The sequence below is a fragment of the Haliotis rubra genome, unplaced genomic scaffold (assembly GCF_003918875.1).
Source record: "Haliotis rubra isolate DU_JTF1 unplaced genomic scaffold, ASM391887v1 Scf115, whole genome shotgun sequence".
Lineage (NCBI taxonomy): Eukaryota > Metazoa > Mollusca > Gastropoda > Lepetellida > Haliotidae > Haliotis > Haliotis rubra.
In genome coordinates this window covers 1,950,714-2,094,892 of record NW_025765059.1, presented here as the reverse complement: position 1 = coordinate 2,094,892, position 144,179 = coordinate 1,950,714, and the positions used below count along the sequence as shown (strand labels likewise).

The following is a 144,179-nucleotide window of genomic DNA, read 5'->3' as shown; positions in this document are numbered from 1 at the left end:
AACGCTCATATTCTGAAGTGAGAAGCTGATGAATGTTGGAAGCTCAGATTCCCGTTTAGTCCTTCCGTATTCTAACAATGAAACTTGTCGTGCCTTTCATGCTGTTGATGCTGGAGTGTTTTTGTTGGAGCGGCTTTCCTGGGGTGGAAGTATTTATGATGCAGCTGGTAGGATGTAACTTATATCTGAGGCAGTGTTTGCTGTTAGGGTTGAAGTCAGTGGAAATGAAGTTTGCTGACCAGGTAGTTCAGTGTTATTACAAGTTTCAGTTGGGGGTCGTCTAGTTTATACATAGTTTGTCATGCCTCAATGCTCCAAACTGATTGTCTTCTCTTGTCAGTGACTGGTTATCCCCCGCAACGCGTTTTGTGTGGGGGTGGGGGTTGGGGGTGGGGATTATTAAAATGCGCTCCGTCCGTGCACTTTCGTCTTTTATGGAGCAGAACTTCAAAACCGTTCACTATTTCTTCACCAAACTTGACACATAGATAGATCTGGTGGTGTACTGGTGCCTTTTGGTAGTTTTGAATTTCTTTATAAAACATTTTTTGCGTTTCCATGGCAACGAGTTTGACTTTGACTGAAATTGGTGGTAGTGTTCTTTTCTGGAGCTGAACTCTAAAACCGTTCACTATTTCTTCACCAAACTTGGCACATACATTGGTCTGGTGGTGTACTGGTGCTAGTTTTGGATTTTTGAATAAAATATTTTTTTGTGTTTCCATGGCAACAAGTTGGCTTCGATTGAATTTGGTGGTTGTGCTCCTTTCTGGAGTAGAACTTAAAAACCTTTCAATACTCTCCTTCCACTTTGCCATATACACACCAAAATATTTGACATAATCATAACTAATTGACATATTCATAAGAGTATTTTGCACCGCGGGGGATATTGATGACTTTGTCTTCTTGTTTTAACTTGTGGGGTGTTTGTCTCTTCCCGTCAGTGAAGTCACGACGTATTCTGTTTTTTCCCTTTCAAATTCTTTGCTGCACTCAAGCCTGATGCCCTACGTTTTGGATTATCTAATGCTACAAGAAAGGATGTAACACAACATGTTTTCGCTATTCAGGAATGATGGTGTATTCAACGAAGTACAATTGACTTGTCTCTATGCTCTGTCACTGACTCTGAACACTTTTATTGTGTGTGGCTGGTGATGTTGCTTGCTCCTCTTCGTCAGCCGTCCGCCTGCCTCTGTCGTGTGTTCCTGCGATGTGTATGACTTCTTCGTATGTTGTAGGTATTGGGGCCTTTTCCTAAAGACATCACGACCAAGAGTCTATTTTTCCTGGAAGACGGAAAAAGCTGATTGCTTCCTTCTGCATAGTGGGCGATGACCAGTGCCTCCGGTCACGTATAAACCTCTGGCCATTGCATCCGGGCTCGACTCGACTTCATTTTTATTAAAAGGATGGTCAGATATGAATAAACAATGTCATTTAGAAACTGGTTAAAAGTAACACACAGTCAGCTGTCTAACCCACTCACCCACCACAACTACCAGAATCTGTACTTTACTGAGAAAGTGTAATCCCAAATATAGCATGAGTGGTCAGATATCATCTCTGTATACTCGCGTGGATAAACCAAGTAATTTCCCTATCTTTCTACTCCGCCAACCGCTCCTAGGTATGCATCACTAGAGTCACCGTAGGCGAACCCCTTGGTCCTAATCATTTAGGAGGCAATCTACTTGCACCATAAAGTGAAACATTGTATTTAATATTCATTTTGTCACCTACAGCTGTGATGTTCTTCTTGATTGTCCTGTTCAGCATCAAGCATCTTCGAGATTTGTTATCCGTCATTTCTTTTCACGTGCATCATACCGTACAAAAGAATGTACCACATTTTGGTTCACAAGACAATCCAAAGTATGCTGAAGCGTGTGTTGGACGGTGGTCTACATCCAGGTCCTGGAATACGTGCAGCATAATTACATAATGTCAGCAGGAAGGAGACACAGACGACTAACTACGGCTAACAAGCGTTTGTCTCTACCACACATAACTTTCACAAAAGTGGCTACAAAACGTCTGTAAACTGTTAAATCGCATTCCATGTTCTTTCAAAGCTATCTTTAGTGTAGAGCTGAATGATTTTCAATTTTCTTCAAACTGACTGGAGTTCTCTGTACTTGCGTACTGTCACCACACCGCCATGTGGCGCTCACAACCGACATCTGTCGCATGTAGATCAGTCCATGTATTTCTAATTGGCGCTGGTTTCATCTCTTGATCACGGGGGAAGAAACACGCCCATGACAGATGCCATGACCTGTTAAACTGTTCACCACGTTGATCATCAATTGATAACATTAACCCGTAAGCAAATCATGCCTGGGATTGTGTTGGTAGAAAAACACGGCACTGGCTGAATAAGATGGTATGCAAGCGTAACTAAAATAAGACATATGGACCCAGGGCAAATCGTTTCTCCCCGAACTGCTTTTATGTTCACTTTAGAAGATCAGTCCGATGCCCACAGGAGTCCTGATAGCTCTCAGCCAAGGTAAAAAGCTTAATGATCACAAATAATCCTGAATTTAACCACTGTGCACATGTGTGAGCTGGTGTCTCGAGCGTCTGGGCAAATGGGAATTATCTGGAATGGAATTAATGAGGCCAGGAATCTCTCACTTAGCGCACTCGATGACCAGAGGCGTAACGCCTTCTCACGGTTACGGAGCCGGGATTCTGTCTGGACACAAGGGTCACTCTGAATCGGCATTTATAGCACCATGTCGGTACAAAGACAGATCCATGATCTCTAGTGGATGATGGTGTGTTGATGTGAACAATGAATTTACAGTATGTTTGTCATTGTGTTCAATGGTGATTTCCCTCCTATTGACATGATGCAGACATTGCTTGAACGCCAACTGATTCCGAATTACTGCAATATGGGATACATCCAGGATGAACGGAACCGGCGTGTTGCGTGGGTGTCGATACCATCCCTTTTGTCATTACATTCTCTGTAGAATACTATCAGAGGAATAAAATCTAACGTTAAAAATAGATTTTTTTTATATTCAGGTAAAAATGCATGGATGGGTTATATGTGTTTAAGAAATACAGTTAAAATAAAGTACACTTTTGCCCTGAACCATTATATTTTAAGTTCGAGGACGATTTTCTGCCCAGATTAATTCCTATGTGTATAACTATTAAGCGTCCTCATACTCTAGGTGAGGAAAAAGGTACTTTATTACACTATACATGGAATAGAGCGAACTGTATTTCAAGGCTAACTGACGGCTCTTCCAGTGTCTGCCCCACACACACACACACACACACGTTAATACGCACGAAACCTTGAAACCGAATGATAAACAGTTTGAAGACGGTTTACGTTTGGATAAAATATATTCCGTGAACATAGGCTTAGTCAGCGAACATTGCCGTGTCGCTGTTTAATTCGAGATGAAGAAAGTTAAACGTAATGGTCCCACCAGTAATGGAACGGGGAGCTGCAGAGTAGTTTACTGTAGGAGACTGTACGAGGCGATGACAACTGATATACATCGTGATGTCGGTTACCAAGAGTACGTTTCATTACGAGGGGGCAGACAAGAATGGTGTAGTGACGTCAGTACAGTGTGAAGTAATGCAAAAAAAGTGTACTTTGTCGCCTGATAATCCATGATGGTGTCTGAGTGAGCGATACACAGACATCTGGTGTTGTCTGATAGGAACTTTAACATTAGTAAGCTAGAACTGAATCAAGACGGGGATCACACATTTAAATGAGATCCATGTGCGTACATATACAGTGAGATGGCATATGCATTATTATTAACTTGAAGACTAAAGCATACCAATAGCTTTCCATTTCTCATTTTCCCTCAGGCGTTGCTTGTCGTCCTTGTTCCAGAACAATGAATAGACCTGTTTTTCTTGACTTGTGTACTTCTTAATGAATGAGTGGAAATGATAAGCTGACATTTTTCTCTAATAAGTCACGATTCTTTCCATATCTGTTTTCTTCATTTAAAATATTATACGTGCATTTTGTTTGAGTACAATATGAGCATAATATGGTAAGCATAACACATTTAAATGTGAATATATATAAACCATATTTCTAACAACAGTTTTACAATGTTTCCGAACTCATAACAGAAAACAACAACTGTCGGGCTCTACGGTATATATATACTAGCCACATAAAGAAATTGTGCACACAGAAAATTCCTTCAGAATTGGAATACAACACAGAAAAGACGAAATGTTGTAGACACTTTATAAGCTGAAGTATGGGGCCTCAACAACATGTCAAAAGAACATGAACAATATCCGTAACGATGACGTCAGAAGTTAAAAAATGAGTAGGGGGTCTCACGTCGAAGTCAGTCAATAACGGGTATGACCATCATGCGCGTGAAGCACAGCAGTGCATCGACGACGCATAGATAAATGAACATTGAAGGCCTGGGGAATGGTTTGGGACGTAGTCACTGCCGTCTGGAACCTGTGTCTGAGATGAGTCACCCGAATCCATCTGTCCTTTCTTGGCGTCGTTACTCGGGAACGCCCAGAACGTGGGTGGTCGGCGACGTCATTACGGTTTCCCTAACGCCTGACAAATGCAGATGTCGTGTTACGATGGCATTGGAAATGTGCTGCCACCTGTTGTTGGCTCATGCCTGCTCGAACCATTCCAATGGCTTCGTGACGTTGAGCAGATGTTAATCTTGGCATGATGTGCATGTGACTTTTCATGTGAATTTGTGAACGTTTGAATGAGCAAAGATCAAGCTTTTGACAGTGACATCAATTTCTGAGTTTCACATGTTGTGTGCAGCTGCACAGGCTGCACGTGCAGTAACACATTACAAGTCCATAGGCCACCATCAATGACGTCACGTCGCCTGGCACCTGCATGAGCGTTTGATTGTCTCCAATAGTTGCTATGTTCACACCTTTATTTATGTATGAAGACACTGTCTGAATATCTTTATATTTTCTGTGTGCACAGTTTCTTTATGTGGCCAGTATATATGCATACACATATTTGCCTTAGCAGCAGTCATTGTCTTATTCTGAACAAAAATATAGCAGTTTCCCATCTAATCCTACACTGAAAGATGTGTATTGAGCAACGCGTTTTTCTCTTGCATAATACTTTAATAGTTCTATACAGGCGCCCCCGTCCATTCCTTTTACAGAGTGTAAATGTCATATTCAATGTGAATGGTTATATCGATCGTTGTCTTTTTAATTCCCATTTTGCTAAAACATAGAATTGTGCCTTGATGATTTACATTTGTCGTGCCCCTTTTGGTATTTTAATGGCAGGTCACATTAACTGTTAGTACTTGAGAGCTTTGGTTTAATATCACATTTCCATCAAGAGCTGTTATTGACGTTCTTATTTTCCGAAACGTGTAACTTTAACCATTCCCGTCGAAACAGAAGACATTGCAATATTGATTTTTTTTTTTCAAACATTGTAAACAGAACATGTTGAGAGTGGTGTTACAAACGAAAACGTGCACCTGATGACCCTCTGTGTGGAAAGTTCTCCCGGTTTGTTAACTAAATAGTTGACAAAATCTATTTGTGTGTTAATATCATACACACCCCGTCATCGAGACACTGCATGCCAATATCAGCAATGAACGACAATATCATACACACTCCCCACTATGAATACCACTGAAGCCAATATCATTCACTGTCCATGTCTTCCAGACCAACATATTTAATGAAACCATCTGTTTCTACATGTATAAACACAGATATATAGCTTCAGTCACGTCACAGGGGAAATCTATAAATTACCTGTTGTGAAGGGAAGGCACGGACACTCTCCTTAATGATTTACGCTAACCATTTGATCACCTACGTGTATGGCCTGACGTTTCAACTACTTCATTTCCACTCCATCAGTCGAATTTCCTCATCCGCGTTAACGTGACAAATTCCCTAGCTATAATACATATAGATGAAATCATGAGCACATTTCATGTAAAGCAAGCTAATCAATTTCAATTTGCTTCTGGGAAAACTATTTCCAAACCGGTTGACGTTTACTCAACAAACCGGGACTGACAGATACTCAGATCGGAACAGCTATCAGTACTGGTAACTTGCTAACATATCAGGGCGATATCCTTACAAGCCTCTGTGGCGAACTGTTGGCTGCATCCTCCACTATAGGTATGCCTGATGATTTGTGTTTAGATATCAAACCAAGTCTACCTGGTGTTGTCTGTGAAATATGTTATAACATTAAGTCTGTCTGATGTAGCCTGTGTTGTATATCTCACTATGTCTGTCTGATGTAACCTGCGTTGTATATCGCACTAAGTCTGTCTGATGTAGCCTGTGTTGTATATCGCACTAAGTCTGTCTGATGTAGCCTGTGTTGTATATCGCACTAAGTCTGTCTGATGTAGCCTGTGTTGTATATCGCACTATGTCTGTCTGATGTAGCCTGCGTTGTATATCGCACTAAGTGTCTGTCTGATGTAACCTGTCTGTTGTATATCGCACTAAGTCTGTCTGATGTAGCCTGTGTTGTATATCGCACTAAGTCTGTCTGATGTAGCCTGTGTTGTGTAGCCTCTCACTAAGTCTGTCTGATGTAGCCTGTGTTGTATATCGCACTAAGTCTGTCTGATGTAGCCTGTGTTGTATATCGCACTAAGTCTGTCTGATGTAGCCTGTGTTGTATATCGCACTAAGTCTGTCTGATGTAGCCTGTGTTGTATATCGCACTAAGTCTGTCTGATGTAGCCTGTGTTGTATATCGCACTAAGTCTGTCTGATGTAGCCTGTGTTGTATATCGCACTAAGTCTGTCTGATGTAGCCTGTGTTGTATATCGCACTAAGTATGTCCGTACCATGAAGACCATGATCGCCAAGCAACAAATTGCCAAGCTGTATAAATATAAATGAAATCATGAGTACTCGCCTGCAGAAATGAAAACAAATATATTATTTCAACTGCATTCCAAATTCAAACTGCTTCTTGGAAAACTATTTCCAAATTTGTTACACGTTTAGATAACAAACTGTGATAACTATAAGCAATTGTAACTGGCCAAGATATCAGGCCGATGTCGTGATCTGAGATGAATTGCAGTTGTGCTCGCAGGTGACTGGTGTTTGGGCAAGGTGGTTTAATACGTAATCGAAGCACTGCGGATTCTATCTCTCTCCCATGGTTGTGGATCTCCTTCCGTGAACTTGGTGGCTGGAAGGTGAATACATGTGAAATGGTGTGAATGTCGACTGTTTTATGAGTGTATATAATCTGGTTGATCATTTAGCTAAAGCGCCCTTTCCCTGCTAACATATCTATGCAAATTAGATAACCGAACCAGTGAAGAGACATGCTTGTCGTAAGAGGCGACTTATGGGATACTGTGGTCAGGCTCTCTGCCTTGGTTGTACATATCATCGTATCCCAATCGCATAGATCTATGATCATACTATTGATCACTGGATTGTCTGGTCCAGACTCATTTGAGTACTGACCGCTTCTATATAGCTGAGGTATTGCTGAGTGCGGCATTAAACAACAAACAAACAAAACAAAACAAAACCGAAAACGGACGTTTTTGTCACTGGTGCAAGTAAACTGGTGTCTATTCAATCACTGAACATTAAGGGTTCTCTTCATAAGGTCAGCTGTTGGAAGCAATGTCTTAATAGATTACACGGGTGTGATAAAGTGATTTGAGGTTACCAGGGAGATACAGATTGGCTGTATACAAGTATAAGCTGGCTGTCACAGACGATACAGGAAATACGATCCAAATCATCAAATTCAAATTCAAATTCTTTTATTCCGTATAAAGGCCATAGGCCCAAGTACAAAAACTCACAAAATAATAATGCAAGTGACAAAATGGTTAGATACACATTTTAAGCACTTCTTAACCTTAAAGCTTCTTTTACAAATTTTGCTAAGTTAATTAGGATATTCACTTTGTCACAACTTAATAACATGTTAAATTTATAAATAGAGGGATGTTTCCAGACATTTTCAGGAATATACTTTTGTCTTAAAATGGAATAAACTTTACATATTAATAGAAAATGGTATTCATCTTCTATACATCCATTCATACATAAATTACAAAATCGTTCATCGCGAACAATACCACAACGTCTACCAACATTTATCATTAAAGGCAATTCCCCAGATCTTAGCAAAAATAAAAGCCTTCTATATTCGCGATCCTTTAGAGTGGATAAATAATATTCAACTGTCAATAGAGATTTATATTCTTGATATCCAAGTCATCAGTCCCTTTACAACCATATTCATCTCATTGACAAGAGTTACAAGTCACTTTGAAAGCTTAATGTTCCGAACAGGAGGCAGCAAACAGCAGTCTCAAAGTAACCATTTTTTCTGATGGCTACAACATTAAGTTACTCTGTAACGAACGATAAATGTTGCTATAACTCTGTTTACAGATCGAGTCAAGGAATACCTGAATTTCATCGAACAACCAGAATGTGCTGTGACCAACTCGCCCACCTAATGTTCCACAAGTGTCAGATCTAGTGACTAAAGTAGTAACATTATTCCACAGAGATAATTCAAGTCAAATACAACACGGAATGAACTGTTATTGCTGTAATTAGAGTCATATACTTTCAATAATACTGCAACACACCCTTTAATCAGTTTCTTTTCAAACAGTTCCAGCAGCTTATTTTTCTGACGAATGACTTTTTGCAAAGCATTATTTGTTTCAGTTCATGTTGCCAAGGAAAATTAATTGCCTGCAAGGTAAACAATAGCTATGAAATGAGTCGAACAAATGTTTTAGGTCACAAGAATTTGTAACCAATAACACTGCATCATCGCCATACTAAAGAACAGATAATTACTATGCAGAATTTACCTTGAGATTTTATCAATTTTGGGTGTATTAAATTCTTAACTGAGTAAAACCCAAAAGTTAAAATGATAAAAATATATATTTTTTGTTTACCATATGGGAAATGTGAACATCATCGAGTTAATCGTAAATGGTCGCGACAAAGGCACGGGAATTACCGATTAACTTTCCAATATTACACCACACTGGCGGTGAATCATCTGCTTGTTGCTCATTATTACACATGATGGGGCACAACTTGGATGTTATTAAACGTTTTTAGCGTTGATCTGCAAGAACTAAGCAGTTTTGTACGGTTATTTGAGAGGAAGCTGCACCTGTCCGTATGACGTCAACCAAAACCAACTATCAAGATTTCAAAACGTATTACACTTGTCCTGCACAATGTTAGTGCATATGTCTGCATTTAGTTTACTCCAAACTAGAAACTAGCACTTGAAAAGGATGTTGTGAAACTGCATTTATACAAGTCTTTGAATGGCATACAGAAGTCGCCAGAAACATTATGGATGTCAACTTCCTTTCATGAAGAACATAACCGTTCGCGGTACATGCTAACTCCAAAGCAAAAGAACTGACATTCACCTGATGAAGGAGTACGCATATACCCAGAAACGTTGTGCTCATCAGAAAGAAGGTAACATCCATACAGTTTACAGTAATAGACCCGTGAAGGTCCGGGTTAGAATATTGATCTTCAGCAACCCATGCTTGTCGTAAGAGGCGACTGACGGGATCGGGTGGTCAGGCTCGCTGACTTGGTTGACACATGTCATCGGTTCCCAATTGCGCAGATCGATGCTCATGTTGTTGATCACTGGATTGTCTGGTCTAGATTGATTATTGACAGACCGCCGCCATATAGCTGGAATATTGTTGAGTGCGGCGTAAAACTAAACTCACTCACTCACTCTTACAGTAATATACATGTATTCCGATACAAGTATATCGATTGGTATTGCTAGTGGTATCTGAACTTATTTGTGTAACTTCTCTTATGATCCACATGTCGTTGATATTTTTACGCCATATGTTTTTTTCACATGGGCATCCTATCATTACATATGGCAACCACAAGCAGTTTAATTGCGTGACGAGCTGGAACTGTGAATGTATCCAATGGGTCCGTAAAAGACTTCAGCGCGGACTTCTGTAGTTCAAGCAGACACTGGAAACTAGGAAATGTTTCACATGAATCCCACTGGTACTAGATAAATGATTACACCAACGCCCATGTGCCAGATAGGGTAGTTAGGCAAGATATAGAGAGACTCCATGTGACAGGCAATTCCAGGTGAGGTAATAGGGCGACGTGGAAAGTGAAAAATCAGGGAAAGATGAGGATGTAGAAGTTGTTTTATCTTATACTCAATCAATCTATGGTTGATTACTGATCTAGATGTAGTACTCAACTGTCCATGTTTCATTCACCCTCAAAATATCCGACCATCGGTCTCTCAGGTACTTCAGACACTTTAACCTCACCAATTCGACAAGGTGACCGTGACATCATCGGCCCTGATCTCATCGCCTTTGGCCGTTCTATATACGTGTCTCATCCAGCACGGGGCCAACATCGGTCCCCACCCTGTCTCCTTCAACACAGAATCATTTTATCGTTTGTGTCATATTCAAACTTTTAGGTATGGTATATAAACCGTTCACCCTACAATTGTTGTTCTTGGTTTGTTGTTTATCGCCGCACCCTGCAATATTCCAGCTATATGGCCGCGGTCTGTAAATAATCGGTCTGTAAATAATCCAGTGATCAACACCATGAGCTTCGACCTACGCAATTGGGATACAATGACATTGTGTCAAACAAGGCAGCGAGCTTGAACACAGATCCCGTAAGTCGCCTCTTACAAGTATGGATTATTGAAGACCAATTCCAACCCGGATCTTTACGGGTCTTCACCCTGCTGAAAATTAACGATTGCTGTGATATATGGTTACATAACATGCACCACATCTTTTACAAGTCTGCCTGGAGATTCATTGGCTGTATCATACCCTATACGTCTGTCTGATGATGTCTGTCTAAATATCAAACCAAGTCTTTCTGATGCTGTCTGTCCAATATGATGTTACAATAAGTCTGTCTGACAAAAGCCTGTCTTGTATTATTGCACTAAGTCTGCCTGATAATCTGGTTATTAATACATCATGAAGTTTGGGCTACAAAGTCTTGTGATGTCTGGGTTAGATATTGCACTAAGTCTGCCTGATTATCTGGTTATTTATATATCATGACGTTTGGGCTACAAAGTCTTGTGATGTCTGGATTAGATATTGCACTATGTCTGTATTCTGATGTCTGAGGTTGACATCACACAAAGTCTGCCTTCTGACGTCTGGGACAGATATTACACAAAGTCCCTCTGATAACTTGAAATGTCTATGCCATCCGAGGTCCTTCTTCCAAGTTTTATTTGCCAACTGCACTGACGCAAGTGACATGTTCAACAATTGTACGGATGGCTGTGTATATGTGCCACCACGCAGGTCAGCAAGGTTAGGAAGGGGTTTGAAGCTGAAGAAGGAGACGGACACACAATACACGCTTCATATTGATGTTCTTGCCTATTCTGAAGTAAAACTATTTCTTTTTCAAGTAGATAGTCTTTTATTCTACTCTGTGTTATGGATTAAAAACGACTCATGTGCGTGCAGTGTATTATGGAAAAAATCCAGGAAATTCGTAAATATACCAACAATACTTCTTGAGACTGTTACTGTTGATACAACGTATTGACCTACGGTGTTGTCTTGAAATTGCCATGAAATTTGAGCTTTTTAATAAATGTTGTCCTTTAATCCTTTGTCTTGCTGCAATGTAATTAGCTTTGGGAGGGAGGGGGGGGGGGCAAGGAAAAGAACACGTTTTGTTCTCTTTGCATTTTGAAAAGGTGGCAACAACATTCCCAGGTAGATTACGTACGGCTGGTCCAGTTAAAACGGGATTCATGTTTGCCATTATTTGATGTACATTTTGTCCAAAGCAAGGGCATTTCATTTCTAATTGACGCATGCTCAAAACATAATGTTAAGACACTGTTGCACAATATTCACGTTTTCGTAAATGTCACTTTCTAGGCTGTTTCTGGTCTCTTGAAAACACAGGATTGTACTGTTCATATACCAAAATATGCTTATACTGAAACGTTTCCCTTCGCATACAGATGATGAATACACATTACAACCAATTACAGTTCTATAGATCACATGGGCATTGTTTTGGTGCCATTTAGGGAAGTGTTTTCTCCTCACACAAATTTTAGGCGGACTTACTGGTGGACCTCTCCATTATGATGATTTGCAATGTGTTTTAGTGAAGGTTGGTGGGGAAACACACTCACAGCACCAGCAATTGACTTGTATTTTGTACAAGACTACCTGGCTAATCTTGTTGCAGTAACGTACATTATTTAAAAAGGTTCCAGGTATAACATATCCATGCGATCAGTAATGTTCTATAGATCTGCCGTTACAGGATACTTGTTCTTCCGTTAAGGGTACTTATGTTTCGAGCAGTATATTGTGTTGTTCATTTGCTGACCCTGAGTGGTGTCATCACTAATTTTACTTTTAAGGTCAATGGAATCGGTTTCGACAGACAAACCTTGACATTAAGATGTTACATTTATTTGAACTGGAATAGTATTTCTGCTGGTGGAATAATATCCCGAGGTATTTCAATAGGTTGTTCATTGGGCATTGGTATCTAGTGCTGATTACTCTGACTCACAAGGCGCTATCTGGGAGATTTCATCTTCTTCCTGAAAACGTTTCAGGAAGGATTTGAATGAAAGCATCAATTTGTTGTTTGAGGCCAGGTAGAGTCAAATTTAATCGAGTATTTAACTTTATGCTGAAGTAGACTTAGGCTATTGACGTTGACGTGAGACTTTTGAAAACAAACAAAAATACCTAAATCGAAAATGTCCGAGGGGGCAAGCTAGTTCACCTACTAAAGAACAACGAACACTCTTGTCAGACTTAATTCACAGGAGGAACCCCGTTAGATGACCATGGAATGCAAGTTTGTGATGAATAGGCCAATAAACAAAACTGCAAGCTTCAGCATCTCCGAAAAGAAAAGCTTGGACATCATCACAGAATCAAGTGACACTGGCCATGTATCTTGAGACCCAAGTCTGGGAACACGTACCAAAACACTTTTAAATTTTAACCAATTACTCTTATTACTAAAATTTGATCAGATGCAGATGGAATTTGTCTTTGCAAGAGTTCAGTATTCAGTTGAAGTATATTTAGCAAAATATTATCCATCGATTAGTGACTGGTCAAATATAACATTACTTGACGATATACAAACACTATGAATCAGGAAGTGATTAGTAATATACAACACAACTGCAGCTGGGCGATAGGCAGCACTGTATCCACCATGTCCTGACGATATACAGTACTATATTCATCAGGGCAACACAAATGGACGACACACAACGCAATATTCCACAGATAGTTATGGGTACATAAAACACATCTGTACGACATATAGCACTACATCCTTTAGGTAGTGTCTAGTCGTATGCAAGATATAAACGAATACAACACAATATCCACCTGGTAGACTGGCTATATACAACAAATACATACGATGTACAACATTATATCAATCACGAAGTAACTGGTTACAGAGAACACTCCTTGACAATAAACAACACGGCAGCCATAAGAAATAACTGGTTACATACAGCACAACTGATCATATTATAACTTGGCTTCAATCAAGCCGATAATTTCAAATGTTTTAACAGACCACAGCTAATATGGTAATATTGGGACAAGTATTTTTGGAAGCGTTAGACAGTTTTAGACCCCTCTAAAAAGCCAATTCCGTCTTACAACAAGTAACTGTGACTTCATTTGAAAAAATAATCTAATAGCAGTTATCTTGCAGTCGTGATGGCGACGTGGTAATAATTTGAGAAAATACCTAGTGACACTGTGAATATAAATGAACGTCTGGAATCCCCGATCGATGCAGATAGCGCCATGAACCCCATGCATGCATATGGGTGGATGTAGTCAATATCTTGAAGAATACGCCAACCTCATGCCCAAACCAAGCCGTGGGTCTACGGCACAGACAAAAACATTGTAGACATGTAGATGTGGCCATATTCATGAGCAACAGTTATATAAAGGAGATACATTATGAAGTACTGCGTGGGACATTGTCACGATCTCGACCTTCAGAAGCAAGTTAAAAAAAGACTACGCCAGACCACAAGGACACGACAGTTTCCCCTACATTACTCCACAGAGCTGGCTATCTGCTTATTGTTATGATTCCCGTTAGAATATGTATACTTTTCGAGTATATACGGAAATTAAAGCTGCTATTTTGCCATACAAAAAACTTACGATTTTTTTACCTATTAATGAGATTTCATGTCAACAAAGAAACAATATCTGAAGGCACTGTAACGATCAACAGTCCATCATTTTTATAAAGAAGTTTCTGCCTTGCACAAATGAGTTAAATCGTTCGAAAGCGTTCGGAGGGAGGTTCAGTCAGCAACAAGTCTGTCGACCTTGTGCATTGATGCAGGCCTGACTCCGTAACCTTACTGAGGAACTGGCATTGGTTATCAGTCTTTGAGATTTATCTGAAGGAATGAGCATGAGTTTCAAAACGTAGTATGGGTTTCAGAACACGTGGCAAATGATATTCCATTTCATCCCTGACAGCTGACAGGATCTCGCAGGGCACTATAACGTGTAGCTGATATACTGAGAGACTCCAGGAAAAGGTGGTGTGGGGTTATAATGCAAGAGTTACACCCCAGTGTTCTTGCAAAAGATGTAAAACGTTTGTACAGCACCTTTCAGGTACATTCCAGCATTAACAATCACAATTACCTGAGTTCTTCATGTGATATTATTCTAATTAGCTCACGTCGCCATCATCTCCAAGGTGATCGCCTTCAATGTCAAATATGTGATCTAACGTTCACTTCGAAGTGCCTTGCAGCAGGGAGACTATATAACGTTGTAGATTATCCCTGCTTGCAGATAGTTAGTCGTGAAAGGAAACATCATTGAAGAGGAATTGTCCCCCCTGACGTACCGTCCACAGGACGTATCCTCCTCGACACTCGACGTCGACGTTGATGTTCCACCGTCAATCTTAGCCGTCTGGCTGCGCTCCTCGCACTGGGACCGTGGATGCGTGACGTCATCGGACTAACTTCAGAGATACGAGTCTATTTGTCAGGGACATCGATGGCATGGGGTTAGCAGTCTGTTAAGTTACTGTATTGAACGATCTCATGGCTGACATTGGGAGAGTACCAGGATTTGCTGACTGGAATGCAGCTCTTTTAACACTGCGGGTTTCCCAGAAAACTGCCGAGTTGGGGAGTCGTCGCATTCTCAAAGCGTTATTGATGTGTTCGACCTGCCAACGCTTTTCGGCTTCTCGGAGAAGTCACATTCACGGATTGAACTGCGTGTAAAGTGGGCAAGAGCCCCAAACGGAAGATGAGCCTGAGTTTGCAAGGATCAATCGAACCCTCTTTGCTGCGTTTAGTGATGTTAAAGCTATTAACATGGTGCTAAATGCACACACCACAGATGCAAAACTGTATAAGCTGACACCAGGTAGCGTTGCTGCAACCTCTCCGATCAGTATGTAATCGTTGATCACACTGACACGTTGCTGGCGTCTCTCAAACCACTATGTTATCAATAACCCTATCCGAAACGTTAATATTTGCAATCAAGATACTTTAAGTGCCAGTTGCGTTGTATTATAGACATACACCATCTATATGATTCCTCGATACGGCATGAGGGAGATAGATTTATTGATCCTGACAGAACCCTTTGTCACTGTGACATCGCAGTGATCCGAAGTCCCATTTAAACATTCGAATATTAAATCGCAATAGATATTGCAAATAGTATCGTTAATCTATTTTCCCGTTGTCTAGCTTTCCATGTATGCATGGAACCTGTAACAATTTCTGGCATTTTGCGTGTATAGTATGACCAGAAATTATTGAGAATTTGAGGAATATGTTTAACTGGATTTCTAGTATAAACAACCTTGACCAGCTATCAAGTGCTTGGTTTCATTCAAGAGAGACAACTCCGTTAATCCTTTTTCATTAGTTTGTGAAGAGTTATCCCCCTTTGTTTACTTGCGAGCAGACGACATTTTAAGTGATCCTCAGTATGGATGATTTAGAGAAGAGGAAGTTGATTTTAGAGTATTATAACAAGGACATCAGATCAGCTAAAGTGATTTTAAGTAGAACAGGCATCCCTTTGTCCACTGTTTATCGTGTTTTGAAAAATATTGCAAATGGATATAGCATTGAGCACCAGGGAGGCAAGAAAATTGACTGTCGGTGACAAGGGCGGCTTGTTTCTAAAACAAACGAAGGAGTTTAGAAAACTTAAGGCTGGATATGATTGATAGAGGAACTGTGGCTGTCTGTGTAAGGAGACAATAAGAACTGAGCTGCAGGCAATGGGTTGGCAGAAAAGTCGAAGAATTCCATCACCGATCATGAAACCTGAACAAAAAGAGCGAAGGTTGAACTGGTGCTTACAGCATAGAAATTTGAACTGGGACAATGTGATTTTCTCAGATGAAAGTTCTGTGTGGCTGTTTCCTAATACACTGAAATTCTGGACCAAACAAACTAAAAAACCTTTGTATCAGCGCCTAAAGTAAAGTCCGAAATTTAACGTGTGGGGTGGCATATCTGTGTTAGGGGCAACGCCCGTCTGTGTATTTGAAGGGAATATGAACAGTGAGCGGTACACAGATATTCTCAAGGGACATTTACTTCCATCTGCTCACGTGTTCTATGGAAATGTTTGGATTTTCCAGCAGGACAACGACTCAAAACATCGTTCAAAGCATTCACAGGCCTGGTTTCGGACCCAAAATATGACATTATTAGATTGGCCAAGCTAATCCCTGACCTAAATACAATAGAAAATGTTTGGGGACCTATGAAGGAAAGTGTCAATAAGAAAAATCTGACAAATATTGCTGAAATATACGAAGAGGTGGTCCGATATTGGGACAGCATGGACCACGACTTTCTAACTTCTTTGATCAGCAGTATGCCCCGCCGCATTGAAGCCTGCATTGCTGCCCATGGTGACTTGACAAAATACTAACTGTTCACCTGTCTTTGAATCTTGAGTTATGTTCTGCTAGTATTCATATTTAATACGTGAGTAATGAGTGAAAAAAATATATAAAATTAGAATCTTAAATTCTCAATAATTTCTGGTAGTACTGTACATGAATCCTGTGACAAAACCATATCTAGCATTTAACGTGTGTATGAAACAATGGAGTGCCAGTACAAAGGTTTCATAAATCACCAGGATTTGCATTGTGTTAATTAATCCAAACTTCTCACAGAGTTTAGCATTTTTGTAAGTGTATGTGAGCCTTATTCCATGGAGGTATTAGGCTTTCGTAGGAGAATTTCTTAAAGATTGATCAGTTGATTAGAGGACCTATGTTACTCTCAAAATAACTCCAGAAGCATTAACGCTAGGTCAGTGAAACGTCTTGACGTATTAATTTAATTCTTCAAGTCCTGCAGAGACCGTAGGATTAGATGACATCTTTATAAATATAGTGGTCGGTAACTGTCATGTCTGTTGAATGAATGAGAGGCATACTATTTCGACAGCTCCTGGAGACAACATACGTGGTTTGTGTGCCTCATCTCTCCTGGGGATGTCCTTGAATGACTGATGACCACGTTCACTGTCAAGGCCATAGTGTCATAACACTTCCATGATGAATTAAGACGTGTTCATTGTAGTCAAAGGAAATGTAAACTGCTAGACAACAGAAAGTATACACTTGACAATCAGATTGGGTGAAATAGATTTACAAGTGTATGAACATTTTACAAAGTTTAAATCAGTTGCCCATACACTGAGAGTTAAGGTACATAACACAACTATGATAACTATGTCGGACTGCCATCGAAGAACCATCTGTTGTCTGTTGTATTTTAGCCACAGAAATGTTTCTGAAGGTGTTTGTACTTCTCTTAATGTACTGAACCGTTGTTGACATATGTCTGGAAATTTGCTTAGGTTTGTAGCCTGAGATATCAAGCTTGGGATTTACTGTAATTGAGGATCTATGCCATTACCTTCTTCATGGAGATTAGCTAGAAACGTGGTACTTGTTTTCAAGTCGTACAAACGGGTGGGTGACTGTTTCGTCTACGGTTCCTCAATTTCAGGTTGCCTTTGTTATTGATGTGCGTATCACGATCCTGTTGTCATGAGGTATCTCACACCCAGATAATGATGATATCGTGCGTGTAAACATAGCAGTCGACGCCTCGACTCGATTAAGATGATATCAACGCCCGTGCGAACAACCATAGCAGTCAACATGTCGGATCTTGATTAAGATGATACCAACGATCGAGCATGTAGCAATGGCAGTCAGCGTATCAGACCTGCATCACTTCCAGCGTTCACACCATTATAAAAGAAAGAAATGCCAATGCCATGTGACTAACTCACTGTTTGACCAGATGTCATCTCATGAGACTGGAAGGCATTGCACTTTGTGTCTGGAAACTAGGTTCTTTTATCTGCTTTCTTGTTGAAGTTTCCAATCAAATGTAATCATTATGGCATCAGACTGTTTCTTTGTTTCCAATCAAATGTAATGGCATCAGACTAAAACTGCATGTTATGTTTAATGGCTGTTAAGGTTTAGATTCTCAAGCACTTGCAAATGTTTTATATTTGATTGATTGTACGCTAATGTCAAGGTTGCGTTTTAATTGTGACTTGAAAGATTCTAGTGTTAGAGTCAACGAAGTGCCTCATACATTGTTAGGGACTTCACGTTGATTGAAACAGTGCGACAGAGATCTTCAGCAGTTGAGATCTCCAGTAAACAGAGCCGCAGAGATCTCCAGTAGTGTCAGAGATCTCCCAGTAGGATGCCAGAGCCAGTAGGATTTAGCAGAGTTGTAGAGATCTCCAGTAGGATTTAGCAGAGCTGTGGAGATCTCCAATGGGATGCAGCAGAGCCGCAGAGATCTCCAGTAGTGTCCAGCAGATCTGTAGAGATATCCAGTAGGATGTAGCGGAGCCACAGAGCCAGTAGGATTTAGCAGAGTTGTAGAGATCTCCAGTAGGATTTAGCAGAGCTGTGGAGATCTCCAGGAGGATGCAGCAGGTCCGCAGAGATCTCCAGTAACATGCAGCAGATCTATAGAGATCGCCAGTATGATGCAACAGAGCCGGAGAGATCTCCAGTAGGATGCAGCAGAGCAACAGAGATCTCCAGTAGGAGGCTACTGAACGGTAGAGAGCTCCAGTAGGGCGCAACCGAGCAGAAGAGCTAAAAGAGTGCCAGCTGGTTGCAGCAGAGCGACAATCAGTTGCAATTGCGGATAAAGAAGAGTGGCTGAGGCCTCCGATTTGTTACAGAAGAGCAGCGTTTACCAGTTAGTTGTCTGATTCATGTTGGTGGAAAACATGACTATCAAAATTCATATCAAATATTTCTTCGAATAGCATTAATAGATTTGTGTGTGGAACAGTGTCATGTTTTTCATGAGGTGCTAAAATCGATACCAAAACGTCGCTTCAGTTGTTGTAAAGAATTGTCACCAATACACCTTGCTCTTGGTCAGTGTTACGACCATAAATGATAAAAACAGTTGTTCGCAAGAAGAGGGGCTTATCCAGCCATTCGGTGACATCATGAAAAGGTGTTAAGTTCCTTTTAACGACGTACTAATATATACTACAAACAAAAATTATGGGAACACCCTAAAATGTAATAGTCATATGTAAACTGAAACGTGGTGAGGTCATTTATACTCTAAGGTAAATGCAACTTTTTGTGTGCTTAATAGGCACTTTAAACGACATGTTGGAACATGCAGTGAAGCAACTGATTCAATATTCGTTGAGTTTGAGTGAAATGAAACATTGTTAAAAACAGCGAAAAACAAGGATGCTGAAACACACCAGCACCATGTTTGATTCAAACGCCCAAACACAACAGCCTAGTGCATGTGGAAGACAGACTTCCCATGCAGCTTGTGGCAACTGGGCACAGGCAGTTGTGAATCGGTTCCGAAGGGCTTGGACCATAACATATCGGTCATCTGCCCTTGATGCTTTTCTGGGTATTCCAGGGCGAGGTATGTCCTTTACTCTACCAGTGGCCTGGAACCTGTCCCTCAGTCTATGAATGACAGAGGGAGACACCTGAAGACCGAGAGCAACACTTCACCATCCTGTAACCATGCAATGGTCCTGCTTCTGTTGCGGCGCTTAACGGTTTGTGCTGTGCCATGGTGAAGAAGATGTGACTGACTGACTGACTGAGTTTGGTTTTAGGTTGCATGGTGACTGAGAATTCCAGCAACATCACGATCTTCGGCGTGACGAGCCAACGCTTTAACCATTAGGCTACCCCACCACCCTGAAGAAGATGTGAGGCTTCAATACTGTCTGTAGCTTCTTTTAAAGGAAACGTTGCCACAAGCTGCATGGGAAGTCTGTCTTCCACACTAGGCTGCTGTGTTTGGGCGTTTGAATATTATATATTTATTAATTTTAGTTATCTTTCGTCAGTAAAGGACAACAGTACACTACCATCGAACGTATCTTCGGAAAAGTTTTATCGTATTATCACCGACGTTGTAGCAGGCTTCCGGGTCTACAGCAGAGCTACCCTTAGTATACGAGCACTTATTTTTGTATCCACTCATTTTTTGGTTAAAAATGTTGCGTTTCAACATGAAGTAGAATGTCAAGATTTACCTAGGTGTTCAATCAATCAAGCAAGCAATCTGTATTTCAGTACTTGAAAAGGCCACAGGCCTGTATACATTTAGAGATTACATGAGTAGATAGAAGTCATTTATAAATTCCTTATTGTAAATAATTTTTCTTAAACTCATAGCGAAATAGATGTACATGCTTATAATAGTATGGCTTTAGGTATTTCGTTCGTAGAGTCGTATAAACAGGACAGATTAGAAGGAAATGTAGTTCATCCTCAACAGTATTCATATTACATAGTTGACATATTCTGTTTTCTCCTTGTATACCTGCATACCTGCCAGTTTCAATAACCTAGCTTTTAAAACTTCAATGAAATAAATGAAATGAAAAAGATGAAATTCAACTAACTGCAACTGCGAGTATTGATTTCGAGCTGCATGAAACCGGGAAACAACCTCTCCATCATTTGAAAATACAAACAAACATTAGAAATGTCAGCTTAGTACTTTCGTGCCACGAGAAACATGATACATTGCAATATGAAAAGTTGGCAATATATTTCACATAACCCAAGGGGCCAAGTCAGAAAGGCTCAGCTGCTTCTTCACGGTGTTCTTTTCGATTATCCTGTTCAGTATCAAGCATCTTTGAGTTGTGTTTTCCGTCATTTCTTTTCACGTGCATCATACCGTACAAAAGAATGTACCACATATTTGGTTCACAAGACAATCCAAAGTATGCTGAAGCGTGTGTTGGACGGTGGTCTACATCCAGGTCCTGGAATACGTGCAGCATTACATAATGTCAGCAGGAAGGAGACACAGACGACTAACTACGGCTAACAAGCGTTTGTCTCTATCACACATAACTTTCACAAAAGGGGCAATAGAAAGTCCAATTGTGGCTTCTGTAAGCTGTTAAACCGCAGCCCATGTTGTTTCCAATCTATCTTTTTGTGTAGAGCTGAATCATTTTCAAGACTAAATTTTCAAATTAAACCGGAGTTCGTTTGACGTGCGTAATAGTGACACTCACAACCCACATCTGTCTTATGTACATCAGTCCATGTATTTCTAATTGGCCCTGATTCCATCTCAGGATCACGGGGGAAGAAACACGCCCTTGACAGATACCATGACTTGTTGAACTGTTCACCACGTACACACCATGATCAAGTGATAATATTAATCCGCATGAAAAATAGCAATCAAACAGTCACTGATTTCTGTCGAAAATCATTCCTGGGTTTGTGTTTGTAGGAAAACACGGCACTGGCTGAATAATATGGTATGCAAGCGTAACTTAAATAAGACAAATGGACCCAGGGCAAATCCTTTCTCCCCGAACTGCTTTTATGTTCACTTTAGAAGATCAGTCCGATGCCCACAGGAGTTCTGATAGCTCTCAGCTAAGGCAAAAAGCTTAATGATCACAAATAATCCTGAATTTAACCACTGTGCACATGTGTGAGCTGGTGTCTCGGGCGTCTGGGCAAGTGGGAATTATCGTGTAATGGAATTAATGAGGCCAGGAATCTCTCACTTAGCGCACTCGATGACCAGAGGCGTAACGCCTTCCCACAAATACGGAGCCGGTGCTCTCTCTGGACACAAGGGTCACTCTGGATAGGCATTATAACATCATGTTGGTACAAAGCATAGGCTTCGCAAAACCCAAAATTCAAGACAGATCTATGCTCTCTTCTAGATGATGGTGTGTTGATGTTTTGGTGAACAATGTGTTTACAGTATGTTTATCATTGTGTTCAATGGGGATTTCCCTCCAATTGACATGATACAGACATTGATTGAACGCCAACTGATTTGGAATTACTGCAATATGGGATACATCCAGGATGAACAGAACCGGCGTGATGCGTGGGTGTCGATACCATCCCTTGTGTGATTACATTCTCTGTAGATTGGTTTCTCTGTAGATACTATCAGAGGAATACAATTTAATATTTACGTAAACATGTATCAGTGGATTACATGTATTTAGAGGTAACGTCAACAGTAACGTTGTTCACGGTATATCGCTAATACGAACTGAAACCATTATGCCATCAAATTATGCTACGATTGTACAGAGCATAAGGTTTTGAAATGTAGCATGTGGATTGAAAGCATGAAACATTCAAACGCAAATTTCATAATTTAATATGCACAGTACCAGTGCGGTTGCCGTTAGGTACAAATGATGATCAAATATACGCAGGTATGGATGAGGGCGTTTATATTATGCATAGGCTTATGCATGACCGTCCCTGCACCAGATATATACGGGTATGCATGATGGCGTCTGTAAAAGAGGTAAACAATCCTCCGTGGTGTTGTCGGTATAAGAGGTACACAGGTACCGATGATGGCGACTGTGTGAACGATACATGGGCATCTGGTTTTGTCTGAACTTTAATATTAGTAAGCTAGAAATGAATCAAGCCGTGGATCACACATTTATTAAATGAGATGCATGTGCGTGCACCTACAATGGGGTGGCATATGCTTTATTATAACTTTGACGTTATTATTCTGTCGTCAGAACTGACCGTCGGGCTGGGCGTCTTGCGCGGAAACTGTAGATGTATAGACGTCGTTGAACTGGGCTCGAAGATACACCTTTGTTGCCAGGTATGGTGTGAGCTGTGAGGGTTGCTTCCTGTTTGGAGGTTCGAAACCATTGGTATTGACATAGGATTGTTACTAGTGAATGACCAGTCCGGGACGGTCTATATTGTGATTTTATTTGCTGAAGTTCCAAATGGTGTTTCTGTGAACCTACAATGAACGCCACGCTGAGAGGAACCAGACTGAAGCATACTTATAGCTCTCCATTTGTCATTTTCCCACAGGTGTTGCTTGTCGTACTTGTTCCAGAACGATGAATAGAGCTGTTTTTCTGACTTGCAGACTTCTTAAGATAGCACTGAGTGGAAGTGATAAGCTGGCACTTTTTCGAATAAGTCACGATTCTTGCAAATTGCTATTTCCACGTCTGGTTTTTTTTCATTTAAACGTTTATGTTTACAACATACATGGTAGGCACACCACATTTAGATGTGAATATATAAAACATATTTCTAATAACAGTTTTACAAAGATTCACAACTCATACGACCCGTGAAGATCCGGGGTAGAATAGGTATTTGGCAACCCATGCTTGCCACAAAAGGCGACTATGCTTGTCGTAAGAGGCGACTAACGGGATCGGATGGTCAGGCTCTCTGACTTGGTTGACACATGTCATCGGTTCCCAATTGCGCAGATCGATGCTCATGATGTTGATCACTGGATTGTCTGGTCCAGACTCGATTATTTACAGACCGCCGCCATATAGCTGTAATATTGTTGAATGCGGCGTAAAACTAAACTCACTCCCTCACTCCCTCGCAACTCATACAAGAAAAATAACAACTGTCGAGCTCTACATTGTGAATATGCATACACATATTTGCCATAACAGCAGTCATTGTATTATTCTAAAACAGAAATATAGCAGTTTCCCATCTATTCCCATACTGAAATTTGTATACTGAGCATTCTTTTGAATGATTCTTAAATCATTCTGTACAGGTGCTCGCGTTTGGATGGCGTCCATTGCTTTTTGTACATTCAGAGTGAATGGCTATTTTGATCGTGTGTTTTTCAGTTCCCGTTTTGCTAAAAAGAGTATTTATGCCGTGATAATTTACATTTATCTTGTCCGTGTTTGGAATTTTAATGGCAGATCACTTTAACTGCTAGCAATTGAGGGCTTTGGTTGAAAATCACATTTCTGTCAAGAGCTGTAATTGACTTTCAAGTTTTTGAACTCGCAAATAATTGCTACGTTTTAACTTTAACCATTCACGTGGAAACAGAAGACATTGTGATATTGATTTTTGTCCAACATGGTTAACATATCATTTACGGAGTGGTTTTGGAAACCTGCACCTGATGACCCGCTGTATGAAGAGTTACCCGGTTTGTTATTATACTAAACAGCAGGTAACAAAATCTATTTGTACAACAATATTATACACGTTCCTTACCACAAATACCATAGAGACCAACATCATCCACCGCCATGTCCTCCCGACCAACAACACTAATGGACGTCAATATCATCTGACCTCCGTGTTATGACGTGTACTCCATTCACTCTCCGTATCATGAAGACTATGAACGCCAATTTGACCAATTCACACTCCAGCAGTTGACTTTCTTCATCCACGTCAAAGTGACAAATCGCCCAACTGTAATGAATATAAATGAAACTATGAGTACTCGCCAGCAGAAATGAAGACAAATATATTATTTGAACTACATTTCATGTTAGGGAAACTAATCAAACTACTTCTGCTTTTCTGTTGACGTTAAAAAACTTACTTGTATTTCCAGATCTTTGTTGACGTTAAAGATTTTACCAAACCGCGACAATTACTGGTAACTGGCTAAAATATCAGGCCGATGCCGTGATCTGAGATGAGGTGCAGTTGTGGTCGCTGGTGACTGGTGTCTGGGCAAGATGGTTTAACACGTAATCGAAGCACTGCGGATTCTATCTCTCCCCCATTGTTGTGGATCTCCCTCCGTGAACCCGGTTGAATTCTCAGTGAACACAGGTACAATGGTGTGACAGCTTTTAATCTGATAGCTTCTAATCTGGTTTATCATTTAGCTAAAGCTTCCATTCCCTAGTGGCATACCTAATAGTATACAAATTCGATAACCGAAAACAACCGTTGTTGTCAATGGTGTAAGTGAACTGATGTTTATACAATCACAGAACATTAAGGGTTCCTTTCATTATATCGAGTGTTGGAAACTATGTGTCAATAGATTAAAATGATGTGATAAAGTGTTTTCATATTTTCAGATTGGAGGTTGCCAGGTAGATTGGCTGTATACAAGTTTAAGCTAACTGTCTCAGAAGATACTGGAAATGCGATCCAAATCAAAAGGTCCTTTGCAACCACATTCATCTCATCGACACGACCTACAAGTCACTTTGAAAGCTTAATGTTCCAACCACCAGGAGGCAACAAACAGCAGTCTCAAAGTAACCATATTTCTGATGGCGACAGCATTAAGTTAGTCTCTAACACTACCATAAATACTCCTATAACTCGGTTTACAGGTCGAGTCAAGGGCTCCCTGAATTTCATCGAACAACTAAAATCTGTTGTGACCAAATCGCCCACCTCATGTTCCACAAGTGTCAGATCTAGAGCGACGTACTGACTAAAATATTAACATTACACCACATAGTTTATCAAAATTGATTACAACAGGGAATTATTGTTGTAATTAGAGTCATATAGCTTCAAGAATACTGCAACACATCTTTCAATCAGGATATCTTCTCATATAATTCCTGAAGCTTATTTTCATGGCGAATGGATTTTCCCAAAAGAAGCATTATTTGCCTGCAATGTATAGAACGATGCTAGGGAATCAGTCCAACAAATGTTTTAGGTCCCATACAATAGACGAATTAATTACTATGCTGAATTTACCATAATATTTGATCAATTTGGTGTGTATTAAATTCTTAAAGGTGGAAAAGATAAACATAAATAATTATTATTCCATATGGGAAATGTCAACATCATCCCGTTAATCATTAATGGTTGCACTAAAGACGCGAGTATTGTCGATTAACTTTCCAATATCACACCAAACTGGAGATGAATCCACTATTTGTTAGTCATCATTACACATAATGGGGCGCAAAATGGATGTTATTAAACGTTTTTAGCATTTCGCAATAATGATCCGCAAGAACTAAACAATCTGCCATACCGTACAGTGTTAGGAAACTGCTCCTCTCTATATGTCGTCAACGAAATCCAACCAACCAGATGTCAAAACTTACATCGTTTGTCTTGCGCAATGATAGTGAAAATGGCTGTATTTAGTTTACTCAAAACTTGATAGTTAACTAATTAACAGTCTGTTTGAATTCATTATAATTACATTTCTTTGAAAGAAACTTCAGTCTTGTAATGGTTGAGTCCAACTGTGACGTCACTAATAATAAAACTGCAGTAATACAAGTCTTTGAGTGATATTCAGAAGTGATACACATAAGACAGACAATTTTTAGATGTCGACCTTTTCTTCAAAAAGAACATATCATGATTACTCTCTTAGGTAAAGGAACTGACGTTTACCTGATGGAGGAGTAACCATATATACAGAAACGTTGAGGTCTTTAGAAAAAGAAGCTGGATAAATGTTTCTCTTTAATAGTAATATACGTCGACGTTGATTCCTATTGCCAGTGTTATCTGAACGTATTTGTGAAGATTTGCCCATGTCAGGAAGATGAGCATGGCATTGATACTTTTACGTTATCAGATGGTAAGCTTTTCACAACGAGAAATCGATCTCAGCCCTATCATTCCCGTCGGAAGCCATTAACGGTTAATTACGTGACAAACTGGAACTGTGAATGTATCCGATAGGACCGTAAAGACTTCAGCTCACACGTCTTTAGTTCAAGCAGACACTAGAGACTAGGAAATGTATCAACTGAATCCTACTGGTGCTCACTAAATGGTTACGCCAACGCTCATGCTCCATATAGAGTAATTAAGCAAAGATGTCGAGAGACTCCACGTGACATTCTAATTCCAGGTGAAGGTAATATGGTTGCGTGGAAAGTGAAACATCAGGGAAAGATGAGGATGTAGAAGTTGTTTTATCTTCTACTCAATCAATCTATGGTTGATCACTACGTACTTTAAACCGTTACCGGCAAAGATGTAGATGCACTCCATGTGTCAGGCAATTTTAGACAGGGCAATAGGGCGATGTGGGAGGTGAAAAATCAAGGAAAGATGTTACAGTTGGTTTATCATCTACTCAGTCAATCTATGGTTGATTACCGCTCTTGACGCGGTACTCAACTGTCCCTGTTTCATTCACACTCAGCAAATCAGACCATTGTCTTAACACTGCCTCCGTTACCCCAAAACATTGCAACTTCACCGATTCCTAAAAGAGACCATGACGTCATCGACCGTAGCCGTGTCTTATTTAGAAACCATGACCGTTCTGTATCTTTGTCTCGTCCAGCACGGAGGCAACTCCAGCATCGGTTCTGACCCTGTTCCTTTCAGCGCAGCGACACAGACATCATCATCATAATGAGAATGTTTATAACGCACCTTTTCCAGGCTAGATATCCTGCTCAAAGTGCACAATCTGATCATTATTATCCCGGATAACCCAAGCTGCCTGTTAGGCGCGGGAAGGTTAATAGTCTCACTACTTATTTCACCCGGTACCCATTTTCTGCTGGGTGAACAGAGGCAAGTTTGAACAAACTCACTTGAGGTGAGACCACATTTATCACATGTGCTTTGTTGTGGGACAGGACTGAAGTCCTAGAAACACTCAGGAGTCAAGCTGTCACACACGATCACCCATCCAAAGACTCTTCGCGCCAAACGTTGCTTAACTTCAATTGATTGTGACCTGAGCTCTATGCACATGGCCACACGCCACCACCGTTTGTGTCATATTCAACAACAACAACACAAACAAAATATTCATCCCACATCCGTCTCATTCTAAGCAGATACATAGACACCAAGACTGTACTTTAATGCACGTACTAATGCTAGGTCATATTCACAGCTGATTCGTCATATAAATGATTAGGGTATATTTCACACTTTTCCAATCATACACTGAATATGAAATGGTATTAATATTACACAAATAATGAGCATGACATATAAATAGGTTGTACATTATATTAGATCAATGAAATATAAGGTATGGTATATAAACCGTTCACCCTACGGACAATTTATGATTTGCTATGATGTATGGGTTATATATCATGCACCACAACTCTTACAAGCCTCCGTGGCGAAATATTAGCTGTAATGTGCACTGCATAAAACCCCGTATACCCTCACAATGCTATAACTTATATTACCGAGTATCCTCTAGCTTTATGTGATGAGTATTTAACAGATTATACTAGTCTACTAAGTATATAACAGATTATACTACAATTATCCATCGGATAGTGACTGGTCATATATAACATTACCTACCAGGTAGTGACTAGTCATGTACACACCTGGACGATAAAGAACACGATATCCATCAGGTATCCACTGGCCATATACAACACAACTGCACCATATACAATACTATATTCTTCAGGTGGTGATAACTCGTATACAACATATAGACGAATACAACACAATATCCACCAGGTAGTGACTGGCTATAAACAACAAAAATGTACAACATTATATCAATGAGGAAGTGAATGGTTGTACAGAACACTCCTTGACAATATACAACACGGCAGCCATAAGAAATAACAGCACAACTGATCATATTATAACTTGGCTTCAATCAAGCCGATAATTTCAAATGTTTCAACAGACCACAGCTAATATGGCAATATTGGGACAAGTATTTTTGGAAGCGTTAGACAGTTTTAGACCCCTCTAAAAAGCCAATTCCGCCTTACGGCAAGTAACTGTGACTTCATTTGAGAACATAATCTAATAGCAGTTATCTTGTAGTCGTGATGGCGACGTGGTAATGATGTGAGAAAATACCTAGTGACACTGTGAATATAAATGAACGTCTGGGAACCCGCTTCCATGCCGATGGCGCCATGAACCCCATGCCTGCATGTGTGTGGATGTAGTTAATATCTTGAAGAATACGCCGACCTCATGCCCAAACCAAGCCGTGGGTCTACGGTACAGACAAAACACATTGTAGACATGTAGATGCGGCCAGATTGATGTGCAACAGTTATATAAAGGAGATATATTATGAAGTACTGCGTGGGACATTGTCACGATCTCAACCTTTGGAAACAAGATAACATATGAAAACGCGAGACCACAAGTACACGACAGTTTCCTACAGAGTTGGCTATCTGCTTTCTGACTTATTGCTATCGTTATTGCTATCCGTAAAGGAAGATACTATTTTGACATACAGAAAAATAGGCTAACTACTGTTGAACAATTAATGAGATTTTATCTCAACGACGGGACAATACTGTAACGATCAACAGCCCATATGAAGAAGTTTCTGCCATGCATAAATGAGTTAAATCGTTCGGGAGCGTGCAGAGGGAGTTCAGTCAGTAGCAGGTCTGTCGACCTTCTTCATCGATGCATAGAACCTTTCTGAACAATGTTCATTGGTTGTTAATATTTGAAAGGGAAAATGCTTGAGTTTCACAAGTTCAGAGGGAAGTTCTGCCAGTAACAAGTTTGTCGACCTTGTGCATCGATGCAGGTCAGACAATCTGAGGACAAGTCATTGGTTGTCAACATTTGAGAAGGAATACGTTTCACAACGTTGTATGTGTTTCAGAACACGTGCAGACTGCAACTTCATCACTGGCATGTGCCACAGATCATTGGGTATCTAGCTGAGACACTGCATCACGACTCCAGGAATAGGTTGTGTGGCGTTATCCTGTAGCAGTAACACCCAAAGACAGCTTTCTTGCAAACAGAGGTAAGGCATCTTCCAGGTACATTCTAACATCAGTCAAAGCACAACAAACACACGAGTTGCTCAAATGGCGTTATTCTACACTAGATCATAACCTCCAAAATTGCAGGTGAAAGGATACATGACTCATCACTGAAGAGGACTTTTCTAACTTTTTCTGTCGTGCCGTGCCGTCCACTGAAAGTATCGTCATTCCCACTTTTGACGTGGACGTCAATATTAGCTGGCCGACTGCACTGCTCGCACTGTTACCGTGGATACGTGACGTCGTAGGACTAACTTTCAAGATAAGAGTCTATTTGTCAGGGATGGTACGAGTTCGCAGTCTGTAGGGTTGCTGTCCTGAACAATCTCATGGCTGATATTGGTAGAGTACCCGAATTTGCTGCCAAGAATGCAGCTCTTTTGTTACTGCGGGTTATACAGAAGACTGCAGCGTTAGGGAGTCGTCACATTCTCCGGTTCGCTTCCCTGAGGAGCCGCTGTCACTGAGTGGACTCCTTGTGAAGTGGACAAGAGCCTTAAACGGAGTGTGAACCTGACATTGTAAGGATCAACCGAACCCTCTTTCCTGCATTTAGTGATTTTAAAGCTATCTATGTGATGCTAAATGCACACATCGTATAGGAAATACACATATAAACGTACCCATGAAGACTGGTACCATTGGAAGAGGTATCAAAGACAGATTTAAAAGAGAAAGAAGAACCCGCATAACTGCAACCCACTGACACCAGGTAGCGTTGCTGCAACCTCTCTGACCAGTATGTAATCGTTAATCCCGCTGACACCTTGTTGAGATGCTGGCGTCTCTCAATCCATGATGTTGTCAATAATTCTATCCCAAACGAGTTAAAGCTTGCAATCAAGACACCTTAAGTGCCGGTTTTTGTGGTATTATGGTTATGCATTATCTATACGTTTCCTCCTCGATTCGGCAGAACCTTTTGTCACTTTGTCAATGACCTGAAGTCCTATCTTAACAGTCGAACATCAATGCAATAAATATGGGAAATAGTCACGTTAATCTATTTTCTGTTGTCTGCAATAAACTCGCTTTTATTGCGCTTCCCTGCTTAAATTACCTCCTTAAGCTCTCAACGCCTCTCTGCTAAATCTGAAAATAGAAGTTTTTATTCAACTTGGCGACTTCAAACCGGAAAGGGTTTAATCGGCTGTCAGTTCGTTTAAAACTTCAACAGATCTCGCCGGTGTTGACAAAGTTAATAGTCGGAATTATGGTGTTCGCAGTTGTTAAAAATAATCATTGCTTCCGTATCAACCTGGGTATACAAGGTTAAATCCCACATCAATAGTGTTGTCGACAATAACTTTGTGATATGAAGTATGCTTTGTAGGGTTTCTCTATCAGATGGTTTTGAGATGAATGTCTGTTTTCGCCAACAAAGTAAGTACTCTTTTAGCGGAAAGCGTGCTACACTAGACCGGTCCTCCAGATCCCCCCTCGGGATATCTGATTGAATCGACTCTCAGACATCAATAACGTTTCTCCGAGAATACAGATCATCTTGTCACCTGTTTGACAGCATTCCTTTGGGCAAAGCGTAGTGTATCGACATATGGTGCCGTCCTTCCTCCAGTACGGTCAAATAGTCACATCTGTAACTCAGCATTTGTACCATGGATGTATTGCCTGGTGCCCATGTCAAGGGAAACTACCTGGTTATCTGGAAAATTCAGAGGATTTGCATTGTGTTAATTAATCCAAACGTCTCACAGAGTTCTGCATTTTTGTAAGTGTATGTGAATTCCATGGAGGAATTAGGCTTTCGTAGGGAATTCCTTAGACATTGATCAATTGATTAGAGGACCTATGTTACTCTCAAAAGGGAAACTACTTGGTTTCGAGGGGAAATCACAGGATTTGCATAGTGTTAATAAATCCAAACTTCTCACAGAGTTCTGCATTTACGTAAGTGTAATGAGGCGTTTTCCATGGAGGCATCAGCCTTTCCTACTTTATGTCTGACAGAAATGCTGAACATGAACTCAACTTGTACAAATATAATGTTGTTTAAGTATGCTAAAATGTTTATGTGTACGGTAAATATTCCCCTTTTAACAAATTACGTTCACTCCATAAGCTCTTGGCTCTCATGATACGTGTACACCACTGGTCTTATTGACATGGTGGAAGGTTTTATCCACATGACATTTCCGCCGCCACACTTTGCCCTTTTAGGACAATCCTAGGGAATTCCTCAGCGACATTGATTAGTCGTTTCAAGGACAAAGATTATGCTCACAATAACTCCAGCAGCATTAACTCCAGGTCAGTGAAACGTCATCGCGTATTCACTTAATTATTCAAGTCCTGCAGAGACCGTAGGATTACATGACATCTTTATAAATATAGTGGTCGGTAACTGCCATGTCTGTTGAATGAATGAGAGGCATACTATTTCGGGACAACATACTTGGTTTGTGTGCCGCAGCATCTCTCCTGGGGATGTCCTTGAATGACTATGACTGATGGACACATTCACTGTCAAGGTCATAGTGTCAAAACACTTCCGTGATGAATGAAGACGTGCTCATTGCAGTTAAATGAAATGTAAAATGCCAGACAACAGACAGTATACACTTGACAATCAGATTGGGTAAAATAGATTTACAGGCGTTATGACACTTTACGAAGTCTTAAACAGTCGCCAAACATTGCAAAGTTAAGCTACATAACACAACTATGATACCTATATCGTACTACATCGAAGAACCATCGAGAGCTGCAAAGATCTCCGGTAGGATGCAGCAGAGCTGTAGAGATCTCTAGTACGATGCAGCAGAGCCGCAGACATCTCCATTAGGATGCAGCAGAGCTGTTACATCTCCAGTAGACAAAAAGGAGTGTCGGAAAGCTCCGATTTGTTGCAGAGGAGCGATGGAGCTCTCCATCTAGTTGACTGATTTGGGTTGGTGGATAACATGACTGCAAATATTCACATCAAAGACTTCTTTGAATAGAATAGGTTTGTGTTGGGAACAGCGTCAAGTTTTTCCTTGAGATGCTGAAATAGATATCAAAGCGTCGCTTCAGTTGAATTGGGCACCAATACACCTTGCTCTTGTTCAATGTTACGACTATAAACGAAAGCGACCAAAACATTACATTAATCATTATTATCATTGATTTCGACTTTGATAAAAACAGTTGTTCGCAAAAGAGGGCTTATCCAGCCATTCGGTGACATCATGAAAAGGCGTTAAGTTCTTTTTAACGACGTATTAATATACATGTATATAAGATGAGCAGAAATCACTGTCAAGTGACAAGCACCACAGTGATCTCAGATGCGGCGAGTATATCCTCCAATCTCCTTATCTCGTCCGAATGCCCTTTCAGACACTTAGATGAACGTAAAAAGTTTACCTTGTTGTCTAGCGAGATAACAGTAACTGATCACTCGCTTGACATTCAACAGATGGAAGGGCAATTTCTAACATATGTGGTGCATTGGTCATTTCCGTGACATCTGAGGATAAACCAATGGGTGGCCTTGAAGTTAAAGGTGCTCAGAATTGAGTCCCTGAGACAATCTCGTTTCCGCTGGTCGGGATCGAGTCTCTCCGAAGATCATCCTTTAGTCTATGATTTGATTGAACAGATTAAACAAGAGCTGCGACACGACTGAAACACTCCACAGCGGCGTTAGACCAATTTCCTTCCCACTCCATCTTCCAGAAAAGACTACTATTACTGCATGTCATCCTGACCCGTGAAATTGATCACACGATACCTTGACCGCATCCTTCACTGAGACAAACACCGTTATTTTCACTGATTGGTATCTTCCTTTTCTCGATATGGCTGAAATATTGCCGATGTGACGTTAAATCTTAACCCACTCACTCACTCTGAAAAAGGCCACGGTCTACTGCTGAGTATCCATAGTATAGGAGTGTCCACACAATACCTATATGATCACGGTCAACAGCAGAGTATCCATAGTATAGGGGTGTCCACACAATACCTATATGGTCACGTTCTACTGCAGAGTATCCATAGTACACGAGTGTCCACACAATTCCTATATTGTCACGGTCTACAGCAGAGTATCTATAGTATAAAAACGTTCAGTGCATTATCTGCATAATCGCAGTTCTAGGATAGAGCTACCAATAGTATAAGACCGTTTCATACAACATCTTTATCATCACGTTCTACTGTATAGCTACCCATTTTATAAGCACGGACAATACAACATCTGTATAATCACGGCCTACAGTAGAACTACCCATCGTATGCGAGTGTCCCGTACAATGTCTTTGTCGTGGTTCTTGAGGAGAACTACATGTGAAATTTGATCTGTATAATCACAGAAGAGCTACCGGTAGTATCAGACTGTTGAACAGATCGTCATTCAAGTTCTACGATAGGGCAACTATAGGCCTGTGGCCTTCTCAGTGCAAATAAAGATTATAAAGATAAAGATAGGGCAACTTGTATTATCAAATAGAGCACGTTGTGTAATACCATAGTTCTAGAGTATACTCAGATAGCGGTGTACAAGGTCTGTACAATCAGATTTGTAGAGAAGACGTACCCGTATCATCGGATAGGTGAATAAAAGATTTGTACAATGTCAGTTCTCAGATAGAGCGACTCCTATTGTCAGTCAGTAGAGTACACGGACTTCACAAACGCTGTCCTGGAGTTAGCCTCATTCTCAGATCGTAGAACACAAGGTCAGTTTCTGACACAACTTGTCTGGACTAGACAGGTCAACAGAACAAGCAGTAGAAGGGCCTGTATACACATGTATTCACAGTATCTTGGAGGAGAGGTGTTCGTGCTGCCGCCAAGGAATGCTTTTGTACATCATCTGACAGGGGAGGTAAACTATCAGAGAGTTGCTGTACCTGCAACTTGGTGTTTGCACGTTTTCATGTGGCCACCATCTGGTCATCTACCAACGGATTCGTAGGTTATTTTAAGTGCACAGGGTTGTGTACTAAACACTAGGGGTTGTGACAACACTGAAAGAGTCTGCACAGAAAGTTGACTCCAAGGTCTTTTACACCCGGTCACAGGTGGGCTCGATCCCGACAACAAAGGCTCGCTGGATCACTAGCCTGGCACTTCAGCCAGCTAGCCAGTCAGCTAGCCCACCATGCCCCAGATCTCATGCCACAAGACACAGTGTGAGATGAATGCTACACAACACAGTGCCAGATCTCATGCTACACAACACAGTGTGAAATCTCATGCCACACAACACTGTGTGAGATCTCATGCTACACAACACAGTGTGAGATCTCACGCTACACAACACAGTGTGAGATCTCATGCCACACAACACACATTGTGATATCTCATGCTACACAACACAGTGTGAGATCACATGCCAGACATCACAGTGTGAGATCTCATGCTTCACAACACAGTGTGATATTCATGCCACACAACTCAGTGTGAGATGTCATGCCACACAACACAGTGTGAGATTCATGCCACACAACTCAGTGTGAGATGTCATGCCACACAACACAGTGTGAGATTCATGCTACACAGCAGGCGTTGCTTCTCTTCCCAACATCTCATCCGTTAGGGTTAAGTAGCACCTTTACGATTACAACGAATATTTATGAGGAACATAAACCGAAGTCTCCGAGGGTATTGATATAAAAAGTTCAGAGCAATGTATAATGGCTGTAATGCCGTTCTCTACGGAACGATAAAAAATTCTAGGACTGTACGTCACTCATATATGCTGACAGTGGTGGGTTTTCGTGGAGGTTTTACACGTTTTTAGGTGACCATGTATGCTTGTCAAATGAACATTTAAAGATCATACGGCGATGAGATTTGCCAGCAGCACCCTTCTAGATCGAGTACAGTTATGCGAGTTATAACACAACGTCTCGCTATAAAAGAAAAGCCTTGGGTCAGGGCGATTAGGGAATAGCACTGTTACACACTGTGTCAATCTGGATGTTCTGCATATTAGATCAGCAGCAATCCTAGACCTCCTGGCCATTTTCACGGCTGCGTCTTAAACTAGTGATGATGGTTAAACTCAGAACAGTATCTATGTATCGTTAATTAAGTCCATCATCAGCTACAAGGTGGGTTTAAATCGTGATATTAGAATTTGCTGGCAACACTTTTGGATTGTTAAAAAAACTTGGGCAATATTTGATTGAGTTGCCAGATAGCCAGAGTTCCCTCAGGTTCGGGCCCTTTTCTGTTTGTTTTTCAAATGGTCACCTTATGAACAAGTTATGAACATGGTCACCTTATGAACAGTCAATATGCAATACATATATCAGACCGCAATCAGAATCTGCAATCCACAATATCAGTCCGCAATCTGAATTTGCAATCCACATATCAGACCGCAATCTGAATTTGCAATCCACATATCAGACCGCAATCAGTCTTTGCATTCTATATATCAATCAACAATCTGCATGCACAATCTATATATCAGTCCTCAATATGTATATGCAATCCATATATCAGACTGCAATGGATTTTCAATCAACCAATTGTCCAATTCATCCTGTTCTTGGGTGTCAGGCGTAAAGGAGATATATTGCGGAGTCAGATCACCGACGTCACACTGAATGTTCATCTGGTGACTGCAAGTGAACACCAACCCATGTGTAGACATAGGTTATATAGAACTTTCATGTCCAGACTTATCGGTGTGCTTAAATATTGGTGTCAATCCGTGTTATGAATTTATCAAAGTGCTATGTGAGAAACCAAATATGACGGATAATTCGGTGAATGTAAAGCTTGATAAATGAAGAGGTGGTATAAACACAAGTAGAACTAAAATATATGACGTTTCTAACATGATGAGTGGTACACGTCTCCCATAATGCCCTGCATCAAACCAAATCATTGAAACTTATAATTGCGCAAAAACTCGTTTTCCAGAAACCCCAGTTCATACTGATTCCAATTACATGTATAAACGCGTCATGACATGCAGCCCCGAGCCACCAGATGATAGTAGACATTGCTTCACACCAGATGAAGTACAGACACATTGTGCCAGATGAGGGAAGGTTGAACCGGGATCCATACATTTGTCTGGTATCGACGGAAAACGGTAATGAGTGATGGTATAGACCTGTCACAACCATGGGCTATATGCATCAAATCTGCATCTACAAGAAAATTGCTCTTAAACGAACCTGTCGGCATAAGATCTCCAGAAAAGGTCACCGGCTTGTCTCCCGTAGTGGGGGGAACAGAATATTCCCAAAGAATCCATTCTCTAGATAGGACCTCTTACTATTATGTGACTTTGTGTGTATTTATCTGGAAGATGTTAGACTCCTTTGGGAACATCGTGTTACCGATTATGCTCAGTTTTGTTGGAAATTAGGTCCTTAGCGTTTGCGCGTTTGGGAACTAAATGACTTTTAATCCGATAGTTTTGGCATATTAATCTATTGTTTTTCTTTATAGAGTGTCACATTGCAATTTCATGTCAAACAGAAACGTGTGGATTTTTCAGTTGGCCTGTGTTGTGTATCTATGTGGATAACGTTAAAGCTGTATTGCCGATACACCATGGAGTGGTTGTGGATAAGTGAGGTTTCAAACAAGAGTGCTGAAAACTAATATAAAAACCATGTCAGGTTAGATCAATAGAGAATGTGTAGATATTTAACCCCTGGTGTCATCGCTGCTGAATAGGTTTACTTATAACAAATAGTCGATTCTAGTTACTCTCTGATGTATCTTCGTATCTACGAGTGTAGGCTTCATTTATGTCGCTAAAGAATATTTATTGTACTGGGCCCTTATTCTCGAAACGTTCGTAGCCCTAAGAATTCTTAACTTTGATTGTAGCCAATGTGTTAAGAATGGGCTTAAGAAGTTCGTAAGGCTACGAACGTTTCGAGAATTGCTAGCCTGGACTACTGGTGTATTGTAGTAGTTCACGGAAGCCATTTTCTAGTTCATGTCGATACATTTTCAAGCAGTGTAATTTAGTAGTGCATGAAAGCCACTTTGTACATGTAGTTCCTTTCGATACATTTTGAAGCTATGTAGTTTAGTAGTGCATGAAAGCCATTTTCTAGTTCATTTCGATACATTTTCAAGTAATGTAGTTTAGCGGTACATGAAAGCCATTTTCTAGTTCATTTCGATACATCTTCAAGTAATGTAGTTTAGCCGTACATGAAAGCCACTTTCTAGTTCATTACGATACACTTTCAAGCAATGTAGTTTAGTAGTGCATGAAAGCCATCTTTGTAGTTCATTACGATACACTTTAAAGCAATGTAGTTTAGTAGTGCATGAAAGCCATCTTGTAGTTCATTACGATACACTTTCAAACAATGTAGTTTAGTAGTGCATGAAAGCCATCTTGTAGTTCATTACGATACACTTTCAAGCAATGTAGTTTAGCTGTACATGAAAGCCACTCTGTAGTTCATTACGATACACTTTCAAGCAATGTAGTTTAGTAGTGCATGAAAGCCATCTTGTAGTTCATTACGATACACTTTCAAGCAATGTAGTTTAGTAGTGCATGAAAGCCATCTTGTAGTTCATTACGATACACTTTCAAGCAATGTAGTTTAGCTGTACATGAAAGCCACTTTCTGCAGTTCATTACGATACACTTTCAAGCAAATGTAGTTTAGTAGTGCATGAAAGCCACTGTGTAGTTCATTACGATACAGTTTCAAGCAATGTAGTTTAGCTGTACACGAAGGCCACTTTGTAGTTCATTACGATACAGTTTCAAGCAATGTAGTTTAGCTGTACACGAAGGCCACTTTGTAATTCATTTCGATTCACTTTCAAGCAATGTAGTTTAGCTGTACATAAAAGCCACTTTGTAATTCATTTCGATTCACTTTCAAGCAATGTAGTTTAGCTGTACATAAAAGCCACTTTGTAGTTCATTACGATACACTTTCAAGCAATGTAGTTTAGCTGTACATGAAAGCCACTTTGTAATTCATTTCGATTCACTTTCAAGCAATGTAGTTTAGCTGTACATAAAAGCCACTGTGTAGTTCATTTCGATTCACTTTCAAGCAGTGTAGTTTAGCTGTACATAAAAGCCATTCTGTCCGTGCAAAAGTGTCATGTACTCAATGAACTGATGTAACTCTCTAGGTAAAGAGCAGGGATATAAATTACAATGACAGAGGTATGAAATACGAACAGTGTCCGTGTAGTAGGTGTTACATCAAACACTTTTCATTGAGACAGAGAGAGAGTTGGTGTGTCCTTTGCCCTGATAAGTCATGCGGAAGTTAAGGTTTCTCATATAAAACACGGTTAATTTTCAGACACTCTGCTTCGATAATTTCATTGAACGAAATTACGTGCTTCAAGGATTGTGCAATTACATCACCCATTGTTGATCGCGAAGAGCGTCACTAGGAGGTCTTTGGGAAATATGTGTGAGGAATGTAACAGTGTTAAAGAACATTATATTTCTCAGCCGGTTGCATTCATTAATCAGGCATTTACTGAGCCTGGATGGGAATTTCTAAAACTGATGAAGAGAGGTCGTTGGCGCTAATGAACTCTCCCTCTTACTCTTTTTAAATAGAAGATCTAGATAGTGTGCACGTCATAGCTTTGCGGGGCACCTTATAAATCTTAACATCTTTTCTATATGCTGAGCAGTCGTGTCGCTCTCAGGTCTACGTTCACCATGCTGAACAAACAATCTGTTGTACGCCAGTGACCCTAAGTCATTGTTTCTTCACAGATCTCCCCCTTTTGTCTGTAAACAGTATCGGTGAAACACGCCCCTAGAGAAACATATTTGCCCTACTGTGAGTCCATCAGTCGAAGAGCATGTCTAACCTTTCAGTGTGACTTTTATCTACAGGAAAACCGTATCTACAAGAACTGTCTTTCACTGTCTTACACTGTTTCTACAAGAACGGATATCTCTTCACTGTCGAACAATTTATAAACAAGAACGGACACCTATCCAGTGTTATTTGCAATATCAATGCGCCTCTTATTTCCATGCGAGGTGTTCACATTTCGTTGTCAGGCCATACAAGTCTTCAAGTGTGTGACCCTAGCTGAAACTGTACTTATGTGTGTACATTGTCTATACGGTGGAGTACAGGTCGTTGTATGGCAACCTATATAGTAGTGAGTGAGTGAGTTTAGTTTTACGCCGCACTAAGCAATATTCCAGCTATATGGCGGCGGTTTGTACATAATCGAGTCTGGACCAGACAATCCAGTGATCAACAGCATGAGCATCGATCTGCGCAATTGGGAACCGATGACATGTCTCAACCATGTCAGCGAGCCTGACCACCCGATCCCGTTAGTCGCCTCTTACGACAAGCATGGGTTACTGAAGGTTCATTCTAACCCGGACCTTCACGGGTATGTATTGTAGTGAAAACAGATGGTTGTGCAGATACTGTTGAATGGCAAAACCTTGTACTGCGGTTGTTGTAGGACACCAAGGAGGGATGTACAAACTGTTGTATGAAAACGCATGAAGGAGTATCTGTGACACGTTGTGGTGTAGGTAGGGGTGTGTTGCAGTACATTTGGGTAGATGTCGCTGTATGACAACTCCTTATGTATAGCCTGCTGTCTATATATAGTTAGTGTTTACATGTTGAAGACTTTGCCTCTGGGACAATGCGCCTGTGTGAACCTTGTTAATCACTGACTGGCAGTTAATGTCCGAGGCCTTGCTATGTGATAATGTTTATACTGTCTAGCAGATGACATCGATCGGGACATAAATCAGTGATCGATCAGTATATCTCTCCAGGACAGGCTATACGGCTGATATCTCTGTAGAACGTTTAGACACTGACAGTTGCCTGTAGCTGGGAGACGGGTGACGAGATAGTCTGACGAAACCCTCTCCCTTACACTCCCAGACATGTCGTGGCTCACTGCCAGGTGGGGTTCGGGGTGATCCTGCCGCGTCCAACATTTAGCACAGTAGAGAGTGCTCATGACGTTGGCGTTGCTCATGTTCTGATTTTGTAGTTGGCTCTTTGTTTGGGTTTTTTTCCTTTTGTGAAAATATATTCCAGCTATATGTCGGCAGCCTGTAAATATTCGAGTTTTGACCAGGCAAGCCAGTGCTCAAGGCATGAACATCGATCTACGCATTTCGGATACTATGACTGACAACCCAATCCCGTTATCGCCTCCTACGACAAACATGGGTTGTTGAAGACCAATTCTAACCCGGGTGTCGATTTGTTAGTAGTTCAAGACGATGTAACAGCGGAAATACGGAAAGTTCTACCCCTCCCCTTCACACTTTCCTGAAGAGGCTTTACATTTCCTCGTCCACATCTACCTTCGACAGTTCTACCCTACCTTCACACTACCTTGAACAGGCTTTACATTTCCTCGTCCACATCTACCCTCGACAATTCTACCCCACCTTCACACTACCTTGAACAGGCTTTACCCTTCCTCGTCCACATCTACCTTCGACAGTTCTACCCCACCTTCACACTACCTTGAACAGGCTTTACCCTTTCTCGTCCACATCTACCCTCGACAGTTCTACCCCACCTTCACACTACCTTGAACAGGCTTTACCCTTCCTCGTCCACATGTACCCTCGACAGTTCTACCCAACCTTTACACTACGTTGAACAGGCTTTACATTTCCTCGTCCACATCTACCCTCGACAGTTCTACCCCACCTTTACACTACCTTGAACAGGCTTTACCCTTCCTCGTCCACATCTACCCTCGACAGTTCTACCCCACCTTCACACTACCTTGAACAGGCTTTACCCTTCCTCGTCCACATCTACCCTCGACAGTTCTACCCCACCTTCACACTACCTTGACAGGCTTTACCCTTCCTCGTCCACATCTACCTTCGACAGTTCTACCCAACCTTTACACTACCTTGAACAGGCTTTACATTTCCTCGTCCACATCTACCCTCGACAGTTCTACCCCACCTTTACACTACCTTGAACAGGCTTTACCCTTCCTCGTCCACATCTACCCTCGACAGTTCTACCCCACCTTCACACTACCTTGAACAGGCTTTACCCTTCCTCGTCCACATCTACCCTCGACAGTTCTACCCCACCTTCACACTACCTTGAACAGGCTTTACCCTTTCTCGTCCACATCTACCTCGACAGTTCTCCCCCTTGCCGTCCTCGGCTTCTCCTCACACGATACACGACCTCAGAGTGCAGAGTACCTCCAGTGCTGGCAAACCGGTGTCAATGAGGTGGGCTTTTTAAGGGTTTACGTGCAGTCTTATCGACAACTTAATGCTTCATGTCAATAGCAACATGCATATGACTTAGCGTGTCTGGGAGTATCTATAACTCGTTGGGCTCGGGGGACACATGCGTGCTGTCGTACCCTGATCAAGGCGCCCCAGTCTAGGCCGAGTCCGTTGTTGAGTCAGTGTTTCACTGCCTACGCACGCAGACCTTTGTGTGTCTTTGTGTTCAATTCAGCCTTTTCACTTGGTACAATTATCCAAATATTTTCAGTAATATTTCTGCTCCTATTAACATACCAGCAGAGTTGAAGTCCTGGTAGGGGACACATACATAGCATGGCGTGAGGTAAGTGGACCTGCTGTTACGATGGCAGTTTTCTTTTCGTTGTAAACCCTATCATCAATCACGGGCAGAATAATGTTGCCGTTTACATTATTTGTGTTAAGGAATGTCAATGTGCGAACAGCCAAAACATTAGCACTCCGAGATGTCAGCACGATTGCTCAATCCATTTTCATTAAGTGGCAAAAAATATCAAACATATGTTGTTTTTCGTGAAGGTTAGCAACAAAAATAACTGGTGTCGTTGCTAGGCAACTAATAGATTTCCACGTTGTTGATCATATCATATTTCATTTCCCCGACAATTGAAAAAAAGTGTTCAGGGAGATTTAACAAAAGAGCTCTTAAAGTCTTCTTTACACGTCATCTGCCGATTTGTAGTGAACAGAAGTCAGCACCAGGTGATGTGGTGTATCCAGTCTGGTGTGGAATACGTGTGTCCCTATCCATCCTTAAATATTATTCCTGTTAAACACATTGTACTTATCTTCGCGATAACAAATCTCATCATAAATATTGTACGTTCTACATCAATGCGTCGCGCCTCGTAGTGACCGTGTTCACCATGTCTGTCTCTTACCCCACACTGTACACCCTGTTTGTCTCTTACCCCTGTCTGTACATAATGTCTGTCTCATAGCCCTAGCTGTCTGTACACCCCGTATGTCCTTTACCCTTGTCTCTACACCCTGTATGTCTCCTACCACTGTCTGTACACCATGTATGTCTCCTACCCCTGTCTGTACACCATGTATGTTTCCTACCCCTCTCTGTACACCATGTATTTCTCCTACCCCTGTCTGTACACCCTGTATGTCTCCTACCCCTGTCTGTACACCATGTATGTCTCCTACCCCTGTCTGTACACCATGTATGTCTCCTATCCCTCTCTGTACACCCTGTGTGTCTCCTACCCCTGTCTATTCACCCTGTAGGTCTCCTACCCCTCTCTGTACACCCTGTATGTCTCCTACCCCTCTCTCTGTACACCCTGTATGTCTCCTAGCCCCTCTCTTTACACCACATGTATGTCTCCTCTACCCCTGTCTCTACACCCTGTATGTCTCCCTACCCCTGTCTGTACACACTGTATGTCTCCTACCCCTGCCTGTACATCATGTATGTCTCCTACCCCCTGTCTGTACACCATGTATGTTTCCCTACCCCCTCTCTGTACACCATGTATTTCTCCTCCCCCTGTCTGTACACCCTGTATGTCTCCCTACTCCCTCTCTGTACACCATGTATGTCTCCTACCCCTGTCTGTACACCATGTATGTCTCCCCTATCCCTCTCTGTACACCCTGTGTGTCTCCTACCCTCTCTCTGTACACCATGTATGTCTCCTACCCTCTCTGTACACCATGTATATCTCTCTTCCCCTGTCTGTACACCATGTATGTCTCCAACCCTGTCTGTACACCATGTATGTCTCCCTACCCCTCCCTCTGTACACCATGTATGTCTCCTAGCCCTGTCTGTACACCATGTATGTCTCCTAACCCTGTCTGTACACCATGTATGTCTCCTAGCCCTGTCTGTACACCATGTATGTCTCCTACCCCTCTCTGTACACCATGTATGTCTCCTACCCCTACCTGTACACCATGGATGTCTCCTACCCCTCTCTGTACACCATGTATGTCTCCTACCCCTCTCTGTACACCATGTATGTCTCCTACCCCTCTCTGTACACCATGTATGTCTCCTACCCCTCTCTGTACACCATGTATGTCTCCTACCCCTCTCTCTACACCCTGTATGTCTCCTACCCCTCTCTGTACATCATGTATGTCTCCTACCCCTCTCTCTACACCCTGTATGTCTCCTACCTCTGCCTGTACACCATGTATGTCTCCTACCTCTGTATGTACACCATGTTTGTCTCCTACCTCTGCATGTACACCATGTATGTCTCCTACCCTCTCTGTACACCCTGTATGTCTCCTACCGCTATCTGTTCACTCATGTATGTCTCCTACCTCTGTCTGTACACCCTGTATGTCTCCTACTCCTGTCTGTACACCCTGTATGTCTCCTACCTCTGCCTGTACACCATGTATATCTCCTACCCCCTCTGTCTGTACACCATGTATGTCTCCTACCTCTGTATGTACACCATGTTTGTCTCCCCACCTCTGCATGTGTACACCCATGTATGTCTCCCTACCCCTCTCTGTACACCCTGTATGTCTCCTACTGCTATCTGTTCACCATGTATGTCTCCCTACCCCTGTCTGTACACCATGTATGTCTCCTACTCCTGTCTGTACACCCTGTATGTCTCCCCACCTCTGCCTGTACACCATGTATATCTCCCACACCCCTGTCTGTACACCATGTATGTCTCCCTACCCTGTCTGTACACCCTGTATGTTTCCTACCTCTGTCTGTACACCATGTATATCTCCTACCCCTGTCTGTACACCATGTATGTGACTCCACCCTGTCTGTACCACCCTGTATGTCTCCCCATCCCTCTCTGTACACTCATGCATGTCTCCTCCTACCCCTGTCTCTACACCCTGTATGTCTCCTATCCCTCTCTACACTCTGTATGTCTCCCTATCCCTCTCTCTACACCCTGTATGTCTCCTACCACTGTCTGTGGCACCATGTATGTCTCCTACACCTGTCTGTACACCATGTATGTCTCCCTAGCCCTGTCTGTACACCATGTATGTCTCCCAACCTGTCTGTACACCCATGTATGTCTCCTACCCCCTGTCTGTACACCATGTATGTCTCCTACCCCTGTCTCACACCATGTATGTCTCCTCTGTCTGTACACCCTGTATGTCTCCTATCCCTCTCTGTACACCATGCATGTCTCCCTACTCTGTCTCTACACCCTGTATGTCTCCAACCCCTGTCTGTACACCATGTATGTCTCCCTACCCTCTCTCTGTACACCATGTATGTCTCCCTAGCCCTGTCTGTACACCCATGTATGTCTCTCCAACCCGTGTCTGTTCACCATGTATGTCTCCTACCTCTCTGTCTGTACACCCTGTATGTCTCCCCTACTCCTGTCTGTACACCCTTGTATGTCTCCCTACCTCTGCCTGTACACCATGTATATCTCCTACCCCTGTCTGTACACCATGTATGTCTCCCTACCCCTGTCTGTACACCCTGTATGTTTCCTACCTCTGTCTGTACACCATGTATATCTCTCCTACCCCTGTCTGTACACCATGTATGTGACTCCACTACCCCTGTCTGTACACCCTGTATGTCTCCTACCCTCTCTGTACACCATGTATATCTCCCCTTCCCCTGTCTGTACACACCATGTATGTCTCCAACCCCTGTCTGTGGCACCATGTATGTCTCCTACCCTCTCTCTGTACACCATGTATGTCTCCTAGTGTCCCTGTCTGTACACCATGTATGTCTCCAACCTGTGTCTGTGTACACCATGTATGTCTCCTAGCCCTGTCTGTACACCATGTATGTCTCCTACTACCCCTCTCTGTACACCATGTATGTCTCCCTACCCCTACCTGTACACCATGTATGTCTCCTACCCCTCTCTGTACACCATGTATGTCTCCTACCCCTCTCTGTACACCATGTATGTCTCCTACCCCTCTCTCTACACCCTGTATGTCTCCTACCCCTCTCTGTACATCATGTATGTCTCCTACCCCTCTCTCTACACCCTGTATGTCTCCTACCTCTGCCTGTACACCATGTATGTCTCCTACCTCTGTATGTACACCATGTTTGTCTCCTACCTCTGCATGTACACCATGTATGTCTCCTACCCCTCTCTGTACACCCTGTATGTCTCCTACCGCTATCTGTTCACCATGTATGTCTCCTACCTCTGTCTGTACACCCTGTATGTCTCCTACTCCTGTCTGTACACCCTGTATGTCTCCTACCTCTGCCTGTACACCATGTATATCTCCTACCCCTGTCTGTACACCATGTATGTCTCCTACCCCTGTCTGTACACCCTGTATGTTTCCTACCTCTGTCTGTACACCATGTATATCTCCTACCCCTGTCTGTACACCATGTATGTGTCCTACCCCTGTCTGTACACCCTGTATGTCTCCTATCCCTCTCTGTACACCATGCATGTCTCCTACCCCTGTCTCTACACCCTGTATGTCTCCTACCCCTCTCTCTACACCCTGTATGTCTCCTACCTCTGTCTGTATACCATGTATGTCTCCTACCCCTGTATGTACACCATGCATGTCTCCTACCCCTCTCTGTACACCATGTATGTCTCCTACCCCTCTCTGTACACCCTGTATGTCTCCTACCCCTGTCTGTACACCCTGTATGTCTCCTACCCCTGTCTGTACACCCTGTATTTCTCCTACCTCTGTCTGTACACCCTGTATGTCTCCTACCCCTCTCTGTACACCCTGTATGTCCCCTACCCCTGTCTTTACACCCTGTATGTCTCCTACCTCTGCATGTACACCATGTATGTCTCCTATCCCTCTCTGTACACCCTGTATGTCTCCTACACCTATCTGTTTACCATGTATGTCTCCTACCCCTCTCTGTACACCCTGTATATCTCCAACCCCTGTCTGTACACCATGTATGTCTCCTAGCCCTCTCTGTACACCATGTATGTCTCCGACCCCTGTCTGTACACCATGTATGTCTCCTAGCCCTGTCTGTACACCATGTATGTCTCCAACCCGTGTCTGTACACCATGTATGTCTCCTAGTCCTGTCTGTACACCATGTATGTCTCCTACCCCTCTCTGTACACCATGTATGTCTCCTACCCCTGTCTGTACACCATGTATGTCTCCTACCCCTCTCTGTACACCATGTATGTATCCGTTCTATTGATTTGTATTTATTTGTGAAATTACTTTATTTAGAATACAATAGTTAGTTGCAGCAGCATTTATTTGTTGTATGTTGGTTTTACGACTAGTTCTTTCACAGACTGATTCCTGGTTAACGTTTTCTTTCCACCACGGAACAATCTTTAATGGAATACATATGTTTAAAGATGTTAAGAGGAACATCTGACTAAGATTTTCACCACACTCCGTAGTGTAAACCTTGGTTCATCCGAAAACTTAACGTTTGCCCAACAACAAACATTGCTCCAGAGCTGCCGGGGACGGTGGGGTAGCCGAGTGGTTAAAGCGTTCGCTCGTCACGCTGAAGACCCGGGTTCGATTCCCCACATGGATAGAGTGTGTGAAGCCCATTTCTGGTGTCCTCCACCGTGCCGTGATATTGCTGGAATACTGCTAAAAGTGGCATAAAACCATACTCACTCACTCCAGAGCTGCCGCTCTTGACATCAACGATGTCTTCCAGTAATGTGTAACTGTGGGATAACACTTGGCCTTGGACATGCATGTTCCATCTGTTTAGCCTGTTACGAATCATCTGTCCTCTCACTGTGACACATGTAGTTCCGTGAAGCTTATCTCTGATTCGAGAGGCACTTTGAATTGTATATTTCTAAATACGGTTTAAGAATTGCAAATGGAATTTCTTTTCATAAAAATATTTTATTTCACCCCTATAATTCCCAGAATAGATCCAGAAAAATGCCTTCAAAATAGATCTCAAACTGCAGAATTCATTGCGAGTCATATCGGGATTTAATGTGTCTAACAGTTGTCTGAACTCGCATATAACACTTTGCTGTCATACCCCTGTATAATTCAAAATGAATACGGTTAAAAAATATAAATGCCCCAAGAAACGCCAGTGTGATGTGTTTAAAATCAAAGTTATATATGTAAATATATTCATTTGAAACTCATAGCTATTTAAAACTACATTATCTAAAAGTGCCGGAAAACCTACGTACAGAGCAACCTTCAAGCTGCACAAAGAAAACACTCAATTGAAGAGAGCCGTAATGTAAACAAACGCAAACGAATCTCTTTGAATCTCTAACTGTTCATGGACCTATCCTTATTAATAACTACAAATTAGTCAACACAGGTCTGTTAGCTATGTTCTTTGTAAAGTCAATATGACGATATATGTTTTTCACGATTTTTTAAACACAATAATGCCATAACCGCTTTAAGTACCCAGGAATAGTTTTATCAAAGTATCTCAATCCTTACGCGCATTCTGATTGGTGTTTAGTATATACCCACTTCACATACATTGATAAGGGGACGGGTCTTCTTAGAGATTAGGGAAAGGGGTAGGTGGTTACGAATGGCTATTGTACGCCAGTTCTCACACTTGGTCGACCAGATCAATAGAATTTTCCTATTGATAACATTATTGTAATCTTCTACATATATGTATGAATCACCAAAAAATATCACCACTTTTTTGTAATAGTATAAATGTACATATGTACGTGCATACATGCATATATCTATGTGTACTGAAACAATTTGTTTATGTGTTCTTGGTTTTCTTTCAGACTTTGAAAAACTACAGATCCACGAGAAGATTCAACGAAGCAGTCGTCATGCCAACAGCAGTGCCCCGTCCCTGGTCCACCCAGTACAAGGACACCTATAAGAGGAAGAATAATAAACGGGTGACTATCAAGGCCACGCCCATTACATACCCAACCCCTCCTCCCAGCAAGGTACGTCATGAGTTAAATATAGACGCCGGTCTTCGTTGTGCAAGACAATAACTCGGCCAAGTGCGACCTTATAGGTTCACATAGACCAGTACGTCAAGTGTAGGACATACTGGCCATATGCTCACCTCGACAAAATACGTCATGCATACAAATGTACTCATAATGTCTGTGCAGGTGTACAGATGCGTTCGTTATCTCTGAATGACGTAATGACGTGCCTCTGAATGTTCACTTTCGAACATTTGTATCATTTTACTGCGCTTCATTCAGTCTTGTTGTAACGGTTACCTCCCATGGATTGTGGTACAGATACCCAACTCTCTCGTGCAGATTTTCTGCATACTCTTGTATGAGGATATAGTTTGGGTTGTTTTGGTTTTGGTTGGGAGGGAGAAGTGCAGAGAAAGGGACAGCCAGGTGTGCGAGAAAGGATGGAGACGGCACAGCACAGGTTAATGAATCAATAACTTTGTGGGCACTTGTGCACGTGCTTCTCGAACACCTGGCTGTCCCTTTCACTGCACTCCTCCCTCGTAACAAATAGTGAACTGTGTCAAAATTTTAATGATAGTTTGTTAAACAACTTTTTTAATTTTAGGACATAAATTCTGTAAACAAATCACAGAGTTGGTCTGATGTTTTGATTATGATCAACTTTTCATTGAGTATTATATGTTTATTAGTTTTCGAGTTAGATTGCAATTCATCGGTCCGCTTTTGAGCCAAACGGACTATACGGTGTTAGTACAGGCTCATTATGTGTAATTGTTGTAGGGTCCATCGGGTGGTCATGTATCCCTCCTTCAAGCCAGGAGGTCTGCTGAACATCATTTCAAGGCGGATGGTGTACCCAGGGTGGTATACCCTGAGCAAGGTGAGATGGCATGGCACCACATCGGGCATGGTGGTGAGTTCGGCCTTGTTGCATAACAACACAACGTAATATAATCTTACATAGCATGACATAATCTGGTATTGTATACATAGCGTGATATAAACTGGTATCATAACGTAATATAATCTGGTATTGTATACATAGCGTGATATAACCTGGTATTATAACGTAATATAATCTGGTATTGTATACATAACGTGATATATAGAGAATACTACACTCGGTCTCATTACATACGAATTATACGAAACGAGTGTCCTTCCTATGGTATCTGACCGAGCGAAAGCGAGGTCAGATAACATAGGAAGGTCACGAGTTTCGTATAATTCGTATGTAATGAGACCGAGTGTGGTATTTTATTTATTACCCACGTCTTACATGCATTAAATTGACAAAATAGCGTATTTTTGTTAATGTTTTGGTTTCAAACCGAAACCGGTTTCATAAAGAGGTTGCGGAAGAGTTTTGTACTGTAGTACAATATTTGCATGACGTCACAATGTAATAACGTCACTGCCTTGGTAACCGACGTCACGATGCATGTCAGTTGTCATCGCCTCGTACAGCCTCCTACAGTAAACTACTCCGTAGCACCTCGTTTCTTGGTTTGCAGTTGCTTCATTCGGCTAACATCAATGGTGGAAACATTGCGTTTACGTTTTTCGACGGATATAATGTCTCAGTTCGACTCACAATTAAACAGCGACACGGCAACGTTCGCGATGTTTACATTCCCACAATGCATTTAAGTTGTAGAATGAATGAATTCACGTGTTTGTTATGAATGAAAAAATAGTTACGTCAGAATGTGACCTAATTGAGAGGTCATCGGTTATCCAATCAAATCGTTAGAATCTAAGGTCATAGAGAATACTACGCTCGGTCTCATTACATACGAATTATACGAAACGAGTGTCCTTCCATAGGAAGGTCACGAGTTTCGTATAATTCGTATGCTGATGCTGAACAGTATTTTATTTATTACCCACGTCTTACATGCATTCAATTGACAAAACAGCGTATTTTTGTTGTTTTTGGTTTCAAGCCAAAACCGGTTTCATAACGAGGTTGCGGAAGAGTTTTGTACTGTAGTACGATATTTGCATGACGTCACAATGTAATGACGTCACTGTCTTGGTAACCGACGTCACGATGCATGTCAGTTGTCATCGCCTCGTACAGCCTCCTACAGTAAACTACTCCGTAGCACCTCGTTTCTTGGTTTGCAGTTGCTTCATTCGGCTAACATCACTGGTGGAAACATTGCGTTTACGTTTTTCGACGGATATAATGTCTCAGTTCGACTCACAATTAAACAGCGACACGGCAACGTTCGCGATGTTTACATTCCCACAATGCATTTAAGTTGTAGAATGAATGAATTCACGTGTTTGTTATGAATGAAAAAATAGTTACGTCAGAATGTGACCTAATTGAGAGGTCATCGGTTATCCAATCAAATCGTTAGAATCTAAGGTCATAGAGAATGTACGCTCGGTCTCATTACATACGAATTATACAGAAACGAGTGTCCTTCCATAGGAAGGTCACGAGTTTCGTATAATTCGTATGCTGATGCTGAACAGTATTTTATTTATTACCCACGTCTTACATGCATTCAATTGACAAAACAGCGTATTTTTGTTGTTTTTGGTTTCAAGCCAAAACCGGTTTCATAACGAGGTTGCGGAAGAGTTTTGTACTGTAGTACGATATTTGCATGACGTCACAATGTAATGACGTCACTGTCTTGGTAACCGACGTCACGATGCATGTCAGTTGTCATCGCCTCGTACAGCCTCCTACAGTAAATTACTCCGTAGCACCTCGTTTCTTGGTTTGCAGTTGCTTCATTCGGCTAACATCACTGGTGGAAACATTGCGTTTATGTTTTTCGACGGATATAATGTCTCAGTTCGACTCACAATTAAACAGCGACACGGCAACGTTCGCAATGTTTACATTCCCACAATACATTTAAGTTGTAGAATGAATGAATTCACGTGTTTGTTATGAATGAAAAAATAGTTACGTCAGAATGTGACCTAATTGAGAGGTCATCGGTTATCCAATCAAATCGTTAGAATCTCAGGTCAAGTCGTTACGACACAGGTCAACGCGATACGACACTCGTGTGACGTACGAGATTAGTATGCAACTACCCATACGTTGACCTCGTGGGTAATAAAAGTCGTTACGACACAGGTCAACGCGATACGACACTCGTGTGACGTACGAGATTAGTATGCAACTACCCATACGTTGACCACGGCGGTAATAAAACCTGGTATTATAAAGTAATATAATCCGGTAGTGTATACATAACGTTATATAACCTGGTATTATAACGTAATATAATCTGGTATTGTATACATAACGTGATATAACCTGGTATTATAACGTAATATAATCTGGTAGTGTATACATAACGTGATACAACCTGGTATTATAACGTAATATAATCTGGTATTGTATACATAACGTGATATAACCTGGTATTATAACGTAATATAATCTGGTATTGTATACATCACGTGATGTGATCTGGTATTGTATACATAGCGTGACATAACATGGTATTATATACACAACGTGATATGATCTGGTATTGTATACACAACATGATATGATATGGTATTGCATAAACAGCGTGATATAATCTGGTATTGTATACACAACGTGGCATAATCTTGTATTGTATACATAACGTGATATAATCTGTATTGTACACTAACTTGCGTAATATAATCTGGCATTATATACATAGCGCGAAATACATCTGGTTTTGTATACTAACTGGCGTGATATAATCTACTGTGTGAATAGTGTGCTATAATCTGGTATTTGGCACTAATATAACGTTGTAATGTATTATAATTGGCGTGGAATAACGTAGCGTAGTTTCAATATTTAGGTTCTTTAGGCAAACTATGTGAATGGCGGGTGCTACTGATCTTGTACGACACCCTTTTCGCGAACACCTGGTGTTATCATTGATGTTTAGTGATTTATCCATATGCCCACTGGATGATAAATTATCACTGTAGTATTTTCACATGCGCAAACCCATTTGTAACTTCAGATGATTACTTCTTCCACAAACAGAACCTTTCCGGTAACGTTGACAACAAATATAACTGTGGTACCGTTGCATAGTGTGACTGTAAGTGCTCTCGCCTTAGACGAATTTCGCTCTTCAGGATGGCACTAAGATAGCATGTGAGTCATATCCTACAACATTATTGTCAGTTGATAAGAATCATACCAAATATAAGGTAATCAAAATAGGTAAAACTTACCGAATTGAATATATGCAGGCAGTGTATTGATTAAGTAATAATCATTTAGTGCAAGTAACGAGGAGCTATACCGAAACGGATTGTAGATTCTGTCGCAAGTGCAACATGCATGATCAGTAGATGTCACGCTGGGATTGTGTGACAATTGCCTGTGACATATTATGACGCATTTTCTGACTGCGTCTGTGCAGTACCAGCATGTAAAATGATCAGGTGTTTCCCATTTCCTTTGGGGCATCAAACTGATCGTTTGGAAGCTACTGTAGTCAGTAGCATGGTTCATGTTTTACCCATCACCTGTGTACGATATTCGTCAATTTCCCTAACGTTGTTTAACGATGGAAGTGGGTTCACGACACAAGCGACGGTTATCTCCCCTCTTGCTCTTACAGGCTTCAGATTGCACGTCCTGCCCTTTGTACTGATGATATGGTCTCTGAATCTGAATCTCTGAATCTGAATCCCTGGTTTGTTTGTTGGCAATATTTTGGACATTAGATTACCATACTCCTTAAGACGTTGCTGTTGTACACGAACAAAGATAATAACGGGGTGTGTTGCGCCTCTTCTCCAAATCAAATTGATTGAAACGTTTCACATGTGTTTCAGTCATTAGTGAAAGATTAATTCGGTAAGCTACTAATAAGAAACACATAAAGCATTGTACTGTTGAATGGTCTAATCTTACATTTAGATATTCTGAACGTTTTTTGACCTATAAATACGCTTATATTATAATTATGCCATGTATATGTTTCCAACACAGTCCTGACATATTCACTTAGGGGAGGTTTCGGTGTTCAAAGGCGTTCAAATCATTGACAAGAAATATGTTTAGGATCTTGTACTTGTATCTCTGAGAGAGCCAGTCTGGTCAGTGTGATTGGTTTCAATCATTAGCTAGACATTCTGTTTGTTTGTTTGCTTGCTTGCTTGTGGCAGCACGCAGCACTATTCCTGCTATCCACATACGCACAGGGACAGCTTAGATTCTTTGCATGTACATACATGAGCATTAATCAAGCGCCATACACGTTTTCTGCGATAACTGCGAAACACTACACGTTGTAATATCTGCTTTGAAAACCAAATTCGAAATTAAAATGGTAACTGTAACATATTTTAATCTGATTAAAAGAATATAAAATTGAAATTGAAATATGGTAATAATTTACTTGCAATCTGACAGGAACACACAAACCGTGAATATTAACAATGAAGGAAAGTAGGATGGCCACGACTACGCCAACAATCTGATTGTCGCACCACTGGCGACCTCGTTAGTACCTTTTGTTGCCACCCCTCGCACAGATAACATCTGCCAGTCTCCTCCTCACACTGGCAATCGGGCATCATCTTCTCAGCATCGTGATCCTCTGCCATTCCTCATTTAGTGCTTATGTCAGTTGTGCAGACTTTGAACAAGAGGATCTCCAGCTCCAAGACGGTCCCAAAGATGTTCGATGGGGTTTATATCGAGGATCTTTGTGGGATATGGTAATGTTTCGATGGCGTTGTTCTGCAAATGGCGATGACGGCTCGAGAACGGTGAGGTCTAGCCTTGTCGTCCGTGAATATTGGTTATCAAAATGTTGCACGACGACGGTATCCCTTACTTACTGTTGATGATGTTGCCCATTGAGATCCAATTCCCGAAATGCATCCGAACATAATCATCGGGCCATAACCAAAGGATCATCTTGTGGCGATATGCGTCGTTACGCAGTCTCCATTCGGGACAAGGTAAGGTGTAGAAGATAGCGACTTTCATCAGACCAGTGAACTCTACGCCATGTCCTCAAAATTCTGCTTTCTCTGAGTGCGCACCGCATCAGACGTTCTTGCTTGTCCCAATCTGTGAGGAAGGGATATCTGATCGGACGACTTCCCCACAGACCAGCAGCCTCCTCCTCCATCCTCCATCCTCCTTCTGATGGTACTGGTGGAGAGTCGGCTACCCTCTCTCCATTGCCAACAAGGGTCAAGGGATTGCGTCTTGCAAGACGGTCGTTACGGCCAATGGTCCTCATCTTTCAGATCTTGGACGATGCTATGCTTCACGCGGCCACGTGCTTCGTCACAAGTTGTTAATGTTCAAGTTTGCACTGACATGGCGACGTGACATACAAGCGTTTTGTTTGCCAATAACTTGCCATCGAATTTTTTTAGGAAAGACGTTGTCTTGTCATGTCAAGAAAAGTTCATTTTTATTGCTCTCGTCTTTCAAATCAGATGTCTCGATGTCCTTGGCGCCCTCGCAGCACAGGAACAGGCGAATTTGAGCTTTTGAGATTTTGTGTTAGGTACATGTTTTACATGTGCATTCAGGTATGCTAGGGTATGTTCGCCCGTTTAGACCATTTTGGGGGAAACATTCCTTGCATTCAGGTGGTGTTTAAATAATAATCATGTGTATTTTTCTTTGGGACACATCTTACTTTTCTCGTTAGGTCTCAAACGGTTTAATCACGGCTGCTTACCCAATTACAAACATACCACGGTAGTAGGAGATAAGCTATTGGGTTAAGAGGATTCATGTAGGATTTGTCTACACCTTAATCAAACTGTTATGCACGCTTCATCTTTCACATGACTACACTGCTGGGTGTTATCAACGGTTGTCTCCCCTTGGGTATTACCCAAATTAAGCCCAGCCCTTACACACTTCAAACCATGTAGCCAATAGTGACGAAAGACACTGGGCGATTAATGATCTGATCACGTGACCTCCCCTGCCCAAGTCAGTGAGGCGTGGGAGGCAGTGGGTGGAAATAACGCTCCCCATCAGACACAGGCACGAAAATCCACAAAGCTGTATATCAGATTCAGTGAAGCATATATATGTCTTTATCTGGCCGTCATCACAGAGCAGTGGTTTCGGCAACAGGTGACCTAGGCTGAACCAGGCACGACTAGAAATTAAAATAACGGTTCACAGCTGGAATGATTGAATGAAAACAAATCGGTCTATCTGTATTTGGGGCTGAAAGGCATTCAGCGGCGGGGATATTTAATTGCATGGGGTGCGGGGTTCTAGGATAGATAAGCAGTCGAGGTAGACTTATTAGTGTATAAATCCGGGCCTCCGACCTGTCGTGCACCCGTCAGATCTACCAACGTCCACGTCGCTGTGTTGTTCATGCCGTAGTAACAGCGAGTGACAACAGGTGACATTATGCGCGTGTGGCCGGTTTCTACCCCTCAGCGTCCCAACAGAAGGCCCATACTTAAGCCGAAGTACCCTGACACCTACTACCCTACTGACAACGACCCAGGTGAGTTGCGTTGTAGTAGCACTTGGTCAAGTGTCTGTTTGGCCAAGTAGTAGAAATCTTCACTCGATAAACCGAAGATACGGTTTCGACACCCACGTGAGTGAAATATGTTGTCTTCGTCCTGATATTGTTTCATTTTGCTCAAGTGGCCCAAAATCATTCTTAAAGCCTTCCCACTCATGTCTATTGTCCTCACTCGATTACCTCGGTGGTCGTAGAAGGCGAGGAAGTGGTTGATGTCCTGCAGAAGTTGTAGTTGGTTGGTTGGTTGGTTGGTTGGTTGTTTAACGCCGCGGTCTGGACCAGAAACTCCAGTGATCAACATTATGAGCTTCGATCTACGCAAATGGGATACGATGACGTGTGTCAACCAAGTCAGAGAACCTGACCGCCCGAACCCGTTAGTCGCCTCTTACGACAAGCATGGGTTGCTGAAGACTAATTGTAACCCGGATCTTCACAGGTGGATGATAAAGTGACTAGAGATTGATTATATCCCATTTCTCTGTTTTATAGCTTCATATTTGAGTTACCTAGATAGATGTGTCTTGAAGAAGTGGTCGAGATAGATGTGTCTTGGTGAAATGGTCGAGATAGATGTGTCTTGGTGAAGTGGTCGAGATAGATGTGTGTTGGTGAAATGGTCGAGATAGATGTGTCTTGGTGAAGTGGTCGAGATAGATGTGTGTTGGTGAAATGGTCGAGATAGATGTGTCTTGGTGAAGTGGTCGAGATAGATGTGTCTTAGTGAGCTGCTTAGTTAAATAAAGTTGCCGTGGTAGATTAGCGCACTCGTGGTAACACTGAATACAGCTATTGTCATCACCACACATCAAGATTAGAGCACTGAGAGCTTGTCGTCACGAGTGGCTGACTGCGAGACCACCAGATATAAGGTTTACTGTGAACGCAGTCGGCCTATATACAAAGCTCACTGACCCTTTCTGTCCTTGTAGATGTGTGTTTTTGAACTCTGAAGACCTATTTAATTATATACCGAACATAATGGCATGAACATTTTAAAAGACGAAATCTGTAGCACTGAAATGAGTGTAAACTGTGATGTTAATAGATGTGAAAACAAAACAATACAAAAAGATCTTTAAGGTCCAGCCGTTCAAAACATGCATTGACATGCGACTATAGCGTGTCGACGTATTCAGCCAGTCAACACGATAATATGCAGTGATAAAACATCTGGTTGGCAAGCCAATCGACAACATGATGATATGCAAAGACTGAGCATCTTATTGTCTTGCCATCAACAACACCATGGCCTGCTACGACGGATCATCCAGCTGTCAAGCTGGACAGTGTGTGTTCTCTATCGAAGCGATCCAAAATACGATGGAATACAACAGTTGAGAGTCTAGCAATCAAGGCGATTTGGAGTCTTTTATTCCACTGACAACTGCTTGATTCTAGTCAATGTTTGGTTTTGTTGTTGTTTAACGCCGCACTCAGCAGTAGTCCAGCTATAGGGCGGCGGCCACTTAATAAACAAGTCTGGACCAGACAATCTAGTGATCAACATCTTAGGCATCGATCTGCTCTAGGCGATGTAATAGCAGTCTGTTGACCGTCGAGTGTGTGTTATTGCACCATTTTGGGATTGAGTTATCCAGTTTCTTAATTAGTCATCTATCTAATATCTCGAAACAAGTGGTTATGTTGTATATTACATGCATGAATATTGCTAGTTACGATCTACATATGTTCTTGCCATTCCTCATAACCTGATGCATAACATGCACGTGCATTATTGATTCTTCACAATAAATTCTTGGTATATGGCAGCATATTTATGATGTAACAATCTCAACGCTGACAAATACAACATACATACATCAGAGAGAGCAGATTGTTTGTGTGACCACCCTACTGAAGATGCAGGTCATTACTTCTTAGTATGATCCAGATTTGATGCTATAAGAGTAAATAAATTGTATTATACCAATGGTTTTTCATTAGAAACAATCTTATATGGAAGTTCTTCCATGAACCCACAAACTCAAACCGATATTTTAAAATCAGTCCATCAATTTATAACTGAGACTAGACGCTTTAACTGAGCAAATCATATGCTACAACCTATGATTCTCATAACTATACTACTTGTGATCCCGACTGTAAATGCCATAAATGTATACAACCATCATGGTCTTAATCTTCTGACTACATGTCATAACATCTATTTACATTAGATATCATTTTTTCTTATCATGATACTTTTTCACTTATCTATGTATATTGGAGCGGTCTTCATATAACTTCTTTGAGCTTGTTGACCAATCCATTTCATAAAAAATTGTGGTGTTGCTTTTTCATGAAATAATGTTTAAACCAAATATTTATGTCTAACAGACGCTCGTCATGTCGGGCTCTTAACGCCAGGCTAAACGGTAAGCAGTGTACCCGGAATGTTATTGATTGGCCCATTGTGATTTCAATTACCTGGGAAGTGTACATATCCCTGTATCGCTGTCCACAAAACGCGGAGGCACGTGTCAGACGACGTCAAAAGACGCCTCCAGTTCATTTGTTCGACACCCTGATTTTCTGATATGGTACACTGAATACAGCGAGGGTCTCTCATATGTGCCAAACACACTGCTTGCTTTCATGTCAACATGTGTCTTAAGTACATATACTACTGTATTGACAATACGACAGAGAGATCTATCCCGCGTCATTGAGTCCTATGCAATATTACACAGAGGCAGGGAGACAGGTCGTAGGCAAGTGCGTTTCTAAGCGGGGGTTATGTCACGGCCAGCTATTTAACTCGTTCCTTCAGTGTTGGCCTCACAGTGGACTGGCTTGCCTGACTGGAAGGTGAGATACACATCGATACTGTAGATATAGCTGATAGCTACTGGCGCACTTCATATTGATAGCATGTAACTTACCTGTATACCTACCTGTTTTAATGCAGATATACAGTGGTTGAACTTTATCAAAACCCAGTTTATTGATTGTTGTATATGACAGGTTATAGAAGGCTGGTGTGTACAAACTTTCTTATCATATCTCTCGATTATGAAAATTAATGTTGACATACATCTTTATACAAGTTGTATTTATGTAAGTGTGCAGTACGTTAAATGTATCCGTGTTTATTTGACTTGCACATGGGTTTATTAAGAGGTGGTAAGCATAATGTATGCACATAAGGGTAATTGGTTGCTAATACGATAGTTGAGCGTTAACACCCATTGCACGCGAATGCATGTAATTGCTAATGTGTTTGTTAAAAACTAATGCCACCAATATGTACACGGAGCTAACCGACATGATAATGAGTCTGTTAATAGGTAGAATCACGAATATATGCATATGGGTGTCCGTAGCTAATGTGTTTATTATGGAGCAGTACCTTTAATGTTTGCACGTAGCAAGTCTGACATCATATTAATGTGTATATTATTGGGGTAGCGCCTTCACTGTTTACTCGTATCTGTCTGACATCATATCAATGTTTATATTAATGTGGCAGCACCCTCGCCATATGTACGTAGCTGTCTGACACGTTTAATGAGTTGTATGGGGTATAGAGTACACACGACATTGTGTGTAGGTATCAGATCGCTGTCTGTGTAAGCAAATATAGCAGTATTGTTGATAGTATCACATACCTTTGTGTTCTTACAAATAACCGTTCAACGGCCTCAGTAAATAATGTCAGTGTCTTAGAAATACACCAAGTGCTTGATCCCTCTACATGAACGGCAACAACAATTATTCTTCGCCTTTCTGAAAGTATATGTGAACGACCTGTCCTACTGTACAGACACTGACATAAAGTCTTAGTAAAGAATATCAGTTTTAGTGTGCACACGCCATATATCAGTTATTTTTACACTTAACCGAGACGTAGAGCCTATGTGTAAAATGTATCTTGCCCCCAGCCTGTGAATGAGGATGTGTCTTTTCTTTGTAATAGTTAGATTTAGGTCCCTTATATTCGAAGACAGGATCTTCTAAATCCTCTAAGTAATCGTCGATGAATAGTTGGCCATTTTGTACGTGCTCTGTTGCAGTCTTCGCCAAGTTCCGTTCAATCTGTGTGCCCCAGAATTTAAGTCGGTCTCTCGATAATCTATTAATCTGTTTAGTCGTTAATCCGTGGTTACTAAGCCAGGTCACAGGAGATCGATGAGGGCTGGTGGTCAGTGTACCGGCTCTTAGTTGGAAATCTGTGTGTTGTGGGTCTACTACAATATTTCCCTACAATATTTACCTGTCCGTATCGAGTTCCCTGTAATATTTACCTGTCCGTATCGAGTTCCCTGCAATATTTACCTGTCCGTACCAATATTTACCTGTCTGTATCCAGTTCCCTGCAATATTTACCTGTCTGTATCCAGTTCCCTGCACCTGTCCGTATATTCCTGCAATATTTACCTGTCTGTATCCAGTATTTACCTGTCTGTATCCAGTTCCTTTACGCAGTGCAATATTTACCTGTCTCAGTTCCCTGTCAATATATTTACCTGTCTGTATCCAGTTCCCGGCAATGCAATATTTACCTCTATTTACCTCTGTATCCAGTACAATATGTACCTGTCTTTATCCAGTTCCTGCAATATTTACCTGTCTCTATCAGTTCCCATAATATTACCTGTCTTTATCCAAGTTCCCTTTACGCAATATTTACTTGTCTGTATCCAATTCCTGCAATATTTACCTGTCTGTATCCAGTTTCCTACAATATTTACCTGTCTGTATCCAGTTCCCTGTGAATATTTACCTGATCTATCAGTTCCCAGTAATATTTACGTCTGTATCCAGTTTCCTACGATATTTACCTGTCTTTATCCAGTTCCCTGTGATGTTTACCTGATCTACAGGTCACCAGTTCCCTCCTATATTTAGCACTGTGTTGGCCGTATCTGATAATGTGATGCGGCACCACCGTGTCAAGAATTGTTCCTTGTGATAAGAACCATCGGTATTGATGACTCACTCACTCAAAAACGCTGGAATATTTGCTATGGCGTAAAACAACATTGTATTCTCGTTTAATTAATTCCTGCTAAGTCTCCTCCTAAACTAATCTCTCTTACAGTCCTCAAATCCGCACCACTCTGTGTACAGTCCTGGGTATTCTCCCAACCCACTGGAGCCCCTTTTCAATTTAAATGGGGTTGGTTGGTTCTATAAAAAGTACATGTATATACATTCGAGACTGAGCGTTAGTCTGGTCAAGTCATTTCTGCAGGGCTAAAGTCTTAAACGAAGCAAGTCTATATTTAGGTTTCTGGTTTAGGAAATCTCAGCTTCTTAATTTCCAAGCTCGCTCCTTTACAAAGCACGGTAGTCAACTTCTTAGGAGAGATGATGATGTACAGAATGTAACTGACAATTAACGAGGGTATGCCAGTCCGGCGAGGCCCAGGTTGCTATAGGGATTATCTCAAGGCAACCTTTTTTCACACGCTTATCGCAGAAGGTGTTGTTTGAAAGAGAATGTTTTTTTAATGTAATTAGACACATAGATTACATGACAAGCAACATTGCCCGTTTGTGTCGCGGTACACGGGGGTCACGCTGTACATGCACGTACACAGTTGTATGCAGACCGTTCCTGGAGACAACGTTGTGTTTTGAATATTGGTAACAGCTTTGACTAAAGTCCCTCACTGAGGCTCCTCAGTAGTTACGGAGAACATTCCCCGTATTTGTTCGGAAACCTGGTCAGATAGCCATCTCTAATAGAATATGTTTTTCTGAGGCAAAAGCAAAGTCAAGGTATTGAAAGAGAGTCGTGTTACTTGGTAAAGACCCGCGACTGTCATGGAGGCTAGCTTGGGCAAACACTGCAACTACTGTGATCAATGACTATAGGTACCGCTCCACAGAGTGGTCTTAATCTTCGTTAAAGTACGAGAGTTACGACCACTTTAGCTCTACGATCGCTTTGTTGAACGTACCTTGTGCCATTGATGGCGGTACTTGCAGTGCAGGTGGCGAGGAGGAGCTAGATTAACTACTGTGGCGTTACTGTTTCAACGTATATCCTGTGTTTCTCAGATTCACCTGTTGCTCATCACTGGAGTGAATGGCCCGAGCGTAGACCAGTTGACGTAAGCTGTCACCCACCTCCCCGCCCCCACACAAACATCGGCATCCACCGCGTCCCAACCCCGTACTTATCAGTACCCGGCGACATCGAAGACAGGCCCCACACCGTTCACCCTGGGTATGCGTTTGGAGATTCTGAGGTGAGCTATACATTCAAGTGTGTTTGTTCGTTTGTTTGGATGACAATATTTCAATGTTCAAAATCAGTCTTCAATTGTTTAATGCGCAAAGAGTGATATGCCGGATGCCTAGAGAGGTGGGGGTTGACATCCCGTCAGTTAGTGCCATGTAGATGCCGGGCTGCGCTGACTGTACACTCTATGTCATGCAGGCTCTAGAGAAAGGATCCCCGCTGACTTACGTGCCTGAGCTGAACTCCTGGGTCACCAACGCTTCCACAGACTACGGTGAGTCATCCAAGCAGGGGAAGGGGTAGAGTCAGCTCCTATATTAGGTGCGGATACATCAGTAGACACAAAAACTGTACTGTTTTTTCCTTCTCCATAATCTCCATAATAATCATGGCTCTATTACAAAAAGCCAGGTTAGTCGTAGGCCTTCGGAGGGAGCGAGTGAGTGAGTGAGTTTAGTTTTACGCCGCTTTCAGCAGTATTCGGCAAGGGACACCAGAAATGGGCTTCACACATTGTGCCCAAGTGGGCAATCGAACCCGGGACTTCAGCGTCACGAGCGAACGCCTTAACCACTATTGTACCCCACCGCCCCCGTCGGAGGGACAACACTGAGAATCACTGGCACTGTGTTTGGTCTTGTCTTGGATTTTGTCTTGGCCTGGACCTTGGAAATGTATCTGTGTAATGTTGGGCCTTTTGTATGAGTAGCTTACATATCCCATCATTTCTTGACGTGAAAGCAGTGCTCGGGATTGGTGCACATATGTATCCTCCAAAACTGGTTTCCACGGAAAACTTCCATAAAGCTTTTAGTTACCTTGCATCAACTGACAGTCGAGTGAGATTCACTATACATCACTTCCAATTTAGTTCAGCAGTATCTCGCCTGCCTTCAGCGTTCTGGACAAAGACCAATAAAACTGTCAGGCGCCAAATGTAGGCCATGATTATTTTGTAACTGTTAATCATTAAGTGGGGTGTTATCAATTAACAGGATCTATGTGGGTCACCTGGCCTGGTGGGAAGTGTGGGGGTATCGATCCTGTCCCAGAAGTTCCCCCTGGCAACGGTCTGGGTCAGATACATCTATAATACCTGGCACTGGAAGGAACACCCACACAATACAGCTGGGGTATATGTTACATGTTGTTATATTCTTGACATTAAGACTGTGTGTTTGTATATAAGCCATATCACTTTCACTGGAACTTGGTGAAGTTGTCACACTCTTCCTCTGTATTCCAGAGAAGAACGCTGCCTGTAAAGTGAGCAACACGATGAACCGTGGAATGTCCTCCTACCAGCGGTCCCGCAGTATGTCCCCTATGAGGACCCGACCCTACTTCGGCCGCTCCCTGACCCAGGGGGAGGGTCTTTACTTTCCCCAGCCAGACAACCAATACGCCCCGACGTGGAACCCCTACAGTAACGGCTTCAACCAGATGGACAACTCCGGCATGGCCAGACACTTAGAGAGGTAAGGCACCTGGGGCATGCACTGGTTGTGATGTTAAGGCCTACATTGTTGCCTGTATTAACAGACGTTTAGGGAGCTAAGGCATCTGGTTGGATGCGGGTTCACGAATGGTGATGGTGCTGGTGGTTGATAGGGCATACATTGTTACAGTATGCACATACACCTGAGAGATAGCATAATGTCTATCCGATCCTGTACCTGCTCGTTCGGGTCATCTGATACAGGCGATACACAGACTTCCGGTCCCTTACATCATGCATATCATGCCTTTCAAGCGATACATGACACACACGTACCTCCTCCATACCTACCATGTGTTACAAAGATTTCAAGACCTGTATTTATGTTCTCCGGGTGCCATGTTTCAGCGCCACCCCCATGGCTAACTACACTATGTACCCCCAGTCTGCCCGGGAGTCAAGGCCCATGGGCCGCTACAGACGCAGAGCATCCTTCAGCAAGGACTACGTCCATGATCTCAGCTGCTTCCAGGTACGGCCACCCTGAGCAATCAGTATAGCTTTCAATCGATACGATATTATCTTATTCCTACCAATCAATATGTCATGCCTTTTTATCAATACACTTCGTCCTTATCAATTAATCAGTGCTGTACCTTAAAATCAATATATCCTGTAATCAATATATATGGCTACTTTCGGGATCACGGGTGTCGCAGTTGTTTGCTTTACAAAGTTATGTCCCTTGGACACAGGGAAACATATGGGTTCGAATCTTGGTCTAATGGTTTGTCAGCATCATTCCCGATCTCGAGGGTTTCGCCAGTGACAAAGGTCTAAGACCTGCGTCAGTTCGGGCTTTCCTCCCGCAACGAGCCGACACGTCGTGATATAACTGGAATACTGCTTGATGTTCGTGCTTGGTCAGAGAGAGTACAATGTAAATTTACGAATATAAACGTACACATACATGGGAGTGATCTATATGAAGTGGGGAATAATGTTGTTTTAAGTCTGTCTTGAAGAAGTATATCCTGGTATCGACAAGGGGAACTCACGACAGATGTGGTTTCCTGATTGTCAATCTGTTCTCGAGATTAATGGGGTAGACTACACAAGCAGTGAGGTCGTCGCAAAGGCCCGTGGTTGATTTCCCACATAGACACAATGTTTTAATCACGTTTCTAGAGACCCCGACGTGAGTGAGTGAGTTGCAACATCGCCTCATATTCAGCCATGAGAGAAAGTTTTACGCCAATGATATTTTAGAGGGTGTAACCTGACATGTCACCGAAGGACAGTTCAACCTCTAGATTATCACAGATTATACATAAAACTAGTTTGGGAATATTAAAAAATAAAATATTATTATTCAGCATCATGTAAACAGTCTATGGAAGGCAGCCACACTAGCAACGTGGTGAGAATACTTCTGCTTCCTGTCCGTTCCCCTAGCAGAATTTACACCATTAATTCCTTCAGTTGCAAGCAAGGTTATACGATTCAGTCGACAATTACAATTCTCAAAAATGCTACGCTTAAAACGCTGAAACCTGTCTCTCACAAATCTTATCATATGTGTTGCAGTCGACACAGCCAATGGTGACCGGTCACTTCATCATCCACCCTGACTGGGTGTCCGAGCGAATGACCCCCCGGAGAAAGCAGACCAAGAAGAACCAGTTACAGTACTAGCCCCGTGGCTCCCCACGCTCAGGGGTGGGCCAACCTTGAGGTCAGGAAGAACTGTGATACAACGCCTAGTCTACAATCTAATTTTAAACTGCGGAAGTAAATAATTGCTTCTGACCAAAAAAAAATGTGTATTGAAACGAGTTTCGTAATTCATCCCGTGTTTCCATGTCTGCGCTAGTATTACCAGGCCTATTATTGTATCGATCTACACTGTTATATACTGTGTTTGCTCAAACATTTCAGCTGTGATGACTAGCTACTGTGTAGCCACACTACTGTTATATCACGGCTTTAGCTCCAAAACACTGCTGCCAGCTCAATCTGCCTACACTGACTCTGAATACAATAGGAGTAAATCTGTTATGATGATTTCACTTGTATTATCCATTAACAAGAGCAATCTAAGTTTAAATTTGCGATGTGGCTTAAATAGTAGAGAGGATTTTGTATCCCATCTGCTTTTCTATAAGGATAAATCGAAACATAAATATCCCGACAATTGAAGCACCGTAACATATACTGAGAGAAACAAATACGGGAACACGTGAAAGTAGAGATGTTTCTTTATTCGTCTCTTCTCTTTCTTCGCAGGCTTTGTATTGCACTGTAGGTGAAAATCTGAGAACAAATAAAGAAACACTGCGGTGAAGTGGTGTTTCGTTACTTGTTCAATATATAATCCTGTGATGTTCAGGAGTAGATGGTCCCCACATAAAGGAGATCAGGAACATGGCGTCCTTTGGACGCCGACGTTCGGGAAGAAATTGTCCATTGCACAAAGAAGGATGATGTTAATCCAAACATATTACACGTTAACTGCGTCTCTGTTGTGGCCCGTTGGATGTTCAGGAATTGCCATGACATTACATCTGCTACATGTAGATCCTGCTACGAGTTGGCCACTTCCTATGTTGTCCCAGTTCAATTTGTTGTTTCCCATGTCTGAGATTGTCAGACTTACTGTCAGTATTACGGCATTTGCCTCTACAGTATTGCATAAGTATTCGTTTGCGTTTCTTGTACAGATTACCAAATTATGATAAATTAACTTTCTTGCATGAAAATAACTTGTTACAATTGTTTATTCATTCTTTTTTCAAATTTCAATAAAATTTTATTAACAAAACAGAGGTATTGTTTTGTATACGTCGACATCTAAATCTTTGTCTTGCCTTGATGGAACACGGTGTAACCAGTATGGCTCTCCTGGTTGGAGAAGTTGCCTGGGGGATATGGAAGAATCGTGGTTTAGTCGTCGGCCTGTCACTAACCAGGTTGGTGGGCCGGAACCAGTCGCTGCAAAGCCATCTAGGGTGCATCAAGGTGTCATGTTTGAAGGGGTAGCACCTTTTGCCACGAACATCAAGGGGACGCCTCCGTGGTGTAGTGGTTAGAGCGTCCGCCCGGAGAGCGGAAAGTCGCGGGTTCGATCCCCGACCGCGACATACCAAAAGACGTTAAAATATGGTACTTGTTGGTTCCTGCCTGGCGCTCGGCATTAATGGGTACAACAAGGAAAGGTCGGCTCGGAGTCAGTATACTGTGTCTGAGTGGGGTATTCATGCTTCACTGCGGCATGGTATCTCAGTGAGCTAGCACTATAAAACCAGCTCAAGTCTGGGCTAGTACAAGCAGCCGCACATACACATACACACGCATGCACGTCGTTGTATGAGCGAAATATTCTCAAGCACGACGTTAAACCCAATTTCACGTCACCTCACGAACATCAAGGTGTCATGTTTTGAGGTGCAAGAACATTTTGCCACGAACATCAGCTGTCATGTTTGAAGTGCCAGATCTCTCTGATTTTTGAAGGTGCTGTATTTGCAGAGCACTTTCTGACTGGAATGTGTTCGGGGTGCCAGTAAAGCCTGATGTCAAAGTGATATTTTCTGAGTGCAGTCTGTAAGCTCCACGTAGTGTGTTTTTCGTAGCGACTTCTTATTGGAATGGCATTGAACGTGGAGATCACCTAAGGAGATAATCAGCAATGCCATTTATCATTACTTGAAACAACAAGAAGCACCAGGCCATATTTGTAGGGAAACATGTAACAGACGTAAATAGCATGACAATGGTAGATAGCATGATACTGAGTTTATGGCACATAAAATGTATCAGTTTCGGCAAATTCCGAACAGGCGGCTCACTGAAGACACCAAATGTTATGATAGAACCAAAGAATTAGAAAGCAAAGACATTGCCAAAGCTCAGACTTCTATCACATTTCAAGTCGATACGTTCAAAAGAAGGGACATAAAACTAATGTTGCCGTTTTTTCAAAACGTATATGTACAATTCCTCACAAAACTGTATTTACCGGTCAAATGCAGCCATCACACGAAGCCGCTTACTGGTGACTGGGTGTGTATATCGCTGTGGTTAAGAGACACCGTACACACTTAGAGCAAAACCTTTTCTAAACATCATTGTAGAATTATTTGTTTAAATGCCATATGAGAGAAGAGGATTTGTTTCTTTGTAGTGATTTACAGTGACTGCAAATGACTGAAGTTCCATTAAAATATCAAGGGTTGTCCGGGTCCAAGTGATTGCAGTAAGTTAGAGTGAGTGAGTGAGTTTGGTTTTACGCCGCTTTAAGCAATATTCCAGCAATATCACGGCGGGGGACACCAGAAATGAGCTTCACACATTGTACCCATGTGGGGAATCGAACCCGGGTCTTCGGCGTGACGAGCGAACGCTTTAACCATCAGGCTACCCCACCGCCCCGCAGTAAGTTAGAGCTACAGTTGAAACACATAGGGCTTCATCGTTTGACACGTTTTGGGACCGAACAGTTTCTGAATAATGGCTTTAGCTATATAAGAGTGACCAGGAGGCGACCGTTTTGTGACCTGACTACATCTTATCCACACCCTGATGGGATACCTTTCTGAAAAGCATACTCCAACCGCTTCTAAAGGGTACTATTCCGGGTTAAAAAAAACAGACAGCCCTCTTTTAATACAACCAATAGCTAATCGGAACAGTATTAGAAACATTCGTGAATACATTTCCATTAACTATAGGTCATGTTACTTGATCTGGCTTAGGTCATGTTACTAATCTGGCTTATTGAAATGCCTTTTATTTATCATAAAACAGTTTATGGTTAATATTTGTAGGTTTGAAGTCCCCTCGTATTAGATACTGGGAGCTGGCGTTACGTCTGAGTTAACGTTACATTTGTAATATCGTTATATTTCACATTTGTAAAGAAAATGTTCATTTCTAAATTTCCCAGAACCAATTTATCTTTATTGGTCAAGTATTCAAATGGTCAAGTGGTTTCAAAGATGCTGAACATGTTCAAGGTAACAACCAAAATACTGCAAAAACTCACAGACCAGTACATTCCAGAATACAATAACTCCAGTTCCAGTTATCACGGCTGGCCCCTTTTATTTTCAGGCTCTTCCCTTAGCTACATATATCAGTGCTGCTGCATTGATAACAGCGTACAAATGACAAGCACTGTTCCATCTATAGAATGACGGTCTGAACATAATCAAGTATGGAAAAAAACCCACGAATTTGGGACGTGAGTTAAATGCATTAACCAATAGAAAGGTGGCTGACCATCCAACCCACTGGTCCCTTCTAAAGATATGCGTGGCTTGCATACGACCAGGTAAACCAACAAATCATCTTAACATAAAGGACTTCCTGAATACAGATTTACCTCATCCTTCCTTAAATCAAAACAAAAGGTCCATTACCCAATAAATGAATATTGGAGAATCCCAGAATTGCAGAATTCTCACTTGCATTCAGAGGAGGAGTGAGGCTGTACATGACATCAACAATACATCAGCTGTATTACACGACATCCGGACAAAATATGTCTGAGCAAGAGACATAAACACTTGACACAAACACTTGACATCCCGAGCAATGGTTAACGTTCCATAACAATGAAAGATTGAATCAAAGACAGTCATAAAGATGTCATTAAGATGGGGGAAGCATATTTCGCACTGGAGGGGCGGTGGGGTAAACCAGTGGTTAAAGTATCCACTCGTCAAGCCGAAGACCCGGGTTCGATTCCCCACATAGGTACGATGTGTGACGCGGTTCGATTTGTGACGCCCATTTCTGGTGTCCCCCTGGTGTTGCTGGAGTATTGCGAAATGCACTGTAAAACCATACTCACTCACATTTTGCACTGGAACTTCACTGTGGGTAGAGAGCTAGGCCACTGTATGCATTTACTGGACATATAGCATCTATCACCATGACAACCTCTGTCTGCTAATGCCTGGCAGAAAGAAACACACCAACACCATTCACAAGTACCAGTTTTTATTCACTTTTGTATAAATTAGAAGCAACAAGAATAATACATATCACAAAACTATGTTAAAAACATATCACTGTCTCACTCTCATGTCGATGGCTTTCAGTGAAGTGAGACAAAAGCTCTGAGTGCGATAGAAGTTGCTCAGCATTGCAAACAGGCACTGATGGAGTGGCAGCTTCACCCTCCTGTTGACAACACCAGAGTCTGGTCTGAACTATCAATACCAACATGAATGACATCTACCATGCAGTATGAAACATTATCATGTGGTTTACATACCCTCTAAGGAAATATCATATGCGATAAACCCTTTTCTTGACAACAAGAGGTCAGAGCCCATGGGGGCGGTTAACACAGTGCATGCAAAACAGAATTTAGGCTTGCATGAAATCATATCTTGGAATCATTTTTAGCTGATTTGACTGAATATATAGAAAATTGACAGCTTTGAAGATCCAAATTATTTACATGACTAATGGTTTAAATGTTGACCGTTGCTATTAATGTCAGTGTTACACAACATCCACTGAGAAGGATAACATGAACTGATCGGCCCCCTTCAAGACAGCAAGATTTGTCTCCCCTTTCTAAAACCCTCTCCCCACCCACACCCCTCATATTTTCTGTCAGACCCTGCCATTCTTCCAGCATTCAGTTAGACCAGATATATAGGAGAAAGAAAAATTGAACAGGAGAAGGAAAAATGGAACATGACAAAGTATCAAAATAAAAATAAACGTGATAAATAAAACTGGTAAATAATACAGAGGATTATGCACAAAAGGTAAAGGACTGCCTGAGATATGACAATGATGACAAACCTCCCATTCATACACACAGGCACTGGAAGGTAACTGGACAACACACTGGACGCTCCACAAGTTATGTATTACCCAGCAACACACATAATGGTCATCTTGCGTGTTTGGTCCAACAGAGCTCAACAGTCATGCAGACAATGACGGACAACATTATGGCAACTTCCACACAGCAAAAGGAATTTGTGAGACCTTTAAAATCCAACACTTAACAAGTTAATACCATCAGTAGAATACAAACACTGTGGAAATGGGGGAAGCTCTCGAGCAAACATTATTTGCATGGTTACTGACATAAATTTCCTTGTTGTATCCCAAATTAATAGGCTTTACAATTGACAAAATTTATCTTTTTAAATAACTGACATTTGATATACAACATGTTTGAGATATATGATAGAACATTGGTCCACGCTGCTGATCACATCAGATGCCAGCCGTAATCAGGCACTGGTCGTGCTGCCATTTAAATCTTCTGCAGTATACGGTTCTGTTTGATCTTGGCCTGTCTCTCCTCCAGTTGTGTCTGAACTTTGTCTGGAAGACCTGGTTCCGTGAAGTAGTCTACAAGCAATGAACATACATTAAGTAGGGGTCAACACACGAGGTACACACATCCTACAGGTGACTACACTTTTAATACAGACCATACAGGTGACTACAAACTTAGGGGTAATACACATCCTACCATAATATACAGAGAGTGTCTACACATAAATACAAACCTACAGGTGTCTAAACATAAAGCCATATAGGGGTCAACACACGAGGTACACACTCCTACAGGTGACTACACTTTTAATACAGACCATACAGGTGTCTACACATAAATACAAACACGCCATATAGGGGTCAACACACGAGGTACACACAGGTCCACTTTTAATACACAGGTGACTACACTTATAGGGGTAATACACTTTTAATACACAGACCATACAGGTGTCTACACATAAATACAAACACGCCATATAGGGGTCAACACACGAGGTACACAGTCCTACAGGTGACTACACTTTTAATACACAGACCATACAGGTGTCTACACATAAATACAAACATGCCATATAGGGGTCAACACACGAGGTACACACACTTGTAATACAGACCATAGGAGGTGTCTACACATAAATACAAACACGCCATATAGGGGTCAACACACGAGGTACACACTCCTACAGGTGACTACACTTTTAATACACAGACCATACAGGTGTCTACACATAAATACAAACACGCCATATAGGGGTCAACACACGAAGTACACACATCCTACAGGTGTCTAAACATAAAGTACACGCATCACACAGGTGTCAACACATAAAACACAAACATATCATACAGGTGTCTACACATAAACACGACAAAGGACTTATACATGTCATACAAGCATCTACTCATAAGTAGTACCTACAAATGTCATACTGACATCTACACATTAAGAACATACACGTCATACAGATGTTAACACACAATGTACATGTCATACAGGTGTCTACACATACCATACATACAGACATCCTACAAGGGTGTCCACACATAAAGTACATACATGTCTTACCATGCTTACACTGAGTATGGTTTTATGCCATGTTTAGTATTATTCCAGCAATATAATGTAACCATGTGAGGAATTGAACCCACGTCTCTAGTGTGACGAGAGAACGCATTAACCACTATGCTCCCCTTGCACTCCTTACAAGGCTTACAGGGGCGGTGGGGTAGCCTAGTGGTTAAAGCCTTCGCTCGTCATGCTGACAACCCGAGTTCGATTCCCCAACTGGGTACAATGTGTGAAGCCCATTTGTGGTGTATCCCCGTCGTGATATGGCGTGAATATTGTTAAAAACGGCGTAAACAAAACTCACTCACTCACTTACAATGCTTACAGGTGTCGACATTTTAAAGACATATTTCAGAAGCATGACATTGACAAAAGGGTCTCCTGAATAGACGTGAAATATGAATTGATCACCAATTTTATGTGAATGACGAACCCTCGCTGAATACACATCATGATACCATTGTGACATCATGATACCATTGTGAATCATGACCATTGTGAATGACCCTATCTGTTCAATTTAATAACACTATCTTATTAATCAAGTTTCCGGGTTAGAATTGATCTTCAGTCACCCATGCTTGTTGTGGCGACTGACGGGATCAGGCTGTCAGGCTCGCTGACATGGTTGACACATGCCATTGTATCTCAATTGTGTAGATTGATGCTCATGCTGATCACTTGATTGTCTGGTCTAGACTCGATTATTTACAGACTGCTACCATATAGCTGGAATATTGCTGAGTGTGGCGTTAAACAACCAACCAATTAATCATGTTAATAGACAAACCACAACACCAAGACGGCAGATATAGAATACCATTACACATGATACAGCACTTGACATTACATAGACTATATATCAGTCATTTCTTTTCTAACTAACTGTATTTGAAAATAAGCAAAATGTTCTCTTTTATCATGTATTCACTACAGTTTCTGCAACAATTCATGACAGTCTGAAAGAACAGAGGTGATCATGGTGATGAGAAGATACTGCAAACTAGTGTTTGGAATTGGTTAAATAATTGATGATTGGTTCATTACAACTCGATCAATCCTCGTAAAATAATTGGTTTGGCGTCATTTATCAAATGTGCCTGTTATCTTTGTTAATGCACACACAAAGAAAAAACATGTAGTAATTTGGGTCTTTGCAAATTGCACAAAATCCATTGGCAAATTTCGCATATTTAAAGGATGATTAGTATGTTAGGAACACAGATTTCCTGGATTCTTTAAGATAAATTCAATCATGACTTGGAACGAGCTTGTAGTGCTTATGAAATGTAAATTTAATGACACAGACAAAACCAACCTTGTGTAAAATATTGTTGATGCAAACAAGTGTTCCCAAATTGGTTGTGTTCGATTGTCATAATCTTGCTTGGTCGCTTAGGCACTCACCAATCTTCATTATTTCATAATCGGCCACCACTACTGCATACAAAGTTGGTGACTGTCATAACTGCCTGATAGACTCATACCAACATACTCTATACCCAGATAGTGCTAAGTTAATGTCACGCTTCGCAGAATGTGCATTAACACCAACATGTCGTGATGAAATGTGTCAGTTTATAAATGCAGGTATTGGACACACACAAGGGATGCATTTTCCAATTGAATTTCATTTTCTAAATAATACAGTGTATGTGTTCACCACACTGTGTCACATGCTCACTCATTCTCACTACAGTTTAAGCCACTGGATTACATGGTCAGCTGTGAATCTAGATTTCACTCCTCCCCATGAACAGTTCCCCATCTCTCACCTGCAGCAAATTCACGGATGTTGTCGGGTCTCTTCTTCAGAACATCGCTAGAAACAGAAAATCAGGTTCAAAATAAACTAACACATTATACATTCACTGGGAACACAGGATTTCCATTTGATATTATGAAAAGCAACTATTAATGGTTTGAGTAATATAAGCAACTTAAAGCAGTGAATGAATGTTGTTCACTGCTGTAGTCATTAACAGCCAACTATGTCAAGTGTAAACAATCAACAACTAAGGGCTGATAGCAGCACCAAGGATCTGGGCATGCTTGAGTGCAACAAGCATGGATTACCATGGTTACACGGGACCTATGCTTTCTCAGAAATATGCATCAGGAAATCAAGGAATTGATAGTTCATTAAACGTCTGTGTCTGACACATCCATGGATGACCTTACCCCAGGAAGCCAGCCAGCAAACACTCAACCTCCGGGTGGTCGCGCGTAGATACTTCTCATTTGCCATCCGTGTCTGCACCTGCAACCAAAACAATTCATAATGCTTTATCTATTTGTATTTGCATTAGTATTCAGCAAATGTTTCATACTAGAACTAAATCAATTATGTCTCTGTACTTCTCTGTACTTCAAAAACAGCACAATGCACTATAGGCCAATGACAATAGGCCTACTCTAGTGAACTTAGTGATACTTGCTCGGAGAAACTGGTGACCTTTAACGAATTCACTTGCGATGAAGTATTGAAAATTATCGGGAAGTCCAATCCCACTTCCTGTGATTTGGACCCTGTGCCGACACCCATCATCCTTGACAACATTGATCCTTTAATTCCGATTCTTACAAAAATATTCAACACTAGTGTTGAATATGGAATAGTGCCGTCTTCCTTTAAGTCAGCCCCAGTGAAGCCACTCCTGAAAAGGCCCAAGTAGACTCAGATCTGCTGAGCAACTACCGGCCAGTATCTCATCTCAGTTATGTTTCCAAGTTAGTTGAGCGTGCTGTATGCACATGACTACTGAACATCTAGATAAACATGACCTTCATGATCATCTCTAGTCTGCATTCCATACCCATCACAGCACAGAGACTGCATTGCTGAAAGTGATTAGTGATATTCGGCTAGGCATTGATAATAAGAAGCTTGCAGTTTTGGTACTTCTTGACCTAAGCAGTGCGTTTGACACCATCGATCACTGCAAACTCCTGGAACGTCTGAGGTTGGAATTTCTCATCAATGGAACAGCTTTAGAGTGGTTTAAATCATACCTGTCTGATAGAAGTCAGTGTGTAATCATTGACAAATGGTCATCTGACCCAGATTCCCCAAGGATCCGTCTTTATAATAGGACCGGTTCTTATCACCTTGTATATGAAGGAGCTTGGAAGTGTCGTGGAAAGACATGAAGTGGATAGACATCACTATGCTGATGACTCTCAAGTCTACAGATTCATAGAGTCAATGCCACTTCAGGCGCAGAGCTTTGAGTGAATTCAGCATATGTTGTGAGGACATCAAGGCGTGGATGTATTACAACAAACTAAAACTGAATAGTGACAAGACGGAAGGCATTGTCCTAGGGTCACAGAAAAGGAGATCACAGTGTGGTCTTACACTTTTCGAGTTTGATAATACAAACATCCAAATTGCTGACAAGGTCAAAGACCTTGGTGTAATTATCGACTCAGATGTGTCACTGGATGGTCACGTTTCCCATCTGGCCCAGTCCCTCACACAGCACCGCCCATCTCGCTCTCTCCATTCTCAGGATAAATGTTTCCGCGTTATCCCAACTGTGAGGACTTCTACATATTGTGAAAGGTCATTTTCGTATGCTACCTCTACAACCTGGAACCAACTACTCCCTATTCTAACCCCTGAATGGAATTTAATGGAGTCTTGTGTTTCGATTCATGTATGCACCACAACATTGCAAGTCTTGTGTAACCAGGTCAATAAACAATAAAACAATACTTTTTCCGATAAATACGTCTGTAAATGATTCTAAGAACGTACACCATTGTCGTGGTGCGTATCTGCTATGTTTTCTAAATTATTTCCTTCCGTATCGCTGATACGGCCCTTATCTGGAGCCCTGGTTTTGTATATACTTCTATGTCTTGCGCTTTGAGCATGTTGTAAATTGAAAATAGCGCATTACATGCATGCTATTATAATGGAATATTATTTGTTCGGACCAACGAAACTGTTAACTGATTAGTCACTGAACATAGTTTTTGTCTGACAATCATCACAACACTTTTATTATTATATCAGTTTGCAATTTGAATAGTGTCTAGTTTGGAGAAAGAGAATAGCAAATTTACATCTGTATATTTTTACATAAATTCAGCTAGGTGCAGGATGAGCATGATGTAATATGTTAGTAACTGGCTAATATAGATGGGATTTGCCCACACATCATAAAACCTTCCGCCAGCTTTGAAAGCACGCAAGTTTACTTAGGTTTAGGGTAAGGTTTTGGGATAGGCTGACGTGACACTAAACAATATGGCTGATAGGTATCCGGTATTCTGTAGGTGTACCGTTATTTTTAGTAACCAAAGTCAAATTACTTTGTATTTCATGAATTCTTTTTATATTTGATATATTGTAGATGATCATAAGTGGTTTTGATATCATTTGTGAGTTTTTTTAACGTTTAACTAAACAAACGCATTATATTTTCTCTAGTTTTGTTCGCCTAACTTTCTTACAGTGATGTTGTTGTGCTTTGGGGACGCGGCTTTATGGATATCTTCAATTTCAAACAACCATAGATGCCAAACATCCAATTTTAAGACAGTGATCTGTTGACATTTCATTCATATATAATACGTAAAACGTGTCAAGAACTGACTGTGGCCTGTTCACATACATGACATAGCAATAGATAGAGTTGTATGGAGAATTATGTTTAATCGGTAAGAGTTCCTCCCGTTCCCCCATCCCAAATAATATTTATAAATATACTAAAATTATTACCAAAACTTAACACAACAGTTACTAGAGAACTCACAAAATGACTAAAAGTCCAAAATTTAAGTTAGGGTTAGGTTTAAGATAAGGTTGAGGGTTAGGTAGAGTTAGGTTTATGGTTGGGCGAACGGAAGGAACTCTTTCCGTTTAATCAGTTTCCGCAGTGCCTTTGCAACCAACGAACTGTCAGCTTTGTTTTGATCGAAAACCGAACACTTTCTGAAAATCAACATGCATATCCAATGTCTATTCATGTCACTATGGAAAATGCATTTCTATCAAAATCTAACCTTAAACTTGTTTAGTCTCTCCTGCTGCTCTGCGCTGAGGGCACCAAGGTCCGAAGTTTTACCCAAATCGTACGGTTCCATTCCGTGAGGAGCATTATGTTTGGGTTGATCCGCCATTTTGAAATATTCCTTGACGATGAGTTCCAAACTCTTCCGCAGTGCCTGGCTACAGTCAGTGTGGTGCAAACGACACCTAGCGGCGCTGTGGTGTTTCCGCAAAGCTGTATACTTCGAAAGCGCCCCCTAACGGCACTGCGAAGAAGTTTTGCTGTTTGAAACTCGCGACAATATATTTATATACATAATATCGTTTCTATCAAAATGGTGACAGAGTTCAATTAATTATGTATAATCGAATTTGCTAAAACAAACTGAAAACATGTTTGGAAATATGTAAGAAACGTAGGTTTTTTTCTTTACGTTTCGAACACTCGATCACTTATAAATGTAGATCTACTGAACATTATAAATATATGATCTCTGCTATGTAAGGCAACGTTCATAATTTATAGATAGGGGGTGATGATGATTTTTATTGAGAAGCATGTACAATGTGAATGACCCCCCTAAAATGTATGTACAACGTAAGTAACACGCTAAACAATACTATAATTAATCTATGTAACAAACACGTGCCTAACAAAATTGTCACTATCAGGACAAAAGATGTGCCATGGATGAACAACGAAACTTGGAGTTTGATCCGAAAACGTAATCGCTTACAGAAGATTGCTAAACGGCGCAACTTACCTTCCGATTGGACAAAATTCAGACTATACAGACTGACTGACTGACTGAGTTTGGTTTTACGCCGCTTTTAGCAATATTCCAGCTACATCACGGTGGGGGAACACCAGAAATGGGCTTCACACATTGTACCCATGTGGGGATTCGAACCCGGGTCTTCGGCAGACTATACAGAAATAAAGCTGCATCATCCGTCAGAATGGCTAAACAATTACATACAGACAAAATTGATAAATTAATTAATGACAAGCATGGAACCAAAGTTTGGTGGCCTCCGATTAAAAATTATACAAAAGGCAAAAAATCATCAAGCTCCTTTCCTCCAGTATTAAATAATGATCAACGTTATGACGATAGCACTGAAATTGCAAATATAATGAATGAATATTTCACAAATCAAACAAAAGTTAGTTATCCAGACAGGGATATTGAAGAGGTTGTTTCGTATACTGATAATTCTTTAAGTGACGTTTATCTGAACCAAAACGAAGTTTATGATATTCTTTCTTTTGTAGATACTACAACAGCAATAGGCCCAGACGGAATTAGCAATAAGTTTCTGAAAATGAACGCTCGATTGTTGGCTGCCCCACTATCAGATGTCTTTAACCAATCCCTTTCTGAAAATACCTTTCCTCAAGTTTGGAAGGAAGCCTCTGTCGTTCCCATTCACAAAAAAGGTAGTATAAATGACTGTTCCAATTATAGACCCGTTGCACTCACAAGTTGTCTGGCTAAAAGTTTTGAAAAGTGCGTTTTCAAACACGTCTTCAATTATTTCAGAGATAACGACATAGTTTCTAATCTACAATCAGGATTTAAACCAGGCGATTCTACTGTTAATCAACTAACGTATTTATATGATTTTATTGCCGGTGCAGTAGATAAAGGAAAGGAAATAAGAGAAGTATTTTGTGATGTAAGCAAAGCATTCGACAGGGTTTGGCACAAGGGTATCATTTATAAATTAAAAAGATATGGTATAAAGGGTAATTTGTTAAAATGGTTAGAGAGTTATCTTGGATATATAGAGAACAACGTGTCGTAATTAATGGATTTAGATCTGATACTAAAGCTGTATTTGCTGGAGTACCCCAGGGTTCAGTATTGGGGCCGCTCTTGTTTATTGTTTATATAAATGATATAGTTGAAGGTATAAATAGTAATATACGCCTTTTTGCGGATGATACTTCTTTATATGCGATCATTGATGATCCTGGGTAACTGCTATTGTAATGAGCGATGACTTACAGCGAATTGCCGAATGGGCAGAAAAATGGCAAGTATCTTTTAATCCCAATAAGACAGAGTCAATATGCTTTACTCGTAAATTGCAACCAACTCCAATGCCGAACCTAACCATGAATGGTAATGTCATTAATTCCGTACAAAGTCATAAACATTTAGGTCTTATACTTCAGCATGATTGCTCATGGATTGCTCATGGAATGAACGCCACAAACAGGGAGGGACATTAGGATTTCGCATTTTTGTCAGTTGCGACAGTTGTGAGATAGCTGGAGGAAGCGTCGTAAAATCTAGCAACTATCACCGCTTCCTGGTTTTCTAGTGCCCACAGAAATAGTTCCCTCTTTAACAGGCCGTAACTCCGTTGTTCTTAGGTCTACAGTCAAAACAATTAGTGTTCTGTAATTGCCAGGATGTGATCTCTCCAGCAGTTTGCTTACCAGCCTGACTGTGACAGGAATACGCTTGATTTTTTTACCACAACAAAATCTACAAGATTTACCAGTAATCTCTTTTAGTATATGTCTGTAGATATTGCTGTATTATTTGCTTTGTTTGACTGTGTCTTCCTGTTTGTTTTTCTGCAGTTTGTTATTTTTCCGTTTGTGTAAGCAGCATTGAATCAATGCCAAATTAATCTCCAAAACACTGTAATGGGCGCTCCAGCTGGCGTCCAAAGAAACAGTACAAGTAAAGGTAGCCACGGGGAGTGTATGGGGAAGTCTGAAGACCGTCAGTATTGCCAAGGAGGCAATCCTAGTTTATTAATATTATTATGTACAAAATTCCCACACACCCCCAATACATGCGTACAAACGTGATAACCCCCTACCACCCCAGAACAAAATAGGTGATATCCACACTGACTGAGTGCCGGGTTATCACAGATACATAAAATCAAATCAATATATCGGTTAATTTGTTGGCAGGATGGGATAAAGAAGGAAGGAATGTCAGCAGTGAGGCTATAAGGAAATAAATCTAAATAAAATCATTAATTGAAGCAGATAAGCATGGATTCGTCAGCATGCATAACGTGATTTCCAACGGGGGTGTGGTGCGCAGTGCATCTGAATCCAAATTTAATAATGGCTCTGACAACACTGTCAAGACGAAAACATTCATTCAGAGATGCATGACCGAACGCTTCAACCACTGGACTACCCCAGAATCTCATACAAGTAAACTTGTATGGAAAGCAACAATCAAAACAATATTAATGTTTAGGTCCTCACATCACATTAGCCTATACCAAAAGACTAAAAACAAAATTCTGTTTTCGGCCTTACATGTTTCTATCCTATACACTCTGGGGTGCCACAAGTATATTCGATCCAGATTTTGAAATACACAATGACCTACTATCAAAGAATTGCTTCAACACTTCCTTGTATACATTTAACCGAGACCCCATGTCTGTTTGGGGGATGGTGTGTGTGTGTGTGTGTGTGTGTTACATCAGAGTGCAGAAAGTATCCGGTTCCGTGTTTACAACACAGTCGGCGCAATTACAGCAGTGTCATACTTAAAAAGAATGCTTTATGTTGAAAGGTCGGGAAAACATTGCTCAAGTATGGAATATCAATACAGACTACCCCTTTGTTCGGGGAGATGTACTAAAGAAAACCGGTTTGGCAGGCCAATGCGGAAGAGATCTTTACAAAACATTCTGAAATTGCACTGCCATGCTTTGTGAAACACCAGACAAAGGTTTTCGTTTAAGCTACTGACTCGGAATGAATTACGTACTTTGTAAATTTATCAAACAATTAAAAATTAATATATACTGGAGCGTTTATGCAACAGGCCCCATCGTCGTCTTGAAGAGGAAATACGGTATTTCAGTTCGAGAGTGAGTCAATGTTTACTTTCGAGCTAAACTATTATCCAAATATTTCAGATTGGGTGGAAGCGATGTGAAAACGCACATGGTATTAGCTGACAAAGTGACGTACAGGTAATCTGATATGAAACGATCGATGAACGGACGGACGTCTATTAAAGTAACTGCTGTGGTAGAAGGTAACGCTTATGACCTGACTTATGAGTGTGTCATTATGTCCCAGTGGAGTTGATAGAAACACATGTTATAGCTCCACTAACTCGTATGCACGTCCTGAGTAGATATTGTTGACTGCTTCTATAACCAACACACATCTATCTTAAGATGAGCTTATGTGGTTACATCCGTATCCGTCATATAACAGAACTTAAGCACTATATTTCTTCAAACCTACGGGGGCGGTGGGGTGTTTAGCCCATTTCTGGTGTTCCCCGCCGTGATATTGCTGGAATATTGCTAAAAGCGGCGTAAAACTAAACTCAGTCAGTCAGTCAGTCAAACCTACGATCCACAAAGCGTTCGTAACGTTACGACCTAGTTTACCATAGGCGGCTTCCTTACTCGGGACTGATAAAACCCCGTATTTCCCGATACACGATGTGATAACGCATTTATCTAGCCGAATGTTTTTACTAAATGAAAAGAAAAGAAAAGAAAATTCTCAATTGTTATGGCAAAACGTTTCCTCGCTGCCATGTTGACTCCAGCTGATCGACTGACCTCAATGCAGCGCACGTTACTAAAGGCTTGGCGATGAACGCTTTTCTCACTTCGCGTGGTCACCGAGGCGTGGCGGAATAATACCACTTTTGTACTCCCTGCTCGCGGATCGAGACGGGTGTACATGGTATGTTATCAGAGTCACGTGAACCAATCAAAACTCAACATTCTTACATTAGGCTGGATAATGATTTTTACCATGGTGTATAATATGTCAGGTGATTGCTTGTAAGTGCCATTTACAATGGTGTATACACTCTCCAAACAAAAAAGAAGAAAGAAACGCATATTCATTTTCATCAGTTCATTTCGATAATATATTTTTTTACAGCAATCGTCAGTCAGACAATTCCTATTGTTTGAATCCAGTTAAACATGCCGTGGTTGTTGTGTATTGCGCACAAACGCATCAAAAAAGTGTTTGTAAACGTTTGTAAGAAATATGAAAACGATACATAAAAAGTGCAAGCAGAAAAAAGGTTTTCCTGGTAGAGCATGTGCAATGTGTCGGACACATGGGTAGAGACATCGACTATAAAACCAAATGCATCATTTCATTTCGAAATTTACGACGTAAACGAAGACAAAAAAATGCCAAGATTGAATGCTACTGACCGAAATAGCGCCGACGTTTGGAAGCAGGGTCTCAGTCTGCCGTTGCAAGACACTTCAACGTCCACCACAACACCATATCTCGATTATGACATCGCCCCAAGATCGTCCCAAAAGTGGAACACCAAGAGTGAATACTCCTGCTCAGAACCGATTCATCCGGGTGTTTCACCTACGTCACCGATTTGCTACAGCAGTTAATGGACACTGCAGGACACGTGCCTGGTCTTCGAAGAATTTCCGACCAACCATCCGAAATCGTCTGAGAGAAGTGGGAATTCGGGGATATCGACCAAATGTTGGACCTGCCCTGACACGAATACACAGACAACGACGTGCCCATTTGTGCAACAGGGTACAGGCATGGAACCTGGGGAACGCGTTTGGTTCAGTGATGAATCGCGTTTCCTCCTGGGACGACGGGATGGGAGACGTGTCTATGAACGTTTTGCGCCGAACTGCGTTCGACAAGTGGACAGATTTGGTCGGGAAAGCTTCATGGTGTGGGGAGCCATGTCCTACACTGGTAGATCAGAGCTAGTGGTGGTTCAAGGCATTCTTACAGTGAATCGCTACATCGATGACGCGTTGTGTTATTATCAGGATAATTCCAGTTCATCGCAGCGGGCTTGGGCCCAGGACAGAAAGACCATGCAGTGCGTCATATTATCATTCACATTTCAAGTGGGGCGGTGGGGTAGCCTAATGGTTAAAGCGTTCGAATCCCCACATGGGCACAATGTGTGAAGCCCATTTTTGGTGTCCCCCGCCGTGATGTTGCTGGAATATTGCTAAAAGCGGCGTAAAACCTAAGTCAGTCAGTCACATTTCAAGTACCACGGCAACCTAGTCAATCACCCTGACCATCCCATAAAATTTAAACGCGTGGTCAAGTGGTTCTATCCGGGTCTTCCAAAAAGACGTTAGAGGACGGTACTTATTGTTAAAGGCGCTCGGCATTAACCAAACAAAAACAAGAATTGTTCGGCTTGAAGTCTTGTAATGTTTGTGAGTGGAACATACAAGTTATAGCGCTACGAAACCGGACTTGTACAAACACGTTTACGCACATACGCACACATTCAATAATCATGAACACCATAACTTTATCTACTTGGTCCGACGCTCAGACATGAGCCTGACCTCTCTATCGGCATTGCCAACGTCGTTTTAAGTCCGTCACATAGTGTTGTCACGACATTTAGTTTCGATATTGATCGTACGGATAGAAATACTTAATCCCCATTTATACAGAACCCGTTCATGTGCTATGTTTTCCTTACTGACGCCATTGTGTGATGATAAAGTTGTCACTGCTGCGTACCCATAGCAACTCTGGTTATGACTTTCAGACATGGCGATGGTTTTGCCTTGTAGTTAATGCGTCCACTCCCTAGATAGCATTCAGATGTTGGCCCAACGTTGGCAATGGTTTTGCCAACTTTGCCAATGTTGGCCCAACGTCCGAATGCTATCTGGATGGACGCGTCGAAGACCGGAGTTCGATTCCTTACATAGGTATATAACTATATATAGTCTGCAAAACCCATTCTCAGCCTCATGCCACTGTGACATGGTTGGAATATTGTGGGGAGACATCATGCTTAATATTAACATTTCACTTTCGTTAAAATATAGACAACAAAATCAAACGGTATTTTAGTGGTCTCCACAGGCAGCGTTAGTTAGTGGCTACACAGGGATATCATTGATAACCTTACTTTACACCAAACTTCGAGGGATTTACCGAAGCGCACAAAATCAATATGTCGATGGAAAGGTTTATAGGTTAACAGCACTGGTCTCATTGTGACATGATAATATCAATACAAACAAGTCCCTCTTTGGCGTACGACCTTCGAGGAACTTCCGGGTTAGTATAGGTCTTAAACCCCTAATATGAGGGAGTGTCGGGTGGTGAATCGCATGCTATCTTATCCGGGAAGAATGGACCGTTGCTCATGCTGTCATGCACAGGCTCACTTGGACTAAACCTAAATATTTACGGGACGCCTTGAAATATATGGGATATTAGTGATTGTGGAGTCTAATTACATTCACTCCTTGCGCTCTACGCTCTGTTTACAAGCATATATTGCACCTGAATATATAAATTCCAGTCCTTTCTAGGGTACATACATGGTCTTGGGTTCCTTAATCATCGTTGTCAAGATACGACACAGACATCTAAATCTGAGATAAGTGACAGACTAACACCGAATTGTGTTATGAAACTTTCACTCTAAATTGATTGTGTTCAGATTTACTCCGCACTCAGCAATATTCCAGCTATATGGCAGCGGTCTGTAAATAAACGAGTCTGGACCAGACAATCCAGTGATCAACAGCATGAGCATTGATTTGCGCAATTGGGAACCGATGACATGTGTCGACCAAGTCAGCGAGCCTGTCACTCTAAATGTACTTATGGTTTTATTACCCAGTAAGTGTGTATGATAGCACATGTGATTAACAGTCACGATAAACTCAAATCAATAAGTGGAAATAGATGCGCATTTCCTCCACGAAGCATTACCTAAAGAGTCACCTTTTATAGAAATATTGAAGGTCTGAAGTGAATCATAGCGCGGTCAACAAACAGCAGCATTACGTCAAGCCTATGTACTGAGTAATACAATCTAATTAACTGTATGTTGACACTAACTTTGATTCCCTAACTATAGATGAGTTAACGTTCGCCAGGCCATTTTTTTTTCACTTAGAGACTGCGTTCTGTGGGTGAGTTGCACTCGTGACTATAAGTTTTAAATTCCAATCCCCTTCAATAATGTTTACCAAGAATTGCTCACACTCACAATACATGAGTCGACACAAGTGCGTTTGACTCTTTATATCTACATGGATCTACGCAAGTGACGTGCGAAGGTAACGCGAGCCACTAAGACATGAATTTGGATTGCGGTGTGCATAAATGATATCAACTGTGACGTCACGCGTCGTGTTGGGTGAAGAGTATTATTACTATATTTAGCCCTGCACGCGATCCGGCCAGCCCAGCCCACTTCGATGATCAAGACGCGACATTCAGTTCAGAAGTAAACATGGACAGACCGCCTGTTGGAGACGTTGACGATTTGGCCACTTTGGCAAAACTTGACGAGCAAATTCTACTGGGAGAATTGCGTGAAAGATACAGGAAAGGTCGAATATACGTGAGTTGAAAGCTGTTGTTCTTGAGACATTTGCGAGCCACGAAGTCATTGACTGGAACGGGTAGCCTTGAAGTTTAGTCTTGACTGGAACGGGTAGTCGTTCTTATCAAGTGTCTTGAACATGTTGAGGGGCAAGCTGATAACAGATCATAGTCCTCGTATTTGACACGAATGCAAAATTTGAATAGAATATAGTCAATGGCACGGTATGTGTACATTGTTTTAATGTCAACACCCATGACAATGTATGCCATTGACATGACAGATATGGGTGACACATTATCAACCAACTAGGAAGTAAATTCACGTCGGCCTGGTGGAAGACGTATTCTAAGAAAATGCGACAGGTTATATAAGTTATAAATGGTGTTACTCATTTCTCTATTAACATATGCGGACCCAGAAGGGGGGAGGTGCGCCCCCGCCCCTTTTCTCCTGAAAGTTTATTAAATGACCATTGGAACAATGAAGTGTGCATCCTCCCTTTTCTCAATATTGTGCAAACCCACCCCCACTCAAAAAAGCTGTATCCGCCCTGACTAACCCTAATGTATTGTTGGTGATATGGTTCATAAGTTAATAAGTTAATAATATAATTAGACATTCCAGTACACTTTGGTGTACTGATAGTGGTAAGCTGAATAATACTGATCACACACAATATGTTCACATTTAAACATGATAGAAAGTTTTACTCTTGAGAGTTTATATGAATAACACTAAAATCTTTTTTTTTTTAAATATATGAGACAAATGTCATCTAAGCAGAAAGAAATCAGATAGAAGTGAGAGTGTGTACGGGGACAATATAAACATTATCTGTGTCTTCCTGTGGGTTAGGGACGGGTTGTAGGACATACCCCGAGGGTTAATGGGGTCACACTGCAAGGTGAGTGTGATCATTGTCAAGTCCTCATGTCTCAATGTCCTGGTGATGATTGATTGGCTGTCTCTTACAAACAAGGATATCACATGTCACTTTGACTCTCTTAATGGTTTCATCATTGCAATTTTCGACAGAAAATATTTGTACATGCATTATTTAATTAAATATGACTACGTGTTTTGATGAATACTAAACAATAAACATAAATATGTTGGCACATGTGTACTAAAAAATGAAAACATTAATGATGAATACTTTAAAATTTTGAAAATACATTGCAATTACAAAACCCCTGTTAAAATAATATTTGATATAATGGAACAAAGGTACTCAGCAGGGAAACATGTATCTATTTAAGTAATGACTTCCTCATAATGGATATATAACTGGAGTATGAATGCTTTGAACTTTGTACAGGAATAGCTAAGTGTATGTACCCCTGACACCAGGAATACACTGGTGTATAGACCCCTGACACCAGGAATATCCCAGTGTATATACCCCTGACACCAGGAATACCCCGGTTTATATACCCCAGACACCAGGAATACCAAGGTGGTATATACCCTTGACACCAGGAATACATCGGTGTTATATAGTATAACATTTACACCAGGAATACACCGGTGTATATCCTTGACACCAGGAATATCCCAGTGTATATACCCCTGACACCAGGAATACCCCAGTGTATATACCTCTGACAACAGCAATACACCGGTGTATATACCCCTGACTCCAGGAATACCCCAGTGTATATACCCCTGACACCAGGAATACCCCGGTGTATATACCCTTGACATAAGGAATACCCCAGTGTATATTCCCTTGACACCAGGAATATCCCGGTGTATATACCCTTGACACCAGGAATACCAAGGTGTACATACCCATGACACCAGGAATACATCAGTGTTATATAGTATAACCTTTACACCAGGAATACACTAGTGTATATACCCTTGACACCAGGAATAACCCAGTGTATATTTCCCAGACACCAGGAATACCAAGGTGTACATACCCTTGACACCAGGAATACATGTACCCCTGACACCAGGAATACCAAGGTGTACATACCCTTGACACCAGGAATACATGTACCCCTGACTCCAGGAATACCAAGGTGTACATACCCTTGTCACCAGGAATACCAAGGTGTACATACCCTTGTCACCAGGAATACACCAGTGTATATACCACTGACACCAGGAATATCCCAGTGTATATACCCTTGACACCAGGAATACCCTGGTGTATATACCCCGGACTCCAGGAATATCCCAGTGTATAAACCCGACTCCAGGAACATCCCAGTGTATATACCCCTCACACCAGGAATATCCCAGTGTATATACCGAGGACTCCAGGAATATCCCAGTGTATATACCCCTGACACCAGGAATACCCCAGTGTATATATCCCTGACACCAGGAATACCCTGGTGTATATACCCCTGACACCAGGAATACCCTGGTGTATATACCCTTGACACCATGAACCAGTGTATATACCCCTGACACCAGAAATACCCTGGTGTATATACCCCTGACACCAGGAATACCCCAGTGTATATACCCCGGACACCAGAAATATCCTGGTGTTTATACCCCTGACACCAGGAATACCCCAGTGTATATATCCCTGACACCAGGAATACCCAGTGTTTATGCCCTTGACACCAGGAATACCCCAGTGTATATACCCCTGACACCAGGAATATCCCAGTGTATATACCCTTGACACCAGGAATACCCCAGTGTATATACCCCAGACTCCAGGAATTCCCTGGTGTATATACCCCTGACACCAGAAATACCCTGGTCTTTATACCCCTGACACCAGAAATACCCTGGTGTATATACCCTTGACTCCAGGTATATATCCCAGTGTATATACCCCTGACACCAGGAATATCCCAGTATATATACCCCTTACACCAGGAATATCCCAGTGTATATACCCCTGACACCAGGAATACCCCGGTGTATATATATCCTTGACACCAGTATACCCCAGTGTATATACCCCTGACACCAGGAATACCCTGGTGTATATACCCTTGACTCCAGGAATATCCCAGTGTATATACCCCTGACACCAGGAATATCCCAGTGTATATGTACCCTTGACACCAGTATACCCCAGTGTACATACCCCTGACACCAGAAATACCCTGGTGTATATACCCTTGACTCCAGGTATATATCCCAATGTATATACCCCTGACACCAGGAATATCCCAGTGTATATACCTCTGACACCAGGAATATCCCAGTGTATATACCTCTGACACCAGGAATATCCCAGTGTATATATACCCTTGACACCAGTATACCCCAGATGTTTATACCCCTTACACCAGGAATACTCCCAGTATGTATCTTTGGATCAGGGACACATGCCACTGATTTAGGTAGGTAGTCTGGTTCAGACTGGTTTATTCAGGAGTGACAAATCAAACAATGTTAATGTGTTTTTTATTTCAGACGTATGTTGGAGATATCCTGATAGCAGTCAACCCATACAAGGATCTGGGGATTTACGGCAAAGATGTGAGTGGTATTACAGCAGTCTATCTATGTTACGTGAGACACAGACAGAAATGCTGAGACAGATATACCAACTGAATTCAGTTGACCCTATCTTTTGTGCCAGTTAATTGTACAACATATGGAAACAAAATTAAATTATTTGTCTTCTCTAGATTTCACTGATCTTTTTGTCCAGGAGCTCTGACATCACTGACGGGACATAACTCACTTCAGATGATAGTGTTACATGTAGATGAGCCGACCCCCTTCTACATGCTTCTTTTTGGGGTTTTCAAAATTTGGCTTAATTATCTACGGTCATATACAGTACCTGAAAAATGCCATTGGTTCTCAAATTAACTATTCATCTTTCTCCAATTTTGGCAAAGTTTTTAAATAATGAATCGTGTATCAGTGATTGCCTATAGTATTTACTTCTGACCTGAAAATTTCACTATGAATGTTACAGGTTTATTACTATCAGAATCATTAGTTTGATACTAAACAGTAATGAGATATCTGATCAATGTAGATTTTGTATCAGGGGGGTCTGATGATAATCATAGCTTCTCCTGCTGGGGAACCAGAACATGTCTCCCTTTGAGCAGTAGGTTCCTTAAGTATCATTACGTGATTGTGTGACTGTATAGTTGTGTCCATGCAATCACATTGGATCTCAGTTTCATGCTCAAAGTCATTGTGTCACTGTTTTAATTTATATTTCACTGTCTTTTGATAGATACTGTTATTGTGTTGCTGTCATTGTGCATGTCGTTTTGTGTCTGCCATGTCATTGTGTCACTTGATCATTGTGTCTGTCACATCATTGTTTCTTTGTTTTGTCTCATTGTTTCTCTGTAATATCATTGTTTCTCTGTCCTGTCATTGTGTCTCTTGTCACATCATTGTTTCTCTGTCATATCATTGTTTCTCTGTCCTGTCATTGTGTCTCTTGTCACATTATAGGTTTCTCTGTCCTGTCATTGTGTCTCTGTCCTGTCATTGTGTCTCTTGTCACATTATAGGTTTCTCTGTTTTGTCATTGTTTCTCTGTCCTGTCATTGTGTCTCCTGTCACATCATAGGTTTCTCTGTTTTGTGATTGTTTCTCTGTCCTGTCATTGTGTCTCTTGTCACATCATAGGTTTCTCTGTTTTGTGATTGTTTCTCTGTCCTGTCATTGTGTCTCTTGTCACATTATAGGTTTCTCTGTCATATCATTGTTTCTCTGTCCTGTCATTGTGTCTCTTGTCACATTATAGGTTTCTCTGTTTTGTGATTGTTTCTCTGTCCTGTCATTGTGTCTCTTGTCACATCATAGGTTTCTGTGTTTTGTGATTGTTTCTCTGTCCTGTCATTGTGTCTCTTGTCACATTATAGGTTTCTCAGTTTTGTCATTGTTTCTCTGTCCTGTCATTGTGTCTCTTGTCACATTATAGGTTTCTCAGTTTTGTCATTGTTTCTCTGTCCTGTCATTGTGTCTCTTGTCACATTATAGGTTTCTCTGTTTTGTCATTGTTTCTCTGTCCTGTCATTGTGTCTCTTGTCACATTATAGGTTTCTCTGTTTTGTGATTGTTTCTCTGTCCTGTCATTGTGTCTCTTGTCACATTATAGGTTTCTCTGTTTTGTCATTGTTTTTCTGTCCTGTCATTGTGTCTCTTGTCACATTATAGGTTTCTCTGTTTGTGTTTTCTCTGTTGTCATTGTCTCTCTTGTCACATTATAGGTTTCTGTCCTGTCATTGTTTCTCTGTCCTGTCATTGTGTCTCTTGTCACATTATAGGTTTCTCTGTTTTGTCATTGTTTCTCTGTCCTGTCATTGTGTCTCTTGTCACATTATAGGTTTCTCTGTTTATCATTGTTTCTCTGTCCTGTCATTGTGTCTCTTGACACATTATAGGTTTCTCTGTTTTGTGATTGTTTCTCTGTCCTGTCATTGTGTCTCTTGTCTTGTCACATTTTCTCTATAGGTTTCTCTGTGTTTTGTCATTGTTTCTCTGTCCTGTCATTGTGTCTCTTGTCTGTCACATTATAGGTTTTTCTCTGTTTTGTCATTGTTTCTCTGTCCTGTCATTGTGTCTCTTGTCACATTATAGGTTTCTCTGTTTTGTGATTGTTTCTCTGTCCTGTCATTGTGTCTCTTGTCACATTATAGGTTTCTCTGTTTTGTCATTGTTTCTCTGTCCTGTCATTGTGTCTCTTGTCATTATAGGTTTCTCTGTTTTGTTTTTGTGATCTGTCCTTCTCTGTCCTGTCATTGTGTTTCTTGTCACATTATTGTGTCTCTTGTGTTTTGTGATTGTTTCTCTGTCCTGTCATTGTGTCTCTTGTCACATTATAGGTTTCTCTGTTTTGTGATTGTTTCTCTGTCCTGTCATTGTGTCTCTTGTCACATTATAGGTTTCTCTGTTTTGTCATTGTTTCTCTGTCCTGTCATTGTGTCTCTTGTCACATTATAGGTTTCTCTGTTTTGTGATTGTTTCTCTGTCCTGTCATTGTGTCTCTTGTCACATTATAGGTTTCTCTGTCATATCATTGTTTCTCTGTCCTGTCATTGTGTCTCTTGACACATTATAGGTTTCTCTGTTTTGTCATTGTTTCTCTGTCCTGTCATTGTGTCTCTTGTCACATTATAGGTTTCTCTGTTTTGTCATTGTTTCTCTGTCCTGTCATTGTGTCTCTTGTCACATTATAGGTTTCTCTGTTTGTCATTGTTTCTCTGTCCTGTCATTGTGTCTCTTGTCACATTATAGGTTTCTCTGTTTTGTCATTGTTTCTCTGTCCTGTCATTGTGTCTCTTGTCACATTATAGGTTTCTCTGTTTTGTCATTGTTTCTCTGTCCTGTCATTGTGTCTCTTGTCACATTATAGGTTTCTCTGTTTTGTCATTGTTTCTCTGTCCTGTCATTGTGTCTCTTGTCACATTATAGGTTTCTCTGTCATATCATTGTTTCTCTGTCCTGTCATTGTGTCTCTTGTCACATTATAGGTTTCTCTGTTTTGTCATTGTTTCTCTGTCCTGTCATTGTGTCTCTTGTCACATTATAGGTTTCTCTGTTTTGTCATTGTTTCTCTGTCCTGTCATTGTGTCTCTTGTCACATTATAGGTTTCTCTGTTTTGTCATTGTTTCACTGTCCTGTCATTGTGTGTCTTGTCACATTATAGGTTTCTCTGTTTTGTCATTGTTTCTCTGTCCTGTCATTGTGTCTCTTGTCACATTATAGGTTTCTCTGTTTTGTCATTGTTTCTCTGTCCTGTCATTGTGTCTCTTGTCACATTATAGGTTTCTCAGTTTTGTCATTGTTTCTCTGTCCTGTCAGTGTGTCTCTTGTCACATTATAGGTTTTTCTGTCATATCATTGTTTCTCTGTCCTGTCATTGTGTCTCCTGTCACATCATAGGTTTCCCTGTTTTGTGATTGTTTCTCTGTCCTGTCATTGTGTCTCTTGTCACATTATAGGTTTCTCTGTTTTGTCATTGTTTCTCTGTCCTGTCATTGTGTCTCTTGTCACATCATAGGTTTCTCTGTTTTGTGATTGTTTCTCTGTCCTGTCATTGTGTCTCTTGTCACATTATAGGTTTCTCAGTTTTGTGATTGTTTCTCTGTCCTGTCATTGTGTCTCTTGTCACATTATAGGTTTCTCTGTTTTGTCATTGTTTTTCTGTCCTGTCATTGTGTCTCTTGTCACATTATAGGTTTCTCTGTTTTGTCATTGTTTCTCTGTCCTGTCATTTCGTCTCTTGTCACATTATAGGTTTCTCTGTCATATCATTGTTTCTCTGTCCTGTCATTGTGTCTCTTGACACATTATAGGTTTCTCTGTTTTGTCATTGTTTCTCTGTCCTGTCATTGTGTCTCTTGTCACATTATAGGTTTCTCTGTTTTGTCATTGTTTCTCTGTCCTGTCATTGTGTCTCTTGTCACATTATAGGTTTCTCTGTCATATCATTGTTTCTCTGTCCTGTCATTGTGTCTCTTGTCACATTATAGGTTTTTCTGTCATATCATTGTTTCTCTGTCCTGTCATTGTGTCTCCTGTCACATCATAGGTTTCTCTGTTTTGTCATTGTTTCTCTGTCCTGTCATTGTGTCTCTTGTCACATTATAGGTTTCTCTGTTTTGTGATTGTTTCTCTGTCCTGTCATTGTGTCTCTTGTCACATTATAGGTTTCTCTGTTTTGTGATTGTTTCTCTGTCCTGTCATTGTGTCTCTTGTCACATTATAGGTTTCTCAGTCATGTCATTGTTTCTCTGTCCTGTCATTGTGCCTCTTGTCACATCATAGGTTTCTCTGTTTTGTCATTGTTTCTCTGTCCTGTCATTGTGTCTCTTGTCACATCATAGGTTTCTCTGTTTTCTCATTGTTTTCTGTCCTGTCATTGTGTCTCCTGTCACATCATAGGTTTCTCTGTTTTGTCATTGTTTCTCTGTCCTGTCATTGTGTCTCTTGTCACATTATAGGTTTCTCTGTTTTGTGATTGTTTCTCTGTCCTGTCATTGTGTCTCTTGTCACATTATAGGTTTCTCTGTTTTGTGATTGTTTCTCTGTCCTGTCATTGTGTCTCTTGTCACATTATAGGTTTCTCAGTTTTGTCATTGTTTCTCTGTCCTGTCATTGTGCCTCTTGTCACATCATAGGTTTCTCAGTTTTGTCATTGTTTTCTGTCCTGTCATTGTGTCTCTTGTCACATTATAGGTTTCTCTGTTTTGTCATTGTTTCTCTGTCCTGTCATTGTGTCTCTTGTCACATTATAGGTTTCTCTGTTTTGTCATTGTTTTTCTGTCCTGTCATTGTGTCTCTTGTCACATTATGGGTTTCTCAGTTTTGTCATTGTTTCTCTGTCCTGTCAGTGTGTCTCTTGTCACATTATAGGTTTTTCTGTCATATCATTGTTTCTCTGTCCTGTCATTGTGTCTCTTGTCACATTATAGGTTTTTCTGTCATATCATTGTTTCTCTGTCCTGTCATTGTGTCTCCTGTCACATCATAGGTTTCCCTGTTTTGTGATTGTTTCTCTGTCCTGTCATTGTGTCTCTTGTCACATTATAGGTTTCTCTGTTTTGTCATTGTTTCTCTGTCCTGTCATTGTGTCTCTTGTCACATCATAGGTTTCTCTGTTTTGTGATTGTTTCTCTGTCCTGTCATTGTGTCTCTTGTCACATTATAGGTTTCTCAGTTTTGTGATTGTTTCTCTGTCCTGTCATTGTGTCTCCTGTCACATCATAGGTTTCTCTGTTTTGTCATTGTTTCTCTGTCCTGTCATTGTGTCTCTTGTCACATTATAGGTTTCTCTGTTTTGTGATTGTTTCTCTGTCCTGTCATTGTGTCTCTTGTCACATTATAGGTTTCTCTGTTTTGTGATTGTTTCTCTGTCCTGTCATTGTGTCTCTTGTCACATTATAGGTTTCTCAGTTTTGTCATTGTTTCTCTGTCCTGTCATTGTGCCTCTTGTCACATCATAGGTTTCTCTGTTTTGTCATTGTTTCTCTGTCCTGTCATTGTGTCTCTTGTCACATCATAGGTTTCTCTGTTTTCTCATTGTTTTCTGTCCTGTCATTGTGTCTCCTGTCACATCATAGGTTTCTCTGTTTTGTCATTGTTTCTCTGTCCTGTCATTGTGTCTCTTGTCACATTATAGGTTTCTCTGTTTTGTGATTGTTTCTCTGTCCTGTCATTGTGTCTCTTGTCACATTATAGGTTTCTCTGTTTTGTGATTGTTTCTCTGTCCTGTCATTGTGTCTCTTGTCACATTATAGGTTTCTCAGTTTTGTCATTGTTTCTCTGTCCTGTCATTGTGCCTCTTGTCACATCATAGGTTTCTCAGTTTTGTCATTGTTTTCTGTCCTGTCATTGTGTCTCTTGTCACATCATAGGTTTCTCTGTTTTCTCATTGTTTCTGGGGCGTTGGGGTAGCCTAGTGGTTAAAGCGTTGTCTCGTCACGCCGAAGACCCGGGTTCGATTCCCCACATGGGCACAATGTGTTAAGCCCATTTCTGGTGTCCCCGGCCGTGATGTTGCTGGAATATTGCTAAAAGCGGCGTAAAACTAAACTCAGTCAGTCAGTCTCATTGTTTCTCTGACCAGTTATTGTGCCTCTTGTCACATCATTGTTTCTCTGTCCTGTCATTGTGCCTCTTGTCACATCATTGTTTCTCTGTCCTGTCATTGTGTCTCTTGTCACATCATTGTTTCTCTATCATGTCATTATTTCTCTGTCCTGTCTTTGTGCCTCTTGTCACATCATTGTTTCCCTGTTATGTCATTGTTTCTCTGTTTTCTCATTGTGTCTGTATAATGTCACTGTGTCTCTGTCCTGTCAGGTGGCTCAAAGGTACAAAGGAGCCAAGAAAAGCAGCAACCCTCCCCACATCTTTGCCATTGCTGATGCTGCCTACCAATCACTTATGGGTCAGGGAGGTCGTCTCCCTAGCAACCAGTGCATCCTCATTAGTGGGGAGAGTGGGGCAGGGAAGACTGAGAGCACAAAGCTCATCATCAAACAGCTGATCAGTTTGTGTGGGGGCAATCTCCAGTCGTCCACCGCGCAGTTGGAGCAACAGATTTTACAGGTACACTAAGATTGATCTTCCTTTCACCATCTCACAAAATCAATCTTACAAAATGAATACACACTAAATTTGACATTTATATACTGGTTTATCTCAACTTAAACGAGGTTTAACTATCTGTTGCGTTCATATGTTTCGCGGTTTCGTGTCCAACTCACTCACTCACCCTGTGATAAAGTGTGATGTCCTGTTCTTGTTGACTGCCAGGTAAACCCACTGCTGGAGGCATTCGGCAATGCCCAGACCAACATGAACGACAACTCTAGTCGCCTCGGCAAGTACATCCAGCTCAAGTTCAGGAAAGGCGTGGGTAAGTTATGTCATATTACCTGGGGTACAACATGGATTCATCGATTCAAATTAAAGTCAACTGAGGTTACCACGTAACTGAATCTTTTCATGGGAATCTTATACTTGAATAATCTTGGATAATATACTGACTCTCTTGGGGCGGTGGGGTAGCCTAGTGGTGAAAGTGTTCGCTTATCACGCCGAAGATCCGGGTTCGATTCCCCACATGGGTACTATATGTGAAGTGTCCTCCGCCATGATATTGCTGGAATATGGCTAGAAGTGGCATAAAACAAAAACATTCTCACTCACTACTGACTTTCTCCATGGCTACTCTACTGATGCCCTGTGTTATAATGATGATGTTGTGATATACAGTCCACTGTGTGTACCTAACTCTGTGTCATGATGATATACTAATATTCAGATCACTGATATACAGATCACCATGTGTATCTCAAACTGTTATGATAATGACATGCTGATATACACTCCACTGTGTCTACCTCACATTGTGTCATCATGACAAGGGGCGGTGGGGTAGCCTAGTGGTCAAAGCGTTGGCTTGTCTCGCCGAAGACCCGGGTTCGAATCCCCACATGGGTACTATGTGAGAAGCCCATTTCTGGTGTCCCGCCGTGATGTTGCTGGAATATTGCTAAAAGCGGCGTAAAACCAAACTCAGTCAGTCATCATGATGATATACTAAGATACAGTCCACACTGTGTCTACCTTCCCTATCTGTGTGTCTACATCAGCTGTGTTTTATTAATGATACCCTGACCTCCCTTCCTCTTACAAGTGATGGGTGCTAAGATCTCGGAGTATCTGCTGGAAAAGTCACGGGTGGTGCGTCAGAGTCCTGGGGAGGAGAACTTCCACATCTTTCACTACATTTTCGCCGGACTGTCCCCAGAACTGCAGGACAAGTTTGTCCTCAGGGACGTCAGCAAGTACAGGTAGGTCAGGATAACGTCTCCATGGATAGGTATTATGATGACTTCCATAACACACACCAGTTGAGCTCAGATTGGAAGGAATTACCTGTGTATGGTTCTGTTTATGTGTAGTCTGTGGTTCTTCACTTGAGAAATGTTATATTTGTAACCGTTCTTACATCACATATGAAGAGGTTAATGGGATTAGTAACAATAAAGGCAGTTAACTCCCTTAGTCATTTGATGTATGTAGTAGATGATATAGGTTTTAGAAAATACTGTCTGACCATATCTACCAACTAGGGAATATAACTGATGTATTCCATCCAGGTATCTATCCAATGGCCCCAAGGTGCTGCAGCAGAAGAGTGGCCTTTTGAAGGGGCGATACGAGGAACTTTGTAACGCCATGGATCTGGTTGGCTTCACAGACGAGGTACAGATACATTGACATTTGACAAGAGCTATAGGGTTGTTACAGAAAACATGAGAACAAACTGTGTACAGTATTTGCAGTATTAAATGCCTTACTCCAATATACATTCTCGACTAACTTCTGGCCAGTCTGTATGTAATCTTTATCAGTGTTCACTATAAACATGGAAAATGTAAGTGACAGTATTGTTTTCATGAAAGTATTTTCTTTCGTAAGAGTTATCCTTAATACTTTCATTCATGCTTGGAGTGTTTGTTCGCAACCGATCCTATTCGAAAATTAAATGTACTTTGTTTTTCATGGTCAGAGCCTTAATATCTCAGTTTCCTAAGCACGCAAGGCAGTTATGAAGTATTCAGTACATATATTTGGAGGTGAAGAATTCTTTGTGTGTTTTAGGAACAAACTGAAGTGTTCACTGTGATAGCCAGTGTGCTGCACCTTGGAAACATCCGATTTGGCTCCAATGAGCAAGATGCGGCAATGGTTTTGGACCCCAATGGAGCTGTGAAGGTGGCATCAGTGAGTTACTGCATGACATGGAGATTACCCTGGGACATGGACAAATCGTCATCTTGAATGTAGCAGGGGTCTGGGGGACCAAGTTTTCTAAAGGAATAACTGTTTGCTCTGCAGAGTTTCATTTAACAGGTTTAAATCCTAGAATTGCCCTGTTGTGATTGTATGTATGAAACCAGCATTACGGGTCATTGATTTTGTACATGACATGCAGGCGGGTCACTTACTTTGTACATAAAGTTTAGTGGGGGGCCATTGACATTGAACATGCTCCTCCATAAAAATCATCATCTGAGCCCGCTATAGCCATGAATTATGAACAGTCCTTTAAGCTGACACACATTGATAGAGGTGAGGTGAAATTGGGTTTAACGTCGTGCTTGAGAATATTTCGCTCATATGACGATGTGCATGCGTGTGTATGTGAATGTGCGGCTGCTTGTACTAGCCCAGACTGATGCTGGTTTTGTAGTGCTAGCCCACTGAGATACCATGCCGCAGTGAAGCATGAATACCCCACTCAGACACATTATACTGACTGGGAGCCGACCAGTCCTTGTTGTACCCATTAATGCTGAGCGCCAGACAGGGACCAACAAGTACAATATTTTAATGTCTTTTGGTATGACGCGGTCGGGGATCGAACCCGCGACCTTCTGCTCTCCAGGCGGACGCTCTAACCACACACATTGCTATGACTGTTGACCATCTCACTGTGGAAGTATAGAGGTGGGTAGACGTGTGGAAGATAAAGGATTTGATGCTGTGTGTAGATGCTGTTGCAAGTGGACCCAGAGGAGGTGGAGGCGTGTCTGACATCCATGGTGACGGTCATCAAAGGGGAGTATGTGAAGCAGCTGTACAGTAAACAGCAGGCTGAAGGTGAGTCATACTGAAGACGGAGACTGGAGAGGGGTTGCATGGAGGGATGGGGGGATTGATGGGATGGGAGATGGGGCAAGTGACAGGGATATCGGGTGAATAACAGTGGTATGGGGTGAGAAAATGGGGAATTGGGATGTGAGAGAATTGTCATTTAGGGCGTGATTAGTAACATTGGGGATGAACATGGCAATACCCTGATATAATCCAGTCTTACAGCAGTGTTCTCTATTGTCAGATGCCAGGGACGCCATGGCCAAGACACTCTATGGACGTCTGTTTGGCTGGATAGTCAACAAGATCAACTGCTTGCTCGCACCAGAGGAAGATATTCCCTCTGATGAACTCCGGGAGATTGGTGAGTTTTGTAGAAATTGCTCTATGTGAATACAATGTATGATACTACCTAAGCTCCCTATAAGTCATTAGAAATGTCTTGACTGAAACTGATGTATGATCTTGTGTGTTTCAGGGATCCTCGACATATTTGGGTTTGAGCATTTTGAGACGAATAGTTTTGAGCAGGCGTGTATCAACTTAGCCAATGAGCAGCTGCAATTCTTCTTCAATGAGGTAACTCCTGCCATGATAGTTCAGTCTCTTCCACCGTAGATCAGTTTACAATGCCTGTCTGTTCCCAATTGTTGCTGAGTGAGACTGTTGTCAGTCCCTTAGTGAGACTTGCCCGTTCCCAGTTGTCTGTCTGTTGTCAGATCCAAAGCATCTGGCTGATGTCTGGTCACTAATGTTTGATTGTTGTCTGTCTGTTATATATGCCAATGTTCTTTTATCTGTCTTGAAATTTCTTTGTGTTGTCCTTCTGGGCCATTGTCTCTTTTTGTCTTTCCTCCATTGTCTGACTGTTGTCTGTTCCACACTTGTCTTCTGGTTATCTGTTGTTTGGTCCCAATTGCATTCTTTTGTTTCCAATTGTCTGTCGTTTGGTTGTTCTCCATTGTCTGTCCTTTTGTCTGTCAACTGTCATTTGTCTGTCCTCTGTGCCCTGTTTGTCTTTTTATCCCAGTTCTGATGTTGTCCACTAAAACTCTGTCTGTCGTCTGTCCACTGAAAGCCTCTCAGTTGTATGTCCACTAAATGTCTGTTGTCTGTCAACTAGAATCCTGTCTGTTGTCTGTCCACTAAAAGCCTGTCTGTTGTCTGTCCACTAGAATCCTCTCTGTTGTCTGTCCACTAAAAGCCTGTCTGTTGTCTGTCCACTAAAAGCCTGCCTGTTGTCTGTCCACTAAAAGCCTGTCTGTTGTCTTCCACTAAAAGCCTGTATGTTGTCTGTCCACTAAAAGCCTGTCTGTTGTCTGTCCACTAGAATCCTGTCTGTTGTCTGTCCACAGCACATTTTCAAAATGGAGCAGGAGGAATACATTAGAGAAGGTATCGACTGGAAGGAGATTAAGTTTGTGGACAACAAGCCCCTTCTGGTATGTATGCAGATGTACACATCATTTCAGAATCTGTATATTTCTTTCAATGAATTATTGATTTAGCAACATATTTGGGTCATTCTCAAAAAAAGGCCAAATTCGTGCTATGAAAAATATGAAAATACAAAGCATCATACTGAATTATCTCATTATTGTTTTGAATGGTCAACACATTAAAAAATGCGGTCATGATAATTTGCACACAGGAAAGTAATAAAATATTTTTAAAATAAACTTTTTTAAAGTATCCACTGAAAAAACCCGTCAGTGGTGTAACAAGCATAAAAGTATTCTTTTTCAAACTTTGATGTCAGATAAGGAATTTTTCACATTTGTCATTATTTACAAACTTTTTCTATTTTCAAATATAAAATTAAATCGTTTCATTATTCTCACATATTTAATTGTAAATTTAGCAAAAAGGGCTTGGTGTGAGAAGAATGTAATGGTAACATATGATATTTTTTCCTGAAATAACTTGTATACTTAAGACTGAACATGTTTTATGTATACAGTGGTATTAAAGCTGTTTTCAGTTATCATAAAATATCAGTCTAACTGTTAAATTATTCTTTTGAAATAATTAAATGTTAGCTAATATGCATGTTACACCACTGATATTTTTTGATATCCTGCCTGTTACACCACTGAACTTTCTGCAACTTACTGGAACAGTAAACCAAATCAACAGCCATATGATGCTTTGGATTACTTAATAATCATCATTGGAGAACGGCTTTCCAACATGTGGCATTGGAAAACAAATTATATCAACAGTTAAGATTAAAATGTACAAATTCAAAGAATACTGTGACACCAATGACATGTTGTGTTACACCACTGATTTTTCTTTACCTCACTCTAAATATAAATCCAAATTAATTGCCTTTAATTGATAATTAACAGATTTAAACAGCTCAACAGCAAATTCTGAACACTCAGATTTTTAAAATGGTTTTAAAAAATAATGATACAAAAATTGCAATAAAATGTCACATATTGTTTTAAAAGGGTTTTCAAAAATAGTAATGTACAAAAGCAATAAAATGTACATATTGTTGTAACATGGTTACACCAATGACATTTTTGTTACACCACTGATTTTTATTGAATCAACTTCAACGATAAATTCAAATTAATTGCCTTTAATTGATCATTAACAGAATTGAACAGCTCAATAGCAACTTTTGAACACTCAGATTTTAAAAGGTTTTTCACAAATAATATTAAAAACAATAAAATGAACATATTGTAGTAATACTGTTACACCAATGACATTTTTTGTTACACCACTGATTTTTCTGAACTTTATATACTAATATACCAGAACAAATTACCTTCACAGACTTTACATGAGTTAATGGTCATAAAATATACTGGATAAATACAATGCAAAGCAGTTGAGTTTTGTGAACAAGTGACTTAAATGAACATTTTGTCAGTGGTGTAACAAAAACTGTCAGTGGCGTAACATTTTCCCATGTTATACCACTGACAGTTACACCTGACTGACCTATTCCCACTTTTATGAACTTTATTACAATTAATGCTCCCTAACCACAGACCACCTGGCATAAATGTTGATGTTTTAGCAACTTTGATGTACTTTAAATAAACATTGTTATGAAAAAGAACACATGAATAAGAAATCAACGTTACACCACTGACTCCATAAAAAGTTATGATATAAAGTAGACTCACCAACTGCATCAAACTTCAACATCAAAATAAAATTTGGCCTCCACAAAACTTCTGCCATGAGAAGAAAGTCATCAGCAAAGGGACCATTTAGTGTTTCATATTTTTTACTCAAACGAGATAATTATTAATGTCACAAGTTTATATTCGTTACACCACTGACTGTGACATTTTGGACAGTCAATGTTTTCATTGTAATTATGTGATTTTCATTTTGTTTTCAATATTTCATGCAGGAATGTGTTTTTAATATTGGTGTTTCATTCTAAATCTTTAAAAAATATGTATAAATACCCTGGAATTTAAACTTTATGGTACTGCAAAGTAATGTCGCTGTCCACTGACAGTGGGTTTTTTTTCACAATGATGATAAAAACCCAATTTTGTCCCAAAAATAACAAACAGGTACACCATTTTACATCATTGTGAGGAACAAAATACTTTTTTCTTTCATAATATGATTTTTGAAAAAAAAATGAAACAATATTTTCAGAGCAATGTGTTACTGACCAAAAGTTGGGCAAATTTTGAAAATGACCCATTCCTTGTATTAATTGAACAAACCTATATTTCAGGATATGTTTCTGACAAAGCCGATAGGACTTCTGGCTCTATTGGATGAAGAAAGCATGTTCCCTAAGGTAAGTGTTGTGGCCCACTTAAAATCCAAACCAGAAAAGACATAACTGTGTCACTGTGGAGAGGTGCAATTTCTACACTATATAAATAAGGGTTTATCAGTTGACAAGTCTCTGTAATTTTAAAAAATCATTCACTGGCTGAAGTGTTCTAGTTTCACTTTAAGTTTGCTCAATGGCACATCAAGGAAGACACTGTAGGGTGAGGCCGACCCAGCTACTTGTAAATGTCACGGTGATATATCGCCCTACTTGTCTTCTCAGCTCTACAACTATATGAATACATACCATGCTGTTGTTGGCAGGGGGAGGTTTTTCAGGTTTTACGGTGCTAGTCCATTCCAAACCAGACCTTGATAAGTATTTGGACTGTGTTCTCTATTTACAATTTGAAAACAAATCTGAAAATGAAATAATATTCTTGAATGTTTAATTGATGGCAGTACCATCCAAGGACAATTAAAAGTCTTTTCGATTTAAACTGTTTGCTGTTTTGAAGTGAGAATCAGATGATGATTTTAACTGATTCAGTAGTATAGCCTGTAACTGTCACTTGGAACTCCTTGTGATAACCTATTCAAGGTTGCATGGTTAGAAAAAATATTCAGTCTTTCACTATGATCTGATTTTGATGAGATTAATATGTGTTTGGGTACTCTTTTAGAAACAAATTCTATGCTGTCTCAAGACAAAATGCATGATCTGGAGTTTCCTTCTCCATAAGATGTTGTCAAAGTTCATTCGTAACTACTTCGTGTCATTCCGGCAAGCCGGATGGCGTCTCGTACCCCTCTTGTGGCCATGTTTATGACTGGGCCCTGGCTAAGCGCAAACGGGCATGGAGATGAAAATAGTCTAGTACCATTACAAAGGAAAGATAACTCAAAACAAATTTCCAAACATGGCTCATAGAATATCCTACACACCGTGGGCAAAACAGCAATACAGTCGTTCCCTTTGTAAATATGTTTCAGTGTTTAAAGTTTCTGATCCTTTAGCTCAAAGTTTATGTTTAAATTGCGCTTTGCATAGTTTAGCGCAGTTTCAAAGTTCAACGGTGCCGCCATTTTCATGCTTCGAAATGCATTTTACTACTCGCGATTTGATTGGTTTGCCACGATTCTTGGCAATTATGGCGTACGATAAGGGTATGAGTCTTCTTGTAGGTCATGAAAGGGGAGAGTAGTTACGAATGGTCAAAGTTATCAAAATTTCAATAAATGGTGTAAAAGGCACTTAAAGCATCATACTCAGTCACTGTCTCTCCATGCTACAGGGCACAGACCAGACATATGTGGAGAAGGTCACCTCACATTTCAAGAAGAACAAGAACTTTGAGGCATCACAGCAGAGTCGCAGTGTCAACTTCTCTGTTAACCACTATGCTGGCAAGGTGAGATAATTCTGTTAACCACTATGCTGGCAAGGTGAGATAATTCTCTTAAACACTATGCTGGCAAGGTGAGATAATTCTCTTAAACACTATGCTGGCAAGGTGAGATAAGTCTGTCAACCACTATACTGGCAAGGTGAGATAATTCTGTTAACCACTATGCTGGCAAGGTGAGATAAGTCTGTCAACCACTATACTGGCAAGGTGAGATAATTCTGTCAACCACTATACTATATCAAGGTCAGATGGCAGTGGTGAGATAATTCTGTCAAACAGTGCACTGTGCTGGCTATATAGGAGATGAGATAACTGCCATCACTCTGCTGGCAAGGTGAGATAACTATATCAACCACTAGCTGGCAAGGTGAGATAACTATATCAACCACTAGCTGACAAGGTAGATAATATATCAACCACTAGCTGGCAAGGTGAGATAACATATCAACCACTAGCTGGCAAGGTGAGATAACTCTGTCAAGAACAGTGCTGGCAAGGTGAGATAACTATATCAACCACTAGCTGGCAAGGTGAGATAATTCTGTCAACCACAGTGCTGGCAAGGTGAGATAACTATGTCAACCACTATGCTGGCATGGTTAGATAACTGTCAATCACTATGCTGGCAATGTGAGATAACTATATCAACACTAGAGGCAAGGTGAGATAATTCTGTCAACGCACAGTATCTGATGGTGAGATAACTATTTTACTGACGATAATTCTGTACAAGAACATACATGCTATATCAACCAATAGCTGGCAAGGTGAGATAACTATATCAAAACACTATCGGCAAGGTGAGATAAATTTTTATGCTATATCCATCTCCTTCAAGTCTTGATAGTAACCACTATCTGGCAAGGTGAGATAACTATATCAACCAAATAGATGTAAGGTGAGATAACTTAAAAACTAGGCTGGAAACTAACTGCTTTTGTGATTGGTTGAGACTATTTTGATGGACCAATCAGCTGCGGTGAGATAACTATATCAACCACTGTATGGTAATGCTATATCAACCACTAGCTGGTAAGGCAAGGTGAGATAATTCTGCTGAACAGTGCTGGCAAGGTGAGATAACTATATCAAACTCGCTGGCAAGGTAGATAATTCGTGTCAAGAGCAGTGCTGGCAAGGTAGAGATAACTCTGTTGGGCATGGTTAGATAACTGTCAATCACTATGCTGGCAATGTGAGATAACTATATCAACACTATCGTTGCAAGGTGAGATAACTCTTCTGGCAACCACTTAGCTGGCACAGGGATGTCAACCAATATGCGGAGAACTATTTCCATCTTCTCAACTGCATAGGTATCACTTCTGTTCTTGTTTTAACATAAAATATTTCCAGCCAATGAACCATGATGTGACATATTTTGGTTTCATGCTGATGTTGATGTTGTATGTTGATGTAGGTGGAGTATGATGCCACCCAGTGGTTGGAGAAGAACCGAGACACACTGCCATCAGGCATTATGGAGATCCTCACATCCAGCAACACATCACTGGTCAAGACCATCTTCAGAGGTAAGCAGCTACTGATGTTTGGACACTGTAGGAATGTACTTCATTTACCTAAACTACAACAGAAATATTCTCCAAGTACATTTAGATCATGATGACCCTAAAGAAATTAAAATCTGCCTTCATATGTGCCTTGTGTACTACCCTTGAGGTGTCAAGCTGTGTATTATACTACATCAAAGTAACAAAGATGAAACCCGTGAAGATCTGAGTTAGAATTGGTCTTCAGTAACCCATGCTTGTGGTAAGAGGCGATTAATGGGATCGGGTGGTCAGGTTCGCTGACTGGGTTGACACATGTCATTGTATCCCAGTTGTGGAGATCGATGCTCATGCTGTTGATCCCAGGATTGTCTGGTCCAGACTCTATTATTTACAGACCGCCGCCATATAGCTAGAATATTGCTGCATGCGGCGTAAAATCCAACTCACTCACTTACTCACTCATAGTTGAAAATCTGTCATCTCATCTTCTCCAGCTCAGATCACCAGGACTGGCAGCTTGTCTCTACAAGGACGAACTCTGAGGAAGTCATCCAGGGTGAGGATAGCACTATCAAGTCTAAACTAGTGACACTTGGATCCTTGACTTGACTTATATAGGTGTAGGTGGCAAGGACAATCAGACCCATGCTTTGTATAGGAGGGACATTGGATCAAGTACATTCAGAATTTTGACTTGACCCGTGTTCTTGTGGGCAGAGGATACATTGGTCAAAGACACACTTTGGCCCATGGCTTTGCCTTGATACTGTGTGGATATTAAAAATTGAAAGTTTCATCAATGTAGAACATTTTTATGACCTCTGGGTCTTTGGGTCCCTCTCACTCCATAAGAGTGATTGCCCTAATATAGCTGGTAAAAGGTTAGAAATCAATGTTGGTCATTGATCCACTGATACTGTAAACCTGTATCTTCAGCTGGATAACTGTGATGCATACCATCTTTACCTGGTATACACATATCAATGACTCATTTTACATGCACAATAGATCAAACACAGAGACGGTCATATCACAGATGTGTAATAACCACACGCTCTGCCAGGCCGATATGGCTTGTCAATTCATTTTGAATGGGTGAACCATGTAAACCTATGAGAAATTTGAGTTACATTGTTCATTGTGGCTAGCTTTACAGTGACTTCCAAACCAGGTGATACCCGTGAAGGTCCGGGTTACAATATTGATCTTCAGTAACCCATGCTTGTCGTAAGAGGCGACTAATGGGATCGGGTCAGGCTCGCTGACTTGGTGAACACATGTCATCGGTTCCCAATTGCACAGACCGATGCTCATGCTGTTGATCACTGGATTGTCTGGTCCAGACTCGATTATTTACAGACCGCCGCCAAAAATTATAGCTGGAATGTTGCTTTGTGCGGCGTAAAACTAAATTCACTCACTCACTCCTTACCAGGTGATTACATATTAGATTCACTTGCCCATAGATTCATTTTACACCTTGATTTAATGTATTTGACAAAAAGGTTATTATATGACCTTCAACCCATGGGCATATGTCAGGGTCTCAGGTTGATATGGGTTATGATATGAAAACTGGCATATAATAACCTCTATTGTCCCTGGAGAACACAAAACAAGCTTGGTGAGAATTTCAGTGTATTGAATCTAAATGCCAAGACATGTAGATAGTGTTTTTATTTTATAACGACTACTGATGAGCAAGACATAAATAGCATTGCTGTTATATATTCACTACTAACAAGAAAGACAGAGATATTACTACCCTTATACAGTGACTATGATGAAGCAAGCCATAGTGTTTCTGTTATAAAGTCAACTTGTTTCCAGCTAAGGAAAATAAATCCTGACAAGATTCGAGCCAAGCGGAAGGTGACTGTAGGAGCACAGTTCAAGGTAAGGGATGTCACCACTTGTCAGGTATTAAGATGGCATAGATTATGGGGAATAATCACCAAAAACCTGTCAAATATTGAAATGATCTTCACAAAATATTTGATTCTCCCTTTTAATTTGTAAATCCATTCTACTTGTGTTTCTTGGTAATGTTATAATCTTCAATCTTTGATTTTGAGATGTAACAAGTTTGAATAATTTGAGTTAGGTCTTCTGAAACATTTATGATGACACTAAAACATTAGCTGCTCTGTAAACAACTGGTCCTGTCTTCAACATAAACCAGTTGATTGTAGTTGATGCCTTGGTGACAGATTGTTACCATGGTTGTCTCTTCTCCTACAGAGCTCTCTCAACATCCTGATGGAGCGGATGCAGTCAGCATCACCGGTGTTTGTCCGCTGTCTCAAACCCAACCATGTCAAGAAGCCTGAACAGTTCATGGATGAATACATTCTGGCCCAGGTAGGCAGACAGACAGTCATAATGTGATTGTACAACATAGCCCAGGTAGGCTGATAGACAGTCATAATGTGATTGTACAACATAGCCCAGGTAGGCTGATAGACACTCATAATGTGATTGTACAACATAGCCCAGGTAGGCTGATAGACAGTCATAATGTGATTGTACAACATAGCCAAGGTAGGCTGATAGACAGTCATAATGTGATTGTACAACATAGCCCAGGTAGGCAGATAGACAGTCATAATGTGATTGTACAACATAGCCCAGGTAGGCTGATAGACAGTCATAATGTGATTGTACAACATATAAGCCCAGGTAGACAGATAGACAGTCATAATGTAATTGTACAGCATAGCCCAGGTAGACAGATAGACAGTCATAATGTGATTGTATAACATAGTCCAGGTTGGTAGATTTGCCAGTTATGACAAGTTAGAAAGATGGTGTATCATGGCATGGAGATATGACAGTTAAAACATGTTACTATTGTGGTACATCATGGGTAAGGTATGACAGTTATAACATCTTACTATTGTGGTGCAAATATGACAGTTATAACATATGACTATTGCTAGGCAGATATGTGATGCATACTTTGTATTGATACGTATGCAGCAACATGTATAGCATAACAATGGATACTTTAGAGCAATGTGTATACTGTGATAATGCATGCATTATAGTTATGTATGTTGTAGCAATGATTTGCAGGAGATGTGATGATTGATTTGTTGTGATGCATGTACTGTGCAAATGTTGTAGTTGTGCATGTGTTTCGACAATGCATGTGCTGTATTAAGCATGTTGTAGTAATTATTTGCTGTTGCGATCCACCACGACTGTGATGGTTATGCCTGTGTTGTACATTTGGCGGTTATTGTCCCCCGCCGCAGCGAGAAACGGGGGACTATGTATTCAGCAGCGTCCGTCCGTACGTACGTACGTCCCGATTCTTGTTAACGCGGTATCTCATGAACTGTTGTACCCAATGTCTTCGAATTTGGTGTCAGCCTACATTGGGGGATTACGCAGACACCAGTCGATTTACGTGACCTTGACCTTATTTTCAAGGTCACCACTACACTTTGACCACTTTTCCAACTCTTGTTCACGCGATATCTCATGAACTGTTGTACCCAATGTCTTCGAATTTGGTGTCAGCCTACATTGGGGGATTACGCAGACACCAGTCGATTTACGTGACCTTGACCTTATTTTCAAGGTCACCACGACACTTTGACCACTTTTCCAACCCTTGTTCACGCGATATCTCATGAACTGTTGTACCCAATGTCTTCAAATTTGGTGTCAGCCTACATTGGGGGATTACGCAGACACCAGTCGATTTACGTGACCTTGACCTTATTTTCAAGGTCACCACTACACTTTGACCACTTTTCCAACTCTTGTTCACGCGATATCTCATGAACTGTTGTACCCAATGTCTTCGAATTTGGTGTCAGCCTACATTGGGGGATTACGCAGACACCAGTCGATTTGCGTGACCTTGACCTTATTTTCAAGGTCACCATGACACTAACCACTTTTCAAACTGTTGTTAACATGATATCTGATGGACTGTTGTACCCAGTGTCTTCAAATTTGGTGACAGCCTACATTGGGGGATTACGCAGACACCAGTTTATTTGGGTGACCTTGACCTTATCTTCAAGGTCACCACGATACTTTGACCGCTTTTTAAAGCGGATATCTCATAAAACATTGCACCCAATGTTTCAAGTATGTTGACAGCCTACATTGGGTGATTATGCAGACACCAGTCATTTCAGGCATCTTGTATGTGACCCAAAAATAAAAAGTAGTAAATATAGATATTCCATTCTTTAGCTGCGGGGGACATTGCCATATCAGTGGCAAACACTTGTTCATATTTACATGGTGCATGTCATCCTTCCAACTCTCAGTACCAGCTGCATGTAGTGTCATGAGTATTGTACATATGGTTATGATGCAAGTCTTGTAGCGATGCATGTGATGTAGCGATAATGGCTGCAAGAGTTTTATGATCCCCAGGGAGTTGAGATTGAAAATATGATGTGCTGTTGAGATTGGCATCCAATGATCGAGGGGAAAGCAAAGCACCTTTGCAGCTGAGCTGGATATTGGTGCTATACAAATATTAGTATGTATACATTTTATGTATGTATTAGGGCTGCAGCGAATACACTATGTGGTGAATATGATACGTATCATGAATATTGGGTTGATGAATAGGAAAGGAGAGATCAGCATAAAATATACGAGCTTCTGATTGGTTGATTAAGGTGGAACGGATGGGATGTGAATCTGATTGGTTAGTCTTACCTGCCTCGATGACGTCACGCTAAAAATAGATATCTTTGAATTTAAAACGGTAGTGTCATGAGCAGTGGGAAACCCCGCGCTATCCATTGGACTTCATAATACCTTCGTTAACTTGTCATTAAAGCCACTATGTGATATTCACTTAAGTAAATATTGTAAACAAAGTGCTAATTAAAAGAAGATCTGTGTATTGAAATGTTGTAGTCATTCACGGTGCACTTTTAGTGACCTGTTACAGTGAAGGGGAAAAGTGGGTCACATAGCGAGACACGAAGTGTACGGGAGTTCTGCGAATGCTGCAGTCTTCACTATAACGCAGCCCCTGAGAAATACATTGGTGAAATTAAACCATCTCGCCTCGACGCGTTAAAATGAATATACTCTGTATTCACATGTGGTTTGAATCGTCTGGTTGGATGAGTTTATAGTAAGGCGTGTTTACAGCAAAACAATGTTCATTTAAAGTCATCTCTGTACATGTAAACTGACTTACCACTCCTTCCCATTGCTTTAATATTTGTTTCGTTCATGGTGCTGCTTTCATTGGTATGGACATCACGCTAAAAATAGATGCCTGCATGTTTAAAAAAAGGTTGTGTTTGACTGGGGAAACCCCGAACAGTACATTAGTAAGCCCCGTGTATTTGTTTTCACTAAAGTAGATGTTGAAAGCAGTGGGGTATAAATGACCATTCAGGTATTACAACCTTATGTTGCTAACTTCATAGATAGTACGTGTCAGGGGACCTTTTACAGTGAAATGAAAAGTAGACCATACAGAACGAGTCGAGACAACTGTTGTGTGTACACTGCCTACACATATAAAAGCTAGACTCTGTTTACTTTAATGACATTCCTCCTACAACCATGCCCGTGGAAGGATGGGAAGAGTATTTGTCCAGCATTTACTTTAATTCCAAACACCCAGCCTCCTTCGTGGGCTCAACTAAGTTATATCACATGGTGAAAAAGGAAGGGAAATTTGATATCAGCTTACATCACATCAAAAAGTGGCTCGCTTCTCAAGATGCCTATTCACTTCAACGACCTCTTAGATACAAGTTTAAGCAGAACAGAGTGGTCTCAACTGGTTTGAATGACCGGTGGGATATTGACTTGGCTGATGTATCTAACATAGCCTCAGACAATGATGGTGTAAAATACTTATTGATAGCTATTAACGTATTTACACGATTTCTGTGGGTGGAGCCTCTCCAAAATAAAACTCCAGATGTCATTATTAAAGCCATGAAGAAGATATTTGCTCGTGCTACTCTACCACACATTATACGATCTGACAAAGGTCGTGAATTTGATAACAAGAAAGTGAGATCATATTTAGCAAAGAAGGGTATCACCTACTATGTCACACAGAATGAAACCAAGGCTTCTTATGCCGAGAGAGTAATACGAACACTCAAGACGACTATGTATAGATATTTTACTTTCAAACAAACGTATCGTTATCTTGACATTTTACAAGACTTGGTGAATGATTATAACCAGAGACCCCACAGATCGCTAAATGAAAGATCACCAGCTGATATTGATGTCAAAAATGAATCAGTCGTTTGGAAACAACAGTACATTGATCCACTGCACAAACAAGTCAAACCCAAAGCAGAGAAGGTGAATGAAAGCAGACGGAAAGCCTTTAAATTCAAAGTAGGGGATCAGGTACGACTGTCACATTTGAGACATGCCTTTCAACGCGACTATCAGGAGAAATGGACAGAGGAAATATTCATTATTAGCAGACGATATTATAGGGATGGGATACCAGTCTACAAAGTCAAGGATATGGCTGAGGATCCGATCACTGGTACCTTTTATGCAAATGAACTTCAGAAAGTTTATAAGTCTGCAGACACCATGTGGCGTGTTGACAAAGTCTTGAAGAAGAGGAAGAGAACTGGTAGAAAAGAGGTGTATGTCAAATGGATGGGTTATCCCAAGAAATTCAACAGCTGGATCCCCGAGGCAGATCTACAGTCTTTTTGGTGGGTATAAAGAGCATCCATTTTATGACATGATCACAGTTGGAATCAAACTGCTGACGTGACAACATGTATGGTTGTTCTCTCTGTTCCAATACTTATACCTTCATGACTTATACCTGGCCAGCAGCAATATTCTTAGCAGCAGACATAGGCGTAATAAACACAAGGAGTATGACAAGCAGCAGCAATATTCCCAGCAGCAGCAGCAGCAATATTCACAGCAGCAGCAGCAGCAATATTCCCAGCAGCAGCAGCAGCAATATTCCAGCAGCAGCAGCAGCAGCGATATTCCCAGCAGCAGCAGCAGCAATATTCCCAGCAGCAGCAGCAGCAGCAGCAGCATATTCCCAGCAGCAGCAGCAGCAAGCAGCAGCAGCAGCAGCAGCAGCAGCAGCAGCAATATTTGCAGCCACTGCTGCAGTCACACTTAATGCCTAAACATTTCAAGTTTACCATCCCCTCTAATTCAGTCGTTGTGGGTCCTACTGGCAGTGGCAAATCGATGTTTGTATACAACCTTCTCATGCAAGGATGTATACAGCCAACACCTAATCACATTATCTGGTGCTATACTCAATGGCAGCCCCTGTACCAGGTGATCTGTGAACAGTTACCCCATGTGACGTTTGTGAAAGGAATTCCTTACAATGTACTTGACGACACCTACTTGGATGCCAGAAACAACAACATGATTGTGTTGGATGACTTGATGTCTGAAGCCAAGGATGACAAACGCATCTCGCAGCTATTTACCCGAACCTCTCATCATAAGAATGTCATTATCTTCCTACTGTTACAGAATCTGTTTCCACGAGGGAAAGAGTCACGTGACATTGCTCTGAATTCTCACTATGTGACCCTTTTTAATTCCCCAATGGATAGACTTCAGGTCCAATTGTTTGCCAGACATATCTACCCCAACAATGCTGATAGGTTTATGTCAGTGTATGAGACAGCTGTTCAAAAACCTTATGGCAATCTGACTATCGACCTACAACCTACAAGCCTTGAATCTGAGAGATGACAACCTAATGTTACAAAAGCTGACATACCCCCGGTCCCAGAGATAGCAAAACGACATGTTTCAACCCCCCCCCACCACCAAAATCAAGACACTTTGAGACAGGGGGCACATCTATAAAAGAGGAACAACCTGAGCCACCTTATCATTTGACTCCAGACACACACAGAGATAACATCTCCAAGCTGGTTGAGACTACTGTACCCTCGGAAGACGAAAACATGCCTTCCTGTGATGAATGCGATATTGTATTTGAAAACAACCATGACCTTCAACGTCATGTGAGGACCTGGTGCCCTGAAAATGGTGGGGAGCCTCTGCAGAAGCGAGCTAAGGTGGATGCACCTGATGATACTAAGAATGATATCCTGCGTCCAGTGAAAAAAGGTACTATGGTTGATCAAGAGAGAGAAGTGAAAGGCATTGAATACATGTGGGAACAAACGTTGAAAGCCTGCAAGGAGGACATAAGGAAAAAAAAGGAGGACCTTGAGGATAAAGGAAAGAGTGAAAGATTGATTGAGAAGAAATTGAGGAAATGCTGGGAAACTATGTTTCTTGACAGACTTGCGATAGCCATCCGTTATGCCAGCTATTTCGGATATGGTCCCCTTTTCAAGCCTGTATTGGAGAAAATCACAGACCTGGACCCTGACATGAACCCCAAAGACATTGATGCGAAAATTGGACAGTGGATGAAACCTGTCGTGAAAGATATTCTCTCTCATGTGGACTCGGGCCAGGCTGAAGATGTAGACTTTGATGACAAGTCTGTGGATGAACAGTCAGATGATGAACAATCAGATGATGAACTATAAACTTTGTTTTTCTACGAGCTGATCATAATGCTAATATTATGTAGTAGAATGTGAATAGCTTGTTAATGCATTAATCTGTATGCAGTTTAATTTGAGGCATGTGACGATCAACATGTATTTGTGTATTTGTAATAAAGAGTGTAAATAGCTTCAACTAGTTGAGTTTTTCTTCTTGGGAAGAGTGCAATGCTTTATTGAGAATCATTGCAATGTCACTCATGGTTAGCTTGTTCCAGCTAACACTCACAGGTTTCACCGCATCCCAAACCACAAACCATATTGGTGATGCGAGCTTTCCCGTTGCCATAATAGATATAAGTGAAAAACTCTAATTACAAAACACACTTTTAGTTGCCTCATTTGATGGCAAAATCCGTAATGAATGGCTGCCAGAATAAACAGCTTTTAAATGATGATAAATGTGCTAGTCACGGATGGAACTAATATTTTATGTCAGTTTAGAAAACTTGCTGGATTGTATAGCTGCTATGTTAGACAGCTTCCACTGTATATGAATTGCATTGATCCTATAAAACATATCTTTTGTCATCAAAGCAACTCAGACTAATTTTATTCACAGCTACGCTGTACAGCTGGTGGTTTTTGCTCTGAATACTATGCATAGTGTGTCTATATTGTACCTCGTCAAAGAGGCATTGTTTGTACATTGAATGTCTAAGTTGCTTCTTTATCACGGTTTTGGATACTTCCTTGGCAGTCTGCTTTTCTTTTCCATCATACATAAGAGAGTACATTTTTGGTCGCAATCCAACAAACTGTTCAAGAACACAGCCTCCAACTTCGTCTTTAAACTTTGGCATTTTGTACAGAATATAGGGGGTGGGAGGGGTTGTAGTTGCTGGTGTCAAACAAATCGAAATGCTTGGCCATATCAGCATACAGTTCTTCAGTCTCAATTTGATAACACATTGAGTCTGTGTCAGTAAAACACAAGTGGGCCTTTTCTCCATAGTGTTTATGGATAAAATTATAGTGAAAATCATACATCACTATCTTTGAGAGATCCAGTATCGAAAAGCCTGCATACAGAGGTTGATTTAGGAACAGGCTTGCTCGTTTCAGGTGTACAGCTGCCAGATCAGGATTACAAATTTTAAAGGCTTCAAAAGTAGGTTTAGCACAAAGCTTTCTCAGTCTTTTAGATGAACTGACCAATTCAACATTAACATGCTTCCTCACATTCATCATGGATCTGCCAAAACATGAATTGTTACATAACTTGAAGAAAGCCTTCTCTGCTTCATTCTTAGCCTGTTTCCGTTTCTCGGTATTAAAAAGAATGTAAGGTCGTAACCATGGGGACTGTTGGAATTGAATTACTCGATGAATTTTGGTCAGTTTTAGTCCCTGATTCAAATAGAACTGCAGGTTCCTGTAGTGTACAACATATTTTTGTTTATCATACAGATTTGGGACTAACTTCCTAACAGGTTTCCCCTTGATACAGAGCTTCTCTCTTAACTCCAGGGAACGAGGAAAAGCATGTCTTTTGTTACTGTAATGGACTCTGGGGCTAAGGGATAGTCATTGTGACTGTCGTGCAACTCGTGTGGATACTTTAGGTCAACCTCCAAAATATATCCAGTTTTAGAATCGTGAGGGATGCTCTGTATGTTTAGCCTGTCAATGTCATCTGGAGTCATCCATTGGAAGTCTCGCTCAGGCAATGGCTGGGACATGGCATGACCATACAAATTATTAGCATCCCAGTACATGATATAAGAGTAGGGTTCACTAGGTCTGAAATCCTTTTTCAGATAAGGATTGTTAGCCTCTGCATATTTTGTGGAAATCATAGATATGCCACCCCTAAGTCCTTGTTCTATCATGAGATGCATGTCTAAGTCAGTGAGCAGCTCTAGTTCTACATTTCCCATCTTCAGCATAGCATCCCAACCCAAACCTGGCAGCGTGTAATAATGGGCAGGGTCTAAGTGATAGTATTCTAAAGCCATATTCCTAAAATTCTCAAAAACATCTGCCAACAATAAGACATCCGTTTTCATGTATAAATCATGATAGTCACCCATTGTTTTAAGACCAAAAGTGGACCATACCTGTTGTGCATGGACATAATCACTGTCTGAAATGGGGCTGTCACTCAGAACATTGTAAAATTCTTCTTTGGAAGGAAGAAAATTCATCTCAAACTTGGATTCATCATCCATGAAATCATACGGATATATTCCCTTTCTTAAGAGATGATGAAATTGTTGCTGATCCAAAAACTCATGTTTTAGATTCTTAAATTTGGAAGAACCTTCAGCTTTCAAATTGTCTACCAATGTTTCTAGAGATGTATTTAGAAACTGAATTGAGTCGATAAACCTCAGATTGCCAACAGAGAATGAGATGTACTTTTCCATGTTGTTAGCCAAACATTGTAGTTTTTACTTGATGGATTTATCCAGCTTTTGCATGATGAGATGGGAGTCATAACCCTTAAGATTGTGAAAGATGACAGGAAGAAAGTATTTGTTCTGGTTGGTTTCTTTGTCTGTTACTTGTTTGAACTTGTAATTAAGATTACATTTTTGATGGGCAGCACCCCTAAATCTCCCTGATATATGACAATGATCTCTCGTTTTGACAGACTTTGGACCGAAAGGTGTATGACAAATGTGACACACCTTGGCATCCTGAAATGCTTGCTCTTCATCATCAGTGATTATCATTGGTACTTCCTGATCTAACAATTGTGTAATATGCTTCTCTTCCTCGAGTAAACATTCAATGAAGTTTTGAATAACATTGGGGCCCCTGTAAACTACAGCTGGTTTGTAATAGTCAGGGTTTGAACATACAACCTTGTAACAGAATCCTGAAGGCTCATGCTGTTGATAGACTGTAGTATGTGATGTGTTTGGATTGGGTTGACAGCTGCTAACTTTTCTGGTAATGGATTCGAAATCAGCATAGATTACAAACGGAACCTTTAGCTGCTTCTGTAGACTTTTAAATTTAACCCACTTCTCATCTTCACTGTCTGGTAATCTAACTTTCTGCAGACCATGGGTATAACAATAAAGTTTATGATTATCAAGCAAATTTTGTCTACTGAAGCCATGAAGACAGTGTTTACAATAGAATGTTTTTCCGTTATGTTTTGTCCTATCTCCCATCAACCGACTGAAATTCCTTATCAAACAATAGTGTCTCTTTTCCCCTGCACTTAGCAATAGTAAATCTACTTCTTTTGAAAAGTTACACTTGCTAACATGGAGAGGGAAAACCCCATCATTATCACCCTCATAGCCAAAAACATTTACTGAAATGCCATTTTGCTCTTCAAATTTGTGAATTTGTGACAGTGGCATGGGCATGTCAATTCCCTCTAGATTCAAGTCCTTTTCAAACTGAACATACTTGTTGACTCTGTTTGCATTTTGTTTCCGGTCAACAGGATGTAGGGCTGCTAACACTGACCACACAAAACATCTTTAATCCTCGTTCTTAATATTCAAAATTGCCTTCTTATCCTTCAGATAATTGGACAGGGGAATGTAACTGCTGGCTGCTAAGGGAGTATACTCGGCCATGTTCACTTCTAAATGTACAATGTTATCCAATATCCACCCACTACCTTCTGCCTGAAATTCCTGAGTAGCGATGTACAGTGTTTGATAGGCCTCTGCAATCTGTTCTTCTTTTTCAGAGAGATTTGTAAGGATAAAATTCGTGCTTCTCATCACAGGTTCTGCCAAAGTGCTATCATTATTTTCATCATATTTTATATATTTCACTTTCAACACCAGAAACCATTTCAAACCTTTCATCTCTAAGAAGAAATCATGCAATAATGATTCAATATTTGTTTTCTCGTCTGCGAGAAACTGCCTTCACTGGGAGTGAGAGTTGTTGTGGAGACCAACCCCTCAAGAGCCTCCACTCGTCCGCCACCGACCTGATTTCTTGACCTCTCTTGATAGCGCTCCCGTCTGCGAAAACAACTGTCACACTGGTCTACTCGCTGAGAGTAAAACCTCTCAGGCATAGGTCGGTGACACAGCTTACACTCGGGACCTTTGTGTGAGCATCTTTCACAAAAGGCCTTGCCAGGTAATAGGCACTTGTAGTGTCCACACTAGTTGCATGTAGCGTAACGGGCTTGAGATGTGTTGTCGTCTGTGTTCACGGGATGTAAGCATCGTCGTTTGGGAGTCTCGCTGACATCTCTAGACTTTCTTCGACAGCGGTGAGTGTTGAAATTCTCCCGTCGTGTAAAGCTGTGGTTGCATTGCTCACAAGTGAATCGTTGATTTCCATGAACCGTCCGGATATGTCTCATTAGGTGCTGTCGCTGTTAAAGTCTTTACCACACTCATTACATCTGTTCTCAACATGCTTCTTTTGTACTGTTGATGATAGTTGCGATGACAAATCTAGCGCCAACAACTGAATTCGTTTCAAGGCTACTTCTTGGTCATCTTCACAATTGTTAGCTTTAGCCCATTCCTCAAGGTTTTCAACCGATCGCACCGTGTTCAAAAGTTCTGTTAATCCATGTTGCTTGCCATTCTAAAATTAAGGGTAATATAAATCTAGTAAAATGTCCTTTATACATAAAATATTTTATGCAATTTCTTCTGCACAAAAGGCATTTGATATATGTGAAGTTGACTAAACTGGGAACTATTTCTCATGTGCTCTCTAGTTATGGGAAACAAGTGCAGTTAAATACTTATAAATTTATCTTAGCATTTCATTTATGTTAACATGTAAAGGTGTTTTGTGGTTAATCTTTACCTGGGGTGTGACACGCAGTTGGAACACTCGTCTGTCTCATCCGACAACAGCGGAATTTAAAATCACTATTTATACACTCTTACATAAGCGGTTAGCACCAGTTTATTCCAACACTTTCAGTATTGTAGGAGCTGCTATGTAAATGTTTGAATGATTTTAATCCAAAACATAGAACCTCACTTATAACTGTTGTCAATATTTACTTTACTAAATTGTGTGTAATAAGATTGTGAAAAGTTAATGAAGATACGAAAAATAGCGCTCAGCTTTCCCTGGTTATACATTTGAACTACAATGACCTTAAACGTGACGTCATAGTTGTACCGGTTGATTCCAGACACGACAAGTTTCGAGGTGTAACTGTCAACTATTTAAAGCATGGGAATTTCCCATATTACGTGATTTTCTTTCTCCCTCCCCTCACAATCTTATTTTGTCCACACTTTTTGGAAAGAGTGAAATATAAGTGTGACTACTTGTGTACATATGTGTAAACAATGATGTTATAGTTAACTACCGGTTGAGAAACTTAATAGGAAAACTGATAGGAGCTTGTAAATGGAACTGCTGTGCATAGCTCTCACTGTGTGACCTTATTGGTACCCTCGCTGTATGAGGTCACCTGAATTTCACAGTGACTGAATACTTCATCTCAGTTCATAGATCTACATGAATGAGTATTTTGTTTTCAATAGATATGTGAATATCTCATCAAGGATTTAACCAACTAACAAAACTATTATGTACTTCATTTGATATGGCAGGATTTTAATCCGGTTCTGTGACAGCAATTTGAAATACCAAACAAACTATTTTTAGCGTGACGTCATCGAGACAGGTAGGATTGACCAATCAGATTCACGTCCCATCCGTCCCACCTTAATCAACCAATCAGAAGCTCATATTTTTGATGCTGATCTCTCCTTTCCTATTCATCATTGGGTAACGAATACGAATAATGATTCATGAATACAATATTGTAGTTAAGTGATTGATATGGAACGCCCGTGTTGACAGTTTGATTTGTCACAGCAATAACCAGTGATCTCATGACACTCAAATTTGGTATGTAATAGTTATAATCGACAGTACCATGTGCAGTCTTGGCAAACTAACTTGACTTGCACTACTGCAACACTAGTACATGTTCCATTCTTGCATATCTCAGTTAGGAAAAGGACATAAGGGTTCAAGTAAAACATGCTCCCTTAAAAAAATCGTAAATATTCGTTAATATTCGGTTCTGGTGACCATGAATAACAAATTGAATTCATGAAGAGCTACAGTTCGATTCACCGAATATGCGAGTGAATCATTACAGCCTTAGTATGGATGGATGGATGGATGGATGGATGGATGGATGGATGGATGGAATGGATGGATGTAATGTATGTATGTATGTATGTATGTATGTATGTATGTATGTATGTATGTATGTATGTATGTATGTATGTATGTATGTATGTATGTATGTATGTATGTATGTATGTATGTATGTATGTATGTATGTATGTATGTATGTATGTATGTATGCATGCATGCATGCATGTGTTGTACATGTAGTGGTGATGCATCTGCTGTGCATGTTGTAGCTTCTGTACACTGGCATGTTGGAGACTACCAAGATCCGAAGGGAGGGCTTTGCAGTGAGGCCTATGTTCCAGGAATTTGTTGACAAGTATGCTGACCTATCTCTTTTTCATGACAACGCTTAACATACTTATTTTCTATCTCATTTTTTCTGTGAAGGCCTTATTAAAATATTTTGCCATTAATAAACAAAATAAAAGTGGAGGATATTGTGTAATCTTGACAAGAGTTACTATAGTGTACATCACATGTGAACCCTTGTGTCGGTAGGTACAAGATTCTGCTGTGTCAGCACAAACTGAAGGGGTCATCTGAAAACTGCAGGAAGATTCTCCAGGCAAGCGGCCTCAAGGGCTGGCACGTTGGGTCAGTACATGTGTACTTACTGCGAACTTTGCACTTAATCTGAACATTTTGCTACATTTAGCGAGTATGAGACCAACAGATAAATCCCATGCCATGTTGGATAGAAATCACTTAGTATTTGTTATGTTGTATTATAGAGGGTAAATTCATTGCAAAGTGTGTTTGTAAATTTCTTCTGGCATCAAACAGGCAACTCAGGTCAAGTTATCCACAGGGAACCCAGAATGCATGCTGATTGTTTCTGCTTGCTTGTATTGTGTTTGGCATTTTTTTATATACAGATTTAGTTGCTATGGATACACACATGTGGACGGGACTTAAGTTGCAGTATGAGTACCCCGGATGATATACATAAGTACTTGAATGACACTGTATATATGTGTTTAGGAAGACAAAGGTGTTCCTGAAGTACTGGCACATCGAGCAGCTGTCCGACATCCTGCAACGCATGGGAGTGTCAGCGGTGATGCTGCAGAAACGTGAGTAGAACACCTATAGAGGAACGTATTTAGAGGTGATGAACATGCGTCTATGTTTGTTAAGCATGATATTTCTGAGTTAATTCTCACTCCGTCTTCAGATGAATAATACAGACTGGATATGGACATATATATATTCTTGAGTGAATGAGTGAGTTTTCACTGCTTTTAGCAATATTTCAGCCATATGGCGAGGAACACCAGAAATTTATTGGGCTTCACACGTTGTACCACTGTGGGGAATCGAACCTAGATCTTCGGCGTGACGAGCAAACACTTTAACCACTATACTACCCCGCTTCCAGTATCTATACTTGGGCAATGTACAGAACAAGATAACAATGAATAATAATGAACCAAGAACAGTTTGTGTAACAAAGTTAGGGGATTCTCTCGCACTGGACAAATCTTATAAAACTTATATCCACCTGTTGTTACAGACTGTTATAATTGTATGTCTACAGTCGCACGAGGGTTTGTTGCACGTCGCCATGCTGCTCGTCTACGTCAGGCAGCGGTAGAACAGCGCCGTCTGGTGGAGGGCCTTCTTCAGCAGATTGAGCAGCTGTGTGTGACGTGCAGCCTGAACCATGAGCGTATTAGACAGGAGGATGTCAACAAACCAAAAGGTGGGTGTGGAATATAACTCTGTTGTAAGGTAGGTGTGGAATATAACTCTGTTGTAAGGTAGGTGTGGAATATAACTCTGTTGTAAGGTACGTGTGGAATATAACTCTGTTGTAAGGTAGGTGTGGAGTATAACTCTGTTGTAAGGTTGGTGTGGAGTATAACTCTGTTGTAAGTTTGGTGTGGAGTATAACTCTGTTGTAAGGTTGGTGTGGAGTATAACTCTGTTGTAAGGTATGTGTGGAGTATAACTCTGTTGTAAGGTACGTGTGGAGTATAACTCTGTTGTAAGGTTGGTGTGGAGTATAACTCTGTTGTAAGGTAGGTGTGGAGTATAACTCTGTTGTAAGGTACGTATGGAGTATAACTCTGTTGTAAGGTATGAGTGGAGTATAACTCTGTTGTAAGGTTGGTGTGAAATATAACTCTGTTCTAAGGTTGGTGTGGAGTATAACTCTGTTGTAAGGTAGGTGTGGAGTATAACTCTGTTGTAAGGTTGGTGTGAAATATAACTCTGTTCTAAGGTTGGTGTGGAATATAACTCTGTTGTAAGGTACGTGTGGAGTATAACTCTGTTGTAAGGTTGGTGTGGAGTATAACTCTGTTGTAAGGTACGTATGGAGTATAACTCTGTTGTAAGGTAGGTGTGGAGTATAACTCTGTTGTAAGGTATGTGTGGAGTATAACTCTGTTGTAAGGTATGTGTGGAGTATAACTCTGTTGTAAGGTTGGTGTGGAGTATAACTCTGTTGTAAGGTAGGTGTGGAGTATAACTCTGTTGTAAGGTAGGTGTGGAGTATAACTCTGTTGTAAGGTAGGTGTGGAATATAACTCTGTTGTAAGGTATGTGTGGAGTATAACTCTGTTGTAAGGTTGGTGTGGAGTATAACTCTGTTGTAAGGTAGGTGTGGAGTATAACTCTGTTGTAAGGTTGGTGTGGAGTATAACTCTGTTGTAAGGTAGGTGTGGAGTATAACTCTGTTGTAAGGTAGGTGTGGAGTATAACTCTGTTGTAAGGTTGGTGTGGAGTATAACTCTGTTGTAAGGTACGTGTGGAGTATAACTCTGTTGTAAGGTACGAGTGGAGTATAACTCTGTTGTAAGGTTGGTGTGAAATATAACTCTGTTCTAAGGTTGGTGTGGAATATAACTCTGTTGTAAGGTGCGTGTGGAGTATAACTCTGTTGCTAAGGTTGGTGTGGGAGTATAACTCTGTTGTAAGGTGCAATTATGGAGTATAACTCTGTTGTAAGGTAGGTGTGGAGTATAACTCTGTTGTAAGGTATGTGTGGAGTATAACTCTGTTGTAAGGTATGTGTGGAGTATAACTCTGTTGTAAGGTTGGTGTGGAGTATAACTCTGTTGTAAGGTAGGTGTGGAGTATAACTCTGTTGTAAGGTTGGTGTGGAGTATAACTCTGTTGTAAGGTATGTGTGGAGTATAACTCTGTTGTAAGGTAGGTGTGGAGTATAACTCTGTTGTAAGGTATGTGTGAATTATAACTCTGTTGTAAGGTTAGGTGTGGAGTATAACTCTGTTGTAAGGTAGGTGTGGAGTATAACTCTGTTGTAAGGTATGTGTGGAGTATAACTCTGTTGTAAGGTATGTGTGGAGTATAACTCTGTTGTAAGGTTGGTGTGGAGTATAACTCTGTTGTAAGGTATGTGTGGAGTATAACTCTGTTGTAAGGTTGGTGTGGAGTATAACTCTGTTGTAAGGTAGGTGTGGAGTATAACTCTGTTGTAAGGTATGTGTGGAGTATAACTCTGTTGTAAGGTTGGTGTGGAGTATAACTCTGTTGTAAGGTAGGTGTGGAGTATACTCTGTTGTAAGGTACGTATGGAGTATAACTCTGTTGTAAAGTAGTTGTGGAATATAACTCTGTTGTAAAGTAGGTGTGGAATATAATTCTGTTGTAAGGTAGGTGTGGAATATAACTCTGTTGTAAGGTAGGTGTGGAATATAACTCTGTTGTAAGGTAGGTGTGGAATATAACTCTGTTGTAAGGATTATAGCTCTGTTGTGGGTATGTGTGGAGTATAACTCTGTTGTAAGGTAGGTGTGGAATATAACTCTGTTGTAAGGTAGGTGTGGAATATAACTCTGTTGTAAGGTAGGTGTGGAATATAACTCTGTTGTAAGGTATGTGTGGAGTATAACTCTGTTGTAAGGCAATGCGTGTGGAATATAACTCTGTTGTAAGGTACGTGTGGAATATAACTCTGTTGTAAGGTAGGTGTGGAATATAACTCTGTTGTAAGGTAGGTGTGGAATATAACTCTGTTGTAAGGTAGGTGTGGAATATAACTCTGTTGTAAGGTAGGTGTGGAATATAACTCTGTTGTAAGGTATGTGTGGAGTATAACTCTGTTGTAAGGTAGGTGTGGAATATAACTCTGTTGTAAGGTAGGTGTGGAATATAACTCTGTTGTAAGGTAGGTGTGGAATATAACTCTGTTGTAAGGTACGTGTGGAATATAACTCTGTTGTAAGGTACGTGTGGAATATAACTCTGTTGTAAGGTACATGTGGAATATAACTTTGTTGTACGGTAGATGTCGAGTATAAATCTATTGTACAGTTGGTGTGGAGTATCATTTTGTTAAAAGGTTGGGAATATCCTATGCATAGCATTGGTTCCTTATAACTCAACAGAGGTATTTATAGTCCCTGAGATGGAGGTCCCAAGATGCTTTTATGACTTTCATATTTGTGTTTCAGACAAGAAAAAGAGTGATCAACTTCAGCCACCTGCTTTGCCACTTCACTCTCCAACTGGTTCCATAAACAGCTACCTCCAGCCAGAGAAGCACACCGTGTCATGTGGGACTGGGGTGGGTAAAGCGTAAAGCTCGTTTATAATATTTTATCTTTATTTGTTAATGCTGACAGTCCACAGTAAGGTATTTTGAGGAATGAATGTCATCCTTTTAAGAGAGAGTTGTTTGTCTCAGTGCACCGCAGAAGTTATACCATGTAGCTTCATGTAGTAGTTGCCTATGAGAGCAGAATGAGCTTCACTACCTCCATCACGTATATCTACAGACTGATAAACTGTTTTCCAGATGGATGATGATGATGATGATGAAGACGATGAAATCATGGATGATGATTTCAAAGCTGATGCTTCTAATCGCAACAAGTTTGGAGCCCCAGGGCGGAAGGCGGCCACCATCTGGTTCCAGTCCACCCAGACTGAGAATGTCGTGGAGCCGCAGTCAGGGAAGTTTGCCCCATGGTTTCACGGCATCATCTCCAGGAAGTAAGGCTTGTGTTTAGAAAATACTCTTACTTAATTGGGGATTTTGTGTCATCTGCAGTCCAAACAAGATTGCATTAACTCCAAACAATTTTTTTTCTCTGCAAACTCCAATCAATCGGTCAATCAAATTGTACTTCAATGACCCAATTTCTCAGTCTCACACATGCTCATGCTGACAAGACCTCAGAGGGAATAAGCACTATGGACCCAGTACCTCTGACACATCCAGACATTGTGCCGTTTAGCGGTGCAAGGATCTGCTGTGAGGAGTTTGAACCCCTTATTAACTGATCATGAAAGGATATTATCTAAGTGATTATTGAAAGTATCATCAACCGAACACCTTCCTTGCCACATTATCTATGATCCTTGTAACCATGGTAACATAATCTGTGATACTTGCAACATAACCTGTGATCTATAACCATAGTAACATAATATGTGATAGCCACATAATGTGTGATACTTGTCTCATAATCTGTGATATTTGTCTCATATTATATATGATCCTTGCAACATAATCTGTGATCCTTACAACCATGTTAACATAATATGTGATAGCCACATAATGTGTGATACTTGTCTCATAATCTGTGATACTTGTCTCATAATCTATGATCCTTGCAACATGATCTGTGACCCTTACAACCATGGTTATATAATATGTGATAGCCACATAATATGTCATACTTACCACATTATCCATATTGCTTTGAGCAGTGTGTTTCATTTGTTTCACAGACAGTCCGAGGCTCTGTTGAAAGGGATGCCAGTTGGCTGCTACCTCATCCGAGTCAGTGAAAGCCGCTTTGGCTACACCCTGTCATTCAGGTAAGCACTTGTATATACCTGTAACCATGGTAATGTTTCATATTGCAACTAACTCCAGAGTGCCGTATTTCATGGCAACACGGGAGCCATCATCTTACAGCATTCACTCATCTGACTTCCTTGATATCATGACGTAAATGGCAGTACAAGGCAGCAACTTATTTCCTAATTTTCGAAACTTGTTTGTTGACAGAGCTGAAGACAGGTCACGCCATTATATGATTGACCAGATAAGAAATGGAAAATTTATCATTCTTGGAGAAAGCAAAGTTCATCGGTCACTCCATGACATGATCGAGCACCATAAAACAGTAAGTACTCTTTGCTTAACAACTATTCTACATAATATATGTACAACCAAATTTGTAATTTGATAATAATGTGTTGAAGGCCTATGTAATGTGATAATAATGTCAAGGAAGGCCATGTAATCTGATGGTAGTGCAATGGAGGCCCATGTAATATGATGGTAGTATGATGGAGGCCCATGTAGCAAGACAATGGTGTGATGGAGGCCTATGTAACATGATAGTTGTGTGATGGAGGCCTATGTAATACGATGGTAGTGTGATGGAGGCCTATGTAATACAATGGTAGTGTGATGGAGGCCTATGTAATACAATGGTAGTGTGATGGATGCCTATGTAATATGAAAGTTGTGTGATGGAGGCCTATGTCATATGATGGATGTGTGATGGAGGCCTGTGTAATATGATGGTTGTGTGATGGAGGCCTGTGTAATATGATGGTTGTGTGATGGAGGCCTGTGTAATATGATGGTTGTGTGATGGAGGCCTGTGTAATATGATGATGGAGGCCTGTGTAATATGATGGTTGTGTGATAGAGGCCTGTGTAATATGATGGTTGTGTGATGGAGGCCTGTGTAATATGATGGTTGTGTGATGGAGGCCTGTGTGGTATGATGGCTGTGTGATGGAGGCCTATGTAATATGATGGTTGTGTGATGGAGGCCTATGTAATACGATTGCAGTTTGATGGAGGCCTATGTAATATGATAGTTGTGTGATGGAGGCCTATGTCATATGATGGTTGTGTGATGGAGGCCTATGTCATATGATGGTTGTGTGATGGAGGCCTGTGTAATACGATTGCAGTTTGATGGAGGCCTATGTAATATGATAGTTGTGTGATGGAGGCCTATGTCATATGATGGTTGTGTGATGGAGACCTATGTCATATGATGGTTGTGTGATGGAGACCTATGTCATATGATGGTTGTGTGATAGAGGCCTGTGTGATATGATGGTTGTGTGATGGAGGCCTGTGTAATATGATGGTTGTGTGATGGAGACCTATGTCATATGATGGTTGTGTGATAGAGGCCTGTGTGATATGATGGTTGTGTGATGGAGGCGTGTGTGATATGATGGTTGTGTGATGGAGGCCTATGTAACAAGGCAATGGTGTGATGGAGGCCTATATAATATGATAGTTGTGTGATGGAGGCCTATGTAATATGATGGTAGTGTGATGGAGGCCTATGTAATACAATGGTAGTGTGATGGAGGCCTATGTAATACAATGGTAGTGTGATGGAGGCCTATGTAATACAATGGTAGTGTGATGGAGGCCTATGTAATACAATGGTAGTGTGATGGAGGCCTATGTAATACAATGGTAGTGTGATGGAGGCCTATATAATATGATAGTTGTGTGATGGAGGCCTATGTAATATGATGGTAGTGTGATGGAGGCCTATGTAATATGATGGTTGTGTGATGGAGACCTATGTAATATGATGGTTGTGTGATGGAGGCCCATGTCATACGACAGTGGTGTGTTGGAGGCCTGTGTAATATGATAGTTGTGTGATGGAGGCCTATGTAATATGATAGTTGTGTGATGGAGACCTATGTAATATGATGGTTGTGTGATGGAGGCCCATGTCATACGACAGTGGTGTGTTGGAGGCCTGTGTAATATGATGGTATTGCAATGGAGGCCTATGTCATATGATGGTTGTGTGATGGAGACCTATGTCATATGATGGTTGTGTGATGGAGACCTATGTCATATGATGGTTGTGTGATAGAGGCCTGTGTGATATGATGGTTGTGTGATGGAGGCCTGTGTAATATGATGGTTGTGTGATGGAGACCTATGTCATATGATGGTTGTGTGATAGAGGCCTGTGTGATATGATGGTTGTGTGATGGAGGCGTGTGTGATATGATGGTTGTGTGATGGAGGCCTATGTAACAAGGCAATGGTGTGATGGAGGCCTATATAATATGATAGTTGTGTGATGGAGGCCTATGTAATATGATGGTAGTGTGATGGAGGCCTATGTAATACAATGGTAGTGTGATGGAGGCCTATGTAATACAATGGTAGTGTGATGGAGGCCTATGTAATACAATGGTTGTGTGATGCCTATGTAGTGTGTGGATGGAGGCCTATGTAATATGATGGTTGTGTGATGGAGGCCTATGTAATATGATGGTAGTGTGATGGAGGCCTATGTAATATGATGGTTGTGTGAATATGTAATGGTTGTTGTGTGATGGAGGCCTATGTAATATGATGGTTGTGTGATGGAGGCCTATGTAATATGATGGTTGTGTGATGGAGGCCTATGTAATATGATGGTTGTGTGATGGAGGCCCATGTCATAAGACAGTGGTGTGATGGAGGCCTGTGTAATATGATGGTATTGCAATGGAGGCCTATGTCATATGATGGTTGTGTGATGGAGGCCTATGTAATATGATGTGATGAAGACCTGATGTCATATGAGGCCTGTGTGATATGATATGATGGTTGTGTGATGGAGGCCTGTGTAATATATGATGGTTGTGTGATGGAGACCTATGTCATATGATGGTTTGTGGATGGAGGCCTGTGTGATATGATGGTTGTGTGATGGAGGGAGGCCTATGTAACAAGGCAATGGTGTGATGGAGGCCTATATAATATGATAGTTGTGTGATGGAGGCCTATGTAATATGATGGTAGTGTGATGGAGGCCTATGTAATATGATGGTAGTGTGATGGAGGCCCTATGTCAATACAATGGTAGTGTGATGGAGGCCTATGTAATACAATGGTATGATGGAGGCCTATGTAATACAATGATGTGTGATGGAGGCCTATGTAATACAATGGTAGTGTGATGGAGGCCTATGTAATACAATGGTAGTGTGATGGAGGCCTATATAATATGATAGTTGTGTGATGGAGGCCTATGTAATATGATGGTAGTGTGATGGAGGCCTATGTAATATGATGGTTGTGTGATGGAGGCCTATGTAATATGATGGTTGTGTGATGGAGGCCCATGTCATACGACAGTGGTGTGTTGGAGGCCTGTGTAATATGATAGTTGTGTGATGGAGGCCTATGTAATATGATGGTAGTGTGATGGAGACCTATGTAATATGATGGTTGTGTGATGGAGGCCCATGTCATACGACAGTGGTGTGTTGGAGGCCTGTGTAATATGATGGTATTGCAATGGAGGCCTATGTAGTATGATGGTAGTGTGATGGAGGCCTATGTAGTATGATGGTATTGCAATGGAGGCCTATGTAGTACTATGATAGTGTGCTTCAGGGCCAAGTAATACAATGCTGGCATGAGATATATATCACCCTTCTCACATCTTTCAGCATCACATCTCCAACTGGAAGAGTCTGCTGACTGATCCATGTGGACAGGTAAATATATAGACAAAAACCTGTGTTATTCTGTATTTATGTTACCTTTGGAAAAATGTTTTGTAATTATTGGTGTTATGTGAACAGTCTGTTTAATTGCTTATCAGTGTATTGTGAGAGATTTTAGTTTTAGTTTTTAAATAGAGACTGCTCAAGTCCAGTAAACATTGCCAGTACTACCAGCTAACCTCTTGTTGGTGTTACATGTTCTAGTTGTAGTGTAATCAGCAATTTGCCAACTTGTACATCGAGAACCATTCATATTGATGAACTATGACACTGGTTAGGTGGTTCAGCCGATATAAATGACACTGACAAACATTAACTGCATCCCAGATAGCATTCAGACGTTGGCCTAACATTGGCAATGGTTTTGCCAACATTGCCAACGTTGGGCCAAGTCCGAGTGCTATCTGGGATGTCATTTGAGAGGACAAAATGTGTGGAACAACAGTCATTACTTCTTTTGTGAGTCTTCATGCGAAGGTCCACTGGGTCTTCAGCAACCCATGCTTGTCATAAGAGGCGACTCACAAATTGGGTGGTTTGTTATCGTGTTCCTGTAGGGTGGTTTGTGGCAGTACTACTTATATTTCTGATTAGCTACTTTGAATTTTAGGCCAGAGCTTTTGTGACCAAATAATTAAAGGTCTGTGTTTGAAAACAACATATTCTCTCAATATAGTTCACATACATAGTTTAGAAACGTTTTTCTTACTCAAGTTCTGTATAACTATAAAGGTGAGCTCTGTACCTGTGACTCTTGTTATACTTTACTACATGATGTGTTCCCTCCCATCCTCCCCACCTCCACCTCCCTCCCCACCTCTAGCTCCCCCCATCCAACCCTGATTATGCTGTCTTACAGAGTGGTGACTGCGACTACATGGACCTCATGGACGATTCCAACCGCATGTACTTTGTCCTTGACCCTGCAGCTACACCATCAAGGTCAACGGTAGGTGCTCTGTCAGTCACACATGTCTGGTGTCCGCATGGAGGATTGATTAACAAACTGAAATAAATCTGTCATGTAGATTAAAAAAAATTATTTGTTACTTACATTACATGTAGTGATACCGGCTCATGGCCTGTTTAAAGAGAGATTTCTGCTGATGTTACATCCATGATGCGTCAATGCCATTTACAGGTTTGTGCGTGCGTGCGTGCGTGTGCCGTGCGTGCGTGCGCGTGCGTGCGTGCATGCGTGCCTGCGTGCATGCATCCTAGTGGTTAAAGCGTTCGCTCATCACACTGAAGACCCAGGTTCGATTTCCCACATGGGTACAATGTGTGAAGCCCATTTCTGGTGCCCCCCGCCTTGATATTCCTGAAATATTGCTAAAAGCAGCATAAAACCAAACTCACTCACTCACTCAATACAGGTTCACAGATGTTAAACTTTATGTTTATGATGTGCAGAGACAGAGTGGTGCCTCCAGCCCTGGACTGCCTCCCAGGAACTACACTGTACAGCGAGAGCAAGGGAACTCAAGGATGGCCGGGAGACCCCTCCCCCAGGTGCCACCCCAGGTGCCACCCCAGTCCTACCAGAGGCTCATTCAGAACCAGGTATGTTCACTCTCACTGTACACATTCCAACATTACTTCAGGTTTATAATGATGTGGGATAAACTTGGTTGCCTACAACATATGTTTGTTGTTCGAAGCTGCCAACAGGTGGTCAGGATTGCTAACTTGGTAGACGCTGTCATCATATCCTGATGGTGGAGGTTGATGATCACGATGTCAATCACCAGATTGTCTGGTCCAGATTTGAGTATTTACATACCAATTTTATAGAGCTGGAATATTGCAGAATTCAGATTTAAAGAAACAAGAACATGGATGACATTTTAAGTTAAATTAAATTTAGTTCTAATACATTTGTGCCTTTCACAATATTGTATTGTTACCCCAAGTACTTGATATCCCTAGTACATGACTGGAAGGGGATAAATATGCTCACCTTACTTTTAGCAGGACCATTTTGGCAAGTGAGAGGTGAGAGGAGATTCCAGACATATTTGTTGTAACTTTATTTGAAGCTAACATTAGCCTTCAGGCAGAACTAGCGCTAATACACAGAGACACTCTAACAGCTTAATCTCACGACAAACACTCACAGCTCTTTCTTTTTTTTGTAAAGTATTTTTATTCACTTTACTTGGTTACATTTGAACAAGATATGTGGGTAGAGTAGAATGGTACAGGTTGCATAATAGAAAGCAGACAATGTATAACATATAGTACTGGGAATATAGATTAACAATTGAGATGCCAGCTAATATTACAGAGAATTAAAAGACTGAAAAATAAATTACAGGACTGCATCTAGGACATTCCATTTTCTGTAAAAATGTTTCATATTATCGTTTTTCTTCTCAATAAATTTCTCTATCTCGTAGACATCTTTTGATAATGTTCTGTAGATGGTGAAGCTAGGTTTGTGTCCTTTTATATTCATTACGAAAATGTGGCGCTTTGCCAATAGTATCACAGCTCTTGGTTATTGATCTGATCGTTTCCTGCTGATTCCACCAGTTGCTCAGCAACCTATGCTGGTTGTCGAGGTGTCTGAATGGACTGGGTGGTGACTGACTTGGTCAAGACAACGTGGGCTTGGCTCCCCATGAGGAACCAGTGTACAATAGGTCCCCACTCACAACCTGTTTTTGTCTCCCTATGAAGAACCTGGGTTCAATCTCACTAAAATTATACCTTAGTGCTTGCTACCACCTTACAAAGATCTGAGGACAACTTGACCACATCAGAACAACCTTTCATCCAAGGAATCAGATCAGGAAAGATCACTTCCGTGGCATAAATATTTGAATGGAAGACTCTTTTCATAGCCTATGTACTGACAAACAATCTGGACCATCTAGTAGTTTATTCAGAATTTTCTTTATGTTAGATTCTGAATAAGTATTTTTTTCAAAACAACTCTTGAATGGAAGTGGATTATAAGTTTGACACTAGTTCTGTAAAGCTTGAGAAAGTTGCTCTCTGATTTGCTTGCTATCATTTCATTAGTTGATCCGAGTTTTTAGAGGTCTCTCTGATGTAGTTACATGATGTCCAGAGCACAGGGGTGTGTCACGCTTAGAAACAGCGGTAGAAAGACATATAGGTATATAGACCCAACCCTAGTACTATATAAAAGGAAAGGGATGTAACGACGGAACCACCCCCTCCTCAATCTAAGTTAGATTTCACCACGTAAACTATTTTAAGGCCCCGTCAAGACCTACGGATTGAAAGCCAGATGATTTCCCTACAAAATGAGCTATAAATGGTCACAATCGGATCATTATTTCAAAAGTTATACGCCACGACTCACCGAAAACAGCTACCTCCGCAATTCCAAGCCAAAATCATGGATCACCCAAGACAGCGAAAACTCACCTTTTAAATTTGTTTATTAATTCCAGCCACGTTGACAGCACCTATGTAGGGCTAGATTCGATCGGCAGCGCCATTCCACGGGTCTAAAAACTTATTGCAACATCTACAAATCATTTCCTCGACAGTAAGCAGGCATGTTCTCCAAAACCATCGGCAATCAAAATCACTTGTCGGCCATAGATGGCCTTGACATTCAAGTGATCTGAGCAGATTCGCAGAAACGAAATTGGGCCATCCGATTGGTGGAAAATGTAATATACTGTAAGATTTTGACTGTTTGCTAATGGGCGCGAAATATGAACTTTGCAATAATCCTATATTTTGGATTATGTACGGAACAGTAAATTGTTAAGAATGGTTTTAGAGGTTGTAAAAAGGCATTCGATATTGATTCATTTTTAGGAAATTATATTTATAAATATTTAACCTCTAAAATTATTCTTACAAATTTAGTGCTCAGGTCACTCAAATGTCAAGGCCATCTATGGCCGACAAGTGAGTAGTTTATGATGGTTTTTTGCCGATGATTTTTGGAGAAAAGTTTTAGAAATAATGATAGCCCTACATAGGTGCTGACCTAATTTAAAAGGTGAGTTTTCGCCGTCTTGGGTAATCATGATTTTTTGTAGGCGGAGGGAAATCATCTGAAATAATGCTTTGACCGATCTCGGAAATCATCTGGTCGATCCGTAGGTCTCGACGGGGCCTTAAAATAGTTTACATGGTGAAATCTAACTTAGATTGAGGAGGGGGTGGTTCCGTCGTTACATCCCTTTCCTTTTATATAGTACTAGGGTTGGGTCTATATACCTATATGTCTTTCTACCGCTGTTTCTAAGCGTGACACGCCCCTGTGGTCCAGAGATCTTTGTCTAGCAGTAGCAAGTGCTATCATCTGATGTAATGGCAATGAACCATGTTAGAATACGTCCCTTATGGTTGTTTTACAAGGCAACAATGAGGTCAGTCACAAGAACTTTGTTCGTTGGTTGTCATTGTCAAGTCTTGTAGCAGAGGAGCCTTACGGTGTACTGGACCAGTGGTGCTAGTTACTTACAGGTCTAAAGTGTTTAAGTGTTGTAGCAGATTAGAGCCTCATGGTGTAATGGGCCAGTGGTGGTAGCAGATTAGAGCCTCATGGTGTAATGGGCCAGTGGTGGTGCTTGTTACTTACAGGTCTAAAGTGTTTAAGTGTTGTAGCAGATTAGAGCCTCATGGTGTAATGGGCCAGTGGTGGTGCTTGTTACTTACAGGTCTAAAGTGTTTAAGTGTTGTAGCAGATTAGAGCCTCATGGTGTAATGGGCCAGTGGTGGTGCTTGTTACTTACAGGTCTAAAGTGTTTAAGTGTTGTAGCAGATTAGAGCCTCATGGTGTAATGGGCCAGTGGTGGTGCTGGTTAATTACAGGTCTAAAGTGTTTAAGTGTTGTAGCAGATTAGAGCCTCATGGTGTAATGGGCCAGTGGTGGTGCTATAGTACTGTCGGAAATAGAAAAAAACTGTATTTTCTGATTTATCTCTACAATTTATGTAGTTGATATGTAAAAGTGTGAAATATCTGTTAAACTAAGTTCGGCCTTACGACAGTCTCAGTGGTAGGGAGATAGGAAACGGAGAAAAAGGACTTTACTGAGGGGAAATTAGTACAGAAATAAGCAAAGACTTATTTGGAACAGACCATGGCTTTATGCAAATTAGTGTGCGACGATATTGTATTACAAAGGACACTTTTTAAATGCCCAATTTGAAATAAGACGTAGATTCATTATAAACGATAGCTGACGTAAAAAATAATAACTTTTATGCCGAAACTATTAAGGATGTAGCTACCATGCAGTCTCACTGTCACTATAAAAAGAAACAGATAGGAGGGGTCGCCTCAAAAGCAAAACCTGGGATCGGGCTTGGGGATAGAGATATCAGCTAAGATAAGATAATCCTTTAGGGCAATCATACTGGGGAGGTACACGGCACGTCATAACAATTTACAAATAATATCCAGTCCTGTCGATCTTCGGGTGGTCATGCCACCTATATACTACGATGCGTTTCTATGGTTTTCGGGTATCATACTCTCTTACATATCTCAACATAAACTTTATGAAAGAAAGACACGTAAGATGTTAATCAGTAGATGAGACATAGTAAACACACATAAAAACGCACAAAATATCTTTGAGATGACCCCTTGTGCCTGTAGGCAGCATGTGCATTTCATGCCAGGTGAGTCAACGGTCTGTCGTCATACCTGGCTGAGCAACCTAATTGCCATCTATGGTCTGATCTATTGTTTTCAGCAGCTATTCGTATTTTTTATAAGTTTTGCCCGATTTTATGAGTAAACATGCTTTTCTGGATATCCTATTACGCATCCCACTGAATGCCCAGTTAGGCCGAAGTGGGTTATTTCGAAATATGCTATTTGTAATTGTGTAAATTTTAGGGATACAGAGTAACAGCCTCAAAACAGTTTTTTTCTATTTCCGACAGTACTATAGTTACTTACAGGCCTAAACTGTTTAAGTGTTGTAGCAGATTAGAGCCTCATGGTGTAATGGGCCAGTGGTGGTGCTAGTTACTTACAGGCCTAAAGTGTTTAAGTGTTGTAGCAGATTAGATCCTCATGGTGTAATGGGCCAGTGGTGGTGCTAGTTACTTACAGGCCTAAACTGTTTAAGTGTTGTAGCAGATTAGATCCTCATGGTGTAATGGGCCAGTGGTGGTGCTGGTTAATTACAGGTATAAACTGTTTAAGTGTTGTAGCAGATTAGAGCCTCATGGTGTAATGGGAAATTGGTGGTGCTAGTTACTTACAGGCCTAAAGTGTTTAAGTGTTGTAGCAGATTAGATCCTCTGCTGGTTAATTACAGGTGTTTAATGTTGTAGGATCCTCATGGTGTAATGGGCCAGTGGTGGTGCTGGTTAATTACAGGCCTAAAGTGTTTAAGTGTTGTAGCAGATTAGAGCCTCATGGTGTAATGGGAAATTGGTGGTGCTAGTTACTTACAGGCCTAAAGTGTTTAAGTGTTGTAGCAGAAGAGAGAGACGGTGTACTGGGCCAGTGATGCGGCCAGTTTCAAGGAGGCCTACAGGACAATGTATTTGCTTCAGTATATGTTTATACTACTGATACCACTATATCAGAAAACGTCTAGTCACACTGTACTCTCACAAACTCTAGTAACATATACTGTATTAATAAAGAAGTAAAACAGATATAGTTTAGTACATTGTATGTTATAAACCATAACTTAACACACATTTCTCTGTACGTGAATGTATCATGAATACAGAAAGTCACTTACGTGACCATTTATGAAGCTAATACACTTACTTATTACAGTTACCATATTATGTAGAAAGCAGAACATATCTCTATGTTCATATGAGAGGATATTTGTAAATAGACCATTTGCTGATATATAAGTATCAGTAGAATCCGCTATGAAATACAATACATATTTGAAAATATTGTAAGGGAAGATTTACACACCTGATATGTGACGGTGTAGTAACGTATGACATACACTCCTGCTGGTATGACTATTGTAAAAGGAGGGATTCACACCTGCTTACATGTCTAACCTCCACTTCTGTACATCTTAGTCTTTTCTGTCACTTTCTCAGACTTAAAACATACATAACCAAGTTCTTTCTTAGTTTTATTTAATACATAATGTTGATATATGTGTTAGAAGAAGAGAAAAATGAATCAATTTGAGGTAAGAGAAAAATGTAGATTTGAATATAGCTTCCATCACACTGCCTTTCCTCTGTTCCTTGTATACGTGATGGAACTGGATGTGGCAGTGTGTTGTACTGTGTGCTGAAGTGACGGATATTATCTGTATACAGTGGAAACCGCCTAAGTAAAGACCGCTTAACTAAAGAGATCGGATAAGTAAACACTTTTCTTTGGTCCCGGCAAATTTCTTCATTAATTATCACTATTAGAGTCTGGTTAACTAAACTTGGATAAGTAAACAATAACGCTTAGCTAAATCTTCACACGGTCCCTGGAAGTAAATTACTTAACAAAAGAGACTGGATAACTAAATGATCCGACATGAGGGGCACGTGTCAGTCTCCAGCTAAACAAACATCCTACTTACAGCTCACTGGCGTCATGACAGTTGACAATACACTGACAACTGGAGGCCATATTACTCACAAATGTTGTCTGTTATTCCGCTGTATACATATACATGCATATGGTTGTCATTGCAGGTTTTTATAAGTTTGGATAAGTAAAATACCTGATAAGTGAACAATTTTGGCGAGTCCCTTGAAATTTTACTTATCAGGTTTCCACTGTATATTGTATCTCCTGTGAAACATGCAGTTCCAGTATATCTGTGCCCATGGTAACTAGTGACCTGACTAAGCACTGTTTCTGTATTCAGGAAGAACAGCACAGATACGACCATCTAAAGCAGACCTCGGGGTCGCGGGCACGTCTGTCAACTACCAGGAACAGACTTCACTAGCGGCAGGACCAGCTCTCTCCATCCCTCCTGCAGATATACAGATATCACTTCATATCTTCAGATTTATAAAGATACACTGATATCACATCATATTCATCAGATGTTTATAACACATCATATCCATCACCGTCTACGCCATTGTACTGATAACATCTGATATAAAGATGTACTGATATAAAGGTTCTACTTACTTATAATATCAACCAATCAAAATTCTTATTCAGCATAAAATATGTACCTCACTCTGTATGTGTAGATAACCATTACAGCATTGGCCCGAGTTCTCCCAAGGTAGTGAGTATGGTTTTATGCCACCTTGGCATTATTCCAACTATATCATGGCAAGGGCTCCTAAAATACTTTCACGTTGTACCCATGTGGGGAACCAAACCCGGGTCTTCAGTGTTATTAAGCGAATGTTTAACCACCATGCTACTCAACCACCCTTCTCTATGTCATCTCTAGCTGCTACAGTCTGTTTTAACATAACTGAGTTACAACTTACAATCGTCTTCATTAGTCTCATGCCTTTGTTTACTAGGTCAAGGTCACAGTGAATGACCTTGATGATTTAATTGTCATCATACTGTGATTGCACATCCTCGATAATCTCCAGGGTATACATTACGATAAATCTCCACTATTGATTGGATGGTGATTGCATTGATTGTATTTCTTCCTTTCAACCCTGGTTTGTATGACTCCAATTGAATCAACTACAAGCCTCCTGAATGTAGCAGGAATTGTGCCCTCGTGTTCTGTCACAACATTCTCTGTAAAACCACCCTCTTGTTGCATTGTACTGTATGCTTCAGATCTAACCTTCTAATCTTTAGTACCTTCTCCAGAATTCTGCAGAGCTGGAATGTGGGTACAACATTGAATCTTTTTCAGTCATGCAGAGTTCTGCGGAGCTGGATTATGTCTACAAAATAGAATCTTTTTCAGTCATATAACTGGAATATTGTGAACTTCTGTGTTAAACAACTGACGGACTGTTTGTGTGAAGCTCATTTCTATTATTAAAGCCCCAGTGCTATGATATTGCTGGAATATTGCAAAAGAAGCCTAAAACTCACTCACTCACACTGGACTGTTCACGTCAATAGATGTATATTTCACTTAAACTGTTATAGAGATTTAATTTGCATACTATCAGTTGTATTTTCATTGTTACTTTTTGTTTGAAAATTATATTATGGGTTACATAGAGTTTGTCTTCATGTCAAGCTAGTACCAACTCATGGATGTGTATATTTGTTTGTTTTTTGTTTGTTTTTTGTTTGTTTACTGCCCACTTCTGTACAGAAGATCAAGAAGACTACTTTCATCAATCTATGCAGTTGGGATAAAATGACATGCAATCAATCAAGTCACAAATCTTGACCATTTAATCCATGTAGTCACCTCTAAGTAGGACTCGGTTGAGGGGACGTACAGTCTGAATCACAAGTACATCTTGGATATTAATTACGGCACAATGTGGGGAAGTGTTTGTGTGTCCCTTGGCATATTAATGTATGTATGTGTTTCTGTAAACTTTTGTTAGCCATGGAATTAAAAAAATAGCGGAGAGAATGTTGTTGTGTGTGTGAGTGTATTAAATGAAATCATTACTAAATGCTCAGTGAAACCTAACATCAAACTCCAGAAATCTGCTTCCAGATGAATTTCATGAAATATGAAGAATAAATATTATCTTTATTACTTTTGAATAGTCTTTTTTGTTAAACAGATAATATTAGATTGCATCAGAGACCATATAATAATAAAATATTTATTATATGGTCTCTGATTCCATATATTTCCTGCGCGAAACAGTGTAACGGGTATCCTCCCATTTGTTACACCCCCAACCTGACTGTGTAACAACTGGCAACATCAGAGTGTGTAACAACTGGCATGTGTAACAAATGGGAGACAACCGTGTAACGGAGAACAGTATGTGATAGGCTGGCAGTATTTGAACCTAGCCTCAATTTCTGCTATAACTCCGGCTAGGAAACAATAGAGCACTTTACTTTTCTTTTCTTGGATACAATATTGTCTGCATTTTCTATCATTAATAAGTTATAGGGCAAGTGTTGTGAAACTAACAACAAACCATCAGCAGTGTGGGGCGCTACCATCAACCTCGTCACCACAGAGCTTTAAGATTTCTCATTAGCCGGACTCAGTTATTTCAAAGTGTCATAACGTGCTTCACAGTGTGTGAAATTGATGAATGGACAAAGTGAAATGACGTAAGCTCACAGTTACAATGTCCCAATAGTTAATATTTGTTGTACAGTCAGAGATATGGTTACATACTTTGCTTAGTATATAATAATGTTGAAACAATAAGTTAACTCGAAAGGTTAAGAAGTTTGATGTGTAAACCCACAAACAACATTGTACGTAATTACCAATTGTATTGTAACATCATCCTCAATATTCTCCAGGGTATATGTTCCGATAAATCTCCACCTGAGGATGTTCTAACTGGGGTACAAACAACTACTAAAGAATTACATTGGTATTAAAAATCCAATGGCTGAATATGTTATAATGTACCATGACAATGTGGTATAAAATCAATACAGACAGTTGTGATAATATCTACCTAGCTACCCAGTACCGTCAAGCTTCTGTAATAGGCCTTGCCGGTGAATCAAGAGTGAAAAGTGATCTTCACACAACTCCTGGTCTTCTTGTAATGTGAGATGTAATTTAATCTTACCAAGACAAGATTTTGCTTCCTGTTTTAAAAAAAAATAAAGGAATTGCTCTCTGGGTCAAGCTGCGCGGGAATGGCCGGGAAACTCAAGAATCTTCCTGTCCAGTCTCCACTCTGACCCTGACTATGGCAGCCAACACACCACAGCCTAAGTCGGGTGTATCTTAACAGAAACATTGTCACTAAATTACAACACTGTGAATAACACTGCCATGTAACAGCATGCCAGGTCATCTTAAAACGCTTTGTACAAATCCTGAAAGATGCGTACATTCAGAAAAGGCAGGATCTCCGTCAACTAAATCCATTGTTAGTACTATATGCCATTAATCAACATAAGTTTATCTGCTTGGTGTATATTTACTCACGTCTACTGACAACTATTCATCCATTCTGTAACTGTACCCCATATAAAAAATGGCAGATATATATTATCCTTCGGGGAACATATAAACATTAGATTATGTAAATAATGTTAAATTAGTTTTAATAATGAATATCATGTCTTATGTGTTTTTCCAGTTTAGTCCAGACCAATTTTATTTCTTGTATTACAGATCCACCTGTCGTATATTTTTTCAAGAATAAGAAAAAAATAAAAATGCTCAAAAAATAAAGTCCTAAAGTTTTCATTAGCCGAAATGTAAACATATTAGAAATTTTGTTTTTACATTGTTTTTTGCCCCATATACACTTCATAAATTGCCAAAAGTACCATACTTTGAGTATTTAGAAAGAATATTACTTTGACTGGTGATTTTATTGTGTGTTTTTTTCCCTCCTGCCTTTAGGTTTTCTGAGGACAAAACTCCGTAAAACAAGAAATAAAATTGGTCTGGCCTTACAATGATTTAAAAGAGCCAGAATGTATCAATGAAAAGTCACTGTGCCAAGATGAAAAGTATTCTTTATCTTTTAATTCCATACCATGCACAAAGAAAACTTACAATGAATTAGGGTAAATACACCCCAGATAATGTGTTATGTTTTCAGTCGAATCAGTACCATGGAGAAAGATTGTGTTGGGTCAATATGTTTCTTCCTTAATATTTGAAATTTAAGCAAGTCTTTGATGCTCGTTGGATAGACTTCTTGGAGTACAGATATGGCACAGAAATATAAGTATAAAAGCTAGTGTGTCAAGTATCAGTATCTCATGAAAGTATCTGATATGCTCCATAATAACCATAATGTTTCATGGGTTTTTTTTCCATAACTTTTATTATCAACAGTCTATATTTCCAGTTGCTAAAGACCGCCTCCGTGGTGTAGTGGTTAGAGCGTCCGCCCGGAGAGCGGAAGGTCGCCGGTTCGATCCCCGACCGCGTCATACCAAAAGACGTTAAAATATGGTACTTGTTGGTCCCTGCCTGGCGCTCGGCATTAAAGGGTACAACATGGACTGGTCGGCTCGGAGTCAGTTTTATGTGTCTGAGTGGGGTATTCATGCATCACTGCGGCATGGTATCTGAGTGGGCTTTAAAACACTATAAAAAACCAGCTTCAGTCTGGGCTAGTACAAGTAGCCGCACATACATGTACAAACGCATGCACGTCGTCATATGAGCGAAATATTCTCAAGCACGACGTTAAACCCAATTTCACCTCACCTCACCTCCAGTTGCTAAAACGTTTATTTGTTGTAAATTAAGCCAACCGCATTCTGTTGTACAGGTGCTCTACCGTTAAACATTGCAAGTAGGTGTATATTCAGAGTTACGTCCCCAAGTCCCCATTTTCCTTGGCTGGTTCCCGGTTCCCTTTGCGATTGGTCAACTTGCGCCAAACCAAGAGCCGGTAAAGCCGCTTCTATTTGACGTCACATCCGGATAAGTCCAGCTGGATTCCGTCTCTACACTGACGCTCTTCAAAGGATCGGGAAACTAGTTATGTGATAGGGTAACCGGGTTGGCTGCAGTTTAATTGTTTTAGTCAAGTCTGATTATGTCCTCTGTTAGAATATTTTCTGACAAGATTACGAATATTTCATTATATAAAGTAGTTACCGGTAAAATGAGTTTTAGGTGCAGGCAAAAATTATTTGTAATAATCTAACAAATTTTATTATCAAACTCGATGTGCAAGCTTATAAAAGTGTATAAGCAATAAATATATAAAATATGAGGCCAGATATTTCTTCTTGCCAAAACTCCAGTATATCTGCACAAGATCTTTCGCCCTTCAACGGCTCCGCAGGTAATCACATTTATTACCATTATACGGTAATTACCGTATATATATTCCCTTAATGATAAATATGCCTGACAATCGACGGTGCGGAAATATTATCTGTGTGAATTTTCATTTATCCCTACAGACTCGGGCTAGATTATGTCCAGTCAGAATATTAAACCACCTCTCATATTATACCGTTGTATACCTTTCACGCTGAACAATGGAAATCATGAATATTCATTTATGTTAAAGCAGGGATAATCTACCGTGTATTCTATTCTCCTGGTTAAAGCTATGTGCACATTGTCACAGATGGTCATTGTAAACAAAGCTTAAAGGTGTTAAAATATACATTCAGCGACTCGGGATTACCATTCAGATTCAAATTATCATGTGAAGTGATCCCTTAAGCCTCTGGATACAAAGGTTTTTTTCTGATGCACATTTTCATAAAATCTGAAAGGTGAACGTTGTATGTGAAGTGGGCTGGGGCGGCACTGGATCTACCTCGGACTGTACAATTAGAGAGATGTCTAAAGGTAAATAATATCGTATGCAACACTAAACTTGACAATTACACATAAAAATATCAAACAAAAGATCATCAAACGTTCATAGCAGTGTGTGGCCTGTATCTATGTAATACATGACAGTTCCTCTCTTGCTGCTCTGCCATATTACATAACACGTGTAATACATTCGCCCAGTCAAACCTTTTCATAACCCAATCCTGGGCTAAATAGTTACACCTGGCATTTGTATTTCCAAATGCAAATCACTGCTTGCCAGCTATCCTTGACTTCCCTATGGCTGAACTTTCCTTATTTTACATAGTCAGGTTATCAGAGCACCGCTACCTTTAATCTATAACTGTAATACAATCATAAACTGAGCACCAAGTGAATGACGACCAATACACAAGTGTAGGGTTAATACAATAAAACATGGATGACATGAAGGGTGTAGTAAGGTTTGTATTATAATGCAATTTGCCTGAAAAAGTAAGGATCGACGCTGTTTTAGGTTGTTACGTGTTAACCTAAGCTAACCAACAAACAGCAACGAGTGAGTGAGTGAGTATGGTTTTACGCCGCTTTTTAGCAATATTCCAGCAATATCACGGCGGGGGACACCAGAAATGGGCTTCACACATTGTACCCATGTGGGGAATCGAACCCGGGTCTTCGGCGTGACGAGCGAACGCTTTAACCACTAGGCTACCCCACCGCCCCTAAACAGCAAAAAATGCTGTAATTGACAATAGTATTCTAGAATTAAATAAGTTCACAAACCAATATACAATGGTGCCATCTGTGCAAAATAGTATGGCAGTACAAATTAAGAGGCAGCTTATACAAGAGCAGTGATTATAGCAAAAAACGACAAAGATGGTAATATTCCCACCTCAGT

At 40.8% G+C, this 144,179-nt stretch overlaps 4 protein-coding genes and 1 long non-coding RNA gene across 9 annotated transcripts; 4 read left to right on the top strand and 1 right to left on the bottom strand.

The window, feature by feature from the left end:
• Nucleotides 1-42,445: 42,445 nt before the first annotated feature.
• Nucleotides 42,446-67,199, top strand: LOC124254662. 2 transcript variants are annotated; one of them, XM_046688516.1, is made up of 8 exons: nucleotides 42,446-42,698; nucleotides 49,084-49,203; nucleotides 50,029-50,128; nucleotides 62,757-62,947; nucleotides 63,139-63,214; nucleotides 64,187-64,418; nucleotides 64,787-64,910; nucleotides 65,966-67,199. In XM_046688516.1, the coding sequence occupies exons 2-8, from the start codon at nucleotides 49,132-49,134 to the stop codon at nucleotides 66,071-66,073; spliced, it is 903 nt and encodes a 300-aa protein (XP_046544472.1). In that variant the 5' UTR covers nucleotides 42,446-42,698; nucleotides 49,084-49,131; the 3' UTR covers nucleotides 66,074-67,199. The 2 variants fall into 2 exon arrangements, with proteins under 2 accessions (XP_046544472.1, XP_046544465.1); XM_046688509.1 differs by having other exon boundaries at nucleotides 49,084-49,254.
• On the top strand, nucleotides 46,271-47,275 carry LOC124254806 (adhesive plaque matrix protein-like). Its single transcript, XM_046688665.1, has one exon. The coding sequence runs from the start codon at nucleotides 46,271-46,273 to the stop codon at nucleotides 47,273-47,275; it is 1,005 nt and encodes a 334-aa protein (XP_046544621.1).
• A 3,165-nt stretch (nucleotides 67,200-70,364) lies between the features above and the next one.
• On the bottom strand, nucleotides 70,365-77,981 carry LOC124254653 (RIIa domain-containing protein 1-like). The gene is given in 5 exon segments (XM_046688496.1): nucleotides 70,365-71,761; nucleotides 74,537-74,583; nucleotides 74,943-74,986; nucleotides 74,989-75,021; nucleotides 77,775-77,981. Coding segments are annotated over 5 exon segments (339 nt in total). The 5' UTR covers nucleotides 77,892-77,981; the 3' UTR covers nucleotides 70,365-71,663.
• Nucleotides 77,982-85,936: 7,955 nt separating this feature from the next.
• On the top strand, nucleotides 85,937-139,585 carry LOC124254622 (myosin-IIIb-like). Of its 4 annotated transcripts, none has more exons than XM_046688482.1 (30): nucleotides 85,937-86,117; nucleotides 89,493-89,558; nucleotides 95,863-96,111; nucleotides 96,319-96,421; nucleotides 97,205-97,361; nucleotides 97,671-97,776; nucleotides 98,176-98,298; nucleotides 99,069-99,177; nucleotides 99,416-99,535; nucleotides 99,650-99,750; nucleotides 100,527-100,613; nucleotides 102,890-102,955; nucleotides 104,229-104,345; nucleotides 105,763-105,874; nucleotides 106,351-106,412; nucleotides 107,687-107,752; nucleotides 108,098-108,217; nucleotides 120,744-120,829; nucleotides 121,012-121,107; nucleotides 121,495-121,586; nucleotides 122,051-122,215; nucleotides 124,935-125,047; nucleotides 125,279-125,475; nucleotides 126,217-126,306; nucleotides 126,500-126,617; nucleotides 129,937-129,984; nucleotides 130,817-130,942; nucleotides 131,407-131,556; nucleotides 131,968-131,988; nucleotides 137,795-139,585. In XM_046688482.1, the coding sequence occupies exons 1-29, from the start codon at nucleotides 86,007-86,009 to the stop codon at nucleotides 131,983-131,985; spliced, it is 3,174 nt and encodes a 1,057-aa protein (XP_046544438.1). In that variant the 5' UTR covers nucleotides 85,937-86,006; the 3' UTR covers nucleotides 131,986-131,988; nucleotides 137,795-139,585. The 4 variants fall into 4 exon arrangements, with proteins under 4 accessions (XP_046544438.1, XP_046544418.1, XP_046544432.1 ...); XM_046688476.1 differs by having other exon boundaries at nucleotides 85,938-86,117; nucleotides 131,965-131,988; XM_046688462.1 differs by lacking the exon at nucleotides 131,968-131,988.
• Nucleotides 134,518-136,927, top strand: LOC124254645. The gene is made up of 2 exons (XR_006892512.1): nucleotides 134,518-134,722; nucleotides 136,324-136,927. It is a non-coding gene; the product is annotated as an uncharacterized LOC124254645 (long non-coding RNA).
• Nucleotides 139,586-144,179: the final 4,594 nt, after the last annotated feature.

Bases quoted from the DNA above. Each gene is read 5' to 3' on its own strand.
- LOC124254806 (XM_046688665.1), top strand. From the start codon at position 46,271: ATGTATGTCTCCTACCCCTCTCTCTACACCCTGTATGTCTCCTACCCC.
- LOC124254662 (XM_046688509.1), top strand. From the start codon at position 49,132: ATGCCAACAGCAGTGCCCCGTCCCTGGTCCACCCAGTACAAGGACACC. The intron at 50,129-62,756 runs GTGAGATGGCAT...TGTGTTTCTCAG, and splicing joins GGTGGTATACCCTGAGCAAG to ATTCACCTGTTGCTCATCAC. The intron at 64,419-64,786 runs GTAAGGCACCTG...GCCATGTTTCAG, and splicing joins ATGGCCAGACACTTAGAGAG to CGCCACCCCCATGGCTAACT.
- LOC124254622 (XM_046688462.1), top strand. From the start codon at position 86,007: ATGGACAGACCGCCTGTTGGAGACGTTGACGATTTGGCCACTTTGGCA. The intron at 104,346-105,762 runs GTGAGATAATTC...ATGTTGATGTAG, and splicing joins TTAACCACTATGCTGGCAAG to GTGGAGTATGATGCCACCCA. The intron at 107,753-108,097 runs GTAAGGGATGTC...CTTCTCCTACAG, and splicing joins CTGTAGGAGCACAGTTCAAG to AGCTCTCTCAACATCCTGAT.